At 44.2% G+C, this 123,264-nt stretch overlaps 2 protein-coding genes and 1 long non-coding RNA gene across 5 annotated transcripts; all 3 read right to left on the bottom strand.

Annotated features, from left to right (window-relative positions):
• Window positions 1–4,676: 4,676 nt before the first annotated feature.
• SNTN (sentan, cilia apical structure protein) lies at window positions 4,677–8,097 on the bottom strand. Its single transcript, XM_064432922.1, has 4 exons — window positions 7,797–8,097; window positions 7,164–7,198; window positions 6,297–6,436; window positions 4,677–4,961 (listed from the first exon to the last, which is right to left on the bottom strand). Exons 1-4 carry the CDS (start codon window positions 8,000–8,002, stop codon window positions 4,803–4,805), a joined length of 540 nt encoding a protein of 179 aa, XP_064288992.1. The 5' UTR covers window positions 8,003–8,097; the 3' UTR covers window positions 4,677–4,802.
• Window positions 8,098–13,284: 5,187 nt separating this feature from the next.
• Window positions 13,285–114,011, bottom strand: SYNPR (synaptoporin). 2 transcript variants are annotated; one of them, XM_064432920.1, is made up of 6 exons: window positions 113,919–114,011; window positions 113,762–113,827; window positions 40,541–40,665; window positions 24,230–24,428; window positions 16,151–16,342; window positions 13,285–15,139 (listed from the first exon to the last, which is right to left on the bottom strand). In XM_064432920.1, exons 1-6 carry the CDS (start codon window positions 113,934–113,936, stop codon window positions 14,873–14,875), a joined length of 867 nt encoding a protein of 288 aa, XP_064288990.1. In that variant the 5' UTR covers window positions 113,937–114,011; the 3' UTR covers window positions 13,285–14,872. The 2 variants fall into 2 exon arrangements, with proteins under 2 accessions (XP_064288990.1, XP_064288991.1); XM_064432921.1 differs by lacking the exons at window positions 113,762–113,827; window positions 113,919–114,011 and adding an exon at window positions 54,371–54,552.
• Window positions 64,014–71,172, bottom strand: LOC135308133 (uncharacterized). Of its 2 annotated transcripts, none has more exons than XR_010368662.1 (3): window positions 71,003–71,172; window positions 64,644–64,716; window positions 64,014–64,316 (listed from the first exon to the last, which is right to left on the bottom strand). It is a non-coding gene; the product is annotated as an uncharacterized LOC135308133 (long non-coding RNA). The 2 variants fall into 2 exon arrangements; XR_010368661.1 differs by having other exon boundaries at window positions 71,089–71,172.
• Window positions 114,012–123,264: the final 9,253 nt, after the last annotated feature.

Here is a 123,264-nt window from a genome sequence, read left to right as displayed (position 1 = left end):
TTTTATATAAATGCTTCTTCCCCTAGAAAGAAGATAGGTTTTTTACCAGAAGAAGAAAAAATGAGTTTTTTCTGCATAATTCAATCATTTTGTATGTTGCCTGGTACTAACAGAGCATTTGATAAAGCCACATCTAGCAAGATCTGTTTTTAATTTGTGCTCCTTATTACAGTTTGTTGTAGCTGCTTAATTAAAATTTGTCAGGGAAGTAATCAGCCTTATTTCTGCAGTGAGATCAGTTTAATAAGAAAGTAATTTTGCAATTTGGTTTCATTAATTAATTAGGCAAAACACTATATAATCCACGTAGTGGTGTACAAACCCAGGGATGCCATGACACCAGCTATGGTGTCCCAAGAAAAAAGGGAATTTACCTGTGGATATTCTATGCCCAATGTGGCTTTTGCCCCTGCCAGCTTCAGAGAAAAAAGCTGTTATACAATGCTTTACCTGAATGTATCTGCTAGTGGAGGTTTTCTTCAAAGAAAAAGTTCAAAAGAACTTTATGTGGGGATGGAGGCAGAACAACTGGATCAAGAAAAATTCACCAGCAAATGGGTCAGCATCTGCACACAGAGTTCCTCCAACTGTCCCAGGTGCCAAAGTAAATAAATCTTATACTCCTGGGATGAGGACTCAGTTCTAGGGATATAAACCCTTATAGAGGGGGGAGGGAATACAGGTGAGCAAAGTGAGGGGACAGCATCACTGGAAGCCTTGTACACCACTGACTGCAGTAAAAGTCAATGCAGGATTAAAAGCTGTCAACACAAAAAGCCATAAACCACCACCTCTTCTATATCTATGTTCCCTGACTGAGCTTGAAACAGAGATTTTATTTTTCAAGAGACATTTCAGAGTGCTCCTTTGAGGCTCACAAATTATCACACTTTGCAGGGAACATAATTCTGGGACAAAGCTTTTCCTCTGCTCTCTGTGAGCTTCTAGGGGTTGTACCGCGCAGCATCTTCCCAGCACTACTGGAGAAGGTTTTCCTACCATGTAGCCACAATTTAACCACTTTCCTTGGACACTACAATGCAAAACTCTACCTCTCTGCAAAGAGACCTGCTACAACAACCACTTGAGTGGATGCAGCTGCTGAGAATCTTTCATGGGCCAGGACACATGGCAGCAGGTCTTTTCAAAGTGTATGCACCCAGGGCAAGTTTAAATTTACATGAAAAAGTAACAAAACACTTCCTCTGAGGGATGGAAGACACAAGGAAAAGATGTCTGAGCAAGGAAGACACAAGGAAAACATGTCTCAGGCTGCAGGGTTCCCTCAGCATCCAGGCTCCAGTGCCCCAGATATGAGGCCTTACTGAAGGTACAGCAACAGCAAGACAGTTGAAAAATGTACTTCTCTTCCCTGAAAGACTTATGAAAAATTGTACATAAATAATTGTACAATAAAAAAAATGTACATTAAAGAAATTGTACATACAGTGTACAAAAATTGTACAGTGTGTGTGGCCCTGGGCTCCCAGAAGAAAGTTCAACATGCAAAGCCCTGCCCTGATTCACCTCCTCCAAGTCAGTGCACTGGGCTGGGAGAGTTCCCCTGCAATCTGCCAGGGCCCCTCAGAGATTAGACTGAAGCCAGGTTTTAAAAACTTTCTAAATTCAGCAGGCCAAAGAATTAAGGTCAGATACAAAGGCAGAAGTCATGATGAGAAGCTGTAGCTTGCTAATTAAAGCATGAGAATGAGCCTGCCTTCCTGAGCTGATATTTGGAAATGCAAGCTGAAGATTTGAGGCTGAAATTCTCCCTAACCCCCATTTCTCATCTGGCAGTCATCTGAAAGCTCATGTAACTGCAGAGATGATTCAGACTTTTCAGAAGAGAGCTTAAGGCTTAGATCCAAAGTCTGCAGAGCCTCCCCAGGTTCATACCTGAACACTTTCATGGCACAAATCCCAGCCCAAGCACACAGAGGTCAGGCCTTGACTGGCTGCTCTCCACACCACTTTCACATCAGACACTGACATGATGCTGCCACTTGCTGAGGCACAGGAACCTGCAGATCTCATCAACTCAGCTGCTGCTCACTCCTGAGCCCTTGCTGGGCTCTGCTCTGAGAAATCAATGATGAACTCTCTTTGCTTCCAAGAGGAGTAAGCTAGGAACAAAAATTTAGCACAACAGCAGCCTTTAACAAGCTTACAGCCTGCTCCCTGAGGATGCAGCCAGACATGCTGTCTGCACCAGATCAGCTTCAAAGCCAACAGCTGAGAGTGCTCAGGGCACAAAGAGTCTGAGTTAATAAAAGAGCATCTTCCTCAGTCACGGTGCAAACTTCTGCCTCCTCGTAACTAAAAGAAGGTGCTGGGGCTCTTCCAAGCATTTCCTTCTGCTTTTGAGCATCAGGTGGGGCTTTCAAGGACTGATGCAGATCGAGCCTTGCACATCCCGTTCACCTGGCTCAGAAACTCTTGCAGAAACTGTCCCAGTGCCTCAGCCTCTGTGTGAGGAGCCAGTGCAGGCTGGAACCCAGCTCTGCTACCTGTCCTCACAAGGCACTTGGTTTTCCTGTGCCTCAGATTCCCTCCCTACCATCTGAATACCTTTGCTATTGAGTTGTTCAGGAATTGCTTCTTACTTTGAATTTTCACTGTGCTTAGCACAAGGGGCTTTTGATCCAAGCCAGGCACTCAGGATGTTGCTCACAACACACCGAATTGGGATAAAAAGGGTTTGCACATCATGAGATGACAGAGTGAATAAGGCTGATAAAAGGCTCTTAAGTCATTAATTCAAGTTATGCAAGATCTAGAAACATTTCAGCAACAACAAAAACTCTGTTAGAGCCTTAGCAATTTCAAAGAACTTTTTCTTAATTGGCTTCACAATATTTTTTCCTTTCAGTCTTTTTTTTTTTTTTGGTGAGAGAGATATTAGAAAATTTATTCTTCCAGCATCACCAGTGGCTCCCAAACAATCTTTTCAAGGCTGTGCTGTGTTTTCTTTGCCTGAGTAATGGGAAACCTGCCCAGAGACTCACATTCAGTCCAGCTTCCTACCCCAGAAAAGGAGCATCAGCTGATATTTTAGGCTTTCACAAATCTACCTGGCCAAAAAACAAGGGGACAGGGAAAGTAGCACCAGGGACACAGAATCAGGGTCAAACTGTGATCCCACCCCTGGGAGGCCTGATGGGACCCCTTGGGAGCAGTCATCCTCCCAGCACTGACACCAGTCCCTAGCAGGGGGATGCCCTGGAGGGACATCCTGAGCAGCCAAAGAGACAGAACAGAGGAAACACTTTGTGCTGGCTTTGTCACTTCTTGCCACAGGCTGGATGCTGCCTGTTCCTGCAACCCACCATCACAGCAGGGCCTTTGCTAATCAGAGGTTTTATTGTAGTAGCACCAGTTGTGAATGTTTGGCCTCCAGACCAGGCCTGTCCTGGCTGAGGTCCAGACCCAGCACCTTACCTGCTGAGCTTCATTTCAAAACCCACCACATCCATTTGCTTTTCTTCTTTCAGCTCCATCCCACACTGCACAGGGACATTCCTTCTCCAAACAATTGGCTGCTGGTTTTCTACTGTAGTCTTTCCTTCACATCAAAATCCGTCACAAAACATCCTCTTAGCCCCTGAAAACACTAAGAGCCTTTTTATGTCAAAGAGTTAAATCTCATTACTCAGCAGGCATTAATTTCCCTCTTTTAACACTAGAGGGTTTGATCCCTTCCTGTTAAAAATTCATGCATCAAAGCTAAATCATTCTTGTCTTCCACATTCCAGCCAAGGAAGAAGAAAAAATTTAAAAGGCTGTAACATTTTGCTGGCTCATTCATCTTGGTAGATTCTTATTAAATCCTTACAGGGGCTGGCTGTTTGTTCCTGGGGCATGAGACTGCTTTTTGTGTCCCATAGTGATGTCACAATAAATATTGGCTCTGAGCCAGGACTTTGTAGGTAGGAATCAAACCAAATATTAGGATGGTGAACATTTAATACTGAGGCTCTGGCCCTAACCAATATCCCTCAGTTCCAAAACAAACAATTTACTGGCCACCCTTTTTCTCCCACCATCCCAGGTCTGGATCATCTCTTGTCTGGTTTCTGCTTGCCACATTTCCATGGAGCAGCAGATCCAGCTGGCTGGCATGCTTGGGTCATTCCCCTGGCCATACAAGCACAGCACTGCCAGAGATGCCCTGCCAGTGCTGGACTTGAAATTCCTTCCATTGTGATCTGTAAAGGAAGAGAGCAGCTGGAGGAGGAAATAAAATAATGTTCCCTTCAGCAGGGTTAATGTTGGGGTGGAAACCACACAGGCTAAAATCAATGTTTAGCTAAGGCAGGAACAGCTTTTTGGTCATTGCCCACTGTGAAACCCATCACTGGTAGCCCCTGCTCAGGGCTGAAGCCCCCTGGGGGGACTGGGAGAGCCTGGGGAGCTGGGCAGCCCTTCCCCAGGGAAGCTGCACGTTTTGGCAGCTGTCTCTCCATCATGTTCATAGGGAGAGCATGGAGAGGTCTGGGAGAGCCTGGGCTGCATTCCCTGGCACTAAACTGGGCTGGGGGTTGCCCCCAGCTGCTAACTGGTCTTGGGCCCAGCAGGAGCCAGCCACTCACCCTCCCAAAGCACGAATGCAGAGCACACAAACCCCTGAGCACCTGGGTCATGGAGTGTTTCCAGAGAGGAGGAAGTTCAGCCAGGTTTGGACAACTTTATTCCATTTAAAAGGGACCAGCTGAGGGTATCCAGCACACAGTGGGTTCTCTGTGTGCGCCCCACTCATGTTTTCATCATATGGTGCCAGGACATTTCTTCCTTAAAATCACAGATCATTTTGTGGTTTTCACATTTTTGATCTCCTGCAGCAGGTCAGACATTAGAGTGAGACTGACTAACAAGATCATGAAGTCTTCAAAATTAATTTTGTTCTCTGACTCCTCATCCAAGGAAGAAATGATTTCCTGGTATTTTGGTTTGTTTTCTTGGCCCTATGGAGGATTTTAAATGAAAAAAAAGCATGAAGTTTCTTTTTTATTGCATCATTAGAAAAAAAAAAGACATCTACTTATGTAAATATTAATGTATTTTTTATTTTCCCATTCAGGTTGTTATGTCAACATTCATATTAGTTTTTCAAAAGGTATCCAAAGAAATTCAAACAGAAATATTATTGCAGTCAGAAATGAGAACAACCAGTCCTCAAAGTTTCTGTATGAATCCAGAATACATCTTTATGTCCAAAAGACACCTAATTATGACTGAAAATCTGACAATACAGCTGGTAACTGTTAAATAAAAATGGGAGTCCTATATCTTGATAAAACTGGGAGGAGGAAACAACCAACCAACCCTCTTAAATTTAATATTGAAATATAAACAAATACATATTGTGAAGGTCTCAGAAACTGTTGATTTTACAGGCATAATTTTAATACTGCTACTCTTGGATCCTCTTGGGCATTCCTGTTGGAATGGATTATTAAAATTCTGTAACATATCTATTATTTATATTTCCTAATGAAAAAGCCTTGCTAGAGTTCCAGGGTAGTTTCTTAGCTTAGTCATTTCCCAACCATCTCAGGATCCCAAGCTTGATTGCTTCCAGTAATATTTTAAATTCTTTTTCAATAAGGTGCCTAGTTCCTAATTTGGTGCCAATTTCCCCTCCCTAACCAGTAATGTGATTTTGTTATTTTTGGGAGTAAAGGTATTACCCCTCTCATTTACTTATTTGAGCTCTTTTTTATTAGTCCTACATAGCTTTTCCTACCACTTGATTTTTTTTTTTTTTTTATTTAGGGAGGGGAAAAAAGCCTGCAGGAAGTTTACAGCCACAAGTACTGCTGTGATGGTTTTTCACCACACCCAGCCAGGTGGGTGAGGGCTTTCTGCCCCTCTCCCAGGAGCCCCACCAGTGACTGCAGTGAGCCCAGCTCTGCAGCACAGGGTGGCTCCCAGCAAACCACCAAACACCTCATTAAAAGCCATGAGTTTCTTCTCATAAAACCAGCTTTTTGTCATCATCCAAGGGTTTTAATTTGGTTGGTTGGTGTTTCTTTTGCAATTGCCCTGTTTTCTTTGAACAAATTCAAGCAGGAATCAGCCATGGTTTGTTGATTCCTTTGGCCCTGCTTTAAACACAGGCTCAAAATAAAGCAGCTAAATCACAGAATGTTTGTACCAACCCCTAAAGTCTCACTTGGGATTATTACCCCATGGACTGCTGCTTGCCAAGCTGCAGGAGAGAGCCTGAGCTGCCATTCCTGCACCCAAAGTGCCCAGCCAGGGCTGTCCCAGTGCCACCCACCCAGCAGACCCCTCACCTGTATGAAATGCCAGAACTGGGATTGCAGTATGCTCTTGGTTTCAGATTTACTGAGCTTGCTCTCAGGGTCAGCATAGTTGTTATACACCAAAGCTGCTGTAGCAAAAGCCTTTTCAAGGTCTGAGCCTTTTCTTAGAGCTGGAGGGAGGAAAAGTTTATCCAAAAAAAAAAAAAAAAAGGCTTTTGAGATGCTTTTGAGATATAATTGAAAGGATTCTGTTAAAACCATCCTGGGTGGGTGGAAATCTGTGTAGTTTCATTAAAGTTAATGAGACTGAAACTGTTTATACCCACAGAGGATCTGGCCCAGATTTTATTTGGAATGGGCCAGCAACATGCCTCATATCCCATGCAATCACACCCTGAAGGGAGCTTCCCCTCAGACCCATCTGGCCCATCCTGACCTGGACACCCAGCAAGGACCTGCCACACCACGGGGACAGACCATGGTGACCATCTCCTGGATGCATTTGGACTCCCAGAGACCTGCACCAGGGAAAACATGGCTCATTTGGATCCTGGCTGCACAGGAACATCTGTGTCTGAGCATCAGTGCTGCACTTCATTCAGCGTTATGGCAAACTTGAGATCTGGGCTGGATTCATCCTCCACTTGTTTGCTCCCAAGCCTCTGCTAGCAGAGGTTACACAGGTGGTTTATGCTGTGATTTTTTATGAAAAGGCAAGCACAAGAGGAGATATGACAACACAGGACTGTACAAGGCACAGGGACCCATGAGACCCTCTTGACTTGCACCAGCTGAGGATCTGCACGGCCTCTGCAAGCCTGTGACACTGCCAGAACTTTCTGCACGTGGGCTGTGAAGGACCTGAACCCCAAAGGGGCAATGAAGGGCTCCCCTTACCTTTTATGGATGCCAGCTGCTTGGCTATGGGCACACTGGTGGTGAGAAAGCAGAGAGGCACAATTATCACTTGGTAAATTGTGTTGGGTATTGAATTTCTCCATGAATGAGCTTGCTCATTTCTGTTTTATTTAATCACCCAGGAACTCAGGGCTTCCCAAGGGACAGTGTCTTTCCTTCACAGAGGAGAGGAAAATGGCCTCTACAAGAAGCACAAGAACATCACACAGCTTCTAATCCCTCACCTAAGTGAGTAGCCTGGAGCTGTTACTAAAGATGATGATTAATTTTAAGTGAGGGACATTGCAACACACTTAATGTAGCTTCTCCATGAACATGAAAGAGGTCCCAGAGATTTCTCAGTTTTATACTTATTCCCAGGAAAGTAGAGAGGGGTCTGCCATCCCCCCCTCACCAATGCTCTCAGCTTGGAGCAGGCACATAGCTTTTATTTCCAGCAGGAAATTGTGAGGATCACCCCCCTGCTTTCCATCAAAACCCAAAACCTGCTTACCTTGTGCTGAATTGCTAGAAGCTAATTACAGAGCATGTGTTGGAGACAAACACACCCAGCTAATGAGTTTCAGCACAAATGGCAGATCACCCAGATGCCATAACAAAGCGATGACTTACCCCTTGGGCATGCCTGCAGCAGCTGGAGGGCCTTTTTTGGTGGAAGCAGGAGCTGCCTGACTGACCGAGTACTGCTTCACACTGGGAACACTTGTTCTGCAGCCACACATCTCCAGGCCAGGCTGTTTGTGATCTCCAGGCAACGGGGTAACAGCAAGCAGGTGGAGGGAAGCTCTGCCCCGTGGAAGCAGCCTGCTTGTAGCCATGCCTATCAATAATGCAAACACTACCTGGGAATCCTGGAGCCAGTGGAATACACCGGTCTACAGCAGCCCTGGAAGGCACTGCTGGGCTGGCAGGTACTGGGGTTTGGAATTTACAGGGGAATGTGACAGAAACAAACCCAACTCATGATGGAACCTGGATCCTCTTAGACCTGTGGGGATGTAACCTTGCATCAGGAACACCTTTGACACTGCATCCATTCATCTATACAAATTATAATTTTAATGAGAAACATTCCCAGTGTGGGATAATGTGACTTGCCTCAAGCTATAAAGTGAGATGTTCCTGCAGCCAGAGTCGGAATCCAAGCATTTCCTAGTTCCTGACCCAGCATTTATCCTCGGTGAGCACACCTACTCCAATATTTATTCTATTTCCCCGTCACAGTGCAAGGAGACCTGCTCTGCCTCCAAACCCTTCCAAGGCAGCACCCGAGGGAGCCTGGGCTGTGGTTCCCACCCGAGCAGGGAGTGCTGCTTCCCCAGCAGCTCGGAGCCATATGGCAGAGCAGTCGCACATCAGCGGAACTGGAAGGGCTCCAATGAACTTTGTTATTTATTGGCATGGATATTGCTATTAGAAAACACAGCTTGTCACACTGCCTATCTCCATGCACGGGCTCCTCTCTGCGGATCCTTTGCCTAGAGGTGTCTAGACGGGATAACTTCAAGTTAAGAGACAAAGCAGCCACTTTAATTCCAGGGTGGTCTGTTGATAGGTGGCGACTTCAACCACCTCATCCAGCTCATCGTTGCTGGTGAAAGGATACAATACTGATGTTAAAACTGTCCATGATGAGACTTTATGTAACGGGACACACAAAGGAGACTGCAACAGATGGCCCAGAGAATTAAAATGTTTTCCTCATTTAGTAGAAGCTAAATTACTGAAGGCTAATGAATAAGGATGTTCACCACCTTACCGTTCCTGGATTTTAATTATCTTAAAAAGCATGGGAAAAGAGAACCTTTAATTTTCCATCTAAGAGTGTCATTACTCAAACAATTCAGAGCCTTTTTCTGAGAGGTTTAAGCTGTCTTAGATCTCTAGTGCATTCTTTAGGACTGGCTCATGAATAAAACAGAGCCTGTAATTGCAATGACGAAGCCAAAACACATATAATCAATGCTCATTATTCCATCAATTAACACACTAAAATTAAACAAGAATTCAGGCTTAGTAATCTGCCATCAGCTAAAAAAAAAAAAAAAAAAAAGAGTCTTGATATCACGTTGAAGTGATAATTCCCTTTCACATCTGTTGAACCATACATCGAGGCATGAAAAGCGTTACATCCCGGTTAATATGTGGAATGGGGATGTTTGGTCTTAGCGTCCAAGGTAAAAAATGAGAGTGAGAAACAGACTCAGTTGCCTGTTTATCACTGGCAGGCAGCACTGCAAGCGGGCTGGCAAACCCAGCCCTCTGTGTTTTGGGATCTTTCCACTGTAGATCACATTTCAGCTCACAGTTGTTTTAATCTCACCGACTTTTGAGAGCCTGAGCTCTAGAACAGGTGATTTGCTTTGCTGGGGTAGTAGCAAGTTCAGACAAACCTGGGGTTCATTATCCCTCTAGGATACACTAATTAACGTGTGCAGGAGCGTTTGTGCCTGACAGATAAAGGGTAGCATGAGGATAACCCTTGCCTTTGCAGATGATCAGCTTTGAAGATTGAGATTTTGGCTGCGTGTGTTGCTCGAGTATTCTGGTCAGCAAGGTGTGTGTGGAGCCAGGCCATCTGCTCTGTAGCTATTTTGGTGCACGCTATTTATGTTTGAAATATCCAGGTGCCTTTATTGGTCAATTTTTAGCATGTTTCACACGTTAACAATCCTGTCTGCGCAAAATACGCAACCTGCCACTTCAAACTGCAAAATCTTTACAGGCAGTTCACTTAAAATAATTGACACTGCAAAAAGCCACAGCCTCTGCTTCACTTTTGGTATTTTCCTGGAGTTTTCCTCTCCTTTTTTAAGGAAATGCTTTTTGCATTTCAGAAGGCTGATGTTGTGAAATGTGTGTGTGACAGAGCCGTGCCTCCCTTAGAGACGGCCGGGGCAGGGGAGGGCTGGATCCCAGGGACACAGGCGGGAGGGAATACCTGAAACAGGAGACACACTCACTCACACCTCCTGGCCTCTCAGGCTGAGTTTCACCAGCAAACCCTTCATCAGCTGCAGGAGAACAGCTCCTAACTTGCAGTCAGGCAGGTGATAGCTTGAATTCTTCACCCGGAGAAGCTGTGGTGTCCCATACCTGGAAGTGCCCAAGGCCAGGTTGGACAGGGCTTGGAGCAACCTGGGATGGTGGAAGGTGTCCCTGCCCATGGCAGGGGGGATGGAACCAGATGATCTTTAATCCTGAAAATACTATTGCCAAGTAATTTTCCCTCTGAGAAATGTTTTATTAGCAGACATTTAGACTTCAGAAAGGCAGCTATATCCTTAAACACCTAGAATCTCATTAATGTGGGACACAACAATAAAAATGTAAGAACAGGAACTAAATGCAACAAACAGGATGTCTTCCCACTGAACTATTGAAATTTCATATTGAAATGCTAAGGTCTTCATAATAAGGATAGATGTCATTGACAAATGATGGGATAATCAGCACCAGATATATTAATAGCAAATAAAAATGACTGCTGATGTTAGAGAATTCCAAAAGGAAAAGCTCCTGGGTTTAGAAGTAGGGAATAAAAAGAAATCCTAAAAAAGAATATTGAAGTTAGGGAGAGCACAAGCTAAGTAGACCATCTATTCACATACATAAGGAATTTTGACTCAAAATCTATCTTAAAACTAGTGGACAAAGGACTAAATGCTTGTGACATGATATGGCATAATGAGAAGAACTTTTTCAAAGAAGGATTAAATAATACAGTGGCAGTTTTTAATCAGTAGTTCTTAATCTGTCAGTCATGTTAACTGTGAAACTCTGGAGATATTGTCAGGAGCAGACTACAGGGAGGTGCATTGCATGTTGATGCCACTGCCTCTTATATCAGCACATCACAGTTTCAGCCAAGATTGATTCAGGGCTACAGCCTGGATTGCTCTTTCAATTTGAGAGCATATAAAGATTAGAAATAATGAACCTAATCAGGTCAGGCAGTTCAGAACATGAATTCATGCAACAAGACCACAAACTTTCTCCAAGTCTTAGCCACCACTGAGGCTCTGTTATGTGCAGCTCAATGGCCACACTGAAGGAGATTTGGTCATCAAAAAAACATCACAACCAAAAACCCCAACCCCACCTAGCCAGGGCACTGGGCTGTGGGCTGTGTTTGCATCTGAACTCATCCTTGTCTCCTTGATGGGTGGGCAGGAAGTGCAGCAGGCTGCAGAGCCAGTGGTGCCCAGAATTACCCTCCCTGCCCTCTTCAGCACCTTCCCATGGAGGGCATTGATGCTCCAGCTCTGCCAAGTGAATCCCCTCCCCAGCCAAGAGCACTGGGGCAGACCCCAAACCAGCAGGTGAATGTGCCCCTTCTTTGGCCTCTGAGGCACCTGGAGAGAAAGTCCTGTGCTCCCCCTCCCCACCACACTCACCAGATGTACCTGCCTCTCCCCCATAGCTTCACACTTGAAAATGCAAACACGCTCCTAGCTTGGGTAGCTGAGAAATGGGCTATAAAGAGAAACACATGGGAAAACAGGAGGGACAGCACAAAGATCAAGGAACATGTTTTTTCTCTCCCAGGCTGACCTAGTTATTTAACTAACTGGCAGAGATACTCTAATGATGAAGCAGGGAAGCAACGAGGCTGCCAGCAGCAGTTTCACAAAGGATGCTCGAGTTTACTTCACTACTTGTCTTAAATCCAGGTAATATCAAATGCAGTCTTTTTCATAAGTTGCTCGACCCTTGGCTATGCAGTCACCATCCCCAGCTGAAATAAACTTTCAATTTCTCAGCTACTGCTCAAGGATGTGATAAAACTCAAATCTACAGGAAGACAGAGGAAACATTCAAACACATTTTCTTACATAACACAGACAAGTGCATGCATCACTTTTGTTTTCACTTTTGCTGCTGCCATACTTCATTAATCTGAGAAGCTATAGATGAAGAGATTTTTTTCTTCCCTCCTCATTCAGAGTGAAGATTACAGTCCCCAAAGGGTAACAACTGGCTCAATTGACATGTACAGCAGCAAGGAGCTGAGGTACCTGTAAAGATCTGGCCAGCTGGGTAAAGCAAGGGCAAGTCTTCCATGAAAATATGTGCCTCTTACACAACTTTTTGTTAACTCTTCCACCAGTTCTGCCCTTCATGAGAAAACATTAGGCATGGAGTTACACCAATAGTATCCAAAATATGACATAAGCTTAATTCTGTTCTAAGCCTTGTATCAGAAACTGCCCTTTCTCCAGGGGTGTTAACTCCAGAAAGCTGCAGTCCTTGCTCACATGGTTACAGAAGAATTTCATCTGGTCTGAAATGCAGGAATAAGTCAAAACAAAACTCATTTCCATCCCTCAGCTTTAGCTAGAAAAGTTTAGGATTGGGACCCTGCTGGTTTGTGTGGAAAAGTTCATGAAGAGACAGCTAGTTGACAAAAACTATTTCGAGTGGAGAAGCTTAGATATGGGAGCTTAGTTTGTGATATTCCTCATCAACGAAGAGAAAGGGAATTTAAAAGAACAACAATAACAACAACAAAAACAAGAGGAGAAGCAGGAATATATGGGAGAGGGTATGGAGAGCACAAATCCCATCACACCCCTTGCCACAAACACAGATTTCACTTTCTCCTGACTTGCCAATATCTAACATTTTTCCAAACTTAAAAGAACAAAACCAACCAAACAAACAAAAAAACCACCTCCCCAAACAAACAACCCCAAACCCCCCAAAAATAATGCAAATCAAAAAACCCCAAACAAATTAACCAAGAGCCAAAATAACATTTTTTTGTTAACCCAGAAAATTGTATTTTGCCCTCAGGTGGAATAGGAGAACATTTAGCTATTCCAGTTTGTTTTCTCTACAACTCACACATAGCTTTTCATCAACTCTCAGAACTGGGATGGTTAGATCCATACTGGGCTAGTCCTTCTGACAGTGGAAAGAGAGGTAAAGAGGCAGGCAGGTATTAAACTGCACACTTTTAATTTTTTTTTAAAAATTTGTGATACTGACCTTTAATGACAGGTGTCTGCAGAAGTGTTGTACTCCACTGTACATTAAAACAATCCCCATTAAAGTGTTGGAAAACAGTAAGAATATGACCAATAAGGTCAGGCACAGGAATAGTTATTTTTCTTTAATAGTTATCTTCATTATTTGGCAGTGACATTTCAATATTAACATACTCTGAAAACATGCATTGTATGCAATAACTTTATTAGGGTCAAATAGATATCACAATATAGATTCATCCACTGAGTAGCCATAAATTGGTTACAACAATCATAGAAGAGACTAAGCTGTTTTAAGCTAAGATGCTTTCAACATTACAGCTCATACAATAAGATTATATACTGATACACTTTGATCTAGAAATGCAGATGATCAGTTTTGATTAGTACATTGTGCTTCAGGCTTTCATTTGTGTCAATGCATCCTATGTGCTCTAGTGAGGGAGCGTTGAATTTCCCAGGGAGGAATCCAAACAGGCTACAAGTCTGGCTCTGGCTCTTTCGGGACGAGCTCCTCTGAGCCTGGGTTATTTGGTCAATCCAGTTACATTCTCCATTAGCACCAAGCTAGCGCTCAGAGCAGCAACGTAACAGAGGGATATCTAACAATCTTCAAACAGCACGGACAGAAAGGTTTTCTTCTCATAAAAGGGCATAAAGGAATATTTATGCTTTGTAAGGTCACAACAATACGTGCGGTTTTCATGTTGCTGTATCAAGCAACAGGGCGTTTCCACATGATTTTGTATACTGATATCTGCACCTCTGTTATCTTAGTTAAATAAATACCTTTGTAAACATATAACACAGTTACTTGGTCCTTATTTTCCACAGCTCACGTTAAAAGATTCACAAAACATCCATAGAAATAGTGATTTATAGAAGGAATACTTAGCTGAGTTAAATGGAATAAACATTGGTCAGGTACCATAGATACTACTGAATGCCATGTCAAGGAAAAACAGTTTAGTTACAAAGCATTCAGAACTTGGGTAAGCCATATATTCAACTCTGCAAAATATATAAAAGATGCATACTTCTTTTAAACAGACATTTAACAAAATGTAGTGGCAGAAGTCGAGAAGTTCCATTTACACAGTCCAGACATTTGGTAGTATGAAACTGCTTATCCATGCACTAAATTACAGATGGATGACCCAGTTAACTGAAATGATAGTAAAATCTTCTGAAACAAAAAGGTATAACCAAAACAAACTCTCTGAAGAGTCACAGACAGGCAGTTCTGAAAATTTAGGTGCAATGTTACATGCATGGATATACAGAATAATCTGTAGAAATCATAGTAAAACACTTCCGTTTTTCACCAAAATGCAGAAGGAAATTCAATTATATTATGCATATTAAATACTACTGACTTGAGGCTACAAAAAGCTTCTACCATCTTAACACATACAAAACTACCATAAAGTTATCTCTACAGTACTACAACAGCAACTCCAGGTCACCGGCGAGGAGCACGTCCCCTGTGTCTGGCTAGTCAGGGAAAGAAAGGCCAACTCCAGCCCACTGGCCACCTCCCATCTGCCAAAGGAGGTGGGCTTAGACCTTCAATGGACATTAAACACTGTGTTGTAGTATTAATTGATGTAGAACCCTTAAAAACCTGGTGCCACTGAAACTTGAGACCTGTTAAACTCTCTACTTGCGAGGGATGCAAGAGCTTGCGCGGCGTGAACCCTAAATTTGATTAGCGAAGGAGGTTGGCCCGCTCTGCCCATAGCTCTGGGACTGGCCATATTCACCCACCTGGCCATAGGAGCCTGGCTGGTTGTAGCCACCAGCTGGCCCATAGCTGTCTTGGTTGTAGCCACCTTGGTTGTAGCCACCGGGCTGCTTCTCCATGGTGTCCGCAGCGTGCCGCTGGCCCGAGGAATGCCAGCCCGTCTCCTTAAACACAAACCAAATGTTGCCTGCCCAGAGGATAAAGTTCAAGTAGCCAAAGACCTGGGTGGGAAGAAGAGGAGCTCATCACCAGCAGCCACAGTCTCACAGCTCAACCTAAAGTTATGGATCCCACAAGGTCCCAGGGGAAGGCAAAGCTGCTCCCAACCCCTCCTTCCCTAGGACAAGAGGAAATGGCCTCAAGTTGTGCAAGAGGGGGCTCAGATTGGTTATTAGGAAAAATCTCTTCACTGAAACTATTGTAAAGCACTGGAACAGGCGGCCCAGGGAAGTGGTGGGGTCACTATCTGTGGGGTAAGGGTAGATGTGGCACTAGGGGATATGGTTAGTGCTGGACTTGGCAGTGCTGGCTTAGTGGTTGGATTCCATAATCTTAGAGATCTTTCCCAATCTAAATGATTCTCTGATTCTCCCAAAACCCACTGGAAAATTTTCTCTGCTTTAGAGCAAATTCACAAATTCACCTCCCTTAGATGTAGCTCACAAGGTGTCTGCTTTGCTTTTTGTTTTCAAAATAAAGGTCAAGTTTTTTAGAGCAAAATTTTTTTTTTGTTTGAAAACATAATCTAGTTTAAAGAAATTGTGCAAAGATAAAATTGAAAGAAACTAATTAAAAAGAGAGCTCTTAATTGGCCAGGTGGCCTAGAGGGATTTTTTGTGTTTATTTTTTTTTAATGTGCTGAATTCCAATTTTATGGGGTTTTTTGTGGAATTTTAGAAGAATCTGTAAGGCACAAACATTACCTCCTAAAGGAGCACACAGACACCTTTGCAAAAGAGTTGCAGTGAGCAACTTAAAAGCAGAGGGGCAACCAATGCACTTGGACAGCCACTTTGGCTTTTCCCCATCCCAACCTTGCACACTCACCCTGCTGCTGCTGCATGGCAGAGCTGCTGTGAGTCACAGCCTGCCTTTCCCTGCAGCAAGACTGCACTTCCAATTAAATCATGTCAGCTAACTGTTTTACACCAGTCAATTTAGGTCAATACACGGGTAAAAGATGAAAATACATTGCAAGGTAAGGGTGAACAGCAGCAATCAAAGTCACTTACAACCGAAGTGTTGAGGCTTGACATAACAGGGCTGCGAACAGGCAAGCATTTGTTGGACTGCTGTTTGCAGGCAGACATCAGCAGCAGCACTTCATCAGGGTCAGTTGCAACCTTTACATCTGACAGTCCTTTAGCCCAAGCAGATGAGCTCACTAGCCACAAGAATGAGAAGACCACTGTCACAATGAAATCCTAAAAGACAAATTAGTTAGAAGCATTATACTTGTGTGTCCATTGGAAAGGAAAAAATATTAAAAATCACCAGAAAACTGAAAGCTTGTATGAGAGGAGGGAAATACCAAGAGCTTGTGGAAGGTTGTGTTACTGTCATCACCCACAGAGCTAATTTTCAGAAGTGCTTGACACGCCTAATGGGACAGAGCCCCTTGGCTGGCATTTGCACCTTTGGCCTTGAGGCAAGAATCCCACAAACACGTGGCTGGTGCCCTGGATGCTGAGCAGTCTTGAAAAAGTGGCTGTTCACAGCACCAGGCTGATGCATTGGGATGAATTACAAAATACACATGCCTGTAAAGAAGCTGGGCTCTCCTGAGGGGTGGGTCTTGCCCTGGGCACTCCTACAGATAGTCGGGGTGGGTTTCCAACAGAAAGTGTTTCTGTCTTAGGGAAAACCTGAAATTGGCTAATCCTCAGGTACCAGATGAGGAGTTTTCTCACCAGCCACAGGTAAGGCCAAATGTCCCTGCTGCATAAGCCATGCAGCCACTAATTACCATGAGTGAGCAAGTAAACAGCAAGACTTGCCAAGCAGAGACTCCTCCCTGACCTGGTAAAGCACTGGTTCCTAATTCCCATCCACGTGAAAACAGGGGAGAAGGTGGGGTGGTCCCTCCAGGTTCCAGCAGCTCTGCTCTGATCCACTCTGCTCACTTTCCCCTTGAAAGACTCTTGGGAGCATGCACAGGCATAAACTTCTCCTTGTCTTAGCCAGAACAAGTGGCCAAGTGACACTGTTGTTGTGTGGGTTTGGGGGGAAAGGAGGGAGGAGGTGTGATTTTTCAAGCTTTCTTGTGTCTTGCTAAAACAGAAGAGCCTTTCTGCTGTCATATTTCATCCCATCTGTCAGCCCACAACAGATGGCAGAGGTGCCAAAGTCTAACATACCACTAACTGCATCGCTGCGTCTTGATATCCCACCTCCCATGGGGCTGCTTCCCCTTCCCCCCTGCAAAATAAAGGTGTGCACGGAAGGGAGGGAAAACACTCATTAAGAACCCAGTGTTTCAGGTCGCTTCTCAAAGAAGTAAGCAATCCCTAGGAAACCCCATTCTCATCCACAAGCACACCTGACATTTGGGGCTCTCTGTGGCACACAGGGGTGGAGGGTGTGAGCCCCCGTCACGACGGACGAGGCACCGGCAGATAAAGGGAGCCATGAACAAAGGATGTCTCCACTGACGCAGATGGGATTAAATTAACTGTGCTTGGATGCCTTCCCAAAGGATACATCCTTCTCTTTTAACAATTTGTTTTCTGCAGGCCTGTGTCTGCCACTGAGCTCTGAGCTCCTCTGACCTCCTTCATGCTGCTCAAATGGGCTCTCTTGAAGAGCGTGAAGCCCAGGAGCTGACAACTCCCTTAACACCCAAAGAGACTCCATGTGGGCAGAGGCATATAGCCCAGAGTAATTCTTCTTCTCAGGGAGATTTCCAGCAAAAGAAATTATTGGATCTCATATAGCAGTGAATGAGAAAGAGATTCCTAGAGGCAACGGCTCAATTGCAAACATTCCCTAAAAATTCCAGCTGGTAGAAACACGAGATGTCTGTGAGCTGTGGATGATGATGGGAGATGCTCTTTATTTGCTGTGAGGTTTGACATGCTATCAACCCAGATGCTAATCCCCCATGCAGTTTTGGACTGATACAAGAGATGGGGACACAGCAAACTTTTGGGGAATGTATTTTCCAAATGCCAAGCAACCCTCTCCCAATGCCACCACACTTGAAGCAAACTAAACTCAGCTCTGTAATCAGTGCACTGGCAGTGTCAATTAAAGAAATGCATAACAGCAGGTAGAAATTTGATGCAAACAGAGACAAACTGACTAAAACTAATGCAACACAGGAGATCAAACTTGCTAAAAAGAGAGAAATTTTAAAAGTGAGCAAAGTTCTTGAAGCAGGTGACAGCAGCAGGGATACAGACCTGCTGTTGAGCTGACCCCATGTTGGAGAGGCTCAAATTGCACAAATTACTGCATCTGCATGAGCCCCTCAGTCTGACTGCTGGTATAGCCCATGTCCTGGGCTGTAAGTCCTTCCAGAAGATCCCATGGCACTGTGCAGTTGAGGGGATGGCCCTAAAGGCATTAAGTATTTCATGTTACTTCTCAGGTCTTGTCTTTACCATCACACCCCATGCTCCATCCTTCTCCTGACTTCCTCTGTGTCAGGGTGTTCACAAAGTCTAAAACCCTGCCCTCTGTGCTACAAAGTCCCCTATTTCAGAGCAGGTCAGAGCCTTGGGGAAAGGGTTCTTGCTCCTGGGTATCAGGATCAGCTCTTGTATAGAGAAGCTCCCAAAAACTGTAAAGTCTGGCTGGTGCAGGAAACACACTGAAGCAGAAGTGGAAGATGGCACGGTGGGACTCAAAGAGGAAACCATGGCCAAGGAGACAGGACAGAAAGGCTAATGGAACACTGGGATTTTTTCAGTAGGTGATCTCATCAGGGCTATGTGGCAGACTCAGGCTCTCAGAGGACTTCTTCTGCCTCCGCTGTACAATGCAAGGAGCAAAACATATGATTCTATGACTAGAGTGAACTTGCATCTTCCTATTTATGTTGAATCTTTGCGAACCTTCAGCTTTGGCTGGAACTTGAACCTCTCTTGTTTTCAGCATTTCTGGCTGAACATTTTCACAGCTCTGGGTGGAACAGAGTTACAAGATAATGACATGCTGAAAATAAAAGTGAATTTCAAGCTAAGCTGTTCTGTGGCTTAATGTCTATCTAGGGAATTTCTCCTTGGTAATTAAGGCCAGAGTGCCTGCATACTAAAACATACTAAAACAAATCTTGCATTTCAATGTTTAATATCCCTATAGCATGGGTGAGTCTTTTTTTCCTTTGGAACAAAGTAATTTTTTGTAGTTGCTCTCTTAAAATGATGTCCAGATCTCTTGAGTGTGTATTGTTGCATGATTACACTACACTCCTAATTACCAAGTTTCTCTCTCAGATCTCAGTTGAGATACTTTGCTCTGCCTACAGATGCCTTTGGGAAAGAAGGAAAACATGAACATGTAAAGAAAGGCAAAAACCGAAATTTAAAATACTCCGAATATACAAGAAGGGACTTTTTAAGATCCTGAAGTATGTGCAAAAAAGAAAAAAAAAATTCTTGCTGCCTTTTTCAAGTTGAAACTTGTTATTACTGAGTTTGCCAAAAATGTCTACTTGGAACAATTTTATATATTACACATTTTAGAATAGAACTGTGAATGCCTTTTCTTTTTATAATAATTGAAATATTTCTCCTTGCTATCAAGCTACTTACTGGTTTTTGCAAAATGCCCTTCTTTGAAAGGGGCAGTCACTTAAGCCTCCTGAGCACAGTTTTGGATTGCCCAGTGTCTGGCACAACCACACCCAGCTAAGAGCCTCTGTAGAAGCTGCTCATTCACTCAGAAAGGGGATGTGTTTAATCTGCTCCAAGCTGGTCAGCGGCTTCATCAGCCCTGAAGGCTGTGACACACATGTCCCTCTGTGCACTCTGTGCCCTGCTCTCCCTCCCAGCCCAGTCTGGCAGCATGGGCTTGGGCTGTCATGGCTGGAAATGCAAAACCTCAGCTCTGGCCTGGCCAGAGCGCTCCTGGCATCCCTCCTCCCTCACAGAGCTGCAGCTGCTGCCTTGTAACTGACGTCCATGCAGGGCTGATGCTACAAAACCTTTCCATTGTGACAACCCTCTCACGCATTTACAGCCTCCAAGGGAGCAGCTCCTCCAGTGCTGAGGTCCACGAACCCTCCTCGTCACAGCCTGTCTAGCACTGCCAACAGGTTTCATGGCCAGCCACGCAGCCACAGAGGGAGATTTCTCTACCCAGCAGAGGCAAACCATTCAGAGGATTTGCTTTCACAGTCACAACCACCCTAAAAATTCAAGAACTACCCCAGCAAGAGCCAGAGGCCTGGTCCCAGCCGGGAAGGCGGCCAACAGCAGATTGCTGCAGGCAGCAAACGCCTTCCCACGGTGGCATTTTAGCTCTTTTTGGGTTTGAACGAGGTCCCACCCCAGATTTTCTGCCGAATGAAGCTTTGAAAGAATTACATGCTTCTTGCAATAGTGTAAGGCCTTGCAAGCTTGCTTCACAGGGAAGTGCAGAGCCTTTTGGGAGACACCAGCATGTACAGCAAGGGCACCCTGGCTTGTGCTTTAAAAGGAGAAGACAAGAGCAGGCTGAAACAGCTCTTTGAAATGCAAAGAAATATTCAGGTTCTTCCTAATTTCATTTTTCAACTGTAAAGGATTCAGGCTTTGTTTTTATAGATGGCTCTTTATTCTTCTCCTGTCTATTTTTCAGACAACTGGACACTGGTGAGGAAGCACAACATGTTTAATCAAAGAGGTGTCCAAAGAGCAGACCTGGGTGTACTTAACTCACTCAATCTGCAACATATGTAGGGAACCAAATGCCTTTCTGCATAATGTGATTATTCATGGGACTCCAGATGCAAAGGAAAGATCTCATCTTCCTAAGATATAAGCATCTTTATGCACCATAAGAATGAGATCAGCAAGTAATCACTATAAAAATGAAATACCTCTTTTCAGGGCTATGTCAGTCACCTTTCTTGACTGAAAAAAATGGTGGTTTTATATTAATTTTATATTAATAAAGTGATTTACATTTATACATGTGGTTCCTCATGGCCAAGCTATAACTTCCCAGAGACAAACCTGAAGGCACATAGGGTTGTCAGCATGTGGATTTTAAATGGAACACATATGGGGTAAAGAAACCATAGGAAAAGTAAGAAGCCTGAGTGATGGGGACTGATACACATTGACTGTGACTATTCTTTCTTTTCTGAGAGACATATGGAAGCATCCTATCCCCTAAAATTTCAGCACAGCTGGGTTGGTTACACTCTGCTTGCAAAAAGCTCCAAATGTACAGACCTGAAGCAGAGCATCAACACAGGGGTCTGGGCTGGCAGCCCCAGGGTGCAGCTGATCTCTGCTGTTATCACAAACCAGCAGTGTCTCCCCAGGTGTGAGGTGTTCAACAAGTGGAAACCAGCTTAGGTTGGTTTGGTCTGAGAGATGGGGATGTACTGAAAACCGGTGGCATTTTGTACATTGCATTCTTGAAAATCTAAATCACCACCTCCAATTAATTTCTTTCAAAAGTTTCTGGCTCTTGAGCACTAATCAGTCACTTGAGCAGCTGCCTTGCCCTCGTTGTACCCACCCAGGTGAGACCCCAGCTCCTTACTGCACACGTGCACCGTGTGGGAGTTCACAATAGAATGAAAATCAGAGCTGTGGTTTGCAGAGCTCAGAAACACACAGCCTATTTCTATGAGGTACTGAATCCCTGCTACCCTGCTCCTTGATCCTTCCAAAACTGGGAATCCAAGGTCCTCTCTTAGGTCCATCTATCTGTATGAACCCCCTCAGAGGATCCCTCAGGGAGCCAGCAAGGGAAGCAGAGGCTGTGTAGTGCAGGGACTCATCATTCCCTGTGGGAATGGATGAGCAACACAACCAGGGCCCTGTGTGACCAAAACGAAGGCTTTTATCCCCAAAACCTGACAGGCAACATTAGCAACAGAAATGGTTTACTGCATAGTGAATAAACACACCCCTGCCATCCAAACAGACAGGGAGCAGTTATCTGCTTCTCCCACTGGAAATATTTCTTTGCTATCATGCCTCACTGCACACTGAATGCTAAAATATTTTTTCCACAGTTAAAGTGATGCTTTGCTGAGATCTCAGCACATGCAGTTCATTTCCCTGTATCTGTATAAACAAAGTGAACATGAAACATTTGTGACTGAAATTTTCCCTGCAAGTTTCTTGTGACTTAATGGTCATTAAATTCCTTATAATCATATCTTCTGCACCCAGTCAGGCTTCTGCAATTTTGTAATGCATTGATAGTGTTCTGACTGCCTGTGCAGGGGCCTTTTGAAAAAATATTATAAAATTTCAAGTGAAAGGGGTTTTTTCTTCTCTTGACTTCTCCTGTCACACTCATTTTTCAAATCCTGAAAATTTGTCAGGAGAAAAAGGCGGTTCTGAGAGAGTGCTGCTTAAAGGCAGATGTCATCCCAGACTGAGAAAATATGAAGCCAAGAGGAAGTACAAGGCTTAAAACAGGAATGGTTTTAACCATGAAATTGTGATCAGGCACTGCAGCAGAAGCAAGGATGGATGAAACTATCATCTTCAAACTCTTTACTAAGAGAGAAAAACTGGTAGTCTGGACAAGGTGCCTGATGTACTGATCCTGCCTGGTGGTGAAACAGAATGAAGGCTGCCCTGCCTCCTGCACCAGCACGTGCTGCACCACAGATTTCTGCAGCACTTTTCTTTGGAAGGAACAATCTCAGGGATGAGACATACTCACACATCTGATCTGATACACGTCAGTTCAGAGCAGCATCTGCCTGGAGCTGGAGGATACATTGCCTGCCTCCTTCACAGAGCATGTGACATCCCTTAGGTGAGCACTGCAGCCCTGAGAAGCTGCTTTTCACTCCAAGTTTCATTTTTCCTTGAATTCCTCCTGGCTACAGCTGCCAGTCTTTTGTCTACCTAGGGCTTTGCATTTTCCCTACAACTCCACTGCACAGAGGGCCTGTCCTCAGCCAGGCTGTGGTGCTGCCATCATTGCACTGGGCAGTGTCCAGGGACACCAGCAAGGATGTGCTCCAGGAAGAAAACGTTCTTTTTTTCTAAAAATGCCAAATACAACAGAGCTTGCAGTGCACAGGAGTTGCAGGAGCATTTGGCTGGGGAAGATGGGACTCTCCTCCTGTCAGGCACGACCTGACCATAACCCTCAGCCATTCCCAGAACCACTCACCAGCAGGAGCTGCTTTTGCTGTAGGGCAAACTCAAAAGCATCTTTATATTCTGAAAAAATAAGGTCATATAGCCTTGTTTTAAATACTATGAAATTGCAAACAGAGGCTTTGGTAACAGACACTGGTTAAATTTAACCTGTAAATTCAATTACAATCCATTTCACAGAACAAATTAAGTCAATGTGATGTTAATGCTATAGCAGATTGTGCCGTGCATCCTGTGACAGACACGACTGCAGCAGCTGTTTCAGGAAAGTCCTGGACAAAGGCAAGTGGCCACATCATGATGTGACATATTAATACCATTTTTTATCTTTCCTTTTTCTATTGCTACAGAGGATAATGTGGTTGGTCAAAAGTAAGAATTATTTTCCACAAGAAAATTAAGATGGAAGAATTATGTAAAAAATCCTTTGATGAAACAGTTTGAAATGAGATCTCACTTGATACCAAGAAGAAGCAAGGCATTATTTAGTTACTCTTTCTGCAGGGACCCCTTTATTTTGCCTATTCTTTGTCTCCTCTGTGAGGATTTCCTTATATTTCCACACCATTTTCTAGTGTGGTGGTTTGGCACAGCCTGGTTTTTGGTAGGAGAGGACCACAGGGGTGGCTTCTGTGAGAAGCTGCTGGAAGCTTCCACCCTGTCCAACAGAGCCAATCTCTGATGATCTCCTCTTTCCTTTTTTCCCCACCAATGAAGTTCTGCTATCATAGGGCTGAGATCCCAATCCTGCTACCACTCAGCTACCTGTTCATTATTTGTGTGATCATCATCACTGTGGGCAGTGGGAGAGAAGCACATGATTTCACAAGTACATATAGGACTAAACAGCCTCCATTACCTTTGGTGTTAAAATACAACATCACCATTAAGATAAAAAAGCAGGTGAATGCAGACCTGCTTTGGGCAGCAGGACACCTGGATCTCCCAGACCATGCCAAAACCTCAACAACCGAAAAAGCAAGAGGTGGAGACTACACCTGAAAACACTGCAAATGCTGCAACACTTACAATTAAAGGCCCTCTGTTGTTTTCACGGTACTTGTTCTGGAAGAAGATATAAACCACAGTGGCAGCCAGCGAGTAGAGGAAGGCGAAGACCGCGATGGTGACGAAGAACTCCGCCGAGGAGGAGAAGTCCCCGATCAAGGCGAGCGTCTCCCGGCGCTTGCCTTCACAAGTGGGAGCCTCGAAGTTCACTTGATGCAACCTGGAAAATATCCCATAGAGCAGCAGGTGAAGTACAGAAAATGGAAACTGTTATCCGAATAAAGATGAATGCATTTGCTCTGTCTCTTTCCTGATGCACATTGATCCCTGTGAGTAACTGGAAGCTGTGGGCTGTGCTCCCCAGAACCCTGCGAGTGCCAAGGTGAGATGAGCACATGAACACATCTTTTAATCAATCCCAGAGAAAAGTTCATATTCCAGTGGTTTGGTACAACCCTCCCCATCCTCTCTGGGGTTTTGCCATGGCAACAACTGAAAAAGGATAACATGAGAAACAATTTGATTTTTGAATTCTTACAGTCCAGGCAGCAGAAAACAGGTTTTATCCTCAGTACTAAGCCCATGGGATACCCGTGTTTGGATGTTCACAAATTCCTCGTCAGGCGCAGAGCTACCTATGGCTGTTAGCCCATAGGGCTGCAAGCCACACAGTGCTGCTACATTAAAGGCTTTTAAAATCAAGCTGCAGTAGAAATACACAACATGGATCAAAGAAAAAGTCTCTATGCTCTGGTTTAAGCAACCTAAGCCCTAACTTTATATTCATGACTGTTTATCAGTGACTGAGCTAATAGATTTATAGTTCTGTCTGGAAGCTCCCGTGACAGACTTTTTTCCTGTAATAATTTTAATTTCTGTTTCAGAAAAAGAGGATCCACGGAGGGGTCATTTTGGCAGGTCCTGTTGCATGGCCCAGATTCACATCAGTGGAGCCCAGTGAAGGATCATGTTCTGCCCTGCACAGGCTGAGTGAAGGGGAGGAAACCAGCAGCAATTAAAGAACTGATGATCTGGTGCTGAGAAAGGATTAGGCCTTTTGGGAGACATTCCTCTGCTCAAGGGCAATTAATGTGTGCAACAGCAAGCCAATGGGAGCTGCAGCCATAACTATATTTGGCTAAATAAAAAGTTAATTCCCCAGATGAAAACAAAGTACCCAAAGCAGAAATCACAGAAGACGGATTAATGGACAATGGAGGATTGGATGACTTTTTGCTTTTGCTGGTCCTGATTAAATGTACACAAACATGTAGGCAGAGCAGTGGTTGATGAATAACACCAGTTATTTGCCTCAGAGATTTTATTCCCTGTCATTGTAGTAGTGGTGGGATGAAAACAAAAACTAAGTCTGCCCAGATTGCAGAGATGAGCAGTGGCTGAATTGCCTTTCCAGTGTAAAGCCAGCAAAGCTTGGTGAAATCTGAACATAGGAGAGATCCTAATGGCAGTGATCAGTTTCCTGACTTCATTGTCTTTATAGCAGAGTTTTCTTCTCCTCCCTGGAGCCCTGAAACACAGACTGGACAACATGTGGTGCTGCAAGTGGCACCGCAAACTCCTGTGCATACCAAAGAGGAAATAACTTAGGGAATATTTCTACCAATATTCAGACTTGGAGTTGCTGCCCACCCCTGCCCCTCTGACTGTCCACTGTCAACACAACCCAGTCTCATCATCAACAACCAGCCTTTACCAAACATAGTAAAGCAACTGAGACCATTTTCCTTTTTTATTCCCTGTTTTCCTGAGTGCACCTTAGTTCTGAATCATAAGCCAGGAAAAAATGTTCATATATTAACACCCCACTTGTACCTTCCCAGCAGTGCTTTTGTGGCCAGGCACCTGTCAGGAATACGAGATTACAGAAACCTTCTTCCATCAAGTTACTTTTATTCATTTGCTTTTCCTTTTAGATTTCCTTGGTCTCTAAAAGGATGTGCAGTAATTGGTGCCTCTTGTGGCCACCTCACCTCTGTCAAAACAACCGAGATCTCTGTTGTGCAAAGGGCCCCAAAATAGACCATGATTCAGACCTGGGAAGAGGAGCTGTGACAGGAAAGAGAAGTGAGGGAGCCAAGCCCTGCAGTGATTAGGGTGGATGCTGACTTTATATGATACATCTGAAAAGTTTCTTTAAGGCAGGGGAGGATCAGTGACAGAAAATCCAGTTTCACTAATCAAAGCCTTTTTGATCTGGAATGGCATCTCCGAGAGAAAACTCTGATATTTTCCCCACTGATGTTGCTGAGTCAGCCTTTCTGGGGGCAGGATGGTTTGGTGATGACTCACAAAACATTAATTGCCTCCGCCTCTCACTTTTGATACAATTCTACCTGTTCTGTCTCTTACTTCCTCTGACTTACTCTTCTTTCATCTTCTCTTATCTCTCTTTGTTTACACCCCACCTTTTCCTTCAAGTCACCCTTGGCCAGTGTCCTCCTGCTGCTTTTCCAATTTCCAGCACCACCCCTCCATTCCACCTTTGACACTCCATTTGCTAAACAAAACCAAGAACTCCAAGAGTGAGTCGTTGCAATCACACCCTGAGCACTTTGTTAACATTTGTAAGGCTGCATTAACAGGAATGATTTTCACTGATTGATGGGCAATGCAAATAAGGAACACAACAGTAATGAATTTACTTAATTAGGGAAACCTTTCCCTCTGTAAGTTCCTCCAGGTTTTTTTTTTTTCTTTTTTTTTTTTTTGCCTTGTACTGCACCGAGTATTGTTATTAATTCAGAAATAAAGCTCCTGACTTTGGAATGTGACCTTGCATCCCACACTCAGCAGAGCTGCACTAAGGTCATCCTCGCTGCCCATTGTTACCAGCACCATCCCCTTTGTTAACAGCAGCTGCCCTGGCCAAGCCATCCAGGCCTGAATTCCCCCAAATTCACTTCAGTCTGAAGTAAGTCCAGCAAAGGCAGTCAAGTTTCACTGATGAAGTCACAGTAATTAAGGGCTTCTGAGGTTTCTTCCACCACTTGGCAAACTTTCCATTGCCGTGGGAAATATGATGACAAGACAGCTGTATTGTCTAGCTTGACAACATCAAAAGAGGGCAGGAATGTTTTACAGTGAAAAAGGGGATTTTTACATTGTTCCACAATAGCAAAGAACAGTTACATTTTCAGATGCTAATTACCCTTGCTCTGAAAAGAATACATGAAGCCAGACACATTGAACAAAGCTACAGCTGTAACATGTGCATGGGAGAGCAAAAGTTGTGCTCTTTCCATGTGAATGTGAAGTTCCCTTTTCTTCCTGAACTTCCTCAGTACAATATTGAAGCCACAGCTTTCTTTTAATCATAGCCCTTCATTTTTTTTACAGCAGCTTAATTCCCCTGATGATCCTTGAACAAGAAAATAGTCATGAGCCAACTTCCCCAAAGATCTGTCTCACTCCACCAGCAGACACAGAAGAGCCCAAGCAGAAGGGTGGGTGATCTAATATTGTCTGATCCACCCCTTCAACAATGCACACAGGGCTTAGACTTGAAGCCAACATAACACACAATTAACACAAGAATGTGCTCAAAAGTTATTGATGAATCAGCACAGGTTTCCTCTCCTGGGCTTTGATCAGTGTGTGGATTAATAAATGGATAAAGCTCTGCCTCCAAAAATTCTCAATGGGGGTTAGTGTTTCTCCATTCCTTCAGTAGGATCTAGTGAAAAACAGGCAAAAAAAAGGCTCTGTTTTGGCAGGTTGTCCTATTTTCTGAAAATAGCATCTTGTAATCCACCCTCCAACCTGTCTACAACATGCTGGAACAAAATCTGCAACACCCACACACGTGCTTGCAAAAACCCAGAGATCCATTATCTTTTCATTGGGCTGTATTTCCCCCCCAACTTGTTTCTGGTACTCAAACTGTCAATTGTCTTTACTGTCTGCAAATCCCTGAGAGAAATACATTGCTAGAAATGAGTTATTGCAGTAGTGCTTGTGGAGGGGTTTCTTGGGAAATGTTTATCTTGGCTGATAATCTCCAAAATGAGGGGAAAATGAAATTTCAAAATACAGTAGTGAAATGCTGACATGCACAGAGCCCCTCAGCAAGTCAAACTGCTCTGCTGAGGCACAAAAACGTGACAAGGGTTTACATCTTCCTTTCTCTGGGATACAGAGTAAAGGCATTTATTTTAGTCAGCCCTGGAAACTGGAGTTCCCTCATTTCAGAGGACTATGCTGTTGTGCTTTGACACCAGTGCCTCCAGCCAGCCAGTCCCTGGGCAAATGTACCTTTTTGAGACACCAAATATGGATTTTTTTTTGGTTTATTGGAAGAATACAAATAAATGGGATCCTTCCTTCACACAACAGAGCTCATCATTCCTGTAAAACTTCTCTAGAGATATTACCTACATTAAGAAAAAACACTCTGCAAGTCATGTCTAATAGTCAGGTCAAAGAAGAAATCTGCCTGCATATGAAGTCTTTTCTTTAAGGTAACTGGGGTCCACTGACTCTTCCAACACTCTTCCCAGCCTGCTCTTCTCACTGCAAAGAACACTTTCCCCAGTGCTGGGCATTCCTGAATGTTTGGTGTTAAAATCCTGGCTCTCTGCAAGGCTTCTCACACAGCAAGAAAGAGATTTCCTTCCAGGCTTCAGGAGGATGGATGGACTGAGCTCTGCATTCTCATCCTCCTCCTCCCCCCAGATCTGCTCTTCAAGGACAAATTTCTCATTGGGGGGACCCTGCAGCATCAAAACCATTATCCAGCAATTCCCATAGGATTTCAATCTTTTCATCCAAGCATCCAGGAGCTGCTGAAGTTAGTCTCAGGCAGAGAGCCTGTTAATACCACATTTGAACACCTTGAAGGCATTAATGCTGAAGTTCTCTCCAACCCTTCAAAATCAAATAGCTGAGATGTTTTTCAAGCCCTGGACAACTGTGGGGATGAGACGGGATTTTCTCCTCAGCAGGACAGCAGCTACCATGGAGGTGACTGCTCCCTGGCTTTTTGCACCTTGTGCTGTTCTGGTAAAATCAGAGGTTTCTACCCTTTTGCTAACAATGACAAGACTGTTTCTCACCCCAAGCTGCTCTCCAACGGCTCTTTTCCTAATGAAGAAATTACCTTACTCAAGTATTCCCATCCCTTACCTTTACATTGTCCATCTGCCATGACACAAATTTCAGTGTTGCCTGCACATACCACAGCCTCTCAAAACTGAGATTTATATCCATCCTTCCTATATATCCCAGCAGTTTTCCATACCTCACTCTACCAGCTGCCTCAAAAAATAACACCCTTCCAGACTGCCCAGCACCCAAAGGTCCCTTCAGTACCCTCTTCCTCTACAGAGCAGCACATTCATTACCACCACATACCTACCCCTAAAAAATCTGTTCATTTTTATCTGGAGAAAGAAAGCAAAATTAAAATTCACCATCTGACTCAGCAATCCAAGCCTGGTCTTTTGTTTCTTTCCTTTCTAAAAGAAGAAGGAATAGAGTTGGCTGATCAAAGAGTATTTGAAAATATTTCACTTTGAACTTCTGTGGCTCAATAAATCCTCTCCATTTATTACCAAAAAATGAATTCTAATGCCCACATCACTCTAGAATTATTCAACGCTACCAGTCATTTCACACAAATACATATATCATCTTGCAAACATTTATTCCTAGCTCATATCATGGACATTTGAACATCCTAAAGATCTCCCCTTTATCACAGCTGACTTTAGTGGCTTATACCCTCCAAATCCATGTCCAGAGCAGCATGACCAAAAAACCCCCAGAAGTTGGTTCTGGGGAGCTAACCAGGAAGGCTGTAACCTATACTCTTTTCTAGTTTATGTCCAGTCAAAATAATAAAAAATATTTCCCTCCTAATACTTTTAACTTGCTAGCTTGCCAGGTTCCCAGCCCTCTGTAGCACATAGCTGTGCTGCAGATGTTTGGCCAGCACTGTTTCCCCACTGTACTGGTTTATCAGGACAAGCTGCAGGCACAGCTGCTGTCCCAGCACACCACACTGTGCTGCACTGGGACAGGGGCAATTCCCCCAGTGCAGGCAGCTCAGAGCAGGTTCACCACGACACCTACCCAGATCTGGGCACCTCATGGGTCCCTCTCCTCCATCTCTCTACTCCACATTTAATTTCTCCTGTTAAGACAATGAGTCTGAGACCCCCTGAGGTGCTCAGGCCTTCAGGAAGAGAAGCTGCACCACCCCTTTGAGGGTGGGTTCTGAAGGCATTGGAGCAAGGACAGCACTGGTGGTGGGCAGAAGCACTGGTGCCATACCCCAGCTTGAGATCTCCCTGCAGGACCCACTCCCAGTGACTGTGTGCACAAAGCTCCTGGGAAACAGCCTGCAAAACACTTCTGGGGGAAGAAACATCTGGAGTGGTGCCAGACGTGGAACGAGCCTCCCCAGGCTGTGCACGTAGCAGGAGTGCAAACCCTACTACTCCATCGTAGCACCAAGAAGACAACAAAAAAGGCAAAAATGGCTCATTATAGAACACATGCTGCTGGGAGTGCTCGCTAAGCTGAGTGGGTGATCCCAACCCCACTTCCAAGCCTTTACCCAAGACCCAGATTTATCTCCCAAGATAATTTCACAGCTCTTCTCAGGAACACATGCTGTGCAAGCAGAGCACAGTGCTCAAAGACATGCTCCACCAGTCTTTACAGCCCAGAAACCTTCTTCAGATTGGGCACTTGCATTCTTGGTGGTACAGACTAGTGGCGATATACTCTGATTTCCCTTCACTGAGCTATTTTCTTAGGACAAACTGCCTTCTAATCTCTGGGAAACTGCTACTATCTCTGAAGGGAGGTAATTCTTAATTATCTTTAAAAAAAGCCATTGTGTTCATGGAACAAGGCAAATTATAGGACCTGGAAATGCCACTGGCATACATTTATACCACCAGATAAATAACCATCCAGTGTTACCTGGTCTCATCATGATATCCTGGCTGAACCCATAGTTCTTGTGTCCCTCCTGCTGCCCTCTCCTCTGGACAGACGCAGAACACAGCTTCCAAACTAAGAAGCTCCTGTCAGAGCCAAACAAAAGCTTCCATTTGGAGAAAGATCTACAGAAATCTAAACATCTACAGATGAAACATGAGCAGTAGAAATCATAAAGAAAAGTTCTAAAAAAGCCATTGAATATAACAAGACCATTTCTGAGAAGTAGATGTATCAAATCCCTGGGCAGTGTTTTTTTCATGGAGCAGTGTGGGACTGCTGATCTGCCATTCCTGCACCCCAACACATCCTGCAACTGCTCACATCACCTCCAGTTCACCCTCCCTTCCACCATCAAATGGGCTATGAACTCCATGTCAAAGTTTTCCAAATTCTTGGGCAATTTCTTTCAATATTACTTTGTATTTAACTATAATTTTTCTCAAGTATATTGTCCTAATGTACTTAGAGCAATCAAATTAAGTTATCTGGAGAGTTTTATGGGATGACTCCAATGAAACTCCCAGTCACAGTATGTACCTTTGGAAGGCTATGACAAATCCTTTCCTCGGGGAGCTGCAGCACAGGCTGAGCAGACTTGTGGGTCTGCTGGAGGACCTGCAGACAAACTGCCAGCACCTTCACACCTTGAATAGCCCAGGAGGTGTGAATCCAGAGAGGACAGGCACTGAGTGGGGCTGTGCTGCATGGGCTTGGATGCACATCCTCTCCAGAGTCTACTGAATGAAAACTACGGCATTTATCTCCTGGAAAATAAATTAACGTAGAATCCAGGTGTGAGAGACCAAAGACATCTCGTGCATCCCATCCCCTACAGTCCTGGGGAAATCTTCAGGGCCCCTGCACAGCAAATGCACGATTTGGAGCAGGGAAAAGGGGAAGGACATTTGTTTGATTGTCCCCCAGCTGGGTCACTGTGTGCCATACAGGGTATGGGATCAAATGCCAAACAAAGCAAAGCCAAAGAGTGGCTGCTTTGGTTGCTTCTGTACTGACAGCACGAACATGTGCAAAAATAAATTTGCAAGGGAAGTTGCCTAAATTCTGACTTGTAGGAAAAGCTTTTGTGGCAGGCACAGATAAAACACCATCACTGCACAATACTGCAGAGACTATTCATGAATATATATTAAAAATTCAAATGGTGAAAAAGCTGCAACAAATCCAAAATCCATTTCCACTTAAAGAACAAATTTGGCATAACGAATTAATAAAGAATTTTTCTGGCACTAAAACAGTATTAAGCATAAAATATAGCCTCTCTAAAGAAAAATCAGCCAGTATGGACCATCCAAATTCAGGAAAAGTCAAATTTTTGGGTGCCAAAACAAAAGCTCTACAATTTACAAATTTCTCCCTTATCTGCAGGAGACACCATCTCCAGAAATTTCCTACCACTTTCCTTCCCCCTCCAGCTGTGTGCCCATGAGCTCTGTGTTCCTGCAAAGTTTGTACATGGACAACAAGACAAGAACTGACCAGTCTGAAGAGCTGTGAACCAAGACAAGCCTCCTCTGTGGCCCCAGTTCAGCATTCAAGGATGTGCTTGTTTTGAGTTTCAAGGGATTAAAAGCTACAGAGTAGAAGTGAAATTGTGGGAGTGGTGGGTGGTCTCTTGCTTCGACAACACAGTTGTGATGAGGACCACATGCACAGGATCAGCCTCAAAGACAAGCTGAAGATGTGGTTTTACCAGATTTCTGTCAAATCTGATTTTACCAGATTCTACAGATCTCATGCAGGAACAAAGGGTGACTCAAAGCATCTCTAGTCCCTCACTTGTGGGGAAAGGACACTTGCCTTTATCCACAGTTCCAACAGTGCAAACTGGAAGTAATGACCATTCTTTGCCAATCTTGAAGATTTCTACAAAGTGGCTCTTGAAGACTGTAACTGGGGTCAGGAGGAGGCCCTCAAAACTAGAAAAGTCACAAAGTGATCCATATTCTTATCTGTTCTCATCAAACCAGCAGTAGTTCCAACAAACTCTGACAATAGGAATTACATTGCACATTGTGCTCATGGACAGCTGGTACAGCAGACCACAGCTGTCCAAGTAAAAAAGCCCATTTTCTCCCATTCCACTGTTCTCTTTGTCTAAAGACAGTATTTCACAGTCAGCGTGGTCCTTGAAGACTTGTGGAAATTGGAGAACACTGATTTGCAGTTTTCAATTACTTCAGTAGTCTGTAGCCATGCACAAGCAAGCAAAAATCACATCAGGGCTCTGAACTATGGGACGCACTCTTTAATCACTACAGCCTGTTATAAAAATGTGAAATATTCTTCCCTATTACAAACTATGCTCATTCAAAACTGAAAAGAAAAGTACTTATTCTGCAGACCTGGATCACCTTTTCCCCAGCCCACGAGACAATCTAAGAGCAAACAGCTCTAACTAAACCAACAGCTTATTGATCAGTGCTCAGTTTGGATTTGCAAGCTCCATGTCCAGGTTGCTTCCAGACTTGCTTCAGTACAGAGACTTGACCAAGGTCTCTGATGCCTTCACTGTCAGGGAAGTGCTGGGGCCATACTTTAAATAGCTCACAAAGTTCTTGCATTCACGTCAGAATGGCATAAAATCTTTTAACTGGCTTTCCATCAGGGGATTTTGAAAAATTGAGCTGCAGTTTTCTGGATAGCCCTATAAATTACCAGAATGTAAAAATCACAACTGAGAAAAAAAGGTCTATTTCCTAGTTAAAAATATATTTTAATGCTTCAGTTTGCATCATTAATTCATATTAAATATGAAGATACTTTGTGAAGGTGTCACAATCACAGATATTTGTAACCTGACGGATTTGCTGAATTTTACCAAGCAGGATGCAACATTATCTTCTTCCTCATTCACACAATTTCCTCTTTCCACTAACAGTAGAAGTTCTGCTTAGGCAAATTATTCACTAAGAGGTCAAAATTAGGTATAAAAAGCACTGCTGAGATCAGAGTTTGAAACAGTTGTGGAAAATAATTAAAGCCATGACTGAGCCCTCAGTGTCCATCCTACACAGCCAGTTTATATAACAGGGATATTGGTGAAAATCTCCAGCTTAGCTGATGTATTACTGAACATTTTTCCTCATCAGTTCAGCTGTTAACCCCAGATCTGTAGCACCAGATGAGGCAGTCACAGTTTGGCAAGAAAAGGGACTAAACTAATGCAGCTTTCACTCTTGCAGATCCAGAAGGGACCACTGTGGCACAGCTCGTGGTCTTCTGAACTCCATCCAATCGTCCCTGCAACTCCTGCTTGTGCAAAATCTGCTTCTCAGAAGCACCAAGTTTTGTTCTAAGAGTTCCAGGGTGGAGATTTATGCCGTCATTAAGCTGGAATGGGTCATGCAAAGTTTAACCAGCACCTCTCACCTTCCCAGGAGCTCTGCCAAATCCGCCTGGGAACTGGGGCATCTGCATTTTGGCACAGCTCACACCTGAAGCCAGTGCACAGCTCCTGCTGCCTTGCTTTTGCTCCTGTCTATGCACAGGATGCTTATGAGATCACAGTTTGGTTTTGCAGAAAGGGGCATCTTCTGTAAGGTGAAGACATTCAAAATAAAACAAAATCTTAAGGAGTTCAGCTGACTTTGTGACTTTATTCTTTCCTATCTCCAACCTTCCAAGAAGTCTGGGAGCAGAGCCCGCCACAGTCGCCTGAAAGTCAGCACTGCAGGCAACTACTTAATGGAAAGAATTTCTATTTATCAGCAGCTCTCAGTCTCCCAGCCATTACAGACATTCATAATCTTTCAGCCAGAATGTTTTTCACTGAATTCTGAAGCAAGATTTACAAATGGATGACAAAAAATAGAAGGATAGTACACACTGGCACAGAAATGTGCTAACATTTGCACAGGCCTTTTCCAAAGAAAGATCAATGCAAAGCTCAAAAAGTTAGATGTTTTCTCCTTAATTATCATTTGTAGCTTCTAAGTAGGCAATTTAGATCTGGCTGTCATATTTCAAATGGAAGACTAGGCTGCCCCTCGCATGCAGATGAGGTGAACACTTTCAAGGGTGCTCAATGGGAATGTCTTTATTCAAATGAGATACTTAAAGTGAATGAAAAGCTCCCATAAAACACAATTTCTTTTTCCTTCAGAAGGAAGAACCACTTGAAGAGACAGCTTTACTAGCACACTGAAAAAATACTAATAGGTGATTTAGAATAAAATGGCAAACATTTGTTTTTCCAACTGCTGTGACACAAAGATGTGCAAAGACATATTTTCATCAGGGTCTCACTTTAGCACCACCAGGAAATCCTACTCTGTCCTTCAGGTAACTGTGGCTCAGTGCTCCTAACACTTCTGCACACACTTCACCTAGCAGGTGAGACTGTTTAAAATTTAACAATGTCATCCTCCAGGTCAATATTTTCCAAGTAGTTTTCAGGATGAATGCCCCAAGACAAGAGATGCTCCAAATTAATTCCCATGCAGCATTTATCTTGGGGATATACTCCATATGTAGGCCTGGGTTAAAGCATCTCCAAAAGCTACAAGCAAAAATATTTCAGTCCAGGGTCTGCCTCAAGACTTAGGAGCTTGTATTGGGGTGGTTTTCCCTTCCCATTGCCCTGCAGGTCCAACCAGTACATCTCTGCTCAGGGGACTCCCATGAGCCACAGACCCCACCAGCATCACCCACAGCCAGGATCTGGGGTGTTGTGGTTGTGAGGGTCCCAGGACAAGGGAAGAGATGAATCTGACTCCATATTCTTAGAAGGCTGATTTATTATATTATTATATTATATTAAAAGAAATTATATACTAAAACTATACTAAACTATAGAGAAAAGGATACATCACAAGGCTAGAAAAGAATGCATAATAAAAACTCGTGACTTCTGAGAGTCCGACAGCTGGTTTTGATTGGTCATTAAATAAAACCAATTCACATGTTTGACAATCTCCAGACCACATTTCAAAGCAGCAAAACACACTCTGAGGGGTCTCAGCTTCTCAGGAGAAAAACTCCTGGGCAAAGAACATTTTTCAGAAAATATCATGGTGACACTGGGGCACAACGTTCCTCCCTTGGCCAGGACAGGGCATCACCACCAAGAGCAGGTGATGGTCTCAGCACAGAGCACCTATCCCAGCACATCATCACAAGAGCCCCCCTGAGATGCAAAGGTTCATTTAAATCGGTAGTTGAAGAAGCCCAAATGTTTCAGTGCAACTCTGCCAGCTGCAAGTAAAACATCAAGTTTGTGATGCGGATAATGAACTAGCAAAAAATCATCAGTACAGACTCGGTAAGTTAAACAAACAAAAATACTTGCTTTTAGGAGGACTGGTGAAAAAGCATCTTAAAGCAGTGAATACCAGTAAGAAATATGTACCCAGTAGGTGTACTGTTCGATCACTTATTATCAAAGTAAGCCCAAGGAAAAACCAAGTACATGATAAAAATATTTCTGGGATCACAGAAAGTAATAAACAAATAGGACCTTCACTAGGACTCTTATTACAGACAAAACATATTGCTTCAGGGCACTTGGAGAAGTGACAAATCCAATCTGAAAGGGTGATGGACTGTGAGAGTAACAAATAATCCCAAAATGCAGAATTTTTTTTCCACCCCTCAAAGAATCGTTGCCTGGGTGAGGGTCAAGTTAATGAACACCCTAATGTGTGACAAATTTGCTACAGACTCTGTATCAAGCACAGATCCTAATGCTAGAGAAAAACTGCTACTGTAGGGATAGAGAAATTGATTCCATATTTGAACTTGTAAAACTTCCAAAATGCATATACAGGTATCCAGAAGAACAGCTGATTTGTGCTTTAAAACATGAGGAAGGAAGAAATGTTTTGTGATGAAACTAGAATCAGGCTGAAATGAGGGAAAAAAACCTCAGGTGAACATATAAAACATCTCTATAAATATCAGATTAGGCATGGAATAGTCTGGCAAGATCTGTAGAAGAGTGTGGCAGAGCTCCAGGAGACACTGTTGGAGGATATTAGGGTTTAGACTTCAGGTTAATTTCCACTCTGCAGGGTGACTACAGAGTCATGGATGTGGGCTGCAGGAAGCTTAAATGAATCAGTGTAATTGTGGATGGAAAGGCATCCATCTCAACTCCTGTACCAGAAGAAATGGTGGAGCCAGATTTGGGGTCAGCTATGTCAATAGTGGGGACTCTTCAGTGATTACTGTACCCCAGTAGCACGAGCTCAGATGGGAATGGCTCAGCCTCCTCAAGCTCCTGACACAATCACCCTGCACAGGCACCACCAATGGGCTTTTCTCCCAGGGATCCTCTCTCCCAGCAGTGCAAAAGCACCACTGCACCAGGTTACTCTGCTAGTGCCTAGTGATTAGTACACTTTCATGCTTTTCCTCACTGCCCCCTTTTCAAAGGGCAAATTAATCCAGGTCCAGAACTAACTAAGAAAGCGATTCCAGCAGAAATGAGAAGCAGCCACCCTGTGAAAAAGGTTTCTTTGGATTTTCCTTTTGGTGCTCCACAATTTCCTGCTACCAGAGTTACAACATCAGTAAAACAACACAGGAGCCAAGCATAACTTCCATAATGCCATAACTTAAAAAATAAAAAAATATAAAGAATTAATATTAAAGGTGTGTTTCAAAACTCCCTGTCTAATTGCACTAGTTATTTCTCTTGGACTCATTTTTATTTCTTGCTGGAGACTTTTGCAATTTGTAGATTGGGGCTGAGAAAAATCTCAATAAGCAGGTGTGAAGATGCTCCTTTGTTTTGGGAGCATCTGGAGCTACCTGCTGTGGAGTCCAGTGTTGCTTCTGAGCATTCAAGAATGGCCTGGGGCCACACGAATTACCCCACACCCCACCAGCACTGGTTTTGCCCTCCTGCACCCTCCTTGTCTTTAGCTCAGGTGATTGGCCCCAGAAGCATGGGGTCACAAGTGCAATGCCCATCCTTTCAGTCTGGAAGACTCCCTCCCCATTCTCATCTTGCTTTAATAGCAATATTTTCAGGTTCCTTCAATCTCATTTCCAAAGCACCCAAGCCTTCCTGCTTTGTCAAGCTGTCCTGTTCAGCCATACCACTTTGTTTACCAGCTTAAAGCTCTTGACATTTGTCATCTATTGGCCAAGGTCTAGCAGTTCATCTTTTGGGAAAAGAAAATAAAGCCTCAAATTCCCAGCAACAGAAATGAAAGCAGCTGGTAGCAAGACTTTCTTTGTTTCAAGTCATGCTGGAAGGTGCAGATCATAAAAAAGCAGCGCTCAGGTATTTTGACTGCTTCAGTGTCACTGCTGACAGCCCCAACAGCAGCAGGGTGTCAGATGCTCAGCAGCTTCTCTCCTTCCACCTACACCTCCCCCAGCTGACAGCCAATAATCAGGACTGTGAAGGCATTTGAAAGGAAAATGCCATGGAGAGATGGACCTGAATGCAAGACTAGTGGGAAATTCATCCTACCTAACAATGCCTACAAGCCCATGCAGGGAGATGAGCCTCAGCCTCAGGAGCACAGTCTTGATAAGAGAGCCTCAACTTTTCTGAGCTGCTTTTTCCAAGCTTATTCACTGCTCTGAGATGTTACCTTTCCCAGCTAATCTCACTTCTGTTTTTAGAGCACCCCATCTCCATTATGTGGAAGAAGCACTGGAGAAAAAAATAGCAAACACATGAGAAAGTCACAGGAATATTCAAATAAAACACGGAGATGACACCAAGATCCAAGTAGCAGATTTTCCAGGCACACATCTGCTGCCTCATGTAATCTACACATCTCTGGACACTTTTTGCATATGCCTCAGGTCTGCAAACAAAATCACAAATTGCACAAAATCTGACTATATTAATGCTTCTCCTGAAACAGCAGTTGTGTCATCTCCCCTCTGACCTGCACATTTCAGGTGGATTTTTACCACGCAGCCAAGCACCCCACTGCATGTGCCACACATCCCATCTGTGCATGCTGAGTTCAAGGGCCAGCTACAGCCTCAGCTGGATCCCTCCTGCAAATAAACCCTATTCTGCATCATCTCATGCTGGAATGTTACATTACTCATCAATTACTTCCAGTTTTCTAATAAGTAAAACTGTGGGAAATTGCAGATCCAGCTACTTCCTTCCAGAAACAATGGCTGATGTGCCTGGTGGAACACCAGGAGACACTTGAGGGCTACTTCTCTCTGTTTTATTAACTTTTAAAATAAAATACTATTTTATAATCATGCAAACTAAAAGCACTTCACTACAGGGTGTATTTGTAATGAGTGTTGGAGAAATGACCTATTTGGAAGTGAATCAAATTACAAACTCACATAACTCAATTTTCAGGATCTCTCCTACGCATACTAAGCAGAAATGAAAGAAAATGTGGACATATTCAAGCCAAAAAATAAACATTTGTAATACCAGGAAATGTGACTTTTTAGAGTAATAAATATATGTCAAGCATTAACAACATTTCAAGGAATCAAATTCAGTTCCCACTGTTTAGAATTTGCTGTATCTCAGAACACGTTAAAGAAATAGATCCTTTCAAGTCTGGTCTGTGCATAGCAATCATAAGCAAAACAGCATGTGATTTCCCAAGGAAGAAAAATTATTTTAGAGTCATAATGTACTAGACTTGAGATTGAATTATGCATTCTTTTCTTAATCATCTCAATTCCTTGAAGAAATCACTTATACAAAAGTGAGTGGTTTCTGCAGTGGACTTGACATATCTTAAAAAAAGACTTTTGAAGCAGGATCTCAAATGGCATGAATATTATATATATATATATATATTTATTTATATATATATATATATATATAGTGTATAAGTAGACAATAGTTTTCAGATGTACTCAAAATACATTAAAAAACCTATAAAAACTGTTTTCCTAAATCACTAGGTTTAAAGCATTCAGACACCAAGAGATGCAAACAGGCAATTAATAAAATGTTCAAAAAGCATTTCAAAATTATGGTTCAAACTCATTTTGGCTTTTTTGCTTTCCTGTCCCTTGGAGTAGCTATTTCAGATCCTTGCTACTGCAATGGGTGGGAAACCTCTCTAATTTCCAGCTTAAGTTAATGGCTACACTACAGTTTTTCATCTTGGGATGATGTGTTGTTTCATTTTCCCTTGCCTCCCATTTTCCACTCCCCCAGCTTTCCTGGCCTCCACAGGGCTCTGGCATTTAAGAACCATGAATCCTCCTCCGCTGAGCTCCCATTCCCAGCAGTTCCATGGCCCCATCCACACCACAACTCATGCCTCCTGTACACCAGAGGAAAATTCTGGAGCCCCAGCGTGGTGCTTGACTGAGATCTGCTGTCGGTGAAGGAGCCCTGCGTGCAGCCCCAGCCCCGAGAGCCGAACCGCGCGCGCCGGCCGGGGTTACCTGAAGGGGTAGGCAAAGGCTATGTCAATGCTGAGGTCACTCTCGGACTTGTTTGCACAGTCCACACTGAGGCGCAGCTCTCCAGAGTACCCGCCGCATGTTGCAAATGCAAAGATTGCAAAAAGCTGTCAAAAACAAACAACATTTTTATTTTATTTCGTTTCAGCGACCGCCACAAGCAGATCCATGCAGTAGCTCTAGCTGCAGCACCAGCCCCCTCGGATCAGGTTATCCATCACTCCTTGCATTTAAACATTGCCATACATTATTCCTGCACCCTTCCCAAAAGCAAAGAGCCATGACACATGAAGCTCTGTTGCCACACAGACAGACCCATCACCATTTGTCCGTGCCAGCCATCTCAGCTCTTCCCTTCTGTCTTGAACCCTATTTGGGATTCACAACCCAAGCAGTTATTTAAATCACCCCACTGACAGGTGAGATTGAACAAGAAGAGAAGGATGGATATTGACTGAACATAATGAGTAATTCTTAACCCAAACAAAACACTGGCAGAAGTATTTTAAAGGTGCAACCAGAAGTAGCAACAGCAGACCCAGACAGTTCACACAGCCACCATCACATTATGTGGCAAAACACAGACCTGAGCTGCCCCTCTCCCAGTTAATTTATGACTTAGAAAAACCCCACAGTGTTTGTTTTAATTACTTTTCCTAAATTACTACCATAATATAAAGTGGACACAGAGGTGAAATAAACTGACTGCAAAGCAGAAAGGAATTCCAGATTTTGGCTGGAGTCAGGCAAACTGAAAAGGAAAAAAGAGCTGGGGTGGTTCTGATGCAAACCTATAACACATCTTAATCTTCCAGAAGAAAAATAATGAAGGAGGGAGTATGCAGGGCAGGGACACATCAGCTTTTATATCAAGGGTTCAAAGAAAGAAATTGGAAGCAGGCTTAAGTATCTTCAAACATCACTAATGTAGGCTTCCTTGGAAGATTCTAAGCAGAAGTGGGGACAGTTTATTTATGCAGTTGTAATTTAAATTAAAGGACAGGTTAGATTTTGTTGATTGCAGCACTATAGCTCTGAAGTACTCCATTAGTCTTAACAGAGCTACTGTGAGATCTACAGAAGGGCAGATTGGGGAAATGGCAAGCAAATGCCCAATCCCAGCCACAATTAAATTAGCTAAAATCAGCAACCCAGAGGAAACAAAGAGGGTTCACATCTGGGAAAGAAACCATGTTTTCGGACACTGAAAAATTATGCAGCAAGCAGATGTAATGACAAAATAACAGACTGAAAATAGAAAAAACAGATATTTTCTTGCTTCACAAGGCTTTGTAAAACATGTCATTAATCTTAGTTCTCCCAATTTGCAGCATAAACAAAGCCCCAAGTTTCACCAGGCTCCTTGGAATTCAGCTTTGCATGTGCACCTTTTCCCCAGAGGGTGACAGATTTTAGGGGTGACATCTGAGCACTGGGGCAGGGAGACCCTCCCTGGGAGCAGAGTAATGTGCTGAACACGATGGAGCACAGGGAGTAACAGGAGAATGATGCAAGTTTCCACCCTGCCACTCACTTCCAATGTGATCAGGGCATATCATACATGGAGGATAGATTTGCAAAGGTATTTAGGTACCTAATGACAAGAAAAGTTAATAAAAACTTTGATTGAATCAATTCTTCTTGCTGAGCTCACTGCAAAAGAAGAAAGCTGAATTTCACTATGAATTGACTTGTTAAATATGAGCCACAAAATAAATGTTTTCACTACAACTTAAATAGTGTTCCTTCATCTGAAATGAGACATTTCCTCTGTACACACAAGAAGTTTCTGCCCTTACATGCAGCACAGCACTGGAAATCAGCATTAACCACCTCAGGTCAATTTGTGAAAACAAATATCTTAATGAGAAGACAATATATTAAGGAGAACAGGAGAGAACACTGACCTGCTTTCTGGCCTAATTAACAGAGTTGCAAATGCAAATGTTTTACAGGTACATAGGCACAAAGATTAACAGTGATAAATAAAAAGGGAACTTGAAAGCCTGCAGTGTGAGACCTGCCATAAAGGAAGAGACATCACCTCTCAGCTAACACTCTCAGCAAGGGGACAAGCAGAGGAAAGAGGTGCAACTGAACTGTATCTCCTTTAATCATGCATTAGAAATCACCATAATGGATGTCAACTTGTTTTTTCACCAAGGGCACAGAGCCATGCCCATGCCCATGCCCAAAAAACACAGCTTAGACTATTCCTCCCCAGGAAGTATCTCCCTCAGAATTCCCAGTTTTTCCTCTGCCCTATTGAGAGCATCCAGCCTTTACTTTAGCCCCATAGTCAGCTCTTCACCAGAAGCTTTTCAGCAAACCCCTCCACGCACAACCACCAGCTCCCAACCTTACCCAGCACACACTCTGCTCCAAGCACCAGGCAGCACCCACAAGGCAGGTGGGGAGAGAAAAAGGACCATGCTGCAGACTTTTCTACCAAACTTCAGCAATGCCTCAGCCAGCTCAAATCAAGCCTGGCTCTCTGCTGTGGCTGGATCAGGTGGTGGCTGGGATCACCCAGCTGCCAGTAATGCCCAGCCAATACCCACAGCTGCATGCTGAGGACACAAAGCACCTTTTAGGGGGCATATTTACAGTTTCCATCAAGGGAATGCAGAGTGAGGGCTGTAAATCAGTGGTATTTCCCTGGGAAATTGTGGCCAAGCAGCAGCATAATTCTTCTCCTCCTACCTCTGCATTTCCTCTTCCCCCCCATCCAAGTTGTGCTGCTTTATGTTGTCAGAGGAGGCCCGGAGCAATAAGCCAAGAATTACTAGCTGGTTTTTTGTGCACACAGTAATTCTGCGGCCATTTCAGGAATACTGTAAACACCACTGTATTTTATTAGAGCAGGATTTGTGTAAAAGGCAGTTGTAAACCCCATAATGGGAGCTTTATGGGCCAGACTCAATAAAACCTCCATCTGTGAGATAATTTTATTGAATCGGCCTGCTCTGAAATTGAAAAGTTTATGGAGAAAGGGAAAGTGTTTCCCCATGTTCCTATTTACTCTTTGCCTATAAATCCACACTCAGCACCAGGCCTATCTGCAAGTGTGCACACATCCTGCTTCTCCCCTTGACATGACACAAATCTGCCCATGCAGTTACCTCTGGTTATCCCATGGCTGCTGCCTGCCAAGGCTCAGTCAAGGGGAAATGTGGTGCCACTGAGACAACAAATCCTTGCTGCCCTGGCTGTGCCAGGCTGCTCCTGCCCACAGGAGTGGGAGCAGGGCAAACCCTGCTTTCTCCTGTGTTCCCATCCCTCCTGCAGCTGCAGCTATTGCCTTGCCACAGTTATACAGTGGGGAGGCTGGTGCCTTCACGTGTGCCTGGACCCTTGCAGGGAAATGGAAAATGCCTGCCCCCAGCCTGGATGAGTGCTCCACATTCCATGTGGGATAACACACCAAGCATCCCCAAATTCTGTGTGTGCTATGGAAGCAGTTACCAACCCTCCCAGTGAGCCACAGACCAAAGAGAGGGAGAGGAAGGAATATTATTTGTGCTTCTCAGCACAGACTGGAGCAATGCACATCTCACGTGTCCAGTCCAGCCTGGCTGGAAGATCATCCTTCTTCCTCATGGTCTCAGACACAACACTGCCAAGGCAATGAGTTTCTGTAAAGTGGCTAACACCATTCCCAGATCCTGTTATGATGATGTTCCCTCTTTGACCTCCAGCTTTAGCCTGGACTACAGGTATGTTTTTGAAAAGAAGTATAATCCCACAATATAAATTAACCAACAGAAATTATGTTTATTATGGTACTGTGCAACAATAAACCAGCCTTCCCTGTCAAATCAGACAAGCAAGTTTTAAAGACCAGTTGGTCCCTTAGCACTTTGAGAAAAAAATAGCAATATAATACCCATCAGGGCACAACACTGCTTCTCAAACCAGCACAGGGCAGGGAAAGGTTCATCATATGATTTATGGGACCACCTCCCTTCTTCCAATGCCAGGTTTCAATGCAATGGCAGTGAATCTGGTAATTCAGCATTCAGGTGCTGTCATTTATCCAGGCTCAAGGCTGGTTCCTTTGTTTCCCAGCCCAGCAGCCAGGGACATGGGGTGTGTGATGCCCTGAGGGAGCCCAAGTCCCAGCTGGGAATTAAAAATTTAGTAGTGCCTCAGCATGTGACCCTGGACATCACTCATCCCACCATGGAAGGGAAAAATAGGATGATTTCATGTCCCTTCTCCCTGTTTGGCTTTGTGACAATTCCCCTCAATGCCTGCTGAGCAACAGGCTCACTCTGCACACCAGGAGAAGGCACAACAGTTCCTGACAAGGTGAGTTGAAAGGCTTATGTGGCGCATGTTACAGCTGAAACATCCCGGCAGGAAGACAACACTGTCATTTAAAATTGATGAAACTTCCATATAAACCACTTGCTTTTTGTGGGAGCACGTCTGCCCTGTGCAGCAGCCTGTGGCAACTTGCTGGCTGACAGGATGAAGCCGTGCTGGGGATGAACCCCAAAACTATCCTGCTGCAAAGGAGAGGACCTGCTCTGCCTGGGGGCTCCTTGGTGGGTCCTCCAGGAGGGCAAGATCTTAAAAAGAAATTGTTAGTCTTGCCTGGAGCTGTGGTGGCCAAAAACAGGCTGTGAGGGACGCAGTTCACTATGTGGTTTGGTCTCCAATGCTTTTTCTTGGCACCAAGGAAGGAAAATGGGAATGAACCTACTGGATGCTTTCCCAAAGAGGTCCCCCCAGTCCCCTACTCCTGCCCTAAGAGTGGAGAGCCGAGGAGAACTCCTGACACTTCGAAAGAGCAACCTGAAACATTCGAAACGCCTGCACTATTATTAGTCATTTTACATGTTCAGAGTGTTTTAAAAACAGACCTGTTTTTCTGGCATCATTTCTGGATCTGAGACCTCCCTTTCTCCATACCACCGTACCAGAGAGACTGCAAAACCTTTGCCAAATGTTCCATTGCCTTACACGTCCCACAGTGGCCAAGAGTGTGTGGGGAGAGAGGAGGAGCACATTGCTCTGAGGGCTCTGGAGACGTCCCCCCGCAGCCGGCATCGCTCACCCAGCAGAGTGTCTCGTTAAACTGAGATTATTTATTTATAGGGCAGAACCAGTAATTGAACATTATTATTAAGGCTGTAAAGGGAAGGTTTGAAGGCACTAAAGGACTGTACGGGAAACATTTACTGCAGAACTGATGGCCCAAAATATGTCACCAGTGAAGGATTAGGAAGCACTCTCTCCTCTGGGTCTCTGCCTGTTTCTTTTTTAAAATCTGGCATTTTTCCTGCACGGATCTGAGCTACAGACTTCCTGGAATCACTTCTCCTACATACAAGCCTTTGTGCACTGGAGATTATCAGATTATTGACTTTGGGATTCCTAATTATATCAACTTGACTTGTTGATGAATTGGAGGTGGATAGCATTGCAACCAACGCAGTTCTGGGGAGGGGTGACAACTAGCTGGAGTCATTTTCCTTCAACAACTACACAGGAAGAAAGCTGAAATATATTCTGCTCCTGCTGAGAAACAATCCTAAAGCTACAGCTCACTGATTGCTGGGATTTAGTGTCCTCACCTTATAAATAAACAGCAGCATTGCTAAGAAGGCTCCTGTGCCAGCCCAGCCCTGGTCTGTGTGGAGTGAAAACTCCAGGGATGAGGGAGCAGCTCAAAGTTCAGGCATGAAGAACCACCTATGCCACTGTCATGCACCTGGAGGAGAACAATCTGCTCCACGACTTCCCCACAGGGCTGTGGGGTCTTCATGAGGCCATCTACAGCAGTAAACCTCTGTCTGGCATGTTAGAGCAAAGAGCAGCCCTTGATGCCACCAGCTGGATGGAAAGACCTGACCCCAGAGCAGGCAGGAACCCACAAAGAATCCTCTGTTTGAAGCGCAACACTTCATTTAATGCTTAGCATTTTTTTTTTAATTATAAAAACCAAAACCCAACAACTTGATTTGATTCTTAATGGAAAGATTTATGGAAATGAAATTGGGGTATTTTTAGTGAGTAAAGATCATTTTATAATAACTTGGTTATACAATACTTTAATCCCAAGGAGACAATTTTCTCTCCTTTACTTTGAAGAAAACCTTTATCTTTTTCATTCATCTTCCATTGATTATTCTAAAAATCCCATTTAGCTTCACCAAATAATGGTATGGTAGTCTTTTCTCATTATATTTTAATAGAATAAAGCCCAACTGTATATGAGAGGATTAGACAGCCATTCGTTGGGGTAAAGAACACTGTTCCTCCAGATGGCCAGACAGAATCTGTGTAATGCCTTTCCTATTTATTAAGTTTGAAATGTAATGCAAGCTGTTTCATCCAGTTTTTAATGGGTCAGCCACAAAGTTGAAAGCTAATGCTAAGGTTGGCAGCATGCATGGAAGAGTTAACAGGCAGAAAATAGAGTCACATCTCTTCTTGGACTCAGTGAAAAGCCTTGAACTACAGAGGTACTTGCACAAGTAATCTACACAAGCACCTCTAACCATTAGACAAAGATTTGAGGTAAGCATTTACTAGATCCCGAGGGGTTTTAAAATTTATTGTATAAATTGCTTTCAGCACATGGACATTGACACATTGGTGAGGTGTCTTCCATGGAACAAAAGACACCAACAGGTGCTGCAAAGAGGCTTAGGGGTACCTGGGGTAATTGCTGGGTGAGCATGGCTTTGTTTGGGATGTATCACAGACATACCTGCAGCCCTTTTCCCCTCTGGCTGTAGAACAGCCTGGAAGTTCTGGCTCTTCCTCTGCAGCCTCCACAGCTTCCCCTTCGTGCCCTTTTCATTTAAGGACGCGGGAGCACAAGTTGGACAGACATGTTTGGATTTGTACATATAATCCCCGAATGACTCATGCTGTGACATATGTCACTGCAGCAGAGACGTGCTCCTTTTTGGGCCTGAGAGCTTTTCTAGTCCTAGACTTCCAGCAAAAATAAAAACCAAATAACTGTGGCAGTCTCTACCAGGATCTACACTGTGACAGAGCCCAGAGCATCACAAGTGCCCAGAGTCCTGGAGAGCAGCCACTCCCACTCTGTGTCCCCTTCCTCTCATCTCATGAGCTGCTTTGGCACCAACCACATGTGACCACCACAGGCAAAACCATGGAAAGCCACGGTGAGGTACAAGAGAGCTTTTCTAATAGGTCAAGTCAATTTTCATTTTACTAACAGGCAATGTGCAACAACCCACCAAACACTCAGGTTAATGCATAAATATAACTCTGTTTCTGCTCCCTCCAGAAAACAACAGGTTTTGTGCAGACTTTACAGTCTGATTATATGTGATTTATTGTGTAACAAGTGTAAACATTATAAAATAAAAAAACGTTGGATGGCTGCTCATTTCCTCTTTTGCTTGGTGGGTTCAAAAGCATCTGGGCTTAAAATGGCCCATAATGTAATATAAATGCGTACAGAGCATGATCCAAGTTATTACTGAGTAGGATTTACTCCCTCTAATAACCACAGGGATTTACATTATGGCTGAGTGACATGCACACATGGGAAGCACTCTGTGAAGGGAAAGTGCTCCTGAACTTAATTTCTTTAAAGCCTGGCTGGCCAATACAGGCACAGGGACTCACCACAGCCAAGGCTACACCACACTGCAGCACTGGACGGCAGGGACCACAAACCCAGCTTGCAAAGGCAGTGTTGTACTCAGTGTGCACAACACCTGCCCTGGGCTGGGACAAGGCACCTCTCCCAGCCAGGGAGCCCAGCCCCATTCCCAGCATCCCCACCAGGCACCACTGTCCCTTGGCAACATTCCCTGATGGCTCCTGGAACTGCTTCCTCGCCTAATTTGTGCCTTTGTACTTCCCATTAGCTTCAGCTCCTTTCCCAGCACTACTCCGTGGACCTGGGCTCCTGAGGAGAATTTTCCTGCTCTGGTGACAGATGCACACAGTGGAACTGAGAGGCTGGAGCACTCCTCTGACCAGAAAATGCTCTGACAGCTGGGTCCCTGCAGCGTGGCACAGTCAGGGAGCTGCAACCACACCTTCCCTGGGTCAGCACTGACGGAAAATTATTATTACAGAAAAGGCTCTTGTCCTTCAATCACGCTGTATAATTTATGACCTAATGACTGCCCATTGACTAGCAGGGATTATACATTCCTGAAGATGTTTCTGGGTGAATGAAAGGGCATTAACCTCATTACTATCACGTCCACACTCATCAGAGGCCATTAGTAGCTTCCTCTCAGCTCCCTGGGCTCCAGTGTAACTATCTGGTGTCATCTGCTGCCTGTCACCTGCTGTCCTACACGCCTGCTCTTGCTCTGTCTCCAAACATGGGGCCCACTGCCTCATCTCAAACCGGTTTTGGATGGAAAAATCCACTGGAGCTGGCTTTGACCTCAACACCCACCTCTGTGCAAAAGGCTGTAATAAGAATTTGCTTCTGGCTAAATATCAGCCCACATGGTAAAAATAATTTATTTTTTAATAATTAAGATGATGGGCTATAAATGAACGTTTGCTTTGCTGAGCTCTGGGAATTCACAGGGAACATTTTGAGCAAGAAACATTTTTAAAATTAAAACCTCCCTCTCCTCTTTTCTGCCACTCCTCTCATACTCTGTCCCTAGAGATGGTATTGCTCTCCTTCCCACATTTAAATAATAAAAAGCAATACCTTAACACAACATATTTAGGAAATGCTAACAACATTGTCCTTATCTCACTAGCTCTGAAACACTTCATCTGGACAGGTTAAGTTGTCCTGTTCCCCTGCATTCTCCTGTTCCTGTGTTGCTTCACGCCTCTTGCCTGTCTTCCTTTTATTCACACCTCTTAATTCACTTTCCATAAAATCTGTACCCATACCTGCTTCCAAACACAAAGAGAAAAAACTTTTCAAAAATCAGGTTCTTGCCTGAATGTTCTCCATTTCTGTCATGGTTCAAAATATTTAATTCTGAGACAACCAGTCATCCTTCCCTTTCTCTCAGCTGCCAGCAGCTGCTGCAAATTTTCTGTGCCACTTGTCAATGTACTTCAAATCCTCCCAGACCCCAGAAAAGAAACAGACACTTGTACAAAACCAATAATGCATCAATATGTTTTTGGCTGTTGCAATTTTTACATCTGCACTGATGGAGATGAATATCCAGCTTTTTTTAAATCTATAGACTCTGGCATGTGGAATAAAGCCAGGACCACTAAAATAAGGAAGCAGAGAAAACGCAAGCAGAATGGAAAAAGCAATTGAACATGCTATAAACTTAGAATCAGGTGAAAGCTAATTATGGCCATGCTCCCTGAAAAGATAAGGACACAGTGAGGGAAATAGACTTATTAATTATTTGTGTTATGGTAGCACTTAGAAGCCCCAATCCTTTATCTGGGACTAGCTGTACTATACATGGCAAACACTTAGATGTATCTTTGAGTAGTGGTACAGAGTTTTAAGGAAAATGTGCAAATGCTTTCTTCCTTTGCCTTCAGCAGCTTCTGCTTTGTTAATGCTTTTAAAGGAACCTGAGTCCACCATCAGACTCATTCTGAGCAGCTCACAGGATGGTCTCATCCATCAAAGAACAAATAATTCAGCATGAAGGCAGCCTGCACTGGGCAAACCCCAGGAAAACCCCCCGAAGAGGTCATGAGATGTATCAATGGCCATCCACATCCCCTGGAATGGGGGACAGAATGCTCACTGCTGCCAACAGAGACGTTTCATCCTCATTGACTCGGTGCAACTTTGATTGCTTTTCTAATTAAGATACATTTTATGGTAATCTACCAAGCCCCTTAGACTAAATCACTCACTTAATCTGTTGTTAGTGCCCATATGTTTACAGCTTTACAGCCTGCTGCAGCATATTTGCTTTGCCACGGCGACGGGGAGAGTTTTGGTGACAGATGAGGCACTGCACAGTCCTTCAGGTGGCACAGGGCTCTCCCACCCAGCCAGCCTGAGCATGGACAGATGGACAGACAGCCCTGACACACACACAGCAGTTTGGAAAAGAGAGGAGAGGGAAGGCACAGCACTGCAGATACCCCATGCTGGTCACCTGTCTCTGTCTCTACAGAAGAGCTTAGCACATCTTTCTCATTTTCTTTTCTTTCCTTGTCTTTTTTTTTTTTCCTCCAAAATAAGAGATGGCACACGACAGGGGAGGACTGCTGAAGAGTTTCACAGTACTGTCACGTCTCTGGCCCTAAAGCTCAGTTACCAAAGAGTTTCACTGCAGGTGCAAGGGCTCTTTGCAAGCTTTAGGTCAACATCTGCAAACGAAGGACAGGCAGAGCCAGACCCTCCATCTGCACTGGACACTGAAGGAAATAAAGGCTGCTACAGGGGGTGTGTCCCCAGCTCCAACCCCGCCTGCAGCCCAGACACACCCATGGACCCTTCCAGCTCCTTCAGGGCTGGCACTGTGCCACCACAGGCACAGCGAGGAGCTCCGTGTCCCCTGGGCTCCCCAGCAGCCCTGCCTCCTGTGCAGACACAGCTGCAGCGCTGCAGGCAGCAGCTCCATCTCTCCATCGCACAGCAGGCTGCCTGCTCTGGCTCTGGGTGAGGGAGCAGGATGCACTGAACAGAAACGTGGCCCTTCCCTGTTCCCAATCCATGGCACAGCTCCCAAATGCCTGCATCCCACAGTGGTGTCTCAAGCTCAGGAGGGACCCAGGGACCTCAGCCCTGCTCAGACAGCTGGGCTGAGTCTCCAGCCCACCATGCACATGAGTCAAATTCATAATGTTTGAAACTGCTTGTGCTCAGCTTGCTGAGGGAAAGAGCTCACAAGCAAAATCAGGAAAAACCAAACTCCAGGTTAGCTTGTCATCAACCATCCTATGTTGACAGAAAAATTCCCTGGAAAAAATGGTCATATAATTCTACAGGAATTCTTAATCAAGAGTAACATGAAGAATAAAGTATCACCTGCAATCACCAGCACTGACAGGCAGCTTCCACCCAATATCAATACTAATACCTTTCCCCCTGTAGAGTTTCTATTGATCTGAACAAGATCAACAGAGGGAAGGGGAGGAAAGTACTCATTACATCCAAGGACTTGGTTAAAAAAAGAGTATCACACATTCAGAAGGGGTCAGATATTTAAGAAATCAGTTTTTTTAAGGGTTTATGGAATTTCTCTAGGAATTGTTTGAGCTGCTAGAGGAGCAGCCAGAAAGACAGGTCTTAAAGGAAATTAAGCTCCTGGGATCCAAACACCCCTAAAATAATGTTTCAAACACTGGTGCACCTCCTAGCAGGGGACAGTGATGTCTCCATCCCACTGCCACAAATCTCAAATTTTCAGTCCCACAGCTTGCAAAGGCATGCTGTGAACCTTTCCCTGCAGTTGCACCAAGCCTATTCTGCACATCAGCCTGAAGCCATCTTGTACAATGGGTATCACACTCCTGGGGAGGTGATGGAGGCTGCTCCAAGGTCTGAGAGCTCTGGGGTGGTTGGTGGTACTGGGCTGGAGAGCAGCTGCCCCCAGACCTGCTACCAACAAGTAGCTGGAGATGAAGGATCACCACACTGCAGCACGAGGATGGGCAAAAGGACAGAGACAAAACCCCATGGACACTGAAGATTTCTGTATGTTACACATGATGAGCAGGGCAAGCTCTCCTGTCCCCCTGAGTTTGTGTCAGCCATACCCTGTAGAGATGTAGGGCTGATGGGATCATTTCTGCTCAGCCAAAAGAGAAAGTCTTGCAGCAAAATACTTAACCACATTTTCACTTTGTGCCTTAAGTCCCTTGCTTGCTGGCAACCTGTCCTCAGGGACAGGGATGAGTCTTGCCCTTGCCTGCAGTCAAACCAGCCATTTCAAGCCACTTTTCCTGCTTCAAAGCTATTAGGATGAGATCAACTGCCTTCCTTAATAAACCACAACCTGGCTTCAGGACAGTCTGGCACCCCTGCTATGATGAGTTATGTGGCACAGAGAAACCAGGCCTTTAGTTTTGCAGGGTAGGAGCAGGAGCTGTGCTTTTCAGCCCCCTCCCCTCCTGGGTCACCCAAACACGTTCTCTGACCATCACCCTGCCCACCTCAAGGACTGCACTGAGCCAGATACCAGGGCTGAGCAAAGTCAGAAATGCCCAACGCTGTCCTCAGGCAAGAAGGATTATGCTTAGAAAGTGTGTGAGATGTGCATTGCTCAGACACCCATACCCTCCACACCTGAGGAGCTAAAGGACTGTGAAAAAGACAATTATTGTTATGTACCTTGTTCTCTAATGTGGTGGCACATTTCATGTACTGTGTTTTCTGTGCCAAGCACACACATTCAAGCTATGCAGCTGCTCAAAATACATATGGTCCTTATGAAACAGCAATCACAAAAACACCAGAAAGCCTCTGAACTGAGTGCCTATTAACTACATTTTCAGGAACAAAGCCTATGGAATGCCCTGGCTCGCCTGTGGAATGCCCTGGTTGCCTATGGGATGCTGGGCACCAGCATCAGCTCAGCCAGGGCACAGACCCAGCAGAGCCCACGAGGCACTGCTGGGGGACACAGCACCACATATTCCCATCAGCTGCTCTTCAAGCAGGTGAGAAAGCACATGAACTATTACATTAAAAAAAAAAAAAAAGGAGGAGGGGATGGATAATTAAAGCTGTCCAAAAGCAGCTTAAAATGACTAAGCAGTTATTGCTAATCTGAAATTTCTCTTTGATTTTAGAAGAGTTTAGCTTGGGCTTGCACAACATCCTTACCTCCTCCTGTGGGTTTAATAAACTCAGTTACAGCCTTCTAACATCTGATTAAAGTACACTTCATATATCTATTAGCATACCCTGGTATCATGAGAGTAGCAGACTATTCTAGGTTTAATCTGTTGATTTTCTGAGCAGATACATACTGAATCATGCTCTCATAGCAGCTCCAACTTGTGCTACAGCTGGAGTTCTTAAAGACTTCTGGAGCACCAAAGCTATTGATTCCCATGGATACGGTTCAAGTATGAGAGAATTAAAGTGTCAATAAATTAATCAGTACAATGCTGCAAACTCAAGTATTAGGTAATCTGAAAGTATTAAAGCTACACATCTTGTTTTCCTCAGCCTGTTACAGTCCCTGACTTGTGCTGCCTGGAAAGCTCACCAGGAGCTGTGATGGGAAGACAGAAATAACTGCACCTCGCTGTTATTCACAGGTAACAAGGAGGTCTCCAAGTTAACCAAGAGGGCTGAGGAATGAGGCTGCTGAGCTGTAAAAGCCAAGGCAGGGAGCAGAAAGTCAGAGCAACAGTCTATTGACCTGTATAATGATGTTACACCCTGAAAAGCAAGCTATTTTCTTAATTAAAGATTTTCTTTATTTCATTAACATATTTTGATGAGGAGCATGTTGCTGCCAAGCTGTCATACTTTAGATTGATCTAAGGTAATAGGCAGTCAGATTTCATACTTCAGCTTGATCAATATTAAATAGCTCTTACTGATTTTTTTCTACCAAATATTGCAGCATTATTTTGGAGGCACCTTTGATTTAAAATGCCAGAAGGAACACAATAAATAAGAATTCCTTTTCCCTTTAATCATCATTCTTCATGTTTCTGCAGTAAAATGAAGTGCAAAACAAGTTTTCAAAGCAGGCATCCCTCTCTGCAAAGCCAAATACAAACTGAAAATATTTCAACGTATCTAAAAATCACAGAACAGTTTGGCTCGGCATGAGACTACAAAGAAGCCAAGCCTAAACACAATTTTGTGGGCTTCACAATTCCTGAAATACCCCACTTCTCCCCCAGCCAGTACAGTTACACAAATAAATAGAGATGCATATAACTTACCGGAGCAAATATCACCATACACATTTACAAAAGGATTTATAATCCAACTTGCGACTCCTGAAATAAAGCAAGGTTTGTCTCATACTAAAAATAAAGGCTCCCAAAAGCTTCTCACAGGAGAGAGAGAGAGAGAGGGAGGGAGGGAGAGGGAGCAAGTGAGCATCAGCTCCTTGCCTCGCTTTTTATGAAGCAAATAAGGAGAGCAAGAAAATCAATGCTGAGAGAAAGTGAGATGATATACCAATCAGGCAGCAGCCTCAGACTTGTTTGCAGAGGGATGGCAAAATGCTCATATTATTAGACACTGACTACACACAGCCTGAGTGAAGAAACTGTTTCTCTTCAGTGAGGGGCTGATTGCTCTGTGCTGGTGCAGGTACCACCGTGGTGGGCAGGGAGATGCAGCCCCTTCCCCCCCACTGCTAGTGCAGCATCACTTTGGCCCTCATGTGTGCTCCAGAGAAAAGAATCAGCCCAAAATTTTGGGTTAAAGTTGAAAAAAGCTTGGAGATCCTCCAAACTGTCATTGGATTAGTGCTTCTTCATTTTGGGGTTTGGGGGGGTGTTTGGACTCTGTTACATTTTGAGATGCCTTTCACTGCACCTCAGACAGCTGCTTTGCAGCAAGGAGCCCATGCAGAAAGGGGAAAAGACTTCTCAAGCCTCCCATACCTTCATGTGTGCTGAGCTCACCCAGTGCTTGCACAGGACCAGACCTCCAAAGCATCCTCCTGGAATTTGTGCTTTTGTCCCTTTTTGTGTATCAGAAAAAAACAGTGGGAAACCCATAGGTTGCCTTGCACCAAGAGGGAAAACTTTTGTGCTATTAATCCACCCAAACAAAACCTTTGCCATGCCACATGTGTGTTGGAAGGAGGAGGATGTAACAGGGCATGAGCTCAGGCACCTGTTTGTGAGCCAGTGGCAGCCAAACAAGAAGTGAGGCTCTCACTTCTTTGGGAAGGTGCCACATTTGCTCCCCCCAGCAGCTACACAGACACAAACCCCACACTCTGTCACAGCAACTTCCTCACAAGAGGGCTTCAGGCCAGTCCCACATCTCCCTGCTCTGTGTTCAGGACATCAGCACATCAAGAGCAGGAGAGGATCCACGGATCCCTTTTGGAAAGGTGTCAGCTCTGCACTTACCCGTGCCCCAACACCACTCAGTGTAACCAAGACTAAACCATGTTGTGCTGTTTATTGATCAGTACTGAGCTGATCACTGTTTTACCCTCTTTTCTACCCACAGCATCAAACATTTACAAATACATGTGACATAAGGCAGATTTCCCTTTTATTAGGAGACAGAAGTTACCTGCTGGTACACAGATACACCTGTGGGGTGACAGCAGTTCCCTGCACTGCAAAATTGGAGCACAATTGCTTTTCCCCTGCGGCTTGTGATTTACAGTAAATGCCGGAATTCACAGGGAAAATCCTGAAGACAAAAAAGCAAGGAGGCAGCATTCATCTGATAATAGAGTTTATCTGTGGGGGGCTGGCACTTCTAGCACAATCCAGGTGCAGAGGAGGCTCTGACAACCCTTTATGAGCCTAGTACTCCAGGCTCCTTTCCCACAAGCAGGAGCTGCACAGCCAGGCTGACAGATGTCACTGCTGTCAATGTGGCCCTGCATTTCCAGCAGACACAGCCTGATGCTGGTGGATGCTGTAATGAGGAGATGCTGTGATGCTCAGAGAGCTCTTCAGGTTGAAGCACTGCTCTGCTGTGTGGTGCATTTTACCATACACAAAAACATTCACCAGCTACCTGCACACTGCCTGAGCCCCAGTCATGAAGATTAAACACCACAGTGACTCTGGTTCTGCAGAGCTGGGCAGCATTTGCCTCCCCCTGCACTGTGAGCAGCCCTTTGATGCCTCAAATGCAGGCAGGAGCTGCACTCTGCAGTCACGTTCACCTCCACGTGGTCAAAGGTGACCAAGGACCACACAAAACTTACCACCCACTGCGTCAGCACAAAGAGTGATGCTGGCTCTCCCCCAGCCCTGGGAGCTCTTCTCCAGGCTGTGGGTACACATGGGTGGAGGATGGCAGGAGGATACTCAGCTTACCTCAGCTCCCCAGCTGCTGCAGCTCACTGCTCCTGGCCTTCTTCACTGCATTCAGTTCTCCAGCTGGCACTCAAATGTGCTGTATCTCATGGTGAGCAGCCTCTTGCTGCAAGGTGTGAGAGTAAGTGAAATGCAAACACCTCTCATTTCCTTTTCCAGTGAGAAAATTTATTTTCCCTTCCCACAGCTAACAACTGCTTACTTAAATTCACTAAAGTCTTCTGAAAACTTTGAAAAACACATATTAAAAGAATTTTTCTGAGCTGAGAGCTCCCATATCTCAACCTTCTAAAATATGAGTGCACCTGGGCACCTGTGTGGGATGTAGGGATGCAGCTTTGGCACAATGGGTTGCAGCAGAGGAGGACCTGTCCTGGCACACACCTCCTCCAAACAGCACTGTAACACAGACTCCACAGGGTACAGAAACCAAGGGCTGCTTTTTTTCCCTAACTGGTAACACACCATGAATGCTGTGGATGGTTCTAACACTGCTGAAAGTGAATGTGCTGGTGTTTGCTGACAAGGCAAAACACTTGTCAGGCTGCAGCAGACCCTGCAGCACTGCAGCCTGGTCCTTTCTCCAGCTTTATCAGATTCCTTCTCAAAAATTCATCTGAAATGCTGGATGGGACACTCAGCATCACCAAGCACAGGAAGAGCTGCTGCCAACACCAGCACTGCTATGCCAATGTCTCTGTGCTATAGTTTTTACTTCTTTTACTTTTTCACTTCAGAGCTTTTTACTTCTGATTTTTGAGTTGGGAATTTCAAAGCAAACTAAAAAACTTCCTGGGATTTGAGTCCCAAACTACTTTATGTACTACTGAAAAGCAGCATACATCTAACAGATTTGCATCAACTTTGTGCAAGGCTCATGGCCAGTGCTGCTGAAAGGGCTGCAGAGACATCAGCAACAGGACAGACAGCAGCCTGGGGACAGACTTGTCCCCAGATACAGCAGGACTCAGGGGAGGCATCTGCATGAGGACAGCTCAGAATTACAGAAGTTGGAGAAAACCCCTGAGATCACAGAGCACTGCCAAGTCACCACTAAACCACATCCCCAAGCAGCACACACACATTGAACACTTCCAGGGACAGAGGTTCCACCACCTCTCTGGGCAGCCTATTCCAATGTTTGGCTACCCTTTCAGTGAAGAAACTTTTCCTAATATCTGGCTCCCCACCACTCTTTGCTGTCTCTTCTCACCATGCCTCAAGCCACCACGGAGTATCAAACACCCACACAGCAGAAGCCCAAAGGCACAAACTGCCCCTGGAGCCTCTCACTGCTCCATTGCTTTATCCTTGACATGCTGGTTCACGTTACCCCAGAACCCCTGTTCATGCCTGCTCCTGTGTGTGTGTGCAGAGTTACAGACACCTCTGAAATCACACCCTGCACTGTGCAGATGGAGTTTCATCACTCTAGTCATGGAGCACCTGAGCTGGAGCTTTTCCACATCCAGGTCCCCAGCTCTGCCCAAGGCTGGATTGCACCCTTGCCCTGCCCAGGTAAAACCAGGAACAGGCAGCACCACCAAAGGCCCTTTGGACCATGCTACTGCTTAGGAGGCCACTCCACATTTGGAAAAGTTAATTAATAATATTAAAGTGTCCATCCCACCTGTGCTGTAGAGAAAGCATCCATCAAGGCAGCAGTGGTGTCAAAGAAGGCTGGAGTCTGACAGAGGGGCTGGAGCCCCAGCTGGGAGAGGATAATCAGCCTACCTGGGGCTGCTGCTGTAAGCAACACACCTGTACAGGGAATATTAACATAGGCTGCCTGTTTGCCAGCAAAGATTTTCACATTTCCCTCTCAATCTTTATTTAAATTTGGGAAGACAGAAAATTAACAAAGTCTGAGATCTATAACTGGAAACCATTTGTTTTTCTTGTGGAAATGGAACATTTCCTAATGAACTTCCCCTCCCCCTGTGCCACTCAGATCCGGATGCAAATATTGCTGCGAGTTTATCAATCTGCAGCTTGTTTCACGCAGTTTGCAATGCTAATGAGTAAACCAATTTTGACATATTATGTAAGCCAGTTTCTGAAACAGAGATTCTTGGCAGGCCAAATGTAAACACAGACACCCTCTTGCATCCAATTTAAATGAGCATGTTGCTGAAAGCACTAAGGGCTTGATTCTGTTGACTTATTCCTGATTTACTCCAGTGGAAAAAAAAAGATGGGGGGGAGAAGAGAAAGAAAACTAACAAAAATACCCCTTCGATTCAATTCCTAGTGCAGCAGCAATTTGCAAAATGGATCTAATTTTGTAGCAAGGAAATGTGCTGGAATAAGCTAATACAGGGTGGTGACTCGGGCACTGTGTGAGCATCAGCACAGCACACGCCTGGGAGCACACATGCCATTCCAGATGGAACTGAGGGGGGAGATGACAGCTCTCCTCTCCCTCATCCCCCCAAGCCAAAATCAGGTCCAGGTAGTGGCCCACGGGTTGGACCAGCCCCAGAAGGTGACTCCTTCCAGCCTCTTGCTCTTCCACCAGAGCTTTGCAGAAGGATGATGCCTATGGGGGGAGCAGACACAGTCCAACAGCAGCACCAGCTGTTTGGAGCTGTCCCTCACACAAAGGCAGGTAGGAACCCAGAACACGCAGGAATATTTGTTTCAGCACACACTAAAAGTCTGAACTTCACCAGCACACATTCAGGTGTCAAGACTCCAAGCACTATTCACTACCTTGCCCCAACAGGCCCCAACACAGAAAGTCAGACACTGATTAATGGATTATATCCACCTTTTAAAGAATAGCACCAGAAAAACATGCTGGAAGGTACCCACTTGGGATGGCAGACTGCAACAACCAGCAGAACAACTCCCAGTGAGACAGGGTTGAGCTGAAAGTCACAGGCTCAGAGGTAGGGGTAGGAAAAAAAAAGAGAGGGGATGCATTTTTAAAAGCCCTTAAAAAAAAGCCTCTACTGGAGAGATGAACAGGATTTTATTAAAGTGAGGAAGGGCTGAAATCAAATCTTTCACTTGCACTTTTCCCAGCACCATCTGGAGCACTTGCACCTGCCAAAAGCACGGCATATAATTTCTTTGACTATTAGAACCAAATGGGCAGAGCCAAACCTGGAGGTGGCCTTTGCCCTGCTATCAGCTCTGGGCACCTCCTCAGTGCCTTGAAACTGAAACACATGTGTGAAGTTGAACTGTGATGCTCCTGCCATGACAGAGTAAAAGCAATAAAATCAGAGGCATGCTGTGCTGTGAGGTCAGGTGTGCTGCCACAGAAAGCATTTATTGAGAGCCAGAGATCCCACCAGGCACCAGAGATGCAAAACACCACGTCACATTAAATTCCCTGCACAACATCACAATCAGGATAGCATTTATCATACCTGGATCTTTTACAGGACAAGGTAAAGGAGAGCAAAAGGAAGAATACTTTTAATCTCCAAGCAAATATCCCATCCTGAGCTTTCAATGGGGAAAGCAAACCTGAGAGTTCTTCCCTTTGTGCTGTGCTGCACTTTCAAGCTATGATCATAAGCAGCCAAATGCCACACATTTGTTGGCTCATTAAGTTTCACCCTGCAAGTTTAACAACTGTGTATTTCTAAAGTAATTCACGTTTTTATGCCATAAGAGAAAACTTACTGCTGTCTAGACACAGAGGAAAAAAAAAAAAAGGACACTGCTTGAAAGGAGGGCAGCAGACAAGGAAGCATCACTTGGGATGTGAACAACAGGGACATGAGATGCCTGTGCAGCCCCAGCACTGCAGGGCACAAATCCCAGCACTGCAGGGCTGTGGGAGAGCAGCAAAGACTGGGAAGAGAAGATGCCCTGCAGATCTGAGGGACCTCATAGATTTTTGTCCAAGTCCAGCTCTTTGCCAGCCAACAAACACCCCCACTACTCACTCTGCCATCCCAGCACGGAGCCCAAGGTGGGAGCGAAGCCCAGAATCACATCACAGCACGGGCTCCCATCCCAGCAGGGAGATGAAGGCAGCAAGCCACCAGTGCAGACTGATGTGCCGTAGCACCTCCCTCCATCCCTCCTGCTTATCTACACCTGGCACATTACAGTAACAGACAGGCAAATGGGGATTTAATTCCTAACATCTCATTTTTTACTGTAATTTTAAATTATTTGGAATAACTCCTGTGGTTAGAAGTCCAACTGTTATTCAGAGTTAGTCAATTTGGAAAGCCCTCACTGTCCACTCAAGCATCCCCTGGATTCCTCATGCTCAGAAGAGTATTACTGCCATTCCCTCATTCCTAGTGCTTTCTGCATTTTTTAAACATTTCATCATTTCTGCATGTCTTAAATACCAGATACTAAAACCATATAAAGAACAATCAGCAGACCAAATGGATACCGATTGGATGATGAAAACAGCATGAAATAAAAGAGAATCAGATTATTTTCTGTTGTAATTTTTATAGCTATTTAACAGGAAGAATGGAAAAATCTAATTACTGTCAACTGTAAGTTTTCAGCTACCCAGCCAGCAGCTCGCTGTTATTAAACTACTGTATAATTGCCTCTTTTACTCTGCTTCCCACAGAAGTTGTGTTATTTCACTCATAGTTAAACTCATAATATTGGCTTCATAACTAATCCTGTCAATCGAAATCCCCGGGGGCTGGTGCAAGGATAAAAATAGCAAGGAGTTGTTTTTTCCCCTCAGCTTTCTTTCAAAGCCCATTTCTGCAGGCACTGGGGCTGCAGCTGCCAAGGTGCCCCACTGGCCTGTGAATGCTGCTCCTACAACTCAGATGAACACAGAGGGGAGGGACAGGTCCTTCCAGCAGGAGATTCAGTCCCTTGGGCTGTGTCCATCCCAGGAAAGGCCAATCCTGCCCATCTCTCCCTCCTGACCCAGGCAGCTCAGTTAAAGTATTTGATGTTGCATAGTTGAACCCCACCTCCAAGGCCAGCTGTGACCACCTACCCTGGGATTTCCTCCCAGCCCTGAGGTTGAGGTGACACTCACAAAGCCTAAGGATACATGAAAAACAGGGATTTGCTCCTTCCTCAAACACTGGGACAGAGTCTCACATAAAAAATCCCACCAAGACACCCAGCTACCTCTTCAAGCATCAAAGATACACACTAAAATGTCTGTTGGGCTCCAGGATCTAAAAGATCTTTTCCAGACTAAATGATTCTGTGTTTCTCTGAGTACTATTTGCCTATGCACTTATAGGAAACTGCAAAAAGCAGCAGATTTTCAGCCATCCAAATAGTTAAGCTCTGTCTGAAGCCTTACTTGTTTCCTGTACCTCCTGGATTGATGTCCCTTGCTAATTCATGGCATGGTCCTTTCCTGGAGATGGCACTGGGTTTGCTGTAGAAGACACAGCCAGGGTCTCCTGCTCTCTCCTCCACCACGTCCCCTGTGGGATACTCCTCTTGCCCAGGACATAGAGGGCTTAAACTCACTGTTCAGCTCAGGTTTGGGATGAGGTGGTGGGGCTGGAAAGAGTGAGGGAAAACAGGTTTGACCTCACACTCATCTCTACAATCTGTCTCTCTGGAGACAACAACCCTGTGCTGGGGTTGCTCTCTTGTGGGCACGCACAGAAACTGCTGAGAGCTGGCAGGGAAAAGATGGGAAAGAACACATTTCCCAAAGTGGTGTCCCAGAGGAAGGTGCCCATGCCAGGAGGGACACAGTGCCAGGGCTCTGTGTGCATCTGGACCAGCTCCAAAGTCATCTCTCTTGCCTGGAGGAGCCCCAGCCTGTGCTGGGACTGACACACACAGACAAGAGCACACAGCACACTCACTGCACCACCAGGTCCATGTGGGAATTATGGGAGACTGGTTCATCTGAGGTGTTTTTCCTCCTGGGAGAACCACCACCCCACCTATTACAGCCAGAGACAGGGGTACAGCATCCCAACCTTCACTCAGCCTGCTCCTGGAGCCATTCTTGGGATGGACAACAGCAGTATCCATCAACACAGGAGCGAGAGAAACAGAGCACCAGTTTAAAAATGTGTAAAAAAATAAAGGCTCACCCTTTCTCCCACCCACAGCAAGGATGGACCAGACCATGCACAATGCTCTGCAGCCAGACAGGAAACTACTGCTTCCCATGCAAGCCTGAGACACCTGACCAGAAGTCCAGAGGGGCCCCAGGGTTAAAAATCCCTTGTATACACTGTGAGAGCCCTCTGGGATGACAGCTCTTCCCTGAGCTGTATTACTCTGTTCTCCCCTCATCACTAAACTTGCTTCACTTTAAGACAAGAAGATGGAGAAATCATTTTTGCCGTTGCTTGGGCTGCCAAAAAGCATCATGGTGCTCCCAGGCAAACCAGGAGAGCTCCCACCACATCCAGCCTGGAGAGCCCTGGTGCTCCCAAGGGCTGGGGGACTGCCTTGGCTGACAGAGCTCTCTGACAGAGAGTAGAGATTTAAAATAAACATGGCCCAACACGGTGTTAGATTTCTCACCCATGGTGTTTGTGCAAATGAACCCTCAGGCTGACAGACCTCCTGACTCAGAAAGCTGCAAAGACACAGAGAAACTGTGTTATGGCCAAAGTCACCCTAGTGGTGGCACTGCCAACAAGGAGCCACCTCCCTGCCAGCAAGCAGAGCCCACAGCCTTAGCTGTGCCAGGCATGGTGAGGACAGAGGAGGGAAGCACCAACACAGCAGGGCTGAAGCAAACCCACCAGTGTGACTGAGAACTATTCCTGTGTCCAAGTACAGGAAGAGAGTCAAGGACAAACAAGGAAAACTGAGGCTGCCAGGCACAGGAACAGCAAAATCTCCTATTGTTCGTACAAGTGTTAGTAATGGCACAGCACACATAGGAGCTCATAGTGACAAACCAGATCTGGTGGCAGGAGCCAGCCTGCCTCAGTGGAGGTGACAATGTATGTCCCCTCTTTGGATGCTCAGCCAGGTCCTCAAGGAGAACACGGCAAAGCAATCACTCTTATAAACACCTTAATATGAAGATCAACATTCTTGGGGTCTGATTCTTCAAGGATTCAAAACCTGCCAGAGCTCCCAATCTTCCTCCATCTCCTTTTGACTATACTGCTTGTGGTGTGTCCATTTAAAATTGTCAACTTTTCATCCTCAAAGAGGAACGAGAGTCCCAGGCTGTCCTATTCTCCTCATGAAGTGACACTGTGTTTTTATGAATTCCCATCAGCAGTAGATCCTTCAGGATGAATCTGGAAGAGGAGAGCACAGGCTGTGTAAACAGTGGATAAATCAAGGCCAGCCCAGCTTTCCCATTTGCACAGTGATCCAAACATGCAAGAAAACATCTGCAAGGGTCTCTGTATTCCCCAAATTAAAGTACTATGGATAAATGGATGAAAGTTTATTTTAATTGACTCATTGGTCAGGGAAAAAAGAAAAGGAAGTACATTACTGCTTCCATAAGTACTAATTATCAGTGGATTTTAGATACAAGAGCAAAGCATTCCTCTTGCTACCTATTTTTCATTAAACATAGTTCAATCAAAGAAGCCATCAACTTTCCTAGATGGAAGTAATTAAGGAGAGCACAGGCTGTTGTGTTTGCAGTGGAGACAGGAGCCTTCCCCTCGGCAAATCATATGCTCCCAGATGGACCCAACCCACCAAAAGCTTTCAGCCAGCTGTTAGCCCAAGGCTTGTTCCCAGATGTGGGGCACCCATGTGATTGCTCCAGCAATCAACCCACCCACTGCTCCAGCTCCATGGGATGTGCAAATCCCTCTCCCCTACATAACTGCACCCATTATGGGAACAAAACACAGCCACTTCTGAGAAGGGCACACCACAGACCTGCCCTTGTGCCAGCATACAGGCGAGAGGAGACCTCTGTGTGTGCCCATCTCATGCTGCAGGACACTTGCACTCAGCCCTGTAATGGATGGACTTCTAGTCACACCTAAAGAAGGAGGTGGTCCCTCATATCACAACCAGGGACCACTGAAGAAACTCCACATGGAGAACAAAGCTGAAGGAAAGCAAGGGCTGGGCCATGTGGTGAAAGGTTAAACCTCTCCAACTGATGTCCCCAAAAGTGCAAGTGTGGGATGCTGTGCTGGAGACATCTTCAGTTCCATCTGAGACACGTTGACCACTGTGTGTCATCAGGGTATCTTGTATTGTCCCGATACTCAGAAAAATCAGTCATGCCCCTAACAGAAAGCAACACAGCCAATGCAAACACCAGGCAATGTCTTACCTGAATCACCACCAGCAAGGCTCTTCCAAACTTCAGCTTCAGGAAGGTCAGGGGCTGAGGTACTGTATTTCCCCTGTGAATGAAGGTGAATGGTGCATTTTTTAAGTTCCACGCTAGGCAGCCACACAAGTGCTTTAGGCTGACCTTCCCTGTGGCTTGCAGAAGACTGTCCTTGTCCAACCAGCAGAGGCTTTCTGTACAAAGCAGCTCACTGTCCTTGGGCTTTTGCACATTTTGTGTGTGTAAGATTCAAGTATTGGTTATTATTTCTTGAAATGAGAACCCCCCCAGAAGCACCACTTGGTTTACATGGAGGACAATATTCTCCCACAACAGTCATTTCCATTAAAGTATTCCACAAAAGTCTGGGTGTTCAGTACAGGCTTGTTGGCAATTTATGCAAATCTAGTCTACAAATAATCTTGACAAATAATGCTAAGAGTGAATTTGAGCTGAGGCTGTCTGAGATCACAGGTGTTAGTTAGGTTATCAGACACAGTGGGTGGCATGTTAATGTGTTCACGTCCTAACTAGTGGGTATAAGTGAGAGGCTTGATCTACAACTGAAAGAAAAAACTGAAAGAAAAATTGAATATAGAGCACAACAGATATTGCTGAACAGATTCGCATGTGGGCACTTGATTTATCACAATGCCTACATAAATATGTATGGAGCAACTGTTTCAGAGAGGCCCCATGCATGGACAAGCCTGTAAAATAAGTTTTCTGATCTAAATATTAAAATTGGCCCTTGGCAAGTAATATAAGTAATAGTCTCTTACAAAATCACTGTTTCAATTAATTTTACTTGCATCACCTTTATCTGTGCAAGAAGGAGAGAAAAGCATCAAACAGGCCTGAAAGCCAGCAAAATAAATTCAGAGTTATTTTCAAGAGGTCTGCTTGTCTCACAGTTAAGAAAATGCACCATGAGATGGAAAAACAGGTTGAAGTCCCATCTCTGCCAGGGTCTAATTTTTCTCTGTAGAAAAGTAGGATGTATTTCTTGCAGCAAATACAAAGCATTTTCTCTTACTTCAACGAACAATCATTTTTTCTGAACAGTTATATCAAACAACTTACATTTTTTTGCACCCTCCAGTAGCTTTGTTTTACTGCAATTGTCATTGTTAAAAAACCCCCAACAAAATAAAAAAAAGTACCTTCCCTCTTCCTTAAACCGATTAGAAATGTCATTCACATTACTCTGGAAGTGAATTGAACTATTCCCAACAGCCACTCAAAAAATACATAATCACCATAATTACTGGTGGCATCTAATTAACATTCAGCTTCCTCTCTACAGCAGCTACAGCTGGACAATCCATTTATTTCAACCTAAAACTAATGCTCTCCTAATTATTTTCCATCTCACTAAGCAGCCCACCTGTGCCCGTTTGCAGCGACGGCTCCGTCTGGCACAGCCTGGTGAGCTCAGCCTGGGGCAGCCCTGCTGACAACTGCCCCATGCAAACACGGGGACCTGCTCCTGCTAATTACACAGCTCCTGGCTCTGTCAGCCTGCTTCACCAGGATTCACAAAAAAAGAAAAAAAAAAAAAGGAATAAAAAAAAGGAAAGGCAAAGGAGCTGCAAAAGGCTGCAGCCACCCCAAGGGACTTGATGCTCTGGGTTTGATAGGATGGGGTAGAGGATAAACGAGCCCATAAAATGCACATGCCTCTGGTTTGATGCTTCTTCCAGAAGGGCATGGGGTCAGGGTGGGCACATCAGTGGTCCAAAAGCCTGGCACGTCCTGGTGCTGGTCTCCAGGCTGGGGAAAACCCTCTGCTGCCAGCTTTGTTCTCCTTCCTTGGCCTCTCTGTTGTAGCAACAGGAACAAAACTGCTCAACCCAAATACTATTTTAAAAATATAGACAGCTAGGGATTACACAGATATAGCAGTCTGCTTTTATGAACTGCCTGGTATCAGTCACTCAGAATAAAATGAAGTACATGCAAATGTCATGATACCTTAGTTGTTTCAGTCTACTTCTAGCCATTTCCACCCCCATATCACTCATCAGACAACTTTTTAATTCACTTTTATTTTTCAGACATCCATCACCTCTTGTTGGGAAAAATAATGCCTGCTGTTGCCATCTAGATGAGCTCCAACTCATTATCTCTGTTTCCTTCCAAAACTCACCTAAAAACTTATTTTCTTTTTTGCTCAGCCTCTCTCTCTTTGCTATTATGTTGCTACTTGTATTATTTCAGCCTGTAATGATTGTAGCACTCCTAGGAGTGATGATCTGCAAAATTATCTTGTAATTGCATTCATATTTGAACTTTCATCATTACAACTAAATACATAAAAGGGGGATGAGAAGGAAACTGACAGTTACTGGGGGAAGCTCTTGGCTGAACTTCTCCTGAACTCAGGAATTACTAATGCCTCTTTCTTTCCCTTCGCCCCCACTTTAATTTGTCAGCTCTAGGATGAATCTCTGAAGGCACCAAGAGGCCTCTGATCAGCATGGCCAGCTGGGTTCACAAAACCCACAGTGGCACAGTGTTTACCCCCAGTCAAAGTGGGCAAGATGAGTTAATGACATTCAAAATGTGTGGGGAGAAGGAAGGAGCTCAGCACAATCTTGTAGACATCACTTGCTTCAGAGACCAAGGAGAAAAATACAGCAGGTCAAGAGAGGTCTTAAGAGTTGTCCTGAGTGTCAAGGGGAAAAAATAAATCAGTGCATGCATATTGGAAGATTATTTATGCAATAGTCAAGTAGTTATGGTTTTGATACCAAGGAAAGAACTCCAAGCATCAGTTAAGATCAGAAATTCAGTATCTTCAGGCTGTGCGCACAAATTTCTCCCCTCTTTGTCATCTGCTGAGCAGTAAAGTGCCTCCAATTGGAATTGTCCAGACTTCCCCAAACAAATTTTCAACTCCATACAAGATAACCCAGTCTTGGCACCTGACCTATAAAACTTTTGGGATATATAGGCTATAGAGAGAGGACCAAATTTTATGAAAATGCCCTAGTTCTTATCAGTGCAAACCAAGCTAAGATGGATCAGAAAATTGAAGTCCCAGCATTTGCTAAACTCAAGAGCTGCCCATGTGCTCTCCTGGCTGTCCAGGAGCACTCAAGTTTGAAGGACTAACTGCAAACCAGTGTATTTTTCCTTGCCATTTTTTCCAGAAAAGAATTTAACAGAGTTAACACAAAGATCTCCAGCCAGCAGAACATTGCTAAGATTCCCTAGGTGAACCTCTTACATCGCATTTACCCTTCTGGTGCAGCCCAGGTGTGCAGACACCTGGTTTTTGAGCTGCTGGGCTCTCCACACCAGCCAGGCTCACAGCTCCTGCTGCACATTGTCTCTCCTGGAAAGGGCACTCAAAGCACCAGTAAGGAAAGAGCCCTTGCAAACCCCAAAAGTTCTCAACTGGCCCAGCAGAGCAGGAGGGATGGGTGGATTCTCTGGTGTCTAGTTGCACATACACCATCTCTGCAAGTACTCTCAGTAGGGGCAGTGGGACTTGGGAGGTTACATTTATTTTTTTTCCATTTTTTAAATTTACTTCTACAAAACCTCCAGGAATGCAGATTCTTTGAAACCCCACTACCCTACCCCATCAAGCTGAGGCTGTCCAGCAGGTTCACAATGTATTTGTACCCCTTGTCATGTTGCAGGGTGCCAGCCACAACCAAATGATTTCATCTGATGCTTGAAGACAGGACTTACAGATGATAAAACAAACATCTTCTTCAAACTAACAGCCCTCTCCAAAAGCCAAGCAGGTAGCAGTTTATCACTTCCAACCTCAGCTAGCACTCACTTGCACTCCTAATTGCTTTTAGCCTCTTCTTGAGGCAATTAACTCCATACCCACCCCCTGACACCTTCTCACTCCAAAAAGCAGTTCCCAGTTCACTGCCACAGGGCTCTGCATGGGGATCTCAAGCTTCTGTCTTTATTCCCTTTCCTCTGCAGGGTTCTGCATGTGTTTGTGTCTGGGCATGTGTTTTCTCACCCTGATGAATTCATTATTTATGGGGCTGAAAGAGCAAAGCTGCTGAAATCATTTAGCTCTTCTGCATGTCTCCCAAAGGCATAACAAACATAATGGGAAAGCAAATATCAGGCTAAGCAGGGTGGTTTGAGGGAGAACTCAGAAATGAAGGTGGGGGTGCTGTGCAGCATATGCCAATACATGCCAGGCTTTCCTGCCTGGCATGGGGCTAAATCCCTCCTGTCCTGCCTCCAGCTGCCCCGGGGATGCCCAGAGCAGCCTGGACCAGCACAGGTCAGAGTGCTCCAAGGGATGCTCTGTGTTCCCTGGCTCACTGACGTGTTCAGCTTTACCAGATCTGGCAAATGGCACTAGAGGGCAGAGCAGTTTACCCTCAGCATATCTGAGACAAAGGAAAAAAACCACAACTTTCAGGCAGCTTCTGAATTCTCCACAGTCCTATCCAACACCAAAACCCTGTTAATACACAAAAGCCACCAAATATATTTCCAGTCAGAGTGACAAGCACAAGCACAGGCAATAATGAGCCAACTCAGAGCCTGCAGTTCCCTGCTCTGTACTAAGATTGCAGACCTGGAGGTGTGTGCCAGCCTCTTGCCTGGGCCTGCCCTGGCTCTCTGCATTCCAGGGTGCACAGGGCAATGCAAATAACACAGGTGCCTCGACAGCAGTGGGGGTAACAAAGCCTCTTCTCCTCCCATCACTGATGCAGATGAAAAGGCTTTACTCATCAGGAAGCTTTGATCACAGAGACCAGAAATTATTGACCACGCTGACATTCTACTGCCCAGGCTTGCTGCTAAGCATCTCAACAGATGGAAAGTGCTTCCAAGCAGTTGAAACTTTCAAGGTTATAGCTTTTGTTCTGAGCAGATGACCAGAGGCTGAGAGAACCCCTGTGGGTGGGCAAACAGAGCTGCTTGAATGCACATCTACCCCATGAACCACAAGATTTACATTCCAGAGAGCACCTCTGACGGCCACCACTACATCTCCTGGACCCCAGCTCACTGCACTTGGCTCAGGAGGGATGGGAGGGACTGTAATTCCCAAAATTGACACTCTTGTGCTCTTATATGCAAAGGTTTTTGGATGGTATACATTTGCTAAATTCAACAGACTTTCCCAGTGTCCCTGGTACTCAGAGCTCCCTTGGATGAGGATTTTGGCCCTAAGAACCCCACTCCAAATCACTCATAAATCCTTTTATTATTATTTCCCCAGTGCACAAAGTGTGCTTTTCTTTATTATTATCAAGATCAGTCATCCTGCAGGTCTATATACCGTTGAGTAAGGAAGCAAAGGAGCCTTGCTCTTCCTCTGTAAGTCACTGTTCCTTCCAGAGTCTAAGGAGCTTGTCCATGAAGTACCACCCTGCATCACATCCCAGCTCTGCTGCCAATGAGGATACTTCATAACAAAATCTCTGCAGGGGGCAAGGAAAATACCTGCAAAATGTAACTCGGAGTACAGTGCATTAATGGCTGGGGCAACAGCTTAGAATCATGTTGGCTATCTTAATAGCGTGAAAAAAGGTCTATTAATATTTAAAGAGAAGGAAGGAAATAATACTGGTTTCAGGTCTCAGTCACATTTTGTCCCTTGCCACAACCACTTTATTCCACATCTCTTCCGCCAGGGCACACCCTACATCTTCTTTGCAGAGGAAAGGCAGTGCATGGTCTTATTTTTGTGCAGAATTTGATTTCAAAGCCATCATTGCAAAGAGGGTTGAAAGGACCCTCAGAGCAGAGGCCAGGCAGCTCTTATCTTTTCTGGCAGATGTTTATCTAACTTCTGACTCCCAGTGATTGCAACTCCACAACTTCCTGGGGCAAAACTACCCTAGTGCTTCTCCATCTGCTTCTTAAAATTGTATATCCCTTAATAGCATGTCTTCTCCCACCCAGCACAGACAAGTGAACTGCCCATTCCCTTCCTCTCCTCTCTGCAGCAGCCCAGAACTCAAAAATGATCTCACCTCCTCCCCCCCCCAATAAATAGCCTGAACCCCACAAGTTTTCTCCCCACAGCCTCTACTCTCAGTTCATTTTTAGTATCCTTTTCTTGACTCTGTTTTCCACCTATCTCTTTCCTTTAGGATGAAGCCCAAAATGTGATGGTTTCCCAGACTAACCAGCACAGAGCAAGGCAGGAAAGGTTGCCTCACCTGCCCATCAGTCAGCTCTCCCAGTTTTCTGCAGCCCCAATTACAATCTGGCCACTTTGCAGAAAACTTCCTTCCAGTCTGTGAAGCACCCTCTCCTCACCAATCCCCTTCCTGCAGAGTCCCATTCCAGGGGACTTGTGGAGCTGTTCCTGCACCTTCCCAAAGGATGTTTTGGGATCCCCTTTCTCACTGACTTACCTTGTGCATGTTTTCAGTCCTGCCCCACAAATCTGCACAGGAATTGTAGAGAAAGCAACAGCAAGGACCAGGCAGGTCTGGCTTACCTGAGCACATCACCTGCTCAGCTCACACCTGCACCAGCCACTTGGTCAAAACTGCTGCTCCTTCCCTCTCCCTCCTTAAAAGCAATGGCTGTATGTGATTCTGCAGCTGTAATTAATGATGGCCTCTTAAATTTTCACTTGGGTTGACCTCAGCTCACCCTGACTCCAGACATGGTGGGTTTGATGGTTATGTCCATGCTCACAAATCCAAGTGCACCCCAGGTGCACTGGTTCTTCCTCAGCCCATCAATCACTGCTGCTTGCTCTTTCTCTGGACACTGGCAGCCTCACCAAGAGGCTGTGCAGAGCAACTCTGGGGCTGTGTAAAACCTCAGCAACATTTAGATTTGCAGATAAAATATCTTCACTCTGCCTACTTAACAATTCAGCATGCAGTTATTGTCTTTAAATACAGAGAACTAAGATGGATACTGTTCTATTCTTCAAACAGTTACTAACAAATTAGAGTAGTACACTAATATCAGAGGTATTTTTTTCTCTAGCTTCATGATCATCCTCTGACTGTGACTGTGGCTGTCATATACACTGGTGTTGGAGCACTGTGCTGGGCTTATTGAATTTACACTTCATCCCCAAGGTCTGCTGCAAAGTCTCATAACCAGACTGAAAAAAAACAATACTTTATTCTTTCATAGATGCTGACTCTGAAGTACAGATCACTCAGAAAAAAAAAAAAAAAAGCTTATGGAAATTGAGAGTGATAAACAGTACATATATATGAGTAATAATTAAGAAACAGTATAAAGCACATAAAAGGACTAGTTCCCTACCAAGGAAAACACAAAATACTAACAGCCCTGCATAAAATGAAATTAAGCCAAAGAGGTTTAAGCAGCATGACGAAATCAACATCCTTTTAATGTCAATGACCAAATCTGAACCTGGTTTCAGTCCCCCTCCAGATTTTTAGCATATTTTAGTAATTCTTTAGCCCAATCATACCTGCCAAACCTGCCTAGATGCATTTACAACAACTCAGATGTGGTTGTGCAACAAAATATCTGATTTGCACATGCAAATTCTCATGAAAACCATGAACAGAAAATTGAAATAGATAATTTTTCAATGTGTGCTCAGAAGCTGACAATTTAATCACTTTAAGTGTAAAACAGCCTTTTTGTTACTGCGAAACACAAGGTCTGTCATGAGGTTATAAATGAAATTGCTATCTGAGGAATATGAACCATCAAAGCCAAAGAACACCAAGGCCTGGATGGATTTAAAATAACAGCAAGGCTGGCACAAATCAATAGTGGTAAACAAGAGTCTTCAAACAATTTAAAGGACAAATCTCTGTGTGCATTTGGCCATACATACTACCATATTAAACATGACATTTATAGAATCACAGAATGAATCACTGACTGGTTTGGAGGATTGGTTTGCAGAGGATCTGGGGGCCTTTGGGCAGAGGATGGATTGTTCTCCCTGGGTGACTCCCTTGATCATCCCTCTGCCTTGTACCTGAATTTACTTCTTCTCATGTGGCTTCCAAGTATTTTTAAAGAATTATCTCATCAGCTGACATTTTAGCCGACAATCACCTTGTATCTGCAAATCCAGACAGTTAACAAACCAATTTTCTTCTATAATGAAATTTTAAGTAATATTTTTAAGTTCAGGAATTACCAGCTTTAATAAACAGCACATTCTATATGAAAGAAAAAGAAGTTGCTTTATTTGTAATCAAACTAATTGATCCCTTTAAAAATTTGCATAGTTTTGTTTAATTTTGTAGAAAAATAAAATTGAGACTGAGATCAAAGAGACTGATTTCACCAGAGACAATAGGTTTTACAGAACTCTGCAAAGTTCTACCATTGCCTGAAGAGGTTTTAATTCAGGAAAGAGATTTACGTTTCCAGCCTGCCAGTTCCAGTTAAGACTAATAATTACACTTGTAAATGGACTGCTGCCTTTTACCTGAACTGTGATTTTAATACCCCGTTTGGAGATCACATCTTGTTCATACTGGACAATTCTGGGCTAGGGTTAGAGATGTTTTATGAGCCAGGTCACTTCCATTATACTGTGGTTTGACACTGGCCAAACACCCATGAAAGCTGTTTGCTCACCATTTCTTGCTCTCAGCTGGGCAGAGGAGAGGGAAAAAAAATTAACAAAGTGCTCATGAGTTGAGATGAGGAGTAGGAAAAAACACTCTAAGGGCAAAACAGTTTTAAATTTAAAGACATAAAGTAAATTTATTATTAACAGAGTCAGAGGAGGATAATGAGAAGAAGTAATGTAAGTCCTTAATAAGACCTTTTGTCCCCCCAGCCCCTTCCCTCCTTCCTACCCAGTTATCTCACTAACTGGGCCAGCAGCACGTCCATCTTCAGAGCCATCAGAGATGGGCTCTGTTGGACATGGGGGAAGCTTCCAGCAGCTTCTCACAGAAGCCACCTTTGTGGTCCTCTCCTGCTACCAAAAACCAGGCTGTGCCAAATCAACACACAATAGGTGACACCATGGCCCATGTTCTGGGGTAACTCAAAATGCAAATAACCAACAGTGCCCAGAGAAGGAAAGAGTGAGAAATAAGGAAGAAAAAAAAAAAAAGAAGCATGTTTATATGTTCAATTCAGCCAATCACATAGTATTAGTATACTGTGCTATTAAAATTTGTTTCCATTGTTTCTAACTAGAGTTTTATGGCTTCTCCATACAGGGACTGTCAGTGACAAAAGTCAGTAATATTCTGCAGTACATGATTTCAAACATACAGAGGGTTAAACAAGGCTCTGTAGACAGTGATACTGAGGGGTGCCAAAATGATTGCTTTCACTCAGCTTTCAGGGAATCAACACTGATTTATGACCAAAACGAATTGCATTGAAATCAAATGGAAGTCAGACTCTGCCCACAATTTTACATGCATTAAGTGCTGGGAGGTGATGGGGAAAATGGACCATTAGCACATGCTTTCTGAAATAACCACAGCACTGCAAAATTAGATGATTCTGACCCTCGGGTGAGCAACAGTCTCCTCCAGAGGCTTTTTTGCTCATCAGTTGCCTCTTCTGCAGATCCACCTTGTTCTCCCCAGGTTTCTCATTAACTCTGGTCCCAGTTTGGGGCTTGTGGAGATAGAGCCAGCCTGAGCTTCCCACAGGAAGGCCAGGGTGGATGTGTCAGCTGGGGCACATGTTTAGGAGCAGGTGGAATTAAAAAAAAAAAAGAGCAAAGGCTGACACTTCCACAGAGCTTACAGCACAAATAACACAACAGTTATTTAGCAATCTTGTCATTGCAGGCAAAGTTACAGCTGAGTCTCGATGGTGCTTTGATTTTAAAGCTCAATCCTTGTAAACACATTGGCTGAATTAAGGGTACGGATAAAGGCAGTGGGAGGCTTTTTCCCTGCAAAAAGCAGAAAACAGTTTGCCTTGAAAAAATAATTACAAAAACATGCCTCTATTTAAACAATTATTTCCAAAATTTTGGAAGGGATTTCATCTCCCCTGGAACTCAACATTACATTTGGGTTAACAAGCACCAGAAGTAAAACCAATTAAAATTTTACAGTCAGTGAGGACAGAACCAACAGGGTATAACAGCCTTCCAGATTTTCATTGATATGATGATGAAACACAAATATTTATGAGCTGAACACTGCCTCCAATATCATTCAGAAAGAGTTCTTTTAGTGCTCCAACTAACCTTTCAGGATTACAAGAGAGGAAACTTGCAACAGATAAACTCTTCACCCCATCTCACTCTGAAAGTACTTTACCACACGTTTATCTCTTCTTTATCACTGTTAGGCAAAAGAGAATGAAAATGTGAGACAGGATAATGCTGCTCATAAAAAAAAAAAAAAAAAAGAAAAATCTGGAGATAGTTGGAAGTGGTGGATCAAACTCATGTCATGCTGAATTTTGCCTTTTTATTTTATATATTCTCTGTATTCTCTACACATATATTTGTGGCCTATCATTGTATTACTGGCTAGTTTTCCCAGTAGTTTCTCATGCTCTTTCCCCAGGCAAATAGACAAAACACATTCCAAGGGATCCTATTGTATCTTGGCTCTCTCTTCCCTATCTCTTTCTTAGTTCTGGCTACCAAGGCTGAGAACAGTTCTTCAAGACACTTTTTAATGAAAAAAGTACAGCCATTACCAAGGAGGGGGTTCCAGAAAAAGGTTGAACCAGAAGGGGGAATTACCTCATCACCTGTGCTTCTAATTGGGAATTCTTGTCATTTATGCTAACTGGCTAAATTTATAGAAATTGTATTTACCCTGTGTGGGTGGGCTTTTGTGGACATTTTCCATATCTGCCCCTGGAGGCCTCCAACCTTTATATTACCTCCTATACTAATATTATCTTGAAAGTGTGTGTTGTTTAATTTATAGGTTCCTAAGGCATCAAACTACTGCACAGAAATATGCAAAAGAAAGCCTTATTTACATCACAGCATTGAGGCTGATGCATTATTAAAAGGAAAAGCCTTGAGCTCCTGATAGAAAAACAAAAGATCTTCTCATTCACAGCCAAGGCACAAGAAGGAACTGTTTGCCAGCATCTCACAAAGTCTGTGACCCAGCCAAGAACTGAGCCCAGATATCTCAGTGGCAGTCCAGCATCGTGAACACATCCTCCCTATCAATGTAAGGCTGGAAGAAATGCCCTGACAGTGCAAATCCATAAAAGAAAATGAAATCTACCTCATCAGGGAAACACTCCTCTGTGTCCGTGAAATGTATCACTCCAGATCAAGAGGAATTAGTCTCATCTCATAAACGCCACACACATGCCTCATGCTGCTCTGCACTACCTCAGCAATGTGCTGGAACCTGGAGAGAAATGTGACAATCATGGCACAGCACAAAGCACTCACCCAAGGGCACCTTCAGTGGGGCAAAGGGAGTCTGCCCAAGGTTCCACCTCAGTGATGGAATGATCTCAATCTCTTCCCTCTCAGAGATGACCTGTGCCAGGTGACACTTAAGGAAAGGGGAGGAGAGAGTGAGAAGCCGACTGTTCAATACACAAATGCAGGAAAAGTTCTGAAATAGCTAAAAGTGCTGCACTCTTGTCTGAGATGATGCAGGACTTGGCTTTTCCCCCCAGGTCATTTCCTTCTCCATACAGAAGAAAAAGGTAGGGCTGCAACCTCTAGAAAATACAAGCAAGAAACTTCATCTTAAACTAAGGGAAGGAGATCCCAGCTTGACCCAAAGGGACGAACTGAAGGTTACTTGTGATGCTGAGCAAAAAAAATCCTTTACAATTGCTGTACTGCTTTGCCCATTTATCAGTCTGCAGTTTTGTTCTACTTCCATAAATCAGAATTTGTTATCAAGCACATCATTTTGAGTATCTATCTGGATGGCATACGAATTGAAGACTGAAGTGTGTCACAAAGCCACACCTTACCTGTGGGGTGGCTGTTCAGTTTAACACCTCCTCAGCCCACATCAACCCACAGGTGCCAGACAGCAACAGCAGGATTCACAGGCAAGGTAAGGAGTGCAGCACTTGGGAGAGGAATAGCAGTTTTCTGATCATCAGCAGTGAGAACTCATTTGATGCACTCCAGGAGAGAAGGCAGTGCACCTGAAAAGCCAGGGAGTCTGTCACAGTTGCTTAAACAAACTTGGAACAGAAAACATATGCTTTGCTTTAAATTCTACTGTAAGTGACCACCATTTGTGCACTCCCTGAGCTTTTATAACTATGAAGACTGAAATGAAACTATACAGAACAAAGTCAAAACACAGGTAACAAGGAAAAATATTTTCAATTATAATTCCCTTAACCTGAATTGATACAGAATATCCAGGGCAAGTTTCCCAAGCTGTGAGTGTGGGATCACACCAGGACTTCTGCAGCACCAGTCTGACTTCAGGGAGCATCTCCCCAGGTACTGCTTTGCCAGTCCAGCCACGAAAAACTGGCAATGCAGAGAGGCACTTACCATGAAAAGCCCAGGAAGATGAAACAGTGGCAGAGAGTTTTGCAGAGCAAACCTGAGGCAGTTGGGATGCAGATGGTGTCATGCTACCTGCCAGACCAGGGGCATTGCTGCACCATCCCTGCCTGCACCCCCCTTTTACTTGCTGGGAAAAAGAGCAACAATTGAAGAACACCAGAATGATGCTTTCCTTGTGAAGGACTCCAGATGGGGCTTCTTAAGTACCTTTTTAAACTCACTTCTGACTTTTCTGACTCTCACAATGTGTACAGCACGAGGTGCTTTTGGCACACACAGATAGCTTGGTGTGGGATTATTTGCTGTGCCCAGAAATGTCACTGTTCACCTCTTGACAGCAGCTGATTTTGCACTGTTTTCCTGGCACTGAAAACAACCGGGTAATAGAATAGCTTAGAACACCAAGGAATACAGAAAGGAAGTCTATTAAAAGCAAGGGAAGTCTCCTAAGAGAGTTACAAAGCAGCAGCCACTGCAGAGCCCATGAAGGACAGACAGTGAAGTTCATTAAAAAGCTCTCAGCAAACATTCCTTCCGTCAATTCCACTCTAGAGTTATCCTCCAGCTTCCATCTCTGCTGCCTGTACACCTGGCTCTTCTCGGGTGTTTCCAAGCTGAGCAGCTCTCAGGAAAAGGCATTGCCTGCATGCTCTGCCCAGGACATCAGCACCCTCAAAGCTGTGAACCATGCCGGGGCAGAGCCAGTTTAGAAGAATTTGACTTTCTCTAACCTGTCCCTACCTCACAAGCAGCAGCAGCCATTCCAGCAGCTGAGCTCAGTCTGTTACAGCATTTCTCTGAGAAAACAGCATTGGATCAGTGAAATACATGTTTGTTCTTTCTGTATTCTCCATCCATGAAGACAGTGCACTCTGGCTTTGAGCATGATCACTCCAAATATACACAGTGTTGAGGAATGGCTTGATACAATCTTATTTTTTACCCCAGTTGCTCATTTGCCATCAGTCCTTGCTGCTAAAGAAGATCTGGCTGCCTCCTCACTCACCTCTGAACATCTGCATTGATCCCCTTGTACCTGCCTTTAATTATCAGGGTGGTTGAAGTTCTCCAGATGAACATAAATTCTCTTCATGTGGAATTATCCCCCATGCACAGCTCCCCTTGTGACAGAAGCAAGAGGACTGAAATGAGTCTGACAACTGTGCACATTCAATATAAGGCTGAGCCTTTAAACTTCCCCATATTTATTTTTTGGTTTTTGTTTTGTTTGGTCAGTTTAGTCTGGGTCTTGGGGTTTTTGCTGGGTTTTTTTTTTTTCCTTTTTCATATTCTTACACCATGGACAGCATGTGCTTTGGGGATGGAGAAATAAACTGTGGCAGTAGGTGAACAGGCAAAGGAATGGGGACTGAGTGATCTGCTACATTTTGGATACTACAGGATAAAGCCATGCAAAACCTTGGGTTTCTAAAATCCTTATGACTCCACAGCTGCTGCCAAGCACAGGAGTTTGATCCCAGCAGGGAGGAGTATCCCAGAAGAAAGGGGTTGGCAGTCAGACCTTCCTCCTCAGCATCTCAGTGTCTCACTGCAGCAGCACAGGCCCCTTCCACACTATTTAAAATATTAAATACCACTCTTGCCATACAATACACATAAATATTCACTAATCCATGCACAAGAGTACCTTTGGTTGTCTCTGATACCGGACCTATAACTGATGGCACAGCAAATGGCCAATGCTCCTCATAGCAAATTGCTTTTCCTTGTATTTAACTTCATCACAAGTAGGTTTTTATATGCTAAATTTATGTAAGCAAATGCTATTTTGGCAAATTCTTTTGTCAGCATTTTTATGACAACGGATACATACCGAATATAATGACTCTGGCTCACTGAAGAAAAAAAACGGCATTTTTGAGAAAATCAGATTTAGGAAAAAAAATATTCTGGTCTGGAATAACTGTCAGTGTTTTCATAATATTATTCATTGTTTCCTTCACTGGTGAAATTTATTGCAAATAAACATAAACAAAACAGAATTAAGGAGAAGCAGATAAGTTTCTTAACAACCTGCAGGCATCCCCTTGAACTTTCCCTGCCATTCTCACTCCATCAAGGTATGCAGGGAAAACAGGGTTCTGTCACAAGCTTGTGTAGTGCATGACCACCAGCACAGAAGCTGTTTGGAAGCTCTCCAAGCTTCCCCGATTCACCATCACACACTTCTGTAGCACATTGAGCTGTGCATTTGTTATCTTGGAGCTTTGAGATAAATAACATTTCCTAGCTGACTAAATAAAATCACATTACTGCTTAAAAGGCATCACCGTAAGGGCTTGAGACACAGGCAGATCACGTTAGTGGAGCCTTGCAAGGGCAGAATCCCTTTGATCAAGGCTTGGCAGACAAGTGCAACCTGTTGCATCTGGAGTCTGCTCAGGGCAGAGATATTTGGATGCCCTGAGAGCAGGACATCCTTCCCCTGCAGTGGCATTTTGCAGCACCTGCCACAACCAGTGGCTTTCTGAAGTGGTTTCTAAACCACACCTACAGGGAAACCTGCAGCCCTCCAGGGCTCTGTCTCTATTTCTCTTTAGGGTGGCAAGATAATGCCAGATATCTGGTTTTAAATTTGTTTGCTTTGGTTCTTTTCCCAAATATGCCATAATCTGTTGATCTGTGTAATGCAGATTACCGACTCTGCTTACACATAAAAATAGCTACTTGCTTGGTTAAAAAATCAGAATCAAGGTCGTCCCAGGTCACAGACAAAAATGAAACATCTTTCCTTAAAAATATTTTAAATTAATTAAAATACTGATTTTCATCAACCTGGTGATGCTGCATGAGCTGTTCAAGTTGAGATGTTTTATGCAAAATACATCCTGTATTTGGAGTCCTCCATCCACGTGGTATAATCACATGACCTGCAAAAGCCTCTGCAATTTTGATCCCATCACAGTTCCCCCTAATATGTAAGAAAAAAGAACTAACACTTTTTAGTTTGCTTTTGTAAAGATTTTATGGGATCCAAAATGAATACAACTACCTGGGCAAAATCAGGAAACTCCCATTCAAAATAAGATCAATTGCCAAGGTGACCCAGCTGCAGCAATGCACATGAAACACAAACCAGAGAAGGAAATAATAGTTCTCCCTCTGCTCCATCTTCCTGACATGTGTGCCTGAAAGGCCATCTTCCAAACTAAAATTAGGACAAACTACCAATTAAACATGAGCTTTTAGATCTTCATATTCCATCTGAATAATACTGTCTAGAAACAAGTTGCAGTGCTAACAAGTTTCAGTACTTAGTATTTTCACTTTTATTGAGATTAAAAGCATTAGAAAGAAATATTTAATACAGATTCAGTACAGTTCAAAAAGAATTACAGCAATTCCAATAATGACCATGGATTACAGCAGATACATTTGGCCAGTGTATTATTAAAAAGTCAACTAGAGTGGAAAATGTCATTGTCCAGAAGCCAGATGAGCTCAAAAAGACATCTCTAAGTGTTTAAATCAAGAATGCTTTTTATTGACTCTTTCTGGCAAGTATACACAGACCTGACCTTGACTGGAGCCACTGGTCATCTTCATCTGTGCACAGGCTGAGCTGCTCACACACTATTATAAATGTGTATATATGTGTTAAAAAAAAAAGAAAAAGGCATATACCTTATGGTTTTTATATATAGATATATGTAAAAAGAAAAAACCCCATATATCTTATGGTTTTTATATATAGATAGATATCTAAATAATACCCTGGACTTCACTAAATAAGCTCATACCAGGACATGCCTCCCCATTGGCCTCAGCACCACTAAAACTACACAAGATGTTGTGCATTTAATAAACATGGTTTCACTGCTGTACAGAAAACAGCAATACACACAAAAATGGACACATCTATTTTCAGCCCACCAGAATAAACAAAAAGATATGTAAAGAACTGGGAAACAGGGAGATAATGAGCTGTCATAGTGAGTAACAGTTTGGCACCAGTGGTGCAGCTCTGAACAGTCACAGTTACCAAATAATAATGTTTACTTCAGCATTTCTGTCAAGATCAACTTGATGCCTCAGGCAGTTTGGGAAAGAATCACTTAGTCAACAAGAAAAATCAAAATCCAATTGGAGGAAACTAATTAAGCTGAGCATGAAATTCTTCCAAAATATTAAACTATGTCTGAAAAGACACCTTAGTACAACCGAACTGACAGGATTTTGGAGAAGTCTCCACTTCTGTGATTTTAAAATGCTGGGATCTTGGGCTGTCCAAGAAATATGTTTTATAGTTCATCTCTTGCAATAAAGTCATCACTGGGGAAGGACAGCAGCAATATTACCTTCCTGAGAACCCTTTTATGTCGTTTCTCTGATATAATGCCGCTATACTTCTGAAGATGCAACCATAAAGGATGAAAAGTCACTTTAAAGAAATCTTCAAGGAGCTTTTAATTGGTTTTCATTTTACAGAGTTTTGGGACTGCACATTTTAATCTTTGAGATGCACAAGGATGCCGACTGCAGCTGGCTGAGTGACTCTTTGGCTCTGCAGGGGTGACCACCCAGCACAGTGGTGGCTGCACATCCCAAAGCACTGCTCCATACGGGCACCATCCTGGCAAGCTCCATCTGGGTGCAAGAAGCGCCCTTACAATAAAAAGGGTCAGTGACTCCAAAAATCCCATTATTAGGTGGAGGTTTTCTTCCAAGTTAGACTCTGGCAAGTACAGCAGGTATGGATTAATGCAAGCATGGTATTATATTATTTTTAATTGGTTCCCTGTGTAAGATGGTCCACATACTCACCAGTGACACAAAACCTAAGAATTCTGATATTTATTTTCTCCAAAGTATACCAGATAAGAAGCCAGTTGTACTTGACCTCTGATACAATCTGTTCTTCCCCGAATTTCTCATCCTTTACAGATAACACACTCCAGGTGATGTGAGACGAGGGGATCTGCTGAATTCAAGCAGCAAGGCAAAGGCATAGATGGTGTCAGGGACAGGATCCTGCCCGTGCAGACACGGAGCCAGCGCCAGGATGCTCCTGCCGCTGCACACAACTACCTCAAACGGGTTTTATCCCTGCAAAACCTCGGAAAACACTGGCGTGGAGCATTTTGCCCTTGTCAGAAAACAGCGATAATTCTGCAGCAGCCCGTTCGAAGGGCAGTGACGGAATCTGGGTCAGCGGCGGAGCCCGGGCTTGGCCAGCGCTCGCCACCAGGTGTCACCAACTTCTTGATCAACGCAGATCTGATCCCAAATGCGGCTCCACCAGCCTGTTTACGGTGCCACACGTACCACCCATATCACCAGAAAACACCGGCACTTTCCCCTCCGAACCGCCTGCTGTTTGTCTCTGCTCCCGTTCAGGTGTCTCTGGTTAACTCCCCTGGGTTTACAGTCACTCTATTTTCTGTCACCTTACAGAAAAAGCGAACCCAACCCAGCTGTGAAGTTTAAGCCCTGTTCCTATGAAGGATGTGGGGGCTTGAGGGTTCCATGTGCTGTCTCTGGACAAAGAGACTCAAGCCTGCCCCAGCCCACAGGGAAACCTACTATTCCAGTGTTTGCCTTACTATCAAAAAACAACCCACTGAGCAGTTATGGTCTAGATTTCCAGAGGGAAAGTGGTTTGGGTCAACCCCACAATTTCAGCTGAAGAGAAGTTAGCTCCCAGATGTGTAAAACAAAGTATAGGACATGAATCTTGGGAAAAGGTAAGTGACAATTGTAAAAAGCACCATTACTTACCCTGATGTCTGAGCAAATGGTGCTGCCCAGAAAGTGAGAGCAACAGATCTAAAACCTACTCAGATGGAGAATATCATGTTTCCAGTCTCATATCTTTATGTACATGCATGACATTTATCAACCAATATAAGAACTAGAGAGAAAGCGTGAGTTACTAATACTTCTGCATCAGTTACAGAACTTTTGGGAAAAAAAAACCAAAACAAACTAAAAACCCCCCAAACTTACCACAGGAGACAATCTATCCCAGGCTCTCAGTGAAATGTTATGCATAGAGCAAGGATACACAAAACCAGCACCCAGCACTGGGAATGCTGCCACTATACTCGGTGCCTACAGACATTGCCACACTTTGAAGATGATCAACAAGGAAATATTCTTGCAGCATCTGGACACTGCCTCAGCATATGAAAGACACTCCCGGAGGGACTCAAAACTCTCTGTTTATTCTGATTTGAGCTGCCATGCTTGCAAGTGTCTCTAACTGGGAACAGACCCTTCTTTACTGGTCAATAAGCCCCAGGTCCTTCCATGAAGCAAGCAAAGCCCTGCTGAGTGAAAAAATTTAGTGGCCTTGAAACCTTCAGAATCATATGAAAATCAGGACTTTCTGTTCCTCTTCTCTATCCCTCTGATCATCCATCCTAATGCCAGAGCCTTGTCAAACACCTCAGAACTCATAGCATCCATCTGGCAGGTCCTCATGTCATCATATTCTTTCAGATTGTCACTATAATGTCAACTGAAGGCACCATCACAGCACACACTATCTATTAGGGTCAAAGAGGAGGTTGTCCTGATCTTAATATAAATTAATCCCTGGAATCTGATTTTTTTTTTTTTTAAAGATTAGGCCTTGCAGATGCTGAACTCAAGAGACAGACACAAAACCAGAAATGTTTTACTCTGCTTTCAAGGCATCACTTTTATGGCATCCATATCAGGAATATTTTCACTTTGGATAGCCACCAAAGCCTCACATCAAGTTTAGTTAAAATCATCATACCAAAGCTGCAAGAAATGCTTCAAGATTTTCAATTGCATTTAAAAATCTGAAAATTTTTAATTCAAAGGAAAGCAGTAAGTAAAAGTGCCTCCAATCTGCATTGATTTCAATGATGTTATGCAAAATTTGCAGAGTAACCTTGCCTAATAGCAATGAAAAATCTCCAGAGTATTGTACAAAATGTCAAAAACAACTTGTAATCTGGGACAGTGGAGATTTTCACAATCTGAAAAGCATAGGTGCTACCTGTGGTTTTAGGACAGGCATATGAGCTGAACTATTCTAGTGAGATCTTCAATAATAAGTGAGCTTGGGGTGTTTAGTTCATTTATCACCAGGAGTCACAAATCTGTCCCCTCTCTCTGGTTCTCTGCAGAGTCACACAGATGCTGTATACTGCACAAGGATTCTGCTGTGTAAAACACCACAGAAATGCAGAGTGAGTGAGGCAGAAATGTCCCAGGATTGGTCCTGCTCCCACCATGGACCAGGGCAGCAGCTTCTGGACAGGGAGCCTCAGGAAGGGCTGAGCCATTTTCCCCAGGAAGGCATCTCCTCCTCTGACAGTGCCTGGCTCAAACAAGCAAAGAGGGCTTGTGCTCTGCCTTGATTTTGCATGTCATTATCCCACTCTTCACAGTGAGCAGATGTGAGGAAGCTTTTCACTTTTTGGGGCGTTGCTGCATCCAGTCAGATAGAAAATACTGCACAAAACCAGAGAACTGCCCAAATACATCAAAGTGCTATATGCTCTTATCCCTTAACCTACTGGTCTAACCTAGAAGTGATAGCAGACCTCCTCCTCAGGAACCCTGGGTTAAATCCCCAGCTCAGACACCCATTCCTTGCATAAGCAAACAGCAGCCTTTCCTGGCCCTTGCTTTCATGCATGAAACAGAGGTGGTGGGCGTTTCTACAAAGCAGGGAGGATTCCTGGCAGCCCTTACAAGCCACATTTCAATACAGAAAAGGGTGAAGTTAGTGCCTAACTCACACTAAAGGGTTTTAATTGTGTTTTTATCAATGGTGAGGCACTGCAAGTCAAGAGCTGTGACAATATACCCTAAATCATACAGGATTACCACATTGTGTCAAACAAACATATAATTAAGCAGCTTTAATATGTTAACAGTTTGGAATCAGATTAGTGTTGTATTAGGCTAATAGAGTTGGTCCCCATTAATCCAGATGAATTGCTCAACTCTGTTTACTTGGATTTTTTTTCCCAGAAATTAAAAAATATAAATCTAATTCTCAGCAGAACATGCACATGCTGTAGGGTGGGATGAATTCATCAAGATATCTGGGCACGTGGATAAAACAAGTGCAGTTTTACTGGTTCAACCACACAATGAAGAACTAAACACTAATCCCCTGTGATGAGATTTTTGTACCACAAGAAAAGACAATGTATCTGGGCCCTGAGCAAGGTCCTGAGGCACCTCTCCACATTTGCAAATGGCCCTGAGTCCTGTGTGGCTCCACACAGCCCCAGGACCAGTATTAGAGTCCATGCTGCAGAAACAGTCCACAGAGGAAATGCTGCTTTTGTACACAAAATGCAGGGATGCAAGGCACAGATGCATGTAAAACCTGCTGTCCAGCTTCCCTGGGCTACCCAGGCTTTAAACACAGAACTTTAAGGGTCACACACATCATGACAGCAATGCTGGGATGTCTGCACATGTCCATGATGCATGATCCCAGACACAGGGCTCACTCTGTAGCCAGGTCAGAAAGGGTCTTGATGATTCCTATTCAAAGCTTACTCTTAAGGATGCAAGGAAGCATCTGGCAAAAAGAAACGTGAATAGTGGAGCATGGAGGGCAACCAAGGCCAACCCACATTGCTCATGAGATTTAATCCAGCCTCATCTAAGGCAGCCTACTATTGGCACATACACACACCAGCAGCAGAGTGAAATCTTCTGACATTAGCTTTGGTTCAGATGACAAACTCAGAGGTGACACTTCAAAGCCAGACACTTCAAAGTCAGTCCTACACATGTGCTCTCTGCTTAATTTCTGTATGTGTGCAAGCACCTGTATGAGTAAATACATACATCTTCTCCCTACATATACATAAAATATATAGAGTGGATCACAGAATGGCTTGGGTTGAAAGGCACTTTAAAGATCTTCTAGTTCCAGCCCCCTTCCAATGGCAGGGATGTCAGACACCGGATCTATTTATGGATGTATCCTATATTGCAGCAGGGCAATGGCAAGATTTTACTCCTTAATATGGCTAAGGCAAACACACACATTAAAGATGCAATTTCTTTTCAGCCAACCTGTATTGCTTTATAAACACAAAACATGGACTAGGTTTACATAAAATCAATGTCTACTTGTCTTAAACTGATCAATTGTCACATTTTTCTATATCCATGCGAATAATTCAATTTAACTGTCAATTTATGCTAATAAACAAGGCAGTTTCTAAGACAAATTCTGTTACTGTCTACATTCAAGGTACCACTCAGTCAGCAAGAGGGATTTGATTTACATCGCATGAGTATTAGGGAGTCACCCAAGCACCCATAAAACTACACACATAGAGGCTGAGCTCCAAATAATTAATTCATCACGCTCATTCCAAGACAGATCCTGTGGTGCAGAGGGCAGGATGCTGTGGTCACCTGACATGTGGACACCGAGCTTTTATTCAAGACAAAATGTTATTTGCAGTAGAGAGTACCAGGCCTTGATTTACAACACATAAATCCTAGTTCATAGTGTTTATGCTACTGGGGACAAAATGTTTCCTTAGAAATATTGCTGGGAAAATGTCAAGCAATGAGTTATCTGTGATAGGATGACATGAAGACGACAGGTTTTTGCTGAGAGTAAATGGCAAAATACAGAATGCAGAAAGGTTTGGACAGCACTGCTTCTTCTGAAGGCTGAAGCTCAGCACACAACACTAAAATGAAAATCCACTTGCATCTGTTCCATTTACCAAGGAGTCATAAGCTGCAGTCAGATACTTTTTGTTTGCCATCAATCAGTTATTGATGTGTAGCTCAATAAAATGAAAATATTTTATAGCAGAGACTTCATCAAGCATCCATCTACTACCAAAACACAACATTGTGCCAGAGCAATATACTTTAACACTTCTCTTCACATTTATTGGTATTTAGAACATGCAGCAGTAAATGACACAAAAACCCATGACCACCAACACTTACCTTCAAGGGCAGCTTCAGAAACATTTGCAGCTCTTCCCTTCCTCCCCACACACTCTGACCACCTTCTGATGGCCAGGCACTAGTACTGAACACAGTGCTGCACATGGGCATGATCCCCCAAGGGACAAGAGGCTCTTCTCCATTTGGGAACACACCTTTGGTAAGGTGCACTCACTCCTGTCCCCTCTGCCCCATAGCTGATACACAGGTGCCTGTTGCTTCTGGAGGGAAACAGCAGCACCCATGAGGAGGCTCTGTGCAAACCTGTACTCTCCAAGACCTGGCATTTCTTCCAAGATCACCTTGTGAATCCCTATTTCTTCCCAAGAGCTGCTAGCCCAACCTGTGCCCCTTCCTCACCTTTCCAACTGCAATGAGGAGCCTGCACAGAGCCAAGGCTGCAGAGCTGCTGGCTCCTCCTTTTTGTCTTTTGTCTACATTTCTTCACTCTTCAGCAGATAAAGCCACATGTCCCACTGGGACTGTGACAGTGGTGCCATCAGCCACATCATTCTGAAAGCTCCTGTTAGTGGGATTAGTGGTGGAAATGCTCCTGAGAATTCCTCCAAATGCTGTTGGGACAGTAGAAGGTCCATCTTCCCCTCCCGCCAACAAGAGACCAGCTGACTGAGCCCCAGGAGGAATTGCCATTGATTCTCAAAATACACTGGTCTATACTATCCCTTTCCTTTTCTATTAAAATTGAAATAATGTATTAAATGATGCAGCTGGAAAGTGCCAAAGAACTATTATTGCGCATGTGTGTTTTTCCCTTAAAGCTTTGATTTGTCCTACATAATTGTAGACAGGAAGGATGACATGTTCTCTACAGAAATTTATTACATTGTCAAAATCCTTGCTCTGAGTTTTCAAAATGAACAGTTTTGCTTGAAAAATACTGTGTTACAAAATTTATACACACATGAGAAAGACAGCGTAACGCATCAAAATCAAAGTACTTCAGTTGACCAGATCTGAGTTTTGGGGTGTTGGTATCTTTTTCAAGGCAAACAGACTTTCAAGATTTAAACATTCCTTCCTGACTCAAAACAGACAAAATTTTGGCAGTCTTGCCTTTTTTCAGTGAGACGTGAAGGCTGTTTCACACGTGGCTTTGCCAAGCATCACTGAGGCAGAAATTACACTCATGTGTGAGGAGAGGGCAGATTTTTCTCTTCCCATGGCACACACCCTGAGACAGGCCCCTGAAAACGTGGTGATGGCCATGCAAGGAAATGCCCAGCTGCAGCAATCATGGCCCCATCCCATCCCATCCCATCCCATCCCATCCCATCCCATCCCATCCCATCCCATCCCATCCCATCCCATCCCATCCCATCCCATCCCCCTGTGTCCTCCTGGCTCTCAGAGGGCTGGAAGCAACACAAGGGTCAGTGAAGACTCATGCTGCTGAGGAAGAACAGCTCCAGCACCTCTCATCAATTCCCTCCTTTTCTCACAAAACTGCCTTTGCTTCTCTTCTCCCCTCCGTGTTGGCAGAGGAGCTTTGTGCTCCCAAAGGCTGCAGCTCTCTGAGGGTGCCTGCAGCCACACCAAGTTGGCTCATTAGCTCAAACAGCTGTTTTCCCCTTCATGCATCTAAACAGCAGAGTTATTTTTAAGTGTGCCCATTACACCTGAAAAACCTCTTGTCTCTCTCTCAGCAGTTTCTCATCACGTCAGCACTTTTCTGTACCTTTCCCTGCTATCAGAAAATTTAAAATCCAACATCAGGCAGGACAGTTCTCCTTGGTCATCTCTTTTGCTATTTTTGCAAGGTGTGGCCCAACTATAAATGTGTATTTTCACAAATAGTGCTTAACCTCCATAAATGCAGAATATTCCAGCCTTTTCAGTGTGGCTGCTAACAGATTTATCACCTTCATCTATTACCTGGCCCATGACACTTAAGATTAATCCAGTTTGTTGTACCTTGAGAAGCAGACCATGCTGAAGATGAGTTTTTCCCAGAAATCAGGCCTCTAGCAGGATGCAGGAGAAAGGAAATACAAGGACACCTGACAACCACCCTGCTATCTCCAGAGAGCCAGGCGTGGGTGTCCACCACATTCCAGCATCCAAATGGCTCAATTCCCAAGGGGAGTCCCAAAGCCCTTACAAAACCCACCACAAACGTCACAGTCTTCATGCTCAGCCTGGAAAAAATGGGTTTGTTTTCCTCATAAGCTTTTTGTTCTGCACTTGAAACATGTAGGAAATACTGTGGTGCCTCTGGAGCCAGGATGCTCCTCACACTAGGATCATGAAACCCACAGCCAAACGTTTCATCCCACAAAGAGGGAGAGGTTGTGGCCACCACCCCCAGCCCAACCTCCCCTCTTCGGCACTATTGTTTGAGTATAATGAGACTTTAAATCATTGCTTTTAAGACTCTGCCACTTTCAAAAAATCAGATGGCATCTTGGTTTGGTTTTGTATTTTGGGAAGAAGAGGGGAGGCTCTGATGTTGCCAAAAAAAAAATCAACCACATAAAAATAAACATATTTGCTTACCAATATCAGTAGTTTGAACTAACATTTTATTTGTGTTTGTATACAGTGACAACATTCAGGTGAAACCAATAATGAAGTACTAAGTGTCACAGGTTCAGAAGCAATGTTTTCTAGGTAAAAAGCACTTATGAAGAAAAATCGGCATCACAATTCCATTCATACTCAAATGTGAGGAAATGAGTTGGCACAACTGACAGCTCCATCTTTTTGACATATTTGTACTTTGCTTTTAAAAAGTAATGCAAACACAAAGCAAAAATGTTCAACACAGAGGATAAAGAAACACACGATCAATGTCTCCCACTCCCCACAGCTGGAGGCGACACATTCCCTCAAACATGGTATTTATCTTGGCATTTCTAAATTATTCACTGCCATTACTATTTTTTTTTCTTAAATGCATGCCAAAGTATTACTTTCCAAATTACCAGCCTCTGTTGTTAGTTACCTGCAGTTTTTCACCTCCTGTTCAAGTCAGGGCAGTCCCATGAAACTAAAGGCTGAAGCGTGAGGGAGTTTGCACATGAACCCATGGTCTTGAGGGTGCCACAGCTCCAGGACTTCTCCAAAAACACACTGTGAGAGCTGCTGCCCAAACAAAAGGAGCTGAGATCAAAGGGAGAGGAAGGGAAACCAAGTCATGGGGCTGCTGCTTCCCAGGGACTGTCCAGAAAAGGTGGGTGAGCCGTTCTGGCCCTCAACTGACCAAATCCCACTTTCTCCCACCACCCCAAAAGCAGCTTTTATGAGGAATTCTCCACCTTGCACATGGCTACAGCCTCTGCAGAACATGTTGTTTAAACAAGGGACAATTGTTTGGCATTTGGGAGAAATGTGGCCAAGCTCCTTAACAAAATGCTGTCATGTTGATGCATCATCCTCTTGCCACAGTATTTTTAGAGATATCTGTGACTATCTTTCCAGAGTAGGAAAAAAATCCCACTTTGGCCACCATGGGCACATGTCGAGGAAAAGCAGCCTCACAGGCACCATAATATGATGAATATGTAGCAAGTGCTGGTACCCTTTTGCTGTAAAACAGGGAACAGACACACAGAGCATTTGGATCCAGATCCTCTTCCTCCAGGTACTGACTTTAAACACTTTGCAACAGCTAAAGCAGCACAAGGATCCCACATTCAGTTCTGAACTTCTCCCTAACCTTTGTGGTGGCATTAGCATAAGGCAAGGAGACATATTTTGACTCCCATCTGTGCAAATCCTCCCCGTGCTGCAGAATCAACATTCTGTCAACCAATTATTTTATGCTGTATCACAGCACCGGGGTGTGGGGGGGAGAGATGAGGGGGAATCATCACACCTACAATCAAAAGAGCAAGGTTTTGCAACATAGCATGTACTAAAGATGTCTGTCTTAAGTCAAACTAGCAGCCATATTTTATTCAAGAAGCATGTAAACAAATCTGGCACATTCATTATAAAAAAATTGTGTACCTAGCATGTTCATCACATTTCAGATATTCCATTCCTCCCTCCCCACTGAGCTCCATGGAGACAAGTCAATCAGAGTTAACCATCTGGTAATCCTTAGCCCAGGCTGTGCAGCTGCTACCTACCATTTTTAATCAGGGCTATGTCTTCCATTCATGCTAAATAGGAGGCATGAACAGCTGCTTGGCCAACACTTTCAAGCAAGCACTCTCTCTCTCTCTTTAGTATTCCTGGCTTCTCTTCCTTTTCAGCTTTACATTTTGCCCATGTTTTATGAGTATTCACTTAAAAAAAAAGTAATTGTGAAACAAGAGGAAAATGCTTCTGGTCATTAAATCTTTAGAGAGTGTATCTGCTCTAAACAAGCTCCTGGGGGACACAGAGTCTAATCACAGTCTCTGATTTTAGAAAATAAAAATGATTGTGTCCATGGAAATACTTTGTTTGGTGGGTTTTTTTTAACCTACAAATCCCTGCAGAATAGTTCTCCATTGCACATATGAGGTAGAGAAGTTTTATGCATGTGAGAGGTAAGATAAATTAAAGTGAAGAATATATGGATTATTTTTTAAAATGGGCACAGTAATTCCCTAGCTTACAGGGAAGGTTTCCTGCAGGCTTTCCTGTATCCCAGCACCCAAATAGAAGCCTCCCTAGCTCCAGGAGATACAGGGGAAGGGCACATGCCAGAATCACCCCCAAATCAGGCTGTCTCCCTTCCCTTGCTCGGTCCCAGAGGAGATGCTTCCCTGTGAACCATGCCTGAAGCTTCTGCCAGCATCCAAAACACTTTGGGGTTATTTTTGTAGAAAATCCAACTGAATGGCAACCAAATCTTTTCCAGAGATCAAAATACTCCAGCACAGCAGTATCTCAGCTGCAACTGCTCCAAAAAGCAGCACGTATCCTCCCCAGGTGATGGGTACCAGCCCAGCTCCATGCTGGGCACACACACTCATCCCTCATCCTCTGCCTTGGATGCATCCAGAGCCATGACTGTAAATCTCTTACCACAGTAACATGAGAGAAATCAACTCCTATCCACTGCCAATGGCAGATTTGCTGCAAAGTCAGGGAGATGGGTCACAACCATGGTGATGCCACCTAGTAGGAATGACTCAGAGAGAATTGGTACCTGGCCCAGCAAGATTTCCACCTGGATTTGGTGGGTGCAGACCCCGAGGTGCTGGCTAAGCACAGGTGATTCTGTAGAACACGTTTTTAGATTTTTCTTTCCTGAAATCCTCCTTCAGCCATGAGATGTTTTACATATACTGGTTTTTCAGAAGAGCAGAATCTTGGGAACGTGGAAATCACCCATTGCCTCTATACTCCGTGCAACAATAGTCAGAATTTATAACCCAGCAGTGATAGAGAATGTTTTAACCCTGCAGAACATCGCTACTTGCTCCACCCACCAACAGACAAAACCAACATGAAGGTCATATGAAAATAATAATAATTTTAAAAAAACCACAACGATATAGATGGTAGAAAACATTGTCTTTATTGATGACATGTCACTGGGGATGTAAAATCTTGCACGGCTTAATCAATTAGTTTGCCTGAACAGAAAATAAACAGAGGACATTTTCAGTATACAACAGTACATAAGGGTTAATGCAATCATGCATTCCTCCGAGCCCACCATGAATTCAGCATTTAACTTCCATGCATTTGCCACAAGTAGAAAACCAAAGAAATAAGTTAGATGACAGGATAGTGTTTCATCTTGTGGAGGGAAAATTCCTCCAAAACACAAATATGTCAGAGCAAATTTTAAGAGAAAAATAGTCTAGAACTATGGTAGAAGGACCCTGTGAAAAAATAGCTCTAGGATAATGAGTGCCATCAAATTGATAAGGCCCAGTTCTCCTTATGGCCTTTATGCACATATACACAGAAAATTACTGCAAACATTCTGCTTTAATGGCATTTTAGTTTTTCATCAGAGATAAAAACAGTCTTTGCTGTATCTAAATGTGCAGATTCACTTCAACTCTCACAGCAATCAGAGTGAATTGGAAGAATAAAATATTCTATGTTAGCCCTTCTGGGAAGCTTTATTTCAACCAAAAAAATCTTCCTCATGAGTGATGGACCAAAGCAAGTGCATCTCTAGGCAATGATCAGGTTGAGGGCAGTGAAAATGGGACAAGAGAGGTGTGGAAAAAGACAGTGAAAAGCACAAGTGTAGATCATTTCTTGACTGGAAAAATAAAAAAGTGGAACAGTATTCTGCCACAAACCAACCCAATTAAAGTGGAACCATGGGCTGTACATATTAAACTGGCCTTTGCTGTCTTCTGCTTGTAGGTTAATATTCCCAGTCTGCAAAACCTGTATATATTGTCTGATAACCTTTGTGCATCCTTTCACAGAAGTGAATACAATTTAAATTTAGGATACAAAACACAATAAAAGCCAACCACAAATTTACATACACTAACCAAAGGTGGCACCAAACCAGAGGAGTATTAAAAACCATGGGAGCTCATTTTATGGCACTTGCTCTGATTGTGCCAGCTGCTCTACGGGCAACACTGAGAACAGCAATACACTTCCAGAGGTCATGATGTGGCAGAAACTCAGGCTCAGCAACTCTTACACAAACTAGCACATGCCAAAACAGTGCAGAAAACACCTTCTGTGACTGAAGTGAAGGTCAAGAGATGTCCTCAGTCACTGTAATGCTACAAAGTTGTAAAAAGCCAAGCTTTGCAGCCAAAATACTCTTATGAATTGTCCTAAGCAGCAATGCCCATGCTGTAGCCAGTGGTTGCTACTTCTGGCAGAAAAGCTGATTCTCTGAAGACTGTTACACAAAAAAGGGACATATTTTCTGATATGGAACCATTTCCTCCTCCAAGCCCTTGATTTCACTGCTACAAAATGAGGCAAGGGATGAAGTACCCCTTCTCCCAGCCAGGGATGTCTCCTGCAATTGGGAAAAGCTCATGGCACTTAAACCCCTTGACAGGCAAGTGAAATCAGTGAAGTATCATTAATCCTCACAGCAATTAATTCAGTATGGAGCAAGCCCTGGACAACACACATCCACCGCTACAAAGATTCAGAATGGCTTTGTGCTTTCACATTTGCACACAATGTGCACACCTACCTCAGATTTTAACAAGTCCAGTGTGGAAATACAGGATGTGCTGGGATGCTGAGTCCCAAACCCATGCAATGAAGGGTTTAGTTGTAGTAACTGGAAGGGTTTGGATTTAATAATCCAACAGATTTTTGGCATAAAGTAACACCTTCTCCTTGAGAAAAATCCAATTTTTACAGGACATGGTCACAATAAAGATTGTATTCCTCCTCTAGATTTACTCCCCAAAAACCCCAGCCAATTCACAACCTGCCAGATGTGAGCTATAATAATGATGGCGGTGATGATTTTGTTTTCTCCCCTCCCCACCAAGTATACTACTTATGAAACAGACTGAAAGACTGAAAGGGAATTTCAGCATCTTTTATTCAGAAAACAGAATGAACTAGAAATCTGGAAAAATAACTTGTGACTAATATGCAGATTTTATCAGCTTGTAGATCGGAAGCCACCGTTTGCTGGAAGTTGTCTCCTTTTCTGCTAATTTGCCTCAGATGAAAAAGGCACTTGTGTTCTCTCTCTAAGTGAATACTTCACCTCAATGCCTCTTGCAGCATATGCTCAAGCTTGCAGTTACTATTGATAGAATGGGAAAGAATGACAATTCTCAAGAGTTCATAAAAATTCTTCTAACCCAAAATGCTGCAGAATTTAATTTATAATTCAGATATTTACACTCAAACATCAGTCCTGAAACTTTCTCTTGCAACACTCCTACCATAGGTGGAATTTAATTTTAATAAAGGCTGCAATGGTGTGTGTTCAGACTGTGGCCTCACCAGAGCCTGTCATGAAAGTAGAAGTGTTCAGACTATTTTAGGCCAAATGTCCAGTAGGATATCTGAAAACTGCTAATTTGGAAGAGGATGGACACATGATTTTAGAGTGGGAAGCGTGCTCTGTGGTCATTAGCTGAAATCCTGGGAATATCCACATGATGAGCAAAGGAATATCCACATGATGAGCAAAGGTCTAGCTAGAGGGCAGAGACTGGGGGAGCAAAGCCTCACAAGGGAAGAACAAACATGCTCCTTGTATCCAGCATTTTTTGAACCCACCAGCCCCAGCGCTAAGGCATCACAAGGAGAAGTCATCAATCATAATCTACAAAAGGGGCAAAAACCTGCATCATACAGATTATTCCTCCAGGATCAGACTCTCAACCACATGTTTGTGCAGCAGTTGAATCCTTGGTTTTCTCCATCCTAAAACCCACACATCTCAGAGGGTCTGTGACAGGAGGGACATGCCCTGAGAGACCACTACCCCCACCTCAGGTGTCAGTGCAGCACTGGGACTTTGGAGGAGAAACCAAAGGAGGTGGTGCATCTGCAATCTGCTCTGTTCCTTCCCTCTGACCCCACAGCTACACCACAGGAGATGAGATGTGCAACAGGGAAAGTGCAGATGGGGCACTACACTGCCCATTTCTCTGTGTTTCTACTGCTCTGATTGGAGAATTTGGGAAGGCATTTCTATTAGAAAATGGTAACTATGCCAAACTTTGATCCACCAGTGTACCACAGAGTACAACTCTGATTTTCATACTCTTGGGCATGCAATAAACTAAAGGCACCACAACTAGGAGGTACATGCAGATAGGAGCACCCTTGGTTCAATTGAGGACCACAACTATGAATTACACCTGGATACAAAATGTCCATTTCCTAGGTTTTTTTTCTAAAGCACCATGGTATGGATAAAGGCAGGTACAGGAGCTCACAGAATCTCTTAGACAAAGTGACTAAAGCTATCAAAATATGTATGCCTGGGTAAGCAACGTGATACTGTCATTCAGTTAACAGCACCACAAATAAGAATCTAACACTGAAAATGTATCCCTGAGGAGTGTGGATACATTAACTCCTTGATGCTCTTCACAATCCATTATCAGCTACATAATGGCAGACCATAATATGCAAATCTCCAGCATCAAAGATCAAAGTCACGATACACAGCCATAATCAATTTCAATTATAACAATCACCTTGTAAACAGGACAGGAGCTAATTGGATCAATAACTGAATTCCCATCAAGTGCAATGGGCTGCACATTCAGCAGCCTATGGCTACAGCAAGGGTTTGTTCTCAGCATTATTGGGACAAGATCACTTTTAAATTGGCTGGGGCTGCAGATCCCAGCATTGCCAGCTCTCTGCATCCCAAAGGCTCACTGCAAAGGGCAAGTCTTTCAGAGTGGCTGCACAGCTACGTACCCACCACAGAGGTCTTCATTATAATTGATATTTGAAGCATAAAACACTCAACAGCAGGATATTTTAACTCCTAAAACCAGTCAATTATGTTTGCTGAATTAGCCTGTGTGACTGAGTTGGTGAGTGCAATGAAGGAATAAGAGTGAAACAAAAGCCCTGTTTAAAATAGGTCGCTCCTCCAGAAAATTTTGTAATTACACACTGCAAATACATTTGCATGTTCAATGAGTAGTACATGTTTCTTGTGATGAGAAAGCCTGGAAGAGCTTAATCAAAGTCTAGCTTATCAGCAAAGGCTAATTGGCTTCCATAGCACATCATCCATCAGAATCTAGCATTAGCGCAAGCTTCGCCAACCATTAGTTGGCAGAAAATCCCAATTTATTTTGATAACAGAGGTCTTACCTCCAGGGGTTTCCATGACCACATAATCAGGTGGTGCATCAGTGGCCCGTCCCATGCCCTCCAGTCAGCATCACCCAGTTAATCAACTCAGCAGACACGGAAGATGGGAACGACCATGATGCAGAGTAATTTGAGAAGAAAGAAAGGTACAAGGGTGATACATAATGAGTTGGAAGCTTTTTCTTTTAAGAAAGAGTGCAAAATAGATGCTAATTAATAAAATGCCATGAGTTAAGCAACCCAAATAGGCAAAATAATGATGGACTGAAGTTTTCCCTACAGCAAGCTGTCATCTCAGTTTGTGAACTGTAAGGCTGATTTCCTAGTGTTATGCAAAGAAAGAGCCCTTTTTTCTTCTGTTTAGACTTCATATTTCAGCTACTGAGTCCTCTTTACACTAAGCTGGGTTTGCAGTCAAGGAATAAACCCAAGCCTTCTATTCCTGGGCATGATCTGCCAAAATCTGGAATTATTTTAGGGAAGCACATCTTAGTACTTCCAGACTTGGATTTCCACCACCACAACACATGACTACAAATGACAAAATCTAAAGAAAGTCAGACCTTATGGAGGGCCGAGGCTGAAGATTCATTTATTAATGTAACACATCATCTGAAATCATCTTACATCTGTGTCACAGCTTGAAATTCTTATAATCAACCTAGGAGAAAGTATCACAAGATGCTGTTGGCTTGGTGCAAGATAACAACAAGGAGACAGGACCAGATTTTATTGCCATACCAAACCTTGTATTGCAAGGAATATCCTGCAATGCAGGAAACATTATTGCCATTTCAATCCAGTGACTAATTCAAGGGTGAAGAATCAGGTCCTGCTAGGATCACCTGTAATCATCACCAGGCCACAGTCAAATGCTGCCTGCTTTGGAGTCTCACACAGCGATCAAAAAGGCAATGGGACAGCTCTGTAAGTATTACAGATTCATCAGTACACCACTTATTACTGAGAACTGAGCTAATTAGCACTTCCTCACTGGCAGCACCACATTGGGATCCAACCCATCCCCTCCACATGGCACTGCCTGGTGCTGGGTTGGTCCCAGCTCACCCAGAGCTGGCCAAGGCCTGCTGGGGTGACATGGGCACATGCCCCAGTTGCGCTCGTCATTCAAACCACCCAGCTACAAAACTCAATGGTTAAATACAAGCAAAACAACCTAATTTTGTGCTCTAGAAGACCAACTAAGAGTCCTCTCACCATCTACAAACCCAAGAGCCAGACCTGGGCGATTAGGACAGCGTGTTTCCTAGGTGATAAGCCTTTCATTTTTCTGAAAGACATTTGAAATAGAGCATAGGAAGATTAATCCTCCCCAGAGAAGGGAGAGTTCACTGACTAATTTCTCTTGCATTTAGATGTAATAATTAGGCGTATTGATTCTTCTGCTTTGTTCTTTACCACTATAATGAAATAATTAAGACAACTTCAAGGAAATATTTGAAAGTTCATTTCACTTTGTCTTCTCAAACATGGGCCACCTAACACTGACGTGCACACTCAAAGGGAAAAGCAAAGGTGGACTCTTGCCTTATTTATCTCTGTAATTCATCAGGCAGCAAAGTGCTGCCTCAGGCTGCACTCCATTTGCTGCCTATCATGACTATGAACAGCCACACAAGTGAGATCCATCTGGTGCGACCAGGACACACATTGCTCTGCTAAGCTCTCACAGCAGCTTGTTATCCAGGGGAACTGGAGAGAGGCTGACCCCCTCCAAGAGTTATGAAAAAAAAAAAAAGGCAATACTTGTAATTCCCCTTGAAGAGCCTCATGGTTCTTATAAAATATTACGCAAATGTTATTTCCAGTTCAATTTTTTTTAAGATTCTTGGAAGATAATGGTAAAGTGTCTACACTGAAGAGCACTCATGATCTCTTCAATCTCTCAGAGAGCAGCACAAGCAGGTTTTTCAAATACAAGTATGACACTATCCATGAAGGACTCAATCTTTGCATCCACAGGAGGAAAACGTTAGACAAATGGTTTGGGGAATTCCTGATGGTCCTCAGGGATGTAAAGCTTGGCTGAATGGGTCAGGGCCTGAACAGTGTGCATTGTGCACATCTGCATGGACACTCAGGGAGTGCTGAAATTGGAACAGTTATGAGAAGAATGAATGAAGATATTAAACATGCAAAAAGTTCTGAGAAAAGCCACTTAAATTGAAAAGGATTTTCTCATTTCTAATTCAACATTACTAATTCAACAGCTGATAAGAGTTCTCTGATCTCTCCAGCATGTCTCAGATTTAAACAATTTTAGGCATTTTTGTATTAAATAGCCTTTCAAATATTAATCTTGTAAAAACAGAGGGAAATACATATGCATTTAAAAACACGCTTGCTTCACAAATACCACTAAAGCAAGCTGATACAAAACCATGGTCTCACAGCCCCTGAGGGGCAAAAGCAATGACCAAAAATAAAGAGGTCACTCCCCCAAAATGCAGATATGCTGTCCTGGAATATGACACCACACGTGTTAGATGTGGATGAGTGTTTATATCCAAAGAGAGCACAGAACTTTCCAGAAGCGGGGCATTTACAGCAGCCTGGGATTGAGCACTGGAGTATCTTGACCCAAGAAATGACATTGCAGCCTTCTCCACATTTTGCTGCTCATGTAAAGCTCACCCAGACCCTCGTGACTGACGTAGCTCTGGCCCAGTGTGAGGTGTTAATGTTTAATAGGCGTCTCCTGTACCCAGTGGTCACTGTGACAGCAGGGAACCAATGTTTATGATTCAACACTTCAAACAGAAATCTTAGATGTGGCTACCTCTCAACAGGAGGAAACATCTGAAGAATGTGTTTTTCTGATATTTTTACTTCCTGAGAAATGAAGGGTGCTTTCTGTATGACTCACATCCATGTTTTTCACTTGTGATATTTTTAAACTCTGAGATCCAGCACTGATTGGAATGCAAAAAGTGTGACTTTTCTCCCGTCCTACCCCAAAGGGCCTTTCAGCCAGGGACAGGTGACAGCAGGAACTGGGAGTAGGTCATCTCTAGGTTTACAATGGGGGTAGAAAGCTTCAAAGAAACAGCTTTAGAATTTATGACTGTCATCCATATGTGAAAGCTAAAAGGTTTGATGAAAAAGAAGTACACAGACGTCTTTCCTCTGAGAACATAATGTGTATTTGAAAATAAACAGAAAAACTCATCCAGAATAAGGGCTCCTTTGTCTCCTCTCCAGTCAAAAGTATCTTGACAGTGTAGATGAGAGCTAATTTTTTTTTAAAATGCAGTTAATTAAATACATAATTCAAAGAGATAGCCTCATGACAAGTGATCCAATGCAGATTGTTTATATGAATTTCCTCTCACTGCACATTCCTTCCCAAATTCTACATGCTTATATTAGGGCATCATGGAGAAACCTACATCTGTCCTAGCTGCACCCAGACTGCAGATCTAAATTGTCCAGTCCTCAAAGAATCAAAAGATGTAAAAAACAAATACAACAAACAATGATAAAAGAGTTTCAATGCTTTGAAATTCCTCCCTAGTGTCCAGCTTCTCTTTCAGCTTGGAGAAGGCTGAAGGGCTCCTTTCTGGACCAAGGCTCACCATAAAATCTTGTTTCCTGGGCTAAAATGTCTTTAGCATCAGGCCAATGTAAATGCTGCCTTTCTTTAAGTACAGTTTAGTTCCTTTAAGACACCATTCAAGGGACCTAAATGCCAGCCTCAAGCTCAGACACAAATAAGCATTCAAAGGAAATTCACAGGCAAGGTTTTGCTCTGGGCAGAAAGATTTTGCTAATGGTTTCACAAAACTCTTTTTTCCCTCCAGAGGAGCAAAAAAGCTGAAGCAAGTTGAGGCAGAAGAACCACACCAGCAGTCAGAACAACAATAAAACCTGGAAACTGAAAGGTAAGAAAGGGTTTCTGCCCAGTCAGGGGGAAGATGGCTGCAGATGCTCAGAGGATGCAGGAGCACACCAGGCTCCTCTGTACTGCCAGTGTGAATAAACAGGGGTGAATCACCACATCATCTGAAACAACTCCTTTTAAAAGGAATAACCTGCAAAGGACCGAAAACCTGACTAATGATTAAGATCAAAAGGGGTAACATCAACACAGAAACCTATTCAGTCTATACAAAAATGTCTCCGGCTCTCCAAGTGACAGGGAACACGCTGTTTGCTTAGCAGCAACACAGAACTGTACAAGATACAGAGTTTAAATACATTTCCATTCAGATAAGTTATCTCTTCCCCTCCCCACCAGCAGTTTTTAAAAGATTCATCTTGAACTTACAGCACTGGAGGGTTTTTTTCTTCTCAGATTTTTAATTCACTGGCATCATAAAGACCTTTGGCAATTTACAGTGTGAAGAGCACTTTCTCCTCAGATTGCCCTGCTTTGAGTCAGTTTGTACACTATGGTTACTTCATTACTTACATTGCATTATACAGGGGCAAATGCAGCAGGCACTGCTCTCTGCAGCAGATGTGCCCCAGGGCCAGCACCAGCCAGATGTTTCCCAGGGCCCCAGATCAGGAGCAGGGGCTGGGCTGCTTTACCCCAACTGCCCCTCGGCAGTGCTGAGCCTGGCACAGACCTTCCTTCTGGTCTGAAAGTGGGGTAAATCAGAGAGACTGCAGAGGACACAGCCACAGCAGCAGGCTACACTAATCAAAGTGTTGCAATTAGCAAAATTAAAAAAAAACAAATAAAACAACAACCAAATAGAAAAAAAACAACAACAAACCACCAGGCCAACAAAGCAAAACCCCCAAACCTATGTGAGACCCCCAAATTCTGTTGAACTGCAGAAGGAACACTTGAGGAACCAGAATATATTTCTTCCTGCCTCTTGTCATGATTGTATCAGCTGTTTGTCCTCCTATAAGTCAGAGAGATGCAAGCCAGACTCCTCAAACCCTCATGCCATGCTCCCACCATGTAGTTTTGGTGATTGTTACATCAGGGGTAGAGCAAAAAATTACAGGTTTAGCAACTGTGAGCAACCAATGCACAAAGTTTTCACCTTGCCACTCAATTACTGACAACAAAGTGGCACCTGGGCCAGAAAATCCCATGGATTTTCTTTAGACATGTTCAAAGCAGAGCATTCCCATATCTTGTTGCCTGATTGCTGCTTCTGTGAGATGTCTCTTTTTCATAAGCACTTCCTATCTCTACATGCTATATGCTGGCTTTAAATATCACAGATAAATACAGGTGCTAAAAATCAGAATAGACTGCAAGAATCTCATCTTCCTCTTTGAAGGCACCTGCACTTTCTTGGTGGGGTAGTGAGCTGCTGCAATGCCAGGAGGCCAGTCCATAGGAATACGTGACCACTATATATGGCATGTAGAATCTGATTTTTCTGCATACCACCATATGGAACAGAATCTCAGCGGCATCAAACGTTTACCTAAACTCCATTAATGTCTTCTGCAAGCCAATATTTATAGCATACACACCAGTAGCTGCTGTCAGAGTGTGTATAAATGTTAAACTGAACTGTTAAAGAAACATAATGACAGATGTAGAGATGCTGAAGAGTGCAATCTATTCTAATTTATGATAATTTATTTCCATCATCTGGAGCCCTATTCAGAAGAGAAAGCTGAATGCATCCCAAAGCGCATCATGGGGTGGAGCGTAAAAATCCCCAGAAAAAAAAATAAAAATTCTCTTTTAAACGAAGCAAGAATATTCTTGTCCTAAAACCCAGGACATGCTTAGCAATCTCTCTGTGCAGAAGCAATACAGATGTGGGGTACTCAAGCCCTGCCTCTTGGCAGCCCAGTGACACATGGGTTTCAGAGCAATTTGGGAATAGCTGGGAACTGTTTGTCCCATGAGAGATGTCTGATCACTGCTGAGTCACTACTTTTGGGGGACTAAGCTGCACAATGAGCATTTGTGAGCTCTGTCAGAGTCCCTCCAGCTGCACGAACAAACAACGCTGCACCCATGGGTGGCCAGCACTAACGAGCACATACATTTGAAGAGGGAAAGCCATTTTTAGAAATGAGTGAACTAAGCCATGGTGAGCTACATGGCAGAAAGAGCTTTTCTATTTGATTTCTCAGCAACACAAGCTGTGCTGGATCAGTTCTGCCATGAGACCTGAACCCCATCTCCATCTCTTGTTGCTGTCATTCTGCCGTGAAAGCCATGGTGGAGAGGATGAAAAAAAGAGAAAGGGACAAAAAGCAGTGCCAGGACTCAGTCCCTGGAGTGGGGACCACCGCTGGGCCGTGGAGGACCACGGGCAAGGAGCTGATTTCCATGGCATCATCCCTGCCTGGGAAGCAGCAGTGGCAGGAGGCTCATACCCCGTGGCACAGCCAGCATCCCCTGCATATGTCAGCCCGCCGTGGAGCCAGCTCCTGCTGCCTGCCAGGGCCTCACAATCTGGCCAGGCACAGATTTGTGCTGGAACAGGCGCCCTCTCCGCAGAGCTGCCTGCCACGAGTGACAGGCTGCCCCAGCAGCCCCGGGACCGCGCAGCCCACGGAGCCAACGCAGCAGAGCACGGGGCTTAGGAATGCTGCTGCTCTGCTGTGCTGCCCCTGCACAGCTCTGAAAAACTCCACTGTCGGCCAGCAAAAGGGCAAGGCACACAATAAATGCACAGACTACAGCACCAGCATGCACTCGTGGACTTACACGTCAGATGACAACTTTCAACACAATTTTCTGCATTTTAGACTCACTTGTCTTTTCCCAAAAGAGAGTAATCTCTAAAAAAAATCTTGACTTTTCTTTCTAAGTGCCAGTGCTAAGGGCTTGCAACATCTACCCTGGGAACATCAGTGCTGTGCCTTCAGTGAGTTTGGGTTGGCCCCTCACTCTGTGCCTGCTCTGGAAATCAGATGCCACAGGCAGACTAAACCATTCCAATGGGCAAAAGGGCCCCAACATGGACTCTTCCAGAAGGAGTGAGCCTGGGGCACCTCAGCAAGGTGTGCAGAGGAGGAGAATACAACCATTTCTGTAGAGAATATCTCTTTAGAGAAATATTTTGTGTTGAAATAATTGTAGTTTCTGTTACAAATATTCTTCCATTCATGATCTCACCAAAGCGCCAGTTTTCAAAGGAAATTGAGATTAAGAATTATTTTTCCCTCAAGTAAATGAAATTTCTTTTCCCAAAGCAGCTCTACCAATGATTCCTTTTGATGTAGCAATGAGAGTTTCTTCCCTGACGTCTTAGGTACAACCCAAATCACAAAGGACAAATCACAAAGGACATGATCCTTAATCACCTGCCCCAGCCTATAATCCATGAGGAAACTCCTTCCAATACCTTTCTTGCTGCTCTGTGCCTGGCTGCAAGGAAAGCCAGCTGCCTGCCAAATGCTCCCAAACTGGGCACTTGGCTGGGATTAATCAATGGATGTGCCCAATGTACAACATACATTGCTTCTGCTCTCTGACTGAAAAATTAAAGTTTATTAATTATTCCACTTGAAATTAAATTCCTTTCACAATAAAATCTTCACTCTTGGCATCAACCCTCTCAATGAGTAATCCCATCAAGGAAACTCTTCTTGCAGCACCGTTCACAGCAGATTAAAAAAAGGAAGTGAATATGTTTAGAGAGAAACTCTACTGAACCATACTTGTGAGTAAATCCCTCCGTCCACATGCCCGTGGGTCACCAGTTGGAAAAGGCAGCTTGCAATGCACTCAGCACTTGGCAGGGAGCAGCTTTTGCACTTTTATCCACCCTCAAATGCATCCTTGCATCTGCATGAAAGATTAGAACAAAATGCTGCTACGACACAACACCACACACCATGTGCATCAGCTCACCAAGATCAAAGGCACACAGCAGCAAAAAATTTAATTAAAATGTTAAAATTAAACAGGAAGGCATCCATTGTTTAATTTTTTGGCAGGCATCTTCTTTCAAGCCGGGTCCTAATTCCATTCCAGCACGCTGACTGCCCCTGGAGATGGCAATCAGGAGAGCTCTGCCGGATTCATCAGCCGCTGGATTTGGCGGTGGGGGAATCCCATGCTTGCTTTGGCTTTCAAGCACAGTCCCCAAAAAAACACTAAGAGAAACTGAAACTCAGCTTCAAAGGATAATTATTGCTGTATAGATATTCTGCAGCAATAAGCCAATTTCCAGCATCAAACCTAAGCCCCCTGGGCTGGGCACAAGATACGCCCAAGAGCATCATTCCCCCTCACAGTCCCAACAGGGAGGTGTGACCTTGCCAAGTTCAACCAGTTCAGGACACCCTTCCCTCCATACAAAGGCTGTTTGAAATGGGGTAAAAAACTGATGCAAAGAAGTGGTGCTTTGTGTGCAACATGACCTCTGTGTGGGGAGGTGCAGGGGTACACCACAATGTGGTTTTAGACTTGCATGCAGCTGGGGGCCTTGTCTTGTTTGGTTTTGCTTGGAGCATACCTCCAGGGAGGAGATTATTCTGAAAACAGTTCAAGCAATGCTCAAGTTTGATTGTTCAATAACTGTGAGATATTTCCTGGCTTCCTGGGGTATTTTGGGCTGAATGCTTAAGGCAGTCATAGACCATACAGCCCACCTCAGGGAGGCTGAACAAAAAAGCCATGTATCTCCTTGGATTTTGGGAACCTAGAAAGGAAGATTTTGTTACTTCTTTAATACTATTTGGGATGCCAGAGAGGCTTTTCACCTAATATGAAGATTGTCAAATGCAGTGTTAAACATGGGGCCCCAATACAAGCACCCAACATGCATGTGACAAAGAATTTGAGCTGGGGCTTATCACTTCAAGCCAAAGATACTTTGGATTTGCATCACCTGAGAAATTACACAGGAGGGCAAAGCATTAATATCAGGAAAAGAGAAGACTGAGGACAAACACAATAAACTTCTCTTTGAAATTCAAAGAGTTACTGTAGAGCTGTTACTATAAATGACTTCCTGATGTATCAATGATCTTGCTGATGTTGGTTAGCATTTCATTTTGAAATCTTCTGGGTAGAGTTTCACCCTCAATACTTCAGAGTTTTGAGTACTTCTAGTGAATATTCAGTCAGGCTGTTCACAGCAGGCTCTGGTATTTCTCATAGAATAAAGATCAAGTTGACAGGTTGGGACTTTTGCAAGAGAGTCAAATCAGATTTATTTCTGACAGCAGGTCTGGGACTGTACACCTCTCCTCTGAAAATGGATAAAACTTAATTGAAATCTTCCTGCTTCAGTTTTTTTCTCCTGCTTCCTTAACATTACCTCCCTCCTGCACATTTTAGTGACTAGAATGGGGTCTTCTTATCAAAGTGGCTTCTCCAATCCAGCAAAAGCCCCCTGTGTCATGGTCTGATCACTGAAAACATCCTCACCATCTTCTGCCTTGCAATGGCCCTGCCAAACTGGGCTGAACATCTGCACCAGCACTTATCCAAAACCTGGAGCCCTCAGAGCTCCCCACAGTGTTTATCCCAAGCCTTAGGCTGCAGCACTTTCTGCTCCCCACAGTATTTGGCCAGCAGGTCCCACAGGCTCTGCCTCTAACACAGCCTTCTCCCAGATGCTAAGGCATTCTGGAAAAGGCACAGACAGAACAGCTAATTATCTATCCATTAGAACACTGGAAAAAAAAGGAAAGGTAAAACAATAAAGGGCAATGAGCACATTACTTCAGCCTTTCCTGGGCCTTTTTCCTGGGTCATGCCTCTACCCCTCTGCTTTAAGGGCCAAAGCTGACATTCATCTTGTGAGACCTTTCTTCCTTGCTCTCAACACTGAGGTCCATAACATTTGTTTCATGCCACAGATGGCTGCTCATGTGGAAAGCCCTCTCTCCTCAGGGGCCACACCAGTCTAATCCTCTGCTGATCCTTCTCCCCTGGCAGCATTATGAAAATACTTCACCACAGCAGAACCCAAGCTGTCCAACACAAGGCTCTGCTCCCTCCCACCACAACCACCCTCTGAGCCTGACCCACAGCAGTTCTCCCCACACCATCAATTCCAGATTAGGTTTGAGCACTTGCAAATGAGTGCAAATGCCCCATCCAAAAATCTGGAGCATGCACTCATGGATGGGCCTGCATCCCTAGGCTGCTAATGAAGCAACACCTAATATTTTTGTTTATATAAAATATTCTTAGAGAATACTTCCTTACTTAAATAAATGTCATAAATAATGGCGTAAATAAATGTAAAAATGGCATTAAAATGTCATAAACAATGGCATAAATAATATCTACAATTATATTAATTGGAATCTCCATAATTTTATGTGATTTAGGATTTTCCTTAAAAATGGGAAGCATTATTAGCTTTTTTAACTGAGTGAAATATTCAGAATTGGAGAACAATGCTTCCAAACACAAACCTGAGAAGTCTCTAGCATGGCCAGAAGATAAAACTGTGCAAATTAAAGCAAAATCTTATACAGTTTGCCTATATTCAGTATTCTTTTGCTTTTGCCAAAAAGCAAGCAAGCTGTCACCTTAGCAACAATGTCACACTTTGCAGCACATATGCCACTTTGAACAAACACCTTAAACACAGCATCTCCACACTGTATATTCCTTTCTATAATGTTCTCAAGAGCACTCTGTAGACCCCCATGAGAGTAAAATCCATGAGGGCCTCTCTGGCAGCTGCTGGGCTGGACAGCCAGCCAAGGGCTGCTTTCCACACTGCACCCCAGGCCCATACTAAGAAGCATTTTTATCCAGAGCCCAAGGGGAAAACTGGGCTTGCAGGGGTACAGCTTTGTCTTCCACAGGCAGCCCTGTGCAGAGCCCAGTGTCACCTGCTCTTTCCTCCTTCCCTGCTCAGGACAAGGTCCTCTCCCCTGGAGCAGCGTGGAGAACTTCACCAAGCGTCTCCTGCTCCTTGGGATCACACACAGTGCCATGAATGCAGGTTAAACCAGGGACCTGAGCATCCAAATTATTAAAAGGGTTTTATCAGAAGATCTCCAAGCCTGTCCTCTCCCAGCTGCAACATCTGAATCCAGAGATGTCAACATGCAGGGCTTTTACCCGGAGCTCCAATTATGCAGATGCTGATTTACAGGAGTGATGACTGAAACATCGCCCTCATAAAAATTGTCAAGGAGACTTTAACTGTGTTTGTCTAATAGCAGAACCCTCTATCTCCACAGATCTTATTGCTAGTTTGAAAGTCAGATCATTTTTGTTCTTCTTTTCATAGAAACCTGGTTTGCATATATAATCAAATTTAGCATTAATGAGTCTCTTTTCTCATCATTATTCCTAATGCTTCAAACAGCCACACTCGAGCAGCCATTGAAATGGCTTGCCATGGGATTTTACCAGTTTCTCCCAGGAACTTCCACAGCAGCAGCAGGTAACTCCAAAAAGTTCTGCTCGTGGAGCCCTGTCTCTCAACCATATATGCTAATCCTACATAATTATTTTATGCCAGGTTGCACTCTGGGCTGCTTGAGAAACATCAGGATTTAAACGAACTATTAGGTGACCTTTTAAAATCAGCCCTTCCATGATCACAACACGGTCCTAAAATGGAAAATGGTAGGCATTTTCCGGATGAAAGATGTCATTTATTTGCAATGTGGTCAGGCACTGCTGACCTTTTCTCTTCCCCTGTATCAGCATTTGTACCATTTTAACAGCAACTTGCTGATAAGCACAGTTCTCAGTTTCCAACCAGATATGCATGCAGATAATCATGGATGTGAACAGCAAAGCAGTCGGCTCTCTGCAGGCTGCATAAAACATGGGACCACAAGGCAGATTTTCCTGTTCTTTCAGTTGTGTTCTGGGTTTTCAGTCTTTAGAGCTCCCATCTTTTTCTGCTACCTTGATCTAAAACTGTATCTTTTATCAAAGCCAGAGGTCTCAGAATCATGAGACTCGCAGTAGTTGAGACTTGAGGACCACAAGGTAGAGCACCATGTAGGCACTGCTAGTGCTTTGCTGCCTTTACGCCAGTCCCACTGGCAGAGTGACATATGGCTTCCACATCTGCCTTCAGTGAGACTACAAAAACTTTTCAGATCCTTCCTATTGCACACCACAGAGCCTCATGTCTAACAGCAAAATCCACTTCCTGGGATCTTCCTAATAAAAATAACTCATCTGACAGAGTTCCCTGCCTGTAGATTACCCCAATAAGTGCTCAGAAGTTTCAGGCCCAAAGCCAAGGACAAATGAAGCTTGTTCCCAGGTCTCCTGGATGCTCACATCTTGTTGGTTCATCATTAATTTTTGCCTGCCCAGAGCTGCAGTGTATTTTGCATGCATTATGCTAAGCTGCCTATAAGAAATCATCCAATTAATGACAGCTTACAGAGAAGGGTTAGTTACACGGTAATTACCTTTCTAATATTAAAATACCATAGAAATGGATTTACATTTTTTGATTTAGTGGCACATGTTTCACTGACCTGACACTACAAGTACAAGACCATTGAGGCAGCAACTGGGACCAGTTTACAAGAACAGCTAAGTACTTACATCCCCAGGCAGACATCAAAAGACTTGTCAATACATTTTTAACCTGTGTATGTGATTCTTACACATCAAGATCAATGGGCCCAGCATTAAATGCAGCATCTGATCCTGGCTGTATAAGCAAAATCACCAGGAAATAAGAAATATTACTCTTCTTTAAGGCTTTTCTTTCAATATGGGGGTAGAGAAGATCAAACACTCAACTCTTCCACCCTGCATTCATAAGGAGCATTAAGCTTCAGCAAGCTAACCCTGCTCCATCAACTAAGTATCTGCCCATACCAGAATAGCCAGCAGCCTTCTGGTTAAGCAAAAACCAAACACATATATGCAAATGTGATGAAGCGTCTCAAGCAACTATAAAACATCTTGGGCCCATAATACACTAGACAGAGCAAATCACACATGCTTCATGGAAACATTACCTTCTTATTTCTTTCCCATTTATTTTCAGCATCTCAAGATATCTAGGCTTTTCTGGGGCACACTTGAAAGCACACAGCTACTTATGTCCATTCATATGCATGCAAATATAATCCAACAAAAGCTCTCCACGGCCAGATGAGCAATCAGCACTAGGACAAAAGACAAGACTTATTATCAGTCTTTCAAGATTCAGATTCCCTCTGCCTTCTGAACACACATCTGCGTGCAAGGCAAGAGGTGCTAACCCTTTCAGAATCTATACCATCAAAGCAAGCTTGACTCTTGCCAGGCAGGAAACAGCCTGGCCTTTTTCCTGGCTCACCAGTCAAGTGATCACAGCGTGAAGGCAAGGAGGCAAAGAGATGTTAGCTTGGTCCATGTGCACCACACACAGATTTTTCAAACAATCTTCATCCCATTTCCCCCAGAGATTTGATGTCCAGTGCTTTGGAACTCTTTGGTACATCCCATGAAGGTGCTCATGAGCAGTGATGAAAGCCAGTCATGCAAGGTCTGCAATGTATTTTTTCTTTGCATAAAGGCAAGAAATAAAACAGCTCAGACACATTTGAGTTCACTGAACTAACATTCACTTCCAAGTCATCCTATTAAGAAAAGCCATAGTGTCCACAAGATTTGTCCTGCAACATAAATGATTCACAAGTGCCCTGATAGAAGCTGCACTGGCTTACACAAAGTTACAGTCTGGCCTTTGTGCCAAAAATACCCCCTGCCCACAGCAACCCAGACACAGCTGCAAGTTGGTGGAGATGGGAGCTCACTGCCAGGTATTTTAAAACACCAACACCATCAAGGCAATCACAGCAACTCCTGACTGGCACAATGGTGGAGTTTCTGCATCCCTGCTATTTATGGAGGAACACAGAGAAGGACGTTATGGACGCACTGCAGCTCTTGTTACTTCACAGGAAACTGACAAGTATCAGGTTGCTTTGGGTTTGCAGAAGGAAAGTTGTTTGTTGCAATTCACAATGAAATTAAACACACACACCCACACACCCCACCACGAACTGTGCCCCCTCCGCCCCCACACAGCCTAGGGATACAAAGTTCCCATTTTTACAAAAACATTTTTGCCAGTAACAGCCTGAGTACAGCAGGTAGTTCCTATACCCATCACATTGCATGGGGAGTACCTTGCTTTTCACTTAATTTCCTCTTCTAGGGCTCCAGAGAGGCAGCAAGTGCAAAACAAATAGACCAAAAGTGACAAACTTGCTTGTCTTGCTTACTTTTTGCAGACCCAAATAAAAACAGTCTAAACACATCCAGAGAGTCACAGGACTGAAATTAATCCAGGGAGATGAATGTGTATTTCTTCTCTTTCTTCTTTCCTTATTCATTATTGCCAGGTGCACGTATAAGAGAGTTATTTTTCAAATGAAGTTGTAAGAGTGTTTGTGACATTGCTACTGGTTGTAGTGCCACAGTGGATTATCTGAGAAACAAGCTTCAGAAGAACATTCTTCTCATGCAAAGATCTGTGGAGTAACAGCCAAGGGACTAAAGATGAGCAAGAACAAATACAGCTTTTAAACAGTTCTTCCCTGCCCCCAGCACATGCCATGAGTTGACTCAAAGCTGGAAACACCCAGGCCTCACCCAGCGCAGCAGTTGTGAGCAGTTTTCCAAGTTCAGATTTGTGATCCACACGCTTTATTGCCAAGGTAGAGTTCAAAAAAATGCAACTCTTGCATAATTGCTACAAGTCATTTTCTCGGTTTCTTTTCTTTCTCTTAACCTTTCCCAGGCCTGAGCCAATGTTGTTTCTTAATGGCTTCTAAATGCAATTTCTTGTCTGAAAATAAGATTACAGTGTACATGGGAAATACAAATGAAAACATATTACAGTGCTATGAATATTCAGAAGAATCAGCCTTATCTCAGCAGCTTCTCTGTGGGTGTTAGGTGACCATCAAAGTAGGAAATTGAGAAGGTCAGATAAGGTCCCTGCTCCTCAAGACAGAAGTCCACGTCTGAGCCAGACTACAGGTAAATTGGAATCTGCACACCTAAAGATTAATTCTTCAACAGTTACAGTTTCACATCTGAGGAACACACAGCCACTTCAGCTGCCTCCAGACCCACAAATGTGTGCACCCACAAACGCAAGAATTTGAGCAGCAGAGGTTGACAATAAGGATGTGCTCACCCCAGAGTCACTATGAGCCACCCCAAACAACGAGAGTGAGAATTCAAGGCTGGACTGCATGGACAAGCTGAGGACATTTTCAGCCTGCACCACCTCCACCCTAGCAGCCTTTCTGAGGAACTCCCACAGCTCTGCCATCTGTGCTGCAACACCACAGAGCCTCCCCCCAGGCACGAGAGCCACCCAACGCCCAGAATCACTGCGTCACCAGCTGGGCTATGAACTTTACTCCCTTGCAGATGCAATCTAGGACTCAAGTGGGAGGTGTTAAGGGGTGTAATTTAACTGTTCTGATCAAGTGCAGGCTCCTGGGGGACATGGCAGAGGACACAGAATTGACTGGAGCATTTGGTCTTTTAAGGTTTAAAATTACGGCTAGGCTGATAAAAGGAGTTCTGAGGGAAAGGTGGATAATTAGTTGGGACTGGAAATGACAGAGAGAGGTGGACAGCAGTTTGGAGGCATGGTGAGAAGGGAGGGAAGATGCGAGAATAAGATTAATTGAATAGAGATGGAATTCCAGTAATCCAAAAAGCCTTTCAAGTATATTTAAAAAAATAAAAGACTTCCACACTCTGAAATATCATAAACCAAGCTGTGCTTAATTCTACTTACACATACATGTCAAATGGAGAGAAAGTAATGTCTCAGATCATCTTAAATGTTACCACACTCTGCACCCTTTTCCTATACTCCCTTTTTGCCACGGGCTGGCCTACTCTGGCCGTGTCAGGAGAGCTCTGTTACACGCAGCCGTGTGTGTGCTGTGTACACACACAGGCAACGTGCACTTCCAGCAGCCAGAAGAGCTCTACTTGTGGCTTCCAACCGTGACAAAGGCAGCTTTTATATTTGGCTGTTGGAAGAAGTTACAGACCCAGGAAAGTGCCAAGAGGAGAGTTCCCAGTCGCTGTCCCAAGGATGCCAACACGCTGGCTGGGGCGGGAACAATTTTCTCGATGGCACAGCCCATGCCCACGAGCCCAGAGTCCTTCCCAGAAGGGCTCGTTTCCCAAGCTCCATCAGACATAGCCTCATCAGGCAGACAGCCAAAAGACCACGCTCCCAGCAGCTATTTGCCACAGAACAGCTTTGCTCCCCGTTCTTCTGCCCCACAGTGAGCGCTGCAGAGCGGCTGAAGCACCCTCAGACCAGCGCCTGGAGCTCAGCCCCTGGATGTCCTGACCTCTCCTTGAGGCAGGAGCAGCAGTGCTGGGTGGGTTTGTAGAGCTCTGGGCAAACAGCACAAGGGATCTTGTCCATCCAGTGCCATGTGCAGGTGACCCCACTCTGGGGCCACCCCGTCCCAGGCCATGGCACCACCACATCACCATCACCCAGCTCCACGGGACCTGATGCTTCAAGGTGCCCAGCAGGGAAGAGGAGCTGCTTCAGGTGAGCAGGGACAGAGTGTGGGGCGAGCAGCTGCCCCCAGCACACCAAAACACCCCCTCAGAGGCACCCTGGTCCGGCTGCACGTTGCAGGTGCCAACATGTGGATAAACACACCCGCACAGGGATGCGCCCCCCAAAATACACGCCTTACATAATTCCCCAGCCAGTCGGCGTTAGGGGAATGTGATTAATCCTCCATGACATGTTCTGAACTTTCCGTTCAGAGAGGCTCTCTGCTCCCGCAGACCTACCGGCGATGGATGTCATTTGACCTGCAGACTTCACTACGAATGAGCATCAGAGCAACACACAGTGACATTGCTCCGCACACCAATTATCTGCCTCCTTCCCCGCTCGGCCCAGAGACAAGTTTGCTAAATGCATAACGAGGATTTTATTTTCCTCGGTGGTTTGTTTTTTTTTTTTTCTTTAATTCGGATACAGCCAGCACACGGATCGGATGGGGGGGTCACCCACAAACCCAGCCCGCCCCGCCGGCCACAGCGCTGCAGGACGCGAGTCCCCGGCCCCTCGCCCGCGTCCCCGTCCCTCAGCCCGGCCCAGCTCCCACCTGTTCCGCCGGGCGCGCACTTCGGCGACAGCCCCCCCGCAACCCCTCCGAGCCCGGCACTCACCCACTCCAGCACCCTGAGGAAGGCCAGCGGCTCCTTCACCACGCGGAAAGTGCCGGCGGAGGCGAGCTGCGGGCAGACAGAGGGGTCAGCACCGCGCCCGCTCCGCGCTCCCCTCAGCGCCGCGCAGCCCGCCCCCCGCCCGCGGCGCTCCGCGTACCTGGTCCACCGCCTCCATGGCGCCGCAGCCCCGCGGAGCGGAGCCGAGCGGCGCGGAGCCTTCCTCCCTCCCTCCCTCCCTCACGGCAGCCGGGATGCGCGGCGCTGCCCCCGCGCAGGCCGGGCGGAGCAGCCGGGCGGGGCCCGCGCCCCCCGCGCCGCCCCGCGGAGCCGCCCCGGCCCCCACCCGCTGCCCCCGCCGGGCCGGGCCGCCCCGCTCCGGCACTTTTCACAGCGGCGTGGTCCCTCTGGGGATTCGTGGTGGTGGTGTTGTTTTCTCTTTTAACGTTTTATTTCTGGCAGGAAGGAGAAGGAAGAGATCGGGGGAAAAAATAAAATTAAAAACAAAAAATGAAAAAAAAAATAAAAAGAAAGAAAACAAACTGCCTCCCCAGCGCGCGCACGGGAATTATTAATGTTTTCAGGGATGGCAGCGCTGCCCGGTGCTCTGCCGTCCCCTCAGCCCCTCCCGGGACGAGCTCGCTCGGCTCCCCCGCGGCCGCAGGGCTGCAGCTCTGCGCTCTCAGCCCTCGCTCCCTCCTCTCGAAAATGCTTTTTCGAGCATTTCCTTGACAGCAGAACAGCGTTTTCTGCCTTGCTGCTGTCCTGGCCTCGTTTCCCAGCACAGCCTTGACAATTCTAATGCATCCCGGGCGGCACAGCCCGGCAGGAGCGGAGGCTCCCCGCGCCCATCCACGCTCACCGTGGATGCATTTCCAGCTCCTCGTGACATTTAAACGGCGCTGTGAGGATGGAGCAAATTCCTGCCCCAGTAAGGGCTCAGGACGCAAATCCATCAACCCGTTTAAGAGCACAACAGCTTCTAGATTGAGACCCCGAGTCTGCAAACATTTGCATCTCCAGCTTCACTGCCACCCTGATAACCAGTTGTGCCACCAGAAGGACACCAGTGCTCAAATAGGATTTCGGCCATAAGTAGGTCAGAGATGTGCCTAAAAAATACCTGAAGCTTTTACTCCCTGGAAGGAATCAGCCATCTGCAAAAGTTAAATAAGTCAATTAGTTTTGCTCAAACCACGCAGCCCGCCCCCCGGGTTTTTATAATCTCTGTTATAAAAACCCCAAACAATAATCTAAATGCACTCTTGGAGTAAACAAGATGGGGGGGGGGGTGAGAGTCAGAAAAAGATAAATTTATGAAGATTTTAGGGGGCAGACGATTTTGTGTCAAAATCACAGATCTGGAGCAAACTCAGCTGAAGTCTGGCAGCAGTGGGACTGGGTCCAGATTTTTTTAAATTTAACTTTTTTAAACTATATCAAAAATAGCTTTCAGGTCAGAATTGCATTTAATTTTTTTTCAATTAAAAAATTCTAGTATTTTATGTGCTCCTTTCTTTCTACCCCGGGATAAAAAAACAGGAAAGGAAAATGGATAATTTTCCTTATAAAATATTATCAAATATGCTTTTATTTATTTATTTATATAACATCCTCTAGGAAATATGAAACACTTCTCAGCAGTTCTAGGAACTGCCTGCTGGTGGCCCAGTGCTGTGGCAGGCAGAGTCCCCTCACGGAGGCAGAAGGACAGAGCATCCATAAATCTCCAAGATGCACAAGCAGGGAGGGATGCACAATCATCCATCTGACTTTCAGCCAGAACTTCTCCCACTGGTGCAGAGATGCAGAGCCAGGTCGCTGCGAGCCACCTGCCTTCAGTTCTTATGCCTGAAGAAGAAATTATCATGGAATATCCCATGTTGGAAGCGACTCACAAGGATCATTGAGTGTGAATCAGTCTGGTCCCCAAGAGCAGCAGGGTAACCATTCTCCCTCCTGCAGATTTCCTGCTCTGGTGTCTGGTATTCCCACCAACAAAGCCCTTGGCTGTGGGAAGTTTCATCACTTGCTGTTTACTGTGACTCTCATGTGCTGTTTCCTTTAATAGGTTTCTTTCATGGAGAGACTTACAGCTGTGGATGTATTGAAGCAGTTCAAAAACCTCCTGAGAGATTAGAAAAAAATGCTGAAACATTTAGTAAAGGCATAACTTAGCAGGAGACTGGGGAAGATGTGAAGAATATTTTTTCCCTAATTTTATCAGTAGTGCATTGGGAAAAAAATCTGCCCCATCTCCATTGACTGCCATAGAGAATTGGAAACCTAATGCACTAAGCCTTTATTAATTACCTCCAATTATAAGCCTGCGATTTTAGTAGCAATTTTCAAAAATTGCCAAAGAAAGGAAAACAAAAGTAAATGCTCCTAAAACCTTTACTACTGGCAGGTTGCAAACTGGGATGATGTCCCCCACTGTTCTCTAGGTCAGCTCACTTGGGTTTTCAGCAGATGCAGGAGCTCCCTCATGGTGTTTTGGGGTTTTTTTTTCTCATTCCCTCTCCACCATCCCAGCTGTGTTTTATCTTGGTGCTCCTCACTGCTTGGCCATTCCCCACCTCAGCTCCTCCTCTGGCTGGAAATCCTTGCAGAACCATGGCAGGAACCTGGGTTTATAGCCAGTGTTCAGTGCCTCTTCTTGCCATGATGAACTCTTCCAGATGGCTGTTAGCAGTTGTTCTTGAATATGGCAGAGTGTCCCTGGCTTTCACAGCTGCTCTCTCTAAATACTGTCCCAGTCAGCTCAGAAGTAAGAGCACCTCCACCCCAGTTCTTCAGCATCCTAGTACAAACCTTGCTCTGAAAATGACATTAAAGCTCCACATTTTTTTGAGCCTACCTAATAATACACACTGTGCAATGCATGTTCAGGTTAGCACACATGATACACCTGCAATTACTGGTGGTACAGCAAGAAGCTGTACCGCAGGCCACTACATTATATTCACTCTTCTCACACCTGGATGGCTGGGCTTGATGTGCATGAATCAATAAAAGCCAGAGAGTTGCAGTTACAATTCCCCATGCTGAATGAAAAATAGGCTGGAAAGACTCCGAGTACTGCATAGGCACAGAATCTCACACACAGGAGGCTTCTGCCCTTTCCTTTCCTTGGAAAGGGTCCAGCAGTGCTCTAAGGGGAAGCAGCCATGCCAGTCCTGCATCACTGCTGGGGACCGAAGTTTTCCATGGGACACAGGTGGAGCTTTAGTGCTCATCAAAAAAAGAAATTTATTTGGCCCAAGTCCTAATAGGGTAAGTTTAAAAGCTAAAGTCCTATTTTCAGGATTAGCATTTTGTCCTGCTACAGGCAGTGATTTCTTTCCTGTTTCTAGGAAGCACATACCTTGATTTTTCAAGCACATACCCATGAAGGTGGGAAGCTTCCCTCATTAATTGCAAGTGTGAGAACTGCATCTGTTAGATGTTATGTGTCAGTAGGAAAAGCTGCAGTACGTACCTACCCCTCATTTCTACCTTGGAAAGGTTTTTCTCAAAGAGCTTTGCCAAGACGTGTGTGTTAGACTTCTCCTAGGCTGCCTGAACCTTTGTTCTCAATAAATAATTTCCTACAGTGTGGTCTAAGCACCAGACCAAGGGAATTCAGGCTTTTGCTGCACTCCCATGGACTGCAGACCACACAGGACTGGAAAGCAGCAGATCCATGGAAGCATGACTGTGCCAGCACCACTCCCAGCATGGCTCTGGATCAAAATTTCCCTGTGGGAATGGAGAAAGAGCCATGCAGGATGGGAACACTAACTTAAGGGATGGTAGTGCCCCTGCCCTTGCTCAGGACTGCAGCAGTGAGAGCATGCCAGCCTTGAGGTGCTGGAAAGGACACTGAGGCTTTGTTTTTCCTTGGATATCTTTGATTTAAATCTTCCACCTGCTGATGTGGAAAGGGTAAGGGTAATCTCTTGTTCTCCTAGGCTGGACATTAAACCTAAGCCGGGTGCATCTGCACACAGGTGTGTGCACAAAGGGTAAGCAGCAGAAAAAGTTCCTTCCTTGCATGTGGCAGAGCACAAAGCCTACAACCCATGGGTCATCCAAGCTGCAGCAGCAAGGGCCAGATGGTGGGGTCACCCAGTTTGAAGCGAATTTAAGGCAACTGGTGATAGCACCAGTGCAATTTTTTTGTGAGCAGTTGGGTGTGGAAATGAGGTCTCGCACACGCGCTAGGAGGACCATATGGCGCTTAGCACACCAGATTTCCCAGCTCCAGCCAGGCCTCAGTCTCACACTCTACCTGTCACTCTTCTCGAGATCCACACTGTCAAGGGTCACTTCATCCTCTCGGGGTCTCCATCAAATTTGTTTGCAATACATTATCTCCTAGAAAGGAGAGCTTGGTGCCATCTCTTGGATCTTTCTGTTGTTTTTAAATCTCCCAGTTATTTGATTAGGTTTCAATAGTTTTCCCCTGGGGCTGTATTCTGCACTGGGGAGCTTTTCACCTTTTCCTGGCACAGAGTTCACTCACCCATCCCAAAGCCAATTGCCAGTCATTCCATGGCTTGGCTTCACTTTTTTTGGTGTGTTCACTCTCAAATTTAATAACAGAAGAGCAACAAAATATGTGGCCTCGGGATAGCCAAGAATTGCCTTCCATGTGACCAGGAATCACATATGGTGATCCATGGGAGAGACCAGACTCTCAGGTTCCAGCCAGGTCCTGTACCACGTTTTCCAACACCCATAAGCTCCCTCCTCCATTGCATTTTCTAATCCTAGGTGTACACCCCTAGCTATAAATAATCCTTATTAAACCTAATTTCCCAGGGAATCTCATTTCTCAGTTTTCCCTGTGTGCAGATGATAGGGCCAAGCATGGACATCAATCCTCCCTAACTGTATACTAAGGTAAATAACTTGAAATGCCACAGGACTGCAGAATATTCCACCCTCAGAAGCTGAATAAAGTCTGCATGCAGAAACCCATGTGTGCTTGTTTTAGAGCAAAATAGCTTGGAAAAAAAAGCACATCTCAATGTGTTGCCAGACAATAAAAAGTCTTCAGGATTCAAATCAGCAGAGCAATGAGGCTATTGCTCATTATAAAGCTAAAGGTACAAAAGTATTTTTGAAAGGAGCTTTGTTGAATCAGCATTTGTTTTTCTAGCAATGTGCACAATTTCTTTAAACAGGGTTATTTTCAGAGTATGGCATGCAAATAATTATGGAGTACTTTCTAAAGGTTCAGTGATTAAGGCAAGAGCAGCCAGCTGTTTGGCTGCACAGCTGATGTTGACCAAAAGTATCATGTCTACAAGGCAAACTATCTTAGTAAGATCTCTAGAACTAACACAAGGCTTGCAACTATTTCTCTCCTGATCTCTAAGAATAGATGCAGAAATAATCTTTAGTATTTCTTTTTTTTAATTTCAGTTACATGGCTGTGAAATAAAAGTAAAAATTATATTGTTATAATTAAAAGCCAAGTTTTACTTAGCCCAAAAGGTTTGTCTGGTTTGGCTGCGATCTTTGTTCCATGTGCAAAAGGCAATCCTGATTTGATTTTAAAACCTAATCTTTGTTTTTTTTTCCTTCCTAATCTTTCAGCACCATCCTGTCTTGTCATTTTTGATTCTAGCTTCCAGAGCACATTGTCTGGCTTTAATCAAAAGCATTCTGTAATTAGGTTCCAACTAATTTAACTTAGACTATTTAAAAGCAAAAAAAAAAATAACCTTGCTTCATAGTAAACCCAGCTAAGTTTCAAAGGAGCTGAACAGGGGTAACTTCATAAATATATCACTGGCAACTGGCAAATTTGTCCCTTAAAATCATCAGATATAATTTGTCCTGGACATTTTGAGGGTGATTTTATACACAAGAACATGAAGAGCACAAATGAGCACGAGAAGCACTGCTGCAGTCATATTCAGTCTCTCCCCAAAAACCTGTGTCTGGAGCTCTGGAAGGGACACTGTCAGGGCTGGGATCCTTCAAATCTGACCTACTTTTCCATTCCATCCTTTACCAAAGCAAATGTCTAAATGCTAGGGGTTTTTTTTTTCCTTACAGGAAGAGGGGAAAATGTCAGTGCACTGGCTCCAAGGAAGAGCTGCAGACACCAGAGCTGCTTTGGGTTGACCACAGAGGAAGGGGCTTGTACCTCATCCTGCATGGAAATTATGCCCTCAGCTGTCCCAGCCCCATGAGGGAGATGTCCCCATGCTGTGCCCTGGCCCAGTGCCCATTTAGGGCACAAGAGCAACAACAAAACCCTAACCCACCTTGCTGTTGGTTTGCATGAGAAAAATCTCTTTTCAGGATAAGGAATTACAGGGCTAGACAGGTGGTGGGGAGGACTCACCTTGCCAGCTGCAGGATTGAAGGGGAAATGCCACAAACCCAAACTTTGCTCCTCAGTACTGGTACAAAGCACATTCAGCACTTAGATCCTTAAGGAGGGATGAGGTAGGCATACTGCATACACACCTCTGCATCCCAGGAGGCATCTCACATGTCCATTTCTTTACCTGCTTCAGTCTGGATTAAAGCTTTGACAGCATGGTAGGTGCAAATCTCCTGTAGCACAACGTGGAAAATACAAACTCACCAAAATCCCCAAATTCACACCAGTACAGCCCTGCAACTTGGAAGGTGTTTTTCACAGCTGGTTGTATAAGACAGCTAATAAAAATGCAAAGAACAGGAAATATCCCAAACACCATCACTCTCCAGGGGATATCCATCAAACTCCCTGTACACCCACAGCCAGGAGTCAGGAGCTGGTGTCCCACCACTTCAGAGAACAACAGTTCTTTCTCCTTAAAACTGCTGCTTGGTGTTCTGAGCTCACACAAACCATGAGGGGAAAATTCAGCCTCCTCTCCATCCAGGGAAAATTCAAGTTCACGTCATCCATTGCAGAGGGTGCCCCAAGCACAGGGCTGCAGATGAGGGCAGGCTGGGAGGCAAAGCATCATCTGGTGTGCAGCCCAGGCAAGGTCACAGCAGCAAGGGGGGTGCTCCCAATCAGATCAAAACACTCAGCAGGTTCCACTGGTGAAAGTCTGGGCATTAAAGACAGTGACCCCCTTGGATGTTCCTGTCAAAGGCACCTAATTAGTACTTGATGGGTGGATGGAGGAGCTTCAAGCACAGCACCAGTTCCTGTCATCTGCAATTGAATTTCAAAAAACTTTTAGGAAATGAGCAGCTCTCTACATCCTGCTTTTGGGGATCAGAAACATAAAATGAACTACACAATTAGGGGAAAGAAAGAATTTACAGCCCTCAAAAAAATGCCTGTAACATCCCTGAACTTCAGCCCCCACTCCTGCCCTCCTTGCAGGCAATTCACACATTATCTTTGCTTTCCTCACATTGACTACAGCTTTCCCAAGTGCTTCCTCGGGCTCTGTGGTTGAGCAAGAAGCAGTGCTGTAAACTTCCAGGTTTTAATAAGGTGGTCTCTGCATCTAATTGGAAATTTTGCTAACCATTTGTCAGCATGTGCTGAAGTCATTATTGGTAACACCTCAAAACAGGAGCTTACTAATGCCATAAAATGAACTTTTTGTAAGGATAGATAATGAAAAAAATTATCTGAGGACCTTCCTTTCCATAAAAATGAATACAACAACCCTTTCTCATGCTAAATACTATCTGATTTTCCTTCAGATTTGCAATCTGGCTAAAGCTGTTGTACAAGTCATTCTGGTTGCTGACGTACTATTTATAGCAATGTTGAGAACACTGAAATCCATTCTCTGCTCCCAGGATAGTGTGTTTTTAAAATTGTGTTTCACCAAACTGGAATAAAAATAAATTAAATAAATTAAATAATAAAAAATAAATTAAAAAATCAAGGCTTATTTTAGGCTTGATGGAAAGATGAAAGTCAAAAAAAAAAAAAAGGTTAAAAAAGTGCACAGTTTTTCCTGGTCATTTCAACAGCCTTTTGAGTTCACTTTGCCTTGTAAGGCACTCACAGGGAGGGGTGAAGCTCACCCAGCACAGAACCAGCTCTTCCCAGCCCAAATTGTGCTGCACTGAAGTCTAATTCCCCACCAAGGACTTCACAACAGCTTCACAGGTGCCCACAAAAGTGGAGCAGAGAGTGGATCCTCAGCATTAGTCAAACCCTGGTCAGGCTCTCCTCTGCCCCAGGGACAGTGTGAAAGGGAAAAGATGCTGTTGTCACTTTGTTTCTGAGGGAGTTTAGTTAATACTCATAAAATTATTCTTTAAGGGCTGTAAAACACGGAGAGCCAGCCATGGTGTGATTCCTACTTACCAAGCAACACCCAGTTTTCATGAGGATAAGTTAGCCTTTTTATCTGGTTAGAAACACCCCTTGTCCAACCTCCCATCAGTCCCTGATGCTGCAGAGAAGGTGAGTGCTGGTTTTGTTTTGAAGAACTACTTTGTTGGAAAGAGAAACATCAGGAGACCCTGCAGGACAGAGAGCAGGCAGGGACTACTAACACAAAACCCCCAGGGAGAGGGTGTTACCAAACAGAAGAAGCAGCATGAAATATGAAGTGAAACATATGGATGGAAAAATAACAAAAAGGAATTTAGAACTCAGAGATATAAGCAAAAACAGTAATTAAAAAGAAAGCAGACACAGCCCATCACAAAAATCCCAAACAGCTGCAGTTGAGCAGAGGTAGAGAGGGCTGTGCTGGAGAGAGGGATTGAGTTTGCTCCTTCCAAAGTCTTGTTAAGTCAATCAGCAAGGGATGGGGAAAGCTCTGGATAGTTCCCCAGCAGAACTACTGCCTGTTTTTTGGAGGGGAGATAAGAGTGGAAAATAGAGCTCAGTGTAAGGCAGCAGTGGATTGTGCACAGAGCTGTTCCTAAGTCTGGTAGAACTGCTGAGTGCTTCCTACTTTGGTCACCTTTATAGCTATGTGTCTCCCAAGAAACATAATTTTTTCTTTTCTTGCTGAAAGTAATTTTTCTTAGAAATCACAAAAAACTTGAGTTTTGAGACCTTGAAAAAGTCGTAGCAGAAGGGAATTCTGCAGCATCTTCTTTCTTTCTGTTCTTCTGCTTGTATGTTATCACCTCTTGTCTCTCTTCCTCACACTCTGGCTTTTGACTACATTTCCTGCTTCAGTTTTCATAAATATTTGAAGGCCTTCAAGGACGTCTCTTCAGGTGCAGAGGGAGCTGGGGGCTATGACAGCTCTTACAGAGTCATTCTGGGGCATGGAAAACAAAGGCTTGAGTCTGTGAAATGGCTTATCTGGGAGAAGTGCTCTCTGACTGTCTGAGAGCATTTGCTAGGCCTATAGAAGAATGGGAGGCTGGAGAAGGAAATAAAAAAAGTTCTTTTACCCCAAGGCTATTGTCAACAAAAGGAAGTGTAGTGATACTGCACTGCTTTTCTCCAAATCTGCCCTGGCAGGAGCAACTTCTAGAGAAGTCTGATCTTTTTGAAGGCCACACAGTTTATTTCAATGACCTCTGTATACCAGATCTGTAGAGAATCTCCATGTGGGCACAGAGAATCACAGAATGGT

This window comes from Passer domesticus, chromosome 9 (genome assembly GCF_036417665.1).
Source record: "Passer domesticus isolate bPasDom1 chromosome 9, bPasDom1.hap1, whole genome shotgun sequence".
Classification (NCBI taxonomy): Eukaryota; Metazoa; Chordata; class Aves; order Passeriformes; family Passeridae; genus Passer; species Passer domesticus.
This window is presented reverse-complemented; position numbering and strand designations above follow the sequence as displayed.

Excerpts from the sequence above, each read along its gene's own strand:
- SYNPR (XM_064432920.1), bottom strand. Across the intron at positions 16,343-24,229 it reads ACAACAGAGGGCCTTTAATT|GATTTCATTGTGACAGTGGT; the intron begins GTAAGTGTTGCA and ends TTTGTCTTTTAG. Across the intron at positions 15,140-16,150 it reads CAAGCCTCAACACTTCGGTT|GTCTTTGGCTACTTGAACTT; the intron begins GTAAGTGACTTT and ends CTTCCCACCCAG.
- SNTN (XM_064432922.1), bottom strand. The coding sequence starts at position 8,002 with ATGGCTACAAGCAGGCTGCTTCCACGGGGCAGAGCTTCCCTCCACCTG. Across the intron at positions 7,199-7,796 it reads GCTGCAGGCATGCCCAAGGG|TGTGCCCATAGCCAAGCAGC; the intron begins GTAAGTCATCGC and ends TCTCACCACCAG. Across the intron at positions 4,962-6,296 it reads AGTTCTGGCATTTCATACAG|GGCCAAGAAAACAAACCAAA; the intron begins GTGAGGGGTCTG and ends AATCCTCCATAG.